Source organism: Mytilus edulis, chromosome 13 (genome assembly GCF_963676685.1).
Source record: "Mytilus edulis chromosome 13, xbMytEdul2.2, whole genome shotgun sequence".
Taxonomy (NCBI): domain Eukaryota; kingdom Metazoa; phylum Mollusca; class Bivalvia; order Mytilida; family Mytilidae; genus Mytilus; species Mytilus edulis.
The window spans coordinates 13,775,874-13,920,052 of record NC_092356.1 but is presented as its reverse complement, the minus strand read 5'-3'; the positions used below and the strand labels follow the sequence as shown (position 1 = coordinate 13,920,052).

The 144,179-nt window shown below is 32.8% G+C and overlaps 2 protein-coding genes and 1 long non-coding RNA gene across 9 annotated transcripts; 1 reads left to right on the top strand and 2 right to left on the bottom strand.

Annotated features, from left to right (window-relative positions):
- The first annotated feature begins 7,709 nt into the window (after nt 1-7,709).
- Nucleotides 7,710-10,537, top strand: LOC139501433 (uncharacterized). The gene is made up of 4 exons (XR_011658562.1): nt 7,710-7,875; nt 8,173-8,227; nt 8,614-8,699; nt 9,327-10,537. It is a non-coding gene; the product is annotated as an uncharacterized lncRNA (long non-coding RNA).
- Nucleotides 10,538-34,386: 23,849 nt separating this feature from the next.
- Nucleotides 34,387-74,542, bottom strand: LOC139500670 (solute carrier family 2, facilitated glucose transporter member 1-like). Of its 5 annotated transcripts, none has more exons than XM_071289459.1 (11): nt 74,321-74,542; nt 47,755-47,862; nt 46,734-47,068; nt 45,770-45,894; nt 43,296-43,436; nt 42,582-42,719; nt 41,912-42,099; nt 40,708-40,938; nt 40,248-40,323; nt 39,487-39,614; nt 34,387-37,820 (listed from the first exon to the last, which is right to left on the bottom strand). In XM_071289459.1, the coding sequence occupies exons 3-11, from the start codon at nt 47,036-47,038 to the stop codon at nt 37,626-37,628; spliced, it is 1,527 nt and encodes a 508-aa protein (XP_071145560.1). In that variant the 5' UTR covers nt 47,039-47,068; nt 47,755-47,862; nt 74,321-74,542; the 3' UTR covers nt 34,387-37,625. The 5 variants fall into 5 exon arrangements, with proteins under 5 accessions (XP_071145560.1, XP_071145558.1, XP_071145557.1 ...); XM_071289457.1 differs by having other exon boundaries at nt 74,281-74,513; XM_071289456.1 differs by having other exon boundaries at nt 74,349-74,467.
- Nucleotides 74,543-80,617: 6,075 nt separating this feature from the next.
- On the bottom strand, nt 80,618-121,896 carry LOC139501218 (solute carrier family 2, facilitated glucose transporter member 5-like). Of its 3 annotated transcripts, none has more exons than XM_071290215.1 (12): nt 121,620-121,896; nt 114,485-114,533; nt 101,872-101,979; nt 101,017-101,312; nt 98,034-98,158; nt 96,159-96,299; nt 94,879-95,016; nt 93,259-93,446; nt 87,231-87,461; nt 85,256-85,331; nt 82,477-82,604; nt 80,618-80,865 (listed from the first exon to the last, which is right to left on the bottom strand). In XM_071290215.1, the coding sequence occupies exons 2-12, from the start codon at nt 114,497-114,499 to the stop codon at nt 80,659-80,661; spliced, it is 1,653 nt and encodes a 550-aa protein (XP_071146316.1). In that variant the 5' UTR covers nt 114,500-114,533; nt 121,620-121,896; the 3' UTR covers nt 80,618-80,658. The 3 variants fall into 3 exon arrangements, with proteins under 3 accessions (XP_071146316.1, XP_071146318.1, XP_071146317.1); XM_071290217.1 differs by lacking the exon at nt 121,620-121,896 and adding an exon at nt 121,299-121,348; XM_071290216.1 differs by lacking the exon at nt 121,620-121,896 and adding an exon at nt 120,788-120,829.
- Nucleotides 121,897-144,179: the final 22,283 nt, after the last annotated feature.

The following is a 144,179-nucleotide window of genomic DNA, read 5'->3' as shown; positions in this document are numbered from 1 at the left end:
AATACCAAAAAATAATATGAAAGCAAAATAGAAAACAGAGTTCTAGATAATAAACATTGAGGGTGGGATTATTTTGATATTTTTATGACCCCCGCCTTTTAGTCTTCTAAAGTTATCATATTTAAAACAAAACAAAAAGTGGAATGGCAGTTTAAAAAGTATAGGTCCTTTCTGTAGGGACAGTGCAACTCTGCATGTTAAAGAACCCTTGCCACAAATCTTTTGAGGTGTCAGTAGGATGTGGCTTGTTGCAAGGCTAACTTTCTGTCCAACATTATCCTCCTCTCGGCTGGCAGTCAAAATTTCCCCTACCTTCATCATTGGCCCACCTTTGAGAACCTACAAATTGTTTTCTTGTGATATCAAGAGATGTGAGACAACTATCCTACAGAGACCAAATGATGTTAATGTAAAATAGGTTACTGTATGGGCTTCAACAATGAGAAAATCCACTAAAATTACAATTTTGCAATATTTTGATTGAGAATGACTTGTTTATACCTCCAAACTTTAACACCTGATATTTTTATTATCTAGAGCTCGTGAATTAATAATTTGATTTGCCATCTTCAGAGAAAAAAAGAAGATATTCAAAACTTAATCTTTTATCTTCAATTTTTAAAACATAATCCATTGTACAGCATTTTTGACCATTAAGAGCTGGGCAAGACAACCAAACCGTGCAATGGTGCTGAAAGTACCATTATTGTAATCTGGACTTTTACAGTCCATTTGAGGGTGTAGTTTTCCTCCCTAAGGGCGTTGTAACGGACATAAATTAAGGCTTAGAAATAAGAACGTCACAACAACAGTGACGTTGTCTACATATGGAGAGGTAGCAGGAACACCTCTTGTGCAATTCTTAACATCTCCATAATTACTCCATCCACCATCTAAAGCTGGTTTGACACAATATCCAATAGTGTTGAAAGTAAAAAGCAATATGATTATTGTAATCAAGACTTCTCCAGTTCATTTAAAGGAATGTTACTGTGATACAGGGTTTTCCATCATTAAGAGCTGGGCACGACAAAAGGACCAATAATAGTGAAATTAGCATTTTGGTAATTTCGACCTTTCCATTCTTGTTTATGTCAGTTGAAATCATTTGAAAAACAAAAATTTATAATGTGTTCCAAAGAAAACTTGTCCTAAGATCTGAAAATTGCTGTTCAAATAAAAACAATGTGTGAACATTTAACATTTTTGATTTTCAAACAATAACTCATTTCTTGTCATTGCACATTCTTTGTTGGCACTGCGGTATATTTAAAAAAAAAAGAAAGTAAAAAGAATGGACAAAATATAAATATGATACTGCGGAAAGTTTGTGTGGTGTAAACGATTGGGTTAGTCTGAATTTTTAATGAATTAATAATTAGATTTTTAATAATTAGATTTGTAATCTTCAAAGAAAAAAAGAAAGTATCCAACTTTTAATCTTTTGCAAAACAGAAATTTTTAATGTCTTCCAAAGATAACTTGTCCTGCGTGTGTTCCAAAGAAAACTTGTCCTGAGATCTGAAAATTGCTGTTCAAATAAAAAAACAATGCGTGAAACTTTAACATTTTTGATGTTTCAAACAATAACTCAATTCTTTTCATTGCACATTCTTTGTTGGCGGGTTTGTGTGGTGTAAAGATTTGAGTTATTCTGAATTTTTAATGAATTAATAATTTGATTTGCCATCTTCAAAGAAAAAAAGTAGATATATTCAAAACTTAATCTTTTATCTTCAATTTTCAAATCATAATCCATTGTACAGCATTTTGGACCATTAAGAGCTGGACAAGACAACCAAAGCCGGTTATGGTGCTGAAAGTACCATTATTGTAAACTGGACTTCTACAATCCATTTGAGGGTGTAGTACTATCTGCTACTATTTCCTCCCTAAGGGCGTTGTAACGGACATAAATTAAGGCTTAGAAATAAGAATGTCACAACAACAGTAATGTTGTCTACACATAGAGGTAGCGGGAAAGTATAGGTCCTATTTGTAGGGACAGACAGTGCCACTCTGCACATTAAAGAACCCTTGTCACAACTCTTTTGAGGTGTCAGTAGGATGTGGCTTGTTAAATTAATAGGCTAAATTTCTGTCCAAAAATATCCTCCTCGGTTGGCAGTCAAAATTCCCCCTCCCTTCACCATAGGATTGGACCACTTTATAGAACCTACAAATTGATTTGTTGTGATATCAAGAGATGTGAGACAACTATCCTACAGAGACCAAATGATGTTAATGTAAAATAGGTCACTGTATGGGTTTCAACAATGAGAAAATCCACTAACATTAAAATTGTGCAATATTCTGATTTAGAATGACTTGTTAATACCTCCAAACTTTAACATCTGAAATTTTTATTATCTAGAGCTCTGTAAAAAAAAAAAGAAAAAAATATATAAAAAAGAAAATACCAAAAAATAATATGAAAGCAAAATAGAAAACAGAGTTCTAGATAATAAACATTGAGGGTGGGATTATTTTGATATTTTTATGACCCCCGCCTTTAAGTCTTCTAAAGTTATCATATTTAAAACAAAACAAAAATTGGAATGGCAGTTTAAAAAGTATAGGTCCTTTCTGTAGGGACAGTGCAACTCTGCATGTTAAAGAACCCTTGTCACAACTCTTTTGAGGTGTCAGTAGGACGTGGCTTGTTGCATTAGGCCAAATTTCTGTCCAACAATTTCCTCCTCGGTTGGCAGTCAAAATTTCCCCTACCTTCACCGTTGGCCCACTTTATAGAACCTACAAATTGATTTGTTGTGATATCAAGAGATGTGAGACAACTATCCTACAGAGACCAAATGATGTTAATGTAAAATAGGTTACTGTATGGGCTTCCAACAATGAGAAAATGCACTAACATTAAAATTGTGCAATTTTTGATTTAGAATGACTTGTTTATACCTCCAAACTTTAACATCTGAAATTTTTATTATCTAGAGCTCTGTAAAAAAAAAAAAAAAAAAAAATATATATAAAAAAGAAAATACAAAAAAATAATATGAAAGCAAAATAGAAAACAGAGTTCTAGATAATAAACATTGAGGGTGGGATTATTTTGATATTTTTATGATCCCCTGCCTTTAAGTCTTCTAAAGTTATCATATTTAAAACAAAACAAAAATTGGAATGGCAGTTTAAAAAGTATAGGTCCTTTCTGTAGGGACAGTGCAACTCTGCATGTTAAAGAACCCTTGTCACAACTCTTTTGAGGTGTCAGTAGGACGTGGCTTGTTGCATTAGGCCAAATTTCTGTCCAACAATTTCCTCCTCGGTTGGCAGTCAAAATTTCCCCTACCTTCACCGTTGGCCCACTTTATAGAACCTACAAATTGATTTGTTATGATATCAAAGAGATGTGAGACAACTATCCTACAGAGACCAAATGGTGTTAATGTAAAATAGGTTACTGTATGGGCTTCAACAATGAGAAAATCCAATAACATTAAAATTTTGCAATATTCTGATTGAGAATGACTTGTTTATACCTCCAACCTTTAACATCTGATATTTTTATTATCTAGAGCTCTGTAAAAAAAAATTGAAAAAAATAGAAAAAAGGATATACATTGTACCAAAAAATAATATGAAAACAAAATTTGTAAACAGAGTTCTAGAAAATAAACATTGAGGGTGGTGCAAATGTTGAGATTATTTTAATAATTTTATGACCCCTGCCTGTAAGTTTTCTAAAATTATCATGTTTAAAACAAACAAAAATTGGAATGGCAATTTATAAAGTATAGTTCCTATCTGTAAGGACAGTACCACTCTGCATATAAAAGAACCCTTAAGCCACAACTCTTTTGAGGGTCAGTAGGTGGGCTAATGCAAGGCTAAATTCCTCTCAGTTGGCAGTCGAAATTTGCCTTAACATCTTCATCTGAACTTAAAATTGATGTGTTATGGAATAAAGAGATGTAAGAGAACTATTCTACAGAGACCAAATAATGTTGATGTTAAAAATAGGTTTCTGAAGGACTTCATCAATGAGAAAATCCAATATAGGTTAGCAGTAAAAGGCTTAATTGGAGATAACAATCTATTCAATGGAATCAAATTAACAGCCTTATTTGTGATGAAATTAGTCCTTGGAATACAAAAGAAGGACAGCAATAAAAGACAACTGAATAAACGGATATAACATACATTTTTAGCTCACCTGGTTCATCGTCTTCGTCCTTCGTTAACTTTTACAAAAATCATCTCTAAAACTAACCAAGATAGCCGCCATGGCTAAAAATAGAACATAGGGGTAAAATGTAGTTCTTGGCTTATAACTCATTTAAAGCAAATCTGACATTGTGTAAAATTGTTTATCAGGTCAAGATCTATCTGCCCTGAAATTTTCAGATGAATCGGACAACCTGTTGTTAGGTTGCTGCCCCTGAATTGGTAATTTTAAGGAAATTTTGCTGTTTTTGATTATTATCTTGAATATTATTATAGATGGAGATAAACTGTAAACAGCAATAATGTTCAGCAAAGTAAGATTTACAAATAAGTCACCATGACGAAAATGGTCAGTTGATCCCTTTAGGAGTTATTGCCCTTTATAGATATATATATATATATATATATATATAGTCAATTTTTAACCATTTTTCGTAAATCTTGGGAATCTTTTAGAAAAATCTTCTCCTCTGTAACTACTGGGCCAAATTAAACCAAACTTGGCCACAATCATCATTGAGGTATTTAGTTTAAAAAATGTGTCCGGTAACTCAGCCAACCAACCATGATGGCCGCCATGGCTGAAAAAAGAACATAGGGGTAAAATGCAGTTCTTGGCTTATAACTCAAAAACAAAAGCATTTAAAGCAAATCTGACAAGTTGCGAAATTGTTGATCACGTCAAAATCTATCTGCCTGGGAATTTTCAGATGAATCGGATAACAGGTTGTTAGGTTGCTGCCCCTGAATTGGTAATTTTAAAGAAATTTTGCTGTTTTTTGTTATTATTTTGTCATGAATCCATCTGTGTCCTTTGTTTAATATTCACATAGACCAAGGTGAGCGACACAGGCCTTTTAGAACCTCTAGTTTTCTAGTTCTCAGAATATACATGAGATATTTGCAACTGGTCATAATTGAAACAATGAATATTTAAGTTCATTTCTTCTCTGTTTTGACATATCGAATCAAAAAGATGGAAAAAAAATCAAAATATTTGGCCATGGGTTTATTAAAAATAAAACACAACAAATAGAATATTAGAAAATTATTTTTAGTATAGCCATAGGTGTAACTTTTTCACATCAAATTTATTTTTCTGTAAAATTATTTGATTATCTGTTGATTATATGCGGGGTCACTAAAGATTAAAAAAGATGGTTTTTTGGGGGGATGGGGAAGGATTGAGGTAAAAGTATAAGAATGTCTTCAACATGGCAAAATGAAAAAAAGTAGGGTTTTTTTTTGTCAATCTCCTTTTTTCAGGGGTTTCAAATGGCTCCGAAGTTGGAAAATAACTTGAGCTATTAACCTATCAATATTTTTTACTATAAAATTTACTTAAAATTTTACATTATTCTGATGTTGAAAGACTTTGTTTATACATGTCACCTTTAACATCTGATATTTTTATTATCTAGAGCTCTGTAAAAAAAAAAAAAAAAAATTACAAAAAATAATATGAAAACAAAATTTGTAAACAGAGTTCTAGTTAATAAACATTGAAGGTGGAATAAAAAGTAGGCATATTTAAAATTTCTTTTTATTCAATTTATTTATGATTACAACTCATTACTTATTGGTGACCTCTTTGTGCTGAACAGGTTTTTTCTTTCATTTGTATATATTGACTTATTTTGTCTAGCTATACATTTTGACTGGTATTGAAAAATTGTTTTAAAGTTGGAATATTTATTTGGAAGTGCAATTCTTTTAATTTTAGTTATTTGAAGACAACATCTATCTTTTCCAAAAATAACGCTAACAGTGCCTTAAAATGTTGCAATATTTTTTTGATTTTGAATGACTTTGTTTAAACCTGTAACATTTAACATCTGATATTTTTATTATCTAGAGCTCTGTAAAAAAAAAAAAAAAAAAAAATATGTGAAAAAAAAAGAAAATTACAAAAAATAATATGAAAACAAAATTTGTAAACAGAGTTCTAGTTAATAAACATTGAAGGTGGAATAAAAAGTAGGCATATTTAAAATTTCTGTTTATTCAATTTATTTATGATTACAACTCATTACTTATTGGTGACCTCTTTGTGCTGAACATTTTTTTCTTTCATTTGTATATATTGACTTATTTTGTCTAGCTATACATTTTGACTGGTATTGAAAAATTGTTTTAAAGTTGGAATATTTATTTGGAAGTGCAATTCTTTTAATTTTATTTATTTGAAGACAACATCTATCTTTTCCAAAAATAATGCTAACATTGTGTTAAAATGTTGCAATAATTTGATTTTGAATGACTTTATAACCTATAATATTAAACATCCGATATTTTTATAATCTAGAGCTCTGTAAAAAAAAAAGAAAAAAAAAATATATGAAAATTAAAAAAATAACAAAAAAATAACATGAAAACAAAATTGTTTGAGTTCTAGATAATAAACATTGAGGGTGGTTTTAATTAAAAGTAGGCATATTTAAAATTATGTTTATTATTATGTATAGTGCACTGTATAGTTTGTAAATATGTTTATTCTGAAGTATTGGAAAAATTGTGAAACTTTGGAACTGTTTTTACATGAGATGTATATATTCAGTCTTCAATGATTGTCATGGCAATGGAGGACAATAGAATATTGCCATGAAGAAACTGACTTTTTTATATAAAGAAATATCCAACAAAAGTGTTCAATGATATCTAAAGAGATGAAAGACTGAGAAATACTAAAAGCTCAAATTGAAGTTTTCTATGAGATTGGTGGATTAATTGCATGAACAGTTGGACAACTGGCACACTCATGCTATAAGTATAGCTTTTAAAATAAAATAAAGGACTTGTATAATAACATTTATGTTCTACAAAGAAGAAATGCTTCTACATAATGTGCTAAAGAGAAGATAAGTTCCTACATAATGCTCTATAGTGAAGACAAATGTTATATAGCACAGACAGATGTTCCCAAGTTGCACGAAGTATTCAGAAGACAGACAGATTCCTTTTACAATGAAGTATCCAGAACACATAGCTGATCAGATTTTCAGCTCTTCATTTCATATTCTGATGTTTTCTTGAGAAAAAATAAGGTATTAATAAATAGTCTGTAAATAGTGTGTTATTTTCACTGAATATGAATTTTGAATTTCAAAAAGTATCAACTTTGAGTGTAAGCTGTAAGCTTTCATCTAATTGCAAGTTATAGATCATGGCCAAATTTGAAGGAATTCTTTGTTCAATGAGAAGAATAACACTGATGGAGAGAAATAACATGGACAACAGAAATGTATAAAACAAATACCATCTCGATTATGAAAATATGAGATGTGGTATGAATTTGCCAATTAAGACAACTTTACTTCAGTGATCACATCAAATCAATTAGTTTCTTATAGAATTCAGAAAAAAACACTACAAAAAGCTATAGAATTAAAAAACAACACTACAAAAAGCTATAGAATTAAAAAAACAACACTACAAAAAGCTAATTTGAACAGTTGCACTTACAGATTTTTTTCAATTAATTGTTCAGACATGCCATTCATAAAAGGTGAAATATTTTATTGCAGATTAATTGTTCATATTCTTCCTGAAAAGTGAAATATGTGAAAATTTAAGCTGGTGAAGATCATGAATTGAGGATTCTTTGCAAACTTGATGACTTCAGATTTCCTGTTCCACAACCTGTTCTAAAGAAAATCCTAGGACTTTGGAGCATAAGATTATTAAATCTAGGTATAAACACATTACTTTAAACACATACTATTTATTTAGAAATAAATGTTATTTATCAATGTTGAAAAGGGGTAGAAAATAAATTAATTATTTCGTACAAAAACAAGGATTGCCAAACAACACCTTTTACCTAGAAACTTTTTTCTGATGTTCAGCATTTTCATATTATTCAATCGAGCAAAATGAAATTTCCTTAAAATGCCAACAAATAATCTTTTCATGCTCGGATATTAAGGGTTGATAATGATTCTGTCTTTGATAATAATCACTTTAATCAGATGCCATTTTGTTCTTCAGATTGATGCAGCATTGAATATCTGAAGAGAATGGACAATATTCTGATTAATTAATGGTAAGTGTTTACATGAAGAAATCCAGTGGTTTGATTGTGGTCAATTATGCATAATACCTGAATAAATACATAAATAAAACAATTTTACAGCACTACAATAGTATTCAGCATATGCTTTCCAATATTTAATTGAAGTCTATTCCAAAATTCCTAGCAATATCTTGTAAATCTGTCACAAGTCTGGTAAGTTTTAACAAATTGATAGAAATATTTTTCTGGGTAATGTGACATGTATTGGGACCAAATTATGAGCTCAAAGTGATCAGTTTTATAGAGGTATTCTCACTATTACAAAGAACTGTAAAATTCTCAAAAGGTATAAAGTATATTTAAATACTGTTCATGCAAATCATCCCCAAAACTATGAAATATTTTCCATGTTTCAGATGTACAAACAATTGTGCTACAAATTCAAACCAGCAAAATAAACTGATGGGAGTTAAACATAACACTGAATCTTACTTCATACCAGGTTGGTATTCTTCAACTTCCTTAGGAAATTAACTATCCGTCCATCTGATGTCACAATGTTCTGATAAAAATAAGATGATGTGGTATGGATGCTGATGGGACGACTCTCTACCAGAGACCAAATAATGTAGAAGTTAGCTACTATATCTTTCATAGTGTCAATAAGACAGAGCTGCTTATAAATTAGCTGTTTGATTTGTTCAACTTGTGAATATGATGTACTGGAAAATAACCTGTTGATTAAAGTAAATGTACTTTTGTTGTTGTTCTTCATCATAACAGATAGTTGCTGCAGTGTTTTCAGCTATGAACTATGAACCCTATGGTCAACTTGAACAGTAAATGTTCAATAATGGTAACATTACTTCAACTGCATTAAATATCTTCTTGTACACCTCACGTTGTATTCACATCTGCATGGCTTTATTGAGACTTTGATATACTAAGCCTTCTTTTAGGGGACAACATCAAGGGAAATATTTCACGGTGTTGTAATTAAGTCTTCAGAACAGTACTGTACTGATCATGATTGCTGTAAAACTTTTTTTCAAGGTTCAAGTTATGTATCCATTCAACTTTTAAATTTGTATTATCCAATTGAATTAACTAATTAAATTGTTGTTTGTAGTGAGGAGGAACAATTGAACTGCTGAACTTACAAATATATGAAAGAAAGAAAAACAGACTACATAGCATAAGGAAAGAGACAGATTAAATCATAGAGTAAATGGAAAAAGAAACTAGCAACACTCTGAAATTAACGAGAGAAATAATCACCAATACAGACAGAGGTTAGGTCTCTGACAGTCTCAAAGGATGATCATATAAACATCTGAAGGTTATACAATATGAGAATAACAGAACACATGGAATAAGGAAGAGAAAAATGAACTTGTAGACTAAAGGGTAGATAATATTAGAAAAATACTGAACTTAACAAGAGAAACAATGAACATAGCAGCTACCTTATCACTAACTTAGAGGTTAGAGCTGACTCAACTGATGAAGATAGAACAAACAACATATTATTAACAGCATAGAAAAACAATCAACACGTCCAAGACTTATATTCTTGTCAATTAAATATGAATGAATTTTCATAATAGTATATGGTCAGCGGGAGAGAGAGAAAGATATAGAATGGTCAGAGAGGGAGAGGGAGAACACTTATAATGATGAGTTGGGAGAGAGATAAAACAAATATTGCAACTTGTAAATTTGTCTTCAACCAAAACACATGGCTTGCGTTGATGTGTCTAACCTTAGACATCTGATATTTTTATTATCTAGAGCTCTGTTAAAATACAATGTGAAAAATAACATGAAAACAAAATTCAAACAGAGTTCTAGATCATAAACAGTAAGGGTGGTGTTAAAAGTGGGCATATTTAAAATTTTCTTTTTTTTCACCAATATATTTATGAAATTTAAAACTTATAATTGAGAATGTTTAATTATACGTACAATTCTTTTGATTTTAGATATTTGGAGACAAAACCTATTCTTCTCTATTTATTGTAGTCTAATAGTGTCTAAATTTGCAATATTCTTATCCATGCTTACACCTTGAACCTTAGACATCCAATATTTTTATTACCCAGAGCTCTGTAAAAAAAATAAAAATGACAAAAAATAATATGAAAACAAATTGTAAACAGAGTTCTAGATAATAAACATTAAGGATGGTGTAAATAGTGAGTATGCTTCAAAATTCACACCCAACCCCACCCCAAATATATTTATGAAATTAAATACAACCTATATTATTGTGAATGATTTGTGTTCGATAAGTTTTTTCCTTTCATTAGTTATATAAATTAAATTTATTGGCAACCTGTACATTTTTCTTATGTATTGAAAGTGGCTTTAAAGTTTACATGTTTAATTGGAAGTAGAATTCTTTTAATATTAGATATTGGAGACAAACCTATCTTCCCCATATATTAAACTAAAACAGTGTCTTAAATTTGCAATATTCTTATTTTGAATGTTTTTGCTTATAGCCTTGGACATCCAATATGTTTATTATATTTTAATGTTTAAATGGAAGTAGAATTCTTTCGTTTTTAGATGTTTTGAGATAAAACCTATCATCTCTGTATACTGTGTAACAGTGTCTTTAATTTTGCAATATTGTGATTTTGAATGTCTCTTTTAACAATTAAATTTCCTTTCAGTAATTAAAAAAAAGGGAATTTTTCTTGTTATTCACTGTTATTAATAATGTTTTTGTCTCGCATGCCACGAAAACTTCAGAATGCAAGACATATGAATCTGGCGGCAATAGAAGCTACTTGTATTAAGCTATATATTTCAGAAATCGATAGGCTTGGAGGATTCATACCATTAATACAGACAGATGCCATGTTTGGAAGTTTCTGTCTGTCGCATGTCTTTTGTCCTTTTGTCTCATTTTCATGGTTCAGCAACTGCTTGAAAAAGTTTCTTTTTTTATTTAAAATTCTCAATGTTGGGTAATAGTATTTGATTGGGTTATTGCAATGTCTATATGTTCTTCATGCAGGGTTCACCTGACCTCAAACTCATTAATCAAGGTGAAAGTTACATGATTGGATCTGCTTCCCAGACACTGTAAGCAGAAGTTCATCTTTTTAAGTTCACCTGGCCCGAAGGACTAAGTGAGCTTTTTACATCACTTGGCGTCTGGTGTACTTCGTCTGTCGTCCTTCGTTGACTTTTACAAAAATCTTCTCCTGGAAAACTACAGGACCAAATTAAACCATACTTGGCCACAATCATCATTGGGGTATCTAGTTTAAAAATATGTCCGGTCTATCTGCCATGAAACTTTCAGATGAATAGGACAACCCATTGTTGGGTTGCTGCCCCTGAATTGGTAATTTTAAGAAAAAATTGCTATTTTTGGTTATCTTGAATATAATTATAGATAGAGATTAACTGTAAACAGCAATAATGTTCAGCAAACTAAGATCTATAAATAAGTCAAAATGACCAAAATGGTCAGTTGACCCCTTAATGAGTTATTGCCCTTTATAGTCAATTTTTAACAATTTTTCGTAAACTTTTGTTATATTTTACAAAGATTTTCTCTGAAACTGCAGGGAGGAATTTAACCAAACGTGTCCACAATCATCATTAGGGTATCTAGTTTAAAAAATGTGTTCGATGACCCAGACTGTGATCCAAGATGGCTGACATGGCTAACAATAGTACATAGGGTAAAATGCAGTTTTTGGCTCATATCTCTGAAACCAAAGCATTTAAAACAAATCTAATGGGATTTAATTGTTCATTAGGTCAACATCTATCTGCCCTTGAAATTTTCAGACCAATTGGGCATCTTGTTTTTGGGTAGCTGCCCCTGAATTGATATTTTAAAAACATTTTGCAGCTTTTGATTATCTTGAATATTATTATAGATAGAGAAACTGTAAACAGTAATAATGTACAGGAAAGAATGAACTACAAATAAGTCAACATGACCAAAATGGTCAATTGACCTCTTAAGGAGTTATTGCCCTTTATAGTCAATTTAACAATTTTCAAATAAAGGCAACAGTAGTATACCGCTGTTCAAAACTCATAAATCCATGGACAAAAAACAAAATTGGGGTAACAAACTAAAACTGAGGGAAACGCATGAAGTATAAGAGAACAACGACACAACATTAAAATGTAACTCACACAGAAACGGACTAAGCTTTTTGGATTTTTTGAAAAATTTTATAAAATATTTTCCATTATCACTTCTTGGCCAAGTTCATTATAGATGGAGATAATTATGAGCAGCAAGAATGTTCAGTAAAGTAAGATCTACCACTGTCACTTCTGGGCCAAGTTCATTATAGATGGAGATAATTGTGAGCAGCAAGAATGTTCAGTAAAGTAAGATCTACCAGTGGCGGATCTAGAAATTTTCATAAGTGGGGGCCCACTGACTGCCTAAGAGGGGCCCACTTTAGTCAAACTTCAGTGATTCCCTATATAAGCAACCAAATGTTTTCCCAAAAAGGGGGACCAGGGCCCCCTGCGCCCCCCTCTAAATCCGCCACTGTCTACAAACACATCATCAACACCAAAATACAATTTTGTCATGAATCCATCTGTGTCCTTTGTTTGATATGCACATAGCCTTAAGTTTGGTGTATGAAATGATTGTAAGGTGTACATGTCAGTGGCAGCTATTATCTGACTTTGGCCTCATTTTTATCGTCTGAATGTCAATTTTTCCTGGTTAATATGAAAATAAGGAGATGTGGTATGATTGCCAACGAGACAACTTATCCACTATAATTCAAATGAAGTGGATGTAAGTATTATAAGCAACAGAACAGCCTTCGGCAGTTCGAAAACCAATACTGTCTAGTCTGCTTTAACAGATCGGGACCACTACCTTATATGGCCATGCATAAATTAGCATATTTATGTCCTCGCACATGTAACTGTTTATTTACGTATAGCGCAATTTATTTTTACCTGGGTTTTTGGCCAATCCACTAAATGAGTAGCAATGCATGATGGACTACTACGTGATTACAATCAAACAAGTTCGTGATATAAAGTATTCGTTCCATGCTCAGATTAACGAAGAGTTGTTTCTTTGCGAAGAAACAAGTGTTTGAATTATCCAATATATAGCCATAAATATCACGGTTTGGTGATGACACGTAGATTTAACGTAGTCGTCTACGTATACCAGACAGCAACAAACAGTGATGCATACAATTACCCCATTTACCCCATAAGACAAACTTAGTTTAGTAGATTACGTCTTGGGTGGTAAGAGATCTCATTTGGCACTCATACCTTATCGTCTTCTTTCTATATATACAAAGCACGATTTCACTAAACTTAGAAGGTAATATAGCATCCAATTTGATCCACAGGGTTTAGATAATTTGAGTTATTCCATATTGGTATTATTTTAGTAGGTTTCTCTATATGAATTGGATTTTGAATAAAAAAAACATATTCACCTGAAAAAGTGTCATTCACCCCGCTAAACGTCGCGCGCTTTTACATGCAACGTTATGGTAAAATGTTTCATGTAAAAAAAAAATTGGTATATGTTTGTCATTAGATACATTTTCTTCTCTCGGACTATGGAATAAAACAATTACTGTCTTTTGTTTCGGTAAATATGGGGTTTTATTGACTTTTGACACTCTGGCCTCAGTGAATATCATTTTTTCAAAAGTCAATAAAACCGCATATTTACCTCATCAAAAGACAGTAATTGTATAATATTGCACATACGTCAACAGGACAGCAGCCGAACGATTAAAATACCTCTGAGGTATATTTTGGGATAAAATACGCAACCGACGGACTTTATCAATGGATGAAACAATACAAAATATGTTTAAGCTATAATTTACCGTACAAAATTGAGAATGAAAATGGGGAATTAGTCAAAAGGACAACAACCCAACCATAGAGCAGTCAACAGTAGAAGGTCACCAATGGGTCTTCAAAACAGCGAGAATCTCCGCACCCCGAGAAGTCCTTTAGCTGGCACAAATATGTATACTAGTTCAGTGACAGTGGACGTCATATTAAACTCCGAATTATACACAAGAAACTAAGATTAAAATCAGTCAAGACTATCAAAGGCCAGAGTGTCCTGACTTGGGACAGGCGCAAACATGCAGCGAGGTTGAACATGTTTTTGAGATCTTAACCCCCCCCCCCCCCCAACTTAATACATCTATCCAATGAAGTATCCAACACAGCAATATGCACAGTAATACTCAGTAAAATAGAAGTGCGAGTCAGAATGAATAGGTAACAAAAGAAACTAAACAAAAAAAATAAATACATAAATTAACAAAGGACTACTAGTAGTTACTTATATGCCAGCTCCAGACCTCAGTTACAGCAGATTTCATTGAGTGTGTAATGAAATTTAGAATCCTTGGTTAGCTTGCTTTTTAGCTGAACTGTAAAGTCGTTATTATGTAAGGTATTCTTCCCTCCTTTCGAAATAGTCTAGACTTACAGACATGTAAATTGGCTATACTCGGACTTGTCTACTCTTAAAGGATGGCAGTTTACCTAACTTGTAACCTGCAATCGGCTGTAAACTGATTGAAAGATTATGTCCATCCCTCGAATATCAAACACAATTCCTATCCTCTATTTAAAGTTTATGTACCCTTCTGTAGCCATTTTTGTACGAACTTTTCAAACTGCAATTGTATCAAAACTACAGATATAATGAATAATAAAGATAGGCCATTTTGTACATATTCCAAGGGGAAACTTGATGCAAAGCATTATTTTTTACTGTTCCATTGCATTTAATAGAAAAAGAGGACTTTGTGGCAAATAAATCAAGATTTTTATAGAAAATCCACAGCCTTTATCCTTGTACTCTCATATTTTGCAATTTGATGACTGATAGATATAGGATTATTGCATGCAGTGCTAGCATTGATTTCCTTAAAACAAGTTTATAAATGTAGTTATTGGTTAAGACAAGTATAAATATGGCAAAAATCAAGTACACCTTTTAGGGTGCGCTCGACTTAAGTGACTCAGCACGAGGTGTTTTGGAATTTACAGGTTACTTAGAACTTTTTGTAAAAAATAAACACTAGCACATCATAGAAAATCAAGTGAGTAATTTATGTTTCAAATTTTATAACAAAAATCTCTGTATTAAAGGCTGTGGATTTTCTATAAAAATCTTGATTTATTTGCCACAAAGTCCTCTTTTTCTATCAAATGCAATGAAACAGTAAAAAATAATGCTTTGCATCAAGTTTCCCCTTGGAACATGTACTAAATGGCCTATCTCTATTATTTATTATAACTTTAGCTTTGATACAATTGAGGTTTGAAAAATTCGTACAAAAATGGCTACAGAAGGGTACATAAACCTTAACACGTATTTTAACATGGGTGAATAGTATGATGTTCTCACTTGTTATAGTTTAGGTCCTGATAAACACAAGTCATCCAGTACAGATAGACGTGTTTCTGTGCCAGTTGTCTTGTTTTCGAGGCAGAAATGTTTTTAAATGACATTATACAGGTTTAAAGAGCTCAAAATATTTACGTTCTGAAATTCCAATGTTTCACGCCGTGAAATTAGTGCACAGATACAATACATAACTATAATGGAACAAACCTGTTCAACTACTTTTACAAGGCGAAAAAGAAAGTCGAATTGTGAAGCCCGTAAGCAATACATTTTTAATCTGAGCATGCAAATTGAAGATTGTGTTATATATATTTCAATAAACATATTTGCAGAACCCATTTATTTTGAGAATCCCAGACACTTTATTAGTTTTAACTTATTCCATGAATTCCACGTGTTGTCAAGTGATAGTACACTCGTAGTAGCCCACAATGCATTGTAGTTCATTGAATCGATTAGTCAGTTTTTCAAGGCCATCGTTTGCCTTGTGTTTGGGAAATTACTATGCAAATATATTCAGACGTCAGGAAATCTAGAGTTCTCGACCTGTTTAATAGACCCGACATGAAAAATATGAAACAATTCGAACGACCTAGTTTATAACAAAACTATTTGTGAAAAACAATTACAAGATATGAACCAACTACAGGTTCCTGGCTTCGTCAAAGACACTTAAGAATGTGACAGGGTTTAACAAGGGCTCAATCCTCTCTTAAACAGGGAATACAAAGGAAAAGAGCTGTTATTGTTTTTCGTTATCTCAGTCGCAGTGAGGATTTCAACACAGAGCAAACAAATTGCCCCACTTGCACTGCAAGTTTAAGATGACACCTGGCGGCGGTTTGAGTGGAATATATCGATATATAGTTAGATGATTGCAGTCAAGCCCAATTAAAAGAAATGAACATACTGAAAAGTTGTACATATATAAAACAAATAGTTCCTTTACATCAGTGTAAACTATGTATAGAAAGATTGTACATATCTGGCAGATTTCCTCATTTTCGTTGTTCTTTTATCAATATCGAAGTAATTATGATTTGGTATGTTTCTTGTATGTCAACTATATTTGGTGTTGTAATGAGTGTAATGTGCCTTTCTTAGTTTTGGGTCATGTTCAGATAAACCATCAGCATAAAATAAATGATGAATCTTATTTTTATAGCAGGCATTTCAGCATGTGCTCTCTTGTTTTCCTGAGAAGGATAATAATGTTTAAAAAAAACTAATTTGACTAAACATGTCGGATTTTTATTCTTCTTGATATAGTTAAAAAGAGAGAGAAGAATATTGAGATTTGATATGGTTATGAGACAACTACCAATAATTCCAAAGGACAATGGTGTGCCGTATAGTTTCCTGTAACTGTAATGCCTTCAATAATGAGTAAAACCTATACCATATAGGTAGATGTTTGACTAATACAATTAAAAGGAGAGCCTTATTCATGTTTCAATAGTTATCAAAGGTACCAGGATTATAATTTAGTACGCCTGACGCGCGTTTCGTCTACATATGACTCATCAGTGACGCTCATATCAAAATAGTTATATAAGCCAAACAAGCATGAAGAACAAAGTTGAAGAACATTGAGGATCCAAAGTTTCAAAAAGTTGTGTCAAATACAGCTAAGGTAATCTATGCCTGGGATAAGAAAATCCTTAGTTTTTCGAAAAATTCAAAGTTTTGTTAAGAGGAAATTTATATATGATGACCACATAATTGATATTCATGTCAACACCGAAGTGCCGACTACTGGGCTGGTGATACCCTCGGGGACGAAACGTCCACCAGCAGTGGCATCGATCAAGTGGTGTAAATAGTTACCAAAGGTACCAGGATTATAATTTAGTACGCCAGACGCGCGTTTCGTCTACATAAGACTCATCAGTAACGCATGTTTCAATAATCATAAAAAAAACCTGAAATCCGACAGACAACAACCAACAAAACCAGTGGCGGATCAAGAAAGAGGTAGTGCCAATTTGCCGGGGATTTTTTTCACAGAAGGGCCAATTTCAAAAAGTGCCGACGGAATAAAATTTACTATAAAAACAAAAAATTAAAATGCTTTTTGATCAATATTTCGATTTACATATATTATGATAGGTGTGATCAGTAGTTAATTTAACACTCAAAAAGGATGAAAGTCCAATATGCGGATTTTCGAGTGTTTTTACTGGTGGAAAAAAAACAGGGAATCCCCCCAGAAGGACATTTCAAGGAAGGAGGGTTTTGAGTACTAGTGTAAAATTGCGCGTTTGAAATTCGCACATTATCAATTGGTAAAATCAAATAATAAAACACACCAAACGAATGGATAACAACTGTCATATTTCTGACTCGGTACTGGCATTTTCAAATTTGGAAAATGGTGAATTGAACCTGGTTTTATAGCGCTTAACCTCTCACGTGTATGACAGTCGTATCAAATTCTGTCATATTTACAACGATGCGTGATCAACACAGACATAATAGGTGAAATATTCGAAATATTGGTACAGCAGTCTAATATTTTAAATACTAATAAGTTCTTATATTGATATAACAAAAACGCCGCTATGATATTTTAAAAGTATCGCATTGATATAAGACAAAATAGCATTTGTTTATTTATGTATATAAGAAAAGTACAGCACTTCAAATTTTACACGGACATACACTTTAGCTTTTAACTAACTTCTGAATGTATGTTGTTTATATTTGAACAATAAGTTTTAAAGTTAGTATTTTCTTAATTTTTCGTTGCCAAAAACAACATTTTCCGCATGGAATGTCTGCATATTTACAATTGATATTATACAAATATAGCCTTTGTATGAGGTCGATACAAGGATATATTGACCTGAAAGAAGTATATTGACTGAGGACGAATTTCCGACCATGTTTGTATCAAAATCGTCGTTTAGGTTTGTTGGAACTTTATAGATATTACATTGTCTCCTTGACAATAACAACATATTAGTTGTTATTTCATTTACTTTTTTTTTTTACATCTTGTGTATTCGAAGATTTTTTGTATTCGAAAATTTTTTTTCGTCAAATAATGGATCACAGATATCATTTGTTTCAAAACGTTAAACAATATCCTGAAATTCATTACATGACGTCACAAAGTATATCGGTTTTTAGATATTCTAAAAATAACCGTGCAATATGCTTTTTAAAAATCGTGCATTTTGAGCGTTCCGCGGATTCTTTCTTACATTGAAACGCTAATAATCCGACGATACGCTTCTTCCATAGACTGATTCTGGGAAACGATTGCTTTCCGATTTTCAGGATACGATTTTTTTCAGATGGGACGATTCGCAAATAATTGTATCACAAATTTTAGTTTTCGAAATTTATTTATTAACACCAAACGACACAGAGGTGGTAACAGGCAAATCATCAGCTACGGGATATTTCACTTTAATAAAATATTGTAAAATAAAGATTGAAATTCGATACCCATAATATTGAGCTTTCATCCTACTTGATTGAATAAAACATACGAAAAAATAAAACGAAATCCCGAAAATTAACCTCGTACAAAAGGCATTGTAATCAAAGTACTGAAGTACTTTCATCAGATGACAGCAAGTTCTTGTGGATGGTCACAAGCTATTGTCTGAAAAAAATCTCATCCTTAATTGTACATGAAAGTGAGGTACATATATGTTATTTTTTCTGAGACAAGTCTGTGCTTTGAAGACCGTTGGTTTCCCCGTTTGAATGGTTTTACACTAGTAATTTTGGGGCCGTTGATAGCTTGATGTTCGGTGTGAGCCAAGGCTCCGTGTTGAAGGCCGTACATTGACCTATAATGGTTTACTTTTATAAAATGTTATTTGGATGGGGAGTTGTCTCATTGCGTTCATACCACTCATACCGCTCAAGGCCCCCAGAAACTCTGAGAAAAAAAACGCAAAATCGTGCATTTTGAGCGTTCCGCGGAATCTTTCTTACATTGAAACGCTAATAATCCGACAATATTCTGGTCTCAAAGCAAAAACATAGATTTATTGTAGTTTAAGACTTTGAGGTTTTAGGGACAACATTAAAAGACCGATATGTAGGATAAAGTAAACTGAATCGTATTTTTTCATAATCATTAATACCGGGTCTGTATGTCTGCTCTTGGCTTGTAATGTGCTGACTTTGGTGATTTTTTTATGACTAGATTGAAATATAGTGACAGTGCAGTATTATACTTTAAGTACTAGTACTGCTTAAGTCGACACTAGGGACCATCTTGACCTTCTTTTACGGTATTAATGATTCTTTTATTATTGAAGACCCTCCAGCAACTATCAAGACGAAGAACAGGAATAAAACTTTTTTTCTATTCATTGACTTTGTGCGCGATTAGGTCCCATGCACGTTTACTCCACCTATATATATAGCTAATTTCTAGTGATTTAAACGACTCAAAGAAAATACCCAATTTTACAATCCATACTAATATGACCGGACGAGAAGCATGCTAATTATTTGGACTATCATCTTTCTGACTTTAATTACTATATCTTTCAATTGTCATTTTTAGCTCAAGTATTCCCACACAATTATCTTTGGTTTAAAATGTATGTTTCTACTAATCCGATAATGGACTTCGTATCTACGTGTCAAAGACAGTTTTTAGCAGATTATCTGAACAATGGACAATAATTGCTTAATCCCTAATTACATGTATTTCTTTGTCATTCTGTTTTATATACTTTTCAGAAATAATTTATATTCAGTTTTGGATAGGTTCTTATACCGTAAACACCGGACTCAATATTGTAACATCGTTTATATTCTTGTTGGATCGTTTATTAAATTGTTAAACTTTATACCGACTTGAATCTTCATTTTAATACCCAGCAAATAGTCTGGCTATACATGGTGTTTAGAGACTCGTGAGTGTTATCTTTTATAGATCAACACAAGATTCCGTTACCTCCGCAGCCAAGCGAAATTTCCCAAAGGACAAGTTACAGACAAGTGACTAGTTTACCCCAGAATTATTATATTTCGGACAAACTATATTTGGACAGTAATATCAATACAATGGATTATTACGGATATTCCTTAAGACCAGCATGGATGTGGAATTATATGCCGTATCGAGTTAATCCAGAAAGAAGAGAGTTTATCAGAATGTGTGGAAAATGTGGAAAGCAACATACCAACAAGAGTTTGTGTGCCGCTAGAAATTCAAAATGCTTCAAATGTCAAAAACCAGGACATTTTGCTCGACAGTGCTTCACTCGTGTTGGCCGAGTTAAAATTCATAACAATGAACTTAAAACTGTTTCAATTTCGACACAAACGGAAAATTGTAACAATAAGAAATCAATTAAGAAAAAGGAAAGAGATTCTAAAAGACTTCAAGATTATTTTGATCGAAAACGGACACTTCAGGAACTTCCATTTAACAAAACCGGCAATACTGTCTTTATTTCAACTATCAATAGTGATTGTTTTCTAAGGGACCAAATTGAAACTTTAAAAACGCAATTGGGAGACGAAAGTTTCAACCATACGTCTACATTAATGGAATTGCAAGAAGAACAAGAAAACGTTCGGAAGCTTCGAAAAACAATTAAAAACCGAGACGCTAAAATAATCGAACTGGAAAACACGGTACAAAGATATGAGAAAGGACACGACAAAATAACAGACTATATCACTGAGATAAAAGTAGAAAAAGAAAATTGGAAATTACAGTGTAGTGATGTTTCAGAAATGTACAATGCAGTTAGAAAAAGTGAACTTGATTTAAAGGCAACTTGCAAAAATTACGAACATGAACTAGAACAATTGAAAAACAACACTCGAACAAATTCAGGAAATTATCATCAAAACAGGCGTAACTATCAATATCGTGGAAGACGATATTAGTTATGAAAATTCAAATCCCGTGGACGTGATTCTAGACGAGAGGGGCAAATATGACCGGACGAGAAGCATGCTAATTATTTGGACTATCATCTTTCTGACTTTAATTACTATATCTTTCAATTGTCATTTTTAGCTCAAGTATTCCCACACAATTATCTTTGGTTTAAAATGTATGTTTCTACTAATCCGATAATGGACTTCGTATCTACGTGTCAAAGACAGTTTTTAGCAGATTATCTGAACAATGGACAATAATTGCTTAATCCCTAATTACATGTATTTCTTTGTCATTCTGTTTTATATACTTTTCAGAAATAATTTATATTCAGTTTTGGATAGGTTCTTATACCGTAAACACCGGACTCAATATTGTAACATCGTTTATATTCTTGTTGGATCGTTTATTAAATTGTTAAACTTTATACCGACTTGAATCTTCATTTTAATACCCAGCAAATAGTCTGGCTATACTAAGAAAAATTAGTATAGTCATAAAGTCGAACAATAAAATAACAAAAGACAAACCCGAGACACAGAAGTACAAACAATAGACCACCAAAAGTAAAATAGAAACATGGATCACGGAATAAATACAGAGGCGACATCAGGGAGTGAAGAGAACTTGCTTCTTGGAAGACACTTTCCTTGAAAACAATTTGATATGAAGACAATCTTTTTTTTCATCATCGTCGGGTTTTTTTCTTTTTTCTTTTTTAAATTTCAAGCACGAGGCATTTGCCTCATTTGCCTCAATGTAGTTACGGCCCTGTTCAAAATGAAAATAACATTCGTAAAAATAATGAATGGTTTGATGAAAAGTCCGCTAAAGAACGAGAGAACATTCATAAATTTCGGAACACTTTTCTGCGTCATCCGACAGATATTAACAGACAATTCTATATTTCATCCAGAAATGTATTTAACAAAGCGAAACGACAAGCCAGGGCAAGGTTTAGGCGTCGGAAAGGAATTGAATTATGTGCAACTGCCAAAACGGACCCTAAGCAATTTTGGTCAACCATAAAACCTTAGACTAAATCACGCTGTATAGTATAGACAATGATGTACTGTTTAACCATTTTGAAACTATTCTTGGGGACAGCCCACCAGATATCTGCAACAAAGTATTAGACTTACTAAATAATATACTAATAAGTTAGTCCCACGTTGACTTTTTAGATTCTGAAATTACTGATGAAGAAGTTATTTAAGCAATACACAAATTGAAATCCGGAAAAAGTGCGGGTAATGACAAAATTATAGGTGAAATGTTCTCAGAAGGTCCACTATTGTTTGCGCCGATCTTAAAAACACTATTTAATAATGTATTTGAAAGTGGGATTTTTCCTGAACTCTGGACAGAAGGACTTGTTATTGCAGTTCCGAAAAGTGGTGATTTAACGGACTCAAACAACTATAGACCTATTATAAAAGTAAGTGTCTTATCTAAACAATTTACGTCTATATTAACAAGTCGCTTACTGTCGTGGTCAGAAGACGAGGAAAAGTTGATTGATAACCAATTGGATTCCGACCAGGCAGTTCAACTATAGATGCAATTTTTGTTATCCATGGAATTATTACACATGTCCTGCAACATAAAATGAACCTGTTTTGTACCTTTGTGGATTTCCGTAAAGCATTTGATAAACTAAGCAGACGGATCTTATTATATACAAAATGGTGTCAGTAGCAAATTTGTTAATATGATCAAATCTATTTATTCGTCTGCGGTCCTGCTACGAGTTAGATCTGGTGGTATACTTTCAGACGCAATTAACAATTTACTTGGTGTGAAACAATGGGACCCATTGTCTCCCTTATTATTTTTCAGTGTTCTTCGTCAATGATATAATAGAAGATATGTCCGTAAATGCTAGTGATGACGTTGTACAACTCAATTGTTTTCTAATACACTTAATTCTTTTCGCTGATGACAATGTATTGTTTTGTAAGTCTCCCGAAATGTTACAAAAATTACTAGATATTCTATCAATCTATTGTTAAAAATGGAACATTGAGGTAAATACAGACAAAACCAAAATTGTTGTTTTTAGAAATGGATGGCAGTCAGCTAACTTCAGTTTCATGCATGATGGTAAACAAGAGTACACACGCTGAAATGTCTCGCCTTCTTTACTAATCATTGATATTATATGTTGATAGTCCTAAGTATAAAGCTTTATTACAACTGTCACATAAACTAAACATTAACCAAGATAACTAAATAAAGACCAATGAACCATGAGAATGAGGTCAAGGTCAGATGAACCATGCCAGGCAGACATATACAGCTCATAATGCTTCCATACAACAATTAAAGTTGACCTATTACTTACAGTTTAAGAAAAATAGACCAAACACAAAAACTTAACACTGATCAATGAACCGTGAAAATGAGGTTAAGGTCAAATAAAACCTGCACCACTTGCATATAGATTATAAAATATTTCTATACACCAAATATAGTTGACCTATGGCTTATAGTATAAGATAAAGAGAACGAAACTTAAAAACTTAACTTTGACCACTGATCCATGAAAATGAGGTCAAGGTCAGATGACATCTGCCCGCTAGACATGTACAGCTTACAATCATTCCATACAACAAATATAGTAGACCTATTGCATAAAGTATGAGAAAAACAGACCAAAACACAAAAACTTAATTATAACCACTGAACCATGAAAATGAGGTCAAGGTCAGACGACACCTGCCAGTTGGACATGTACACTTTATAATCCTTACATACACTGAATATACTAGCCCTTTTGCTTATAGTGTCTGAGATATGGACTTGACCACCAAAACTTAACCTTGTTCACTGATCCATGGAATGAGGTCGAGGTCAAGTTAAAACTGTCTAACGGGCATGAGGACCTTGCAAGGTACGCACATACCAAATATAATTATCCTTTTACTTATAATAAGAGAGAATTCAACATTACAAAAAATCTGAACTTTTTTTTCAAGTGGTCACTGAACCATGAAAATAAGGTCAAGGACGTTGGACATGTGACTGACGGAAACTTCGTAACATGAGGCATCTTTATACAAAGTATGAAGCAACCAGGTCTTTCACCTTCTAAAATATAAAGCTTTTAAGAAGTTAGCTAACGCCGTCGTCGGATCACTATCCCTATGTCGAGCTTTCTGCAACAAAAGTTGCAGGCTCGACAAAAACTACAGGTAGTGATCTCTTACGTGTATTTGGGTATGCTACTTCATTATAATGGAAAATTCTTACATACCCAAAAAAAAAAGATTATCTCAACAGGGATCAAGAGCGCTTTCGTCACTTCTGAACTCTCTAAAACATGTGTTTATATCCACAAGTCAAGAATGACTACTGTGTGATAGTATGGTTGGTTCCGTACTAAACTATGCATCTGAAATATGGGGTTTTCACCGTGTAAATGATGTAGAGCAAATACACAACCCTTTCTGTAGATTTGATTTAAAACTACTAAAATGTTCCTTTAAGTTTTTTATGTGGTGAACATGTATATCTCAAGAAAACAATTATTTTGAAATATTCATAATTGGCTTCATATTATTGTAAATAAGCCACCTATTGTTTATGATGTTTATCAACTTTTATTAGAAGATGCAAACAATGGTAAAAAGAACTGGGCGTTTAGTGTTCGTGATTTATTGTTTAATCATGGTATGAACAATATGTTTGGACTGCACAGAATTATGTAAATATACTTTTAGATGTTATAAAACTCGTATAAAGGACCAGTATTTACAAACTTGGTATGCATCAATGATTGTGAAAAACTGTGTTTGGAATTAGGGAGGTTTAAAAATATTCCTAGACATATGCGTCTATAGATGCGGTACTATTAAAAAGCGCCCGAGAGCGCCCGGGAGAGGAAAAGCACCCGGAGAAGGAAAAGTAGCGCCCGGAGAAGAAAATTATAATACAATAACATTTTATAACAATATTTTTTTTCCTGAAAAAAAATATATCATTGCTTGTTTTGTCCTTAATACAAATGGGGATATGTACGATGCTACATCTACGGGCGCCTTTTCTTTTCCCCGGACGCTATATTTTCTCCCCCGGGCGCATTTTCTTTTCAGTTGGGGCAAGTATGGACACAACATTAAAGTTTGATACAGCTCTGAATTTGGATTGTGATCGAATTTTTGACATAATATGAGTTTCTGACACAAAACAATTGTCAAGATGTTACAAATCTATTGCGCAATATTGTGCAATTAAAGATTTCTTCTTTATACTTTTCAAAAATTTGGAATTTGAGAAATTTGGGGGAAAAAAATCTATCACCCCCATTGTTCGCAATTAGTCCAAAACCTGACATTTCTTTATACATAATTTACTAGTGTAAGGGAGGTTAATTCCGAATTGTTCCATTTTTAACTCGCAACTTTTGATAAGACCCTGAATTACAGTAATTCTTATGTGTATTTGACTGTCCCTTTGGTATCTTTCACCCTTTTTTATAGGCACTGGCTACGGTTACTTGGAAATGTAACAATAATAAAAATATTATTGTTACATTGGAGACTAATTGCCGGAATGCAAAGTTGGGTAAGGAACCAATTAATTACGAATGTAACAATAATTATTGAGGCTACGGTTACATTGCGTCATTGTTACATGAAAAACAGCAATGTACGCTAGATTTATTAAACTTAAATCTTCTATATAGTTTTGTTGCTTAATTCATTCATGTCTACTAAATAATACTTGTTATAATAATAAATATTATTATTCAACAAATGGTGTTTAAACAGTTTTAGGTATTAATGGATTTGATGTTCTTAAAGATACTACTTCAAATTAGTGGTGCCAAAGGCGAAAAATATAGTTCAATGGTTTGTTGTTGAAAACTCGGGCTGAGAAAACTGTTCACTTTTAAGTATTTAACTGCACACCTACTCGTATTGCTGTCATTATACTTTGAGCAAAAGATGAAAAGATTCCTATTACCAATTTTGTTTGGGTGAAAAATTTAAAACTTGTATTGGATGCGTTTGAAACGAAACTGAAACAATAGCAAGACACAAATTGCATACAGCTATACAAACGCATTTACCAAAAATTGATACATCAAAAGCAAAGATTGCTAACTGTGAACTAACACTGTGAACTTCTGTATACATGTATAAAATTGAGAATGGAAATGGCAGGGAATGTGTCAAAGCGACAACAACCCGAACATAGAGCAGACAACAGACGAAGGTCACCAATGGGTCTTCAATGTAGCGAGAAACTCCCGCACCCGTCGGAGGCGTCCTTCAGCTGGCCCCTAAACAAATGTGTATACTAGTTTAGTGATAATGGACGTCATACTAAACTCCGAATTATACACAAGAAATTAACATTAAAAAATCATACAAGACTTACAAAGGCCATGCAAAGGCTCCTGACTTGAGAAAGGCGCAACATTGCGGTGGGGTTAAACATGTTTATGAGATCTCAACCCTCCCCTATACCTCTAGCCAATGTAGAAAAAACAAACGCACAACACTACGCATAGTAAAACTCAGTTTAAGAGATGTCCGAGTCCGATTTCAGAATCCATGGAGGACGTACTATAAAAAAATCAAAAAATTGTATGTTATACTTGTATGTATTGTAAATATAAGATAATGTCTTCAACTTTTATTATTTAGTACATATTACTAGTCCCATCAAACATTGCTGTTTTTCATGTAACAATAACGCAATGTAACCGTAGCCTCAACAATTATTGTTACATTCGTAATTAATCGGTTCCTTATCCAACCATGCATTCCGGCATTTAGTCCCAATTTCCATGTAACCGTAGCCAGTGCCTTTTTGATATGTTAATTACGATAACGGTCGGTAATCTAAAATTTCCCGTCAAATAATTATGATATTTTGAAAGGCTACGTCATGTTGCTCTACTTTGACACCTTCCTTTCGAAATACCGCATCAATGAATTAAACCAGATGCTCCACAGGGCGCAGCTTTATATACGACCGCAGATGTCGAACCCTGAACAAGTATGGACACAACATTCAAGCTGGATACAGTTCTGAATTTGGATTGTGATTAAAAAGTTGACACAGCATAGGTTTCTTTTTTGCTTTTGAGCAATTTACTCTGCTGTTGAATATTAATCCTCTAAAAAAAAAATATTTGAAGAAATTTTCTTTTTGTATCTGAAATCTGAAATGAGAAAAATTGACCCCCCCCCCCCCCCCAAATTTTTTTTCACCTCCCCTCTCCCTTATTCCAAAAATGATCTCAATTCAAATTTCTAATGGAGTTTGCAACAATAATTATAAGTATTAAAATACAAAATGTCATACAGTCATTGTTAAAATTAATATTAATTAAAAGTAACTTCTAAAAAAATAAATGGGGAATGTGTCCAAAGGAACACAGATGATGCCCCCACTAGCATATAACGTTATAAAGGGACATAACTCAAGAACTATAAAGGTGAAGCTGCCAAAAATTGAACTTAAACTGAGTTTAGAGGTAATAGGAATTATATATGTTAGCGGCAATAAGTGAAATTAGGCATTAAGCTTAAATCCTAGGCAATAAGCTACCGCCTAGGCAGTAAGTCTATAGATCAACTATATTTGTTGTATGGAAGAATTGTTAGCTGTACATGTCTGCCTGGCGTGGTTTATCATATTTATCTGACCTTGGCATCATTTTCATGGTTCATTGATCAATGTTTGGTTTTCTTGGTTAATGTTAAGTTTATGTGACAGTTGTAATAAAGCTTTACATTTAGGACTATCAACATAAAATCAATGATTATTAAAGAAGGCCAGACATTTTAGTGTGTGCACTCTTGTTAAATCTTTTAATATTTTGTAGTACTTCAAAAACATGAATGTATTTGTATGAGTTACTTCTGTTTTTTTTAGCTGCTAAAATGACTAAACTTACTAAATTTGAAGATTTATCAATTATATGTATATTTATACAATGTAATATTAGAAATATAATTGAGAAACTACTTTAAATCAAGAATAAATCACCAAATATGCATACATTCCAGAGTTTACTTATTGCCTAAAATTATGTTCAGCAATAGGATGAATAATCATCATCAGATTTCAGGAAATAAGCTTAATGCCTGAAAATTTCAGGCAACAACTTAATGCCTTATTTCACTTATTGCCGCTAACATATACACATTTCATTAAATTTAGTTGAGACAAACGTAAGTTAAGAGAACAGAAACGAAAAATCCTTCAATTTTTCCACTTGTAAAGGGGCATAACCCTAGAATGGAAATCAAAATGCTTGTAATCACTGAATGGTAAAGATTGCTTTAATTTATCAGTTGACAGTAAAAGTGAATATTGCATTGTATGTTGTATATATAGCATTGATTTAAGTTGATTCAACTATTTTTCTGGACAAAGAAAGATAACTCTAATTTTCAAAGATTTCATAAGCATTAGTTTTAGATGATTCAACAACCATTCTGGACAAAGAAAGATAACTCCAATTTATTGTCTTGAAACTACAAAAATGCTTGTTTTTGGCCCTTTATACCTAAACTGTTTGCCCCATAACCTTGAAATACTTATACACAACTTACTGTCCTGACACTAGATAAATGCTTGTTTTGTGCCCTGTGAACCCCTTATTCCTCAACCTTGGGGACCATAACCCCCAAAACCAATCCCAAACTTCCTTTTGTGGTTATAAACATTGTGTTAAAGTTTTATTGATTTCTATTTACTTGTACTAAAGTTATTATACGGAAACCATCCGTCTTCGGATGACGCTGACGACGACGTGATACCAATATACGGCCGCAAAAATTTTGCGGTTGTATAAAAATGAATAAATAGCCTTTCAAAACTTCATACAATTCTGCAGTATTACCTCCAATACTATAAGTAGTCTCAGCTCCAATGCATACAACAAAATAATTGCCTCAAATCAATCAATTGATTGGAAATATGATTTTATGAATAATAGTAATATCCATTCTTGGGTAAATGTAAATGAGGTGTCGACATACAAATAATCCAGTTACGAGATCACTGTACTTTCATGTAGATTTCATACAGTAGCTCATCTGCTTTTGGGTTTAATGCACATCCACCATAATTTTTAGGTCAATTCAGCCAAGGCCATGGACGTTTTTATTGCAGCTAAAATCTGGAAGGCCGATTTCTAAAAATTATTGATGTTTCTCAATAAACAAGAGGCTCTCAAGAGCCTGAATCGATCAAATAAATTTTTGTAAACAATTTTGACATTGTATTGAAAATTGTATTTTTGACTATGTATGTGTTTGTAATAAAAATAAAATTAACAGTGCCAATTTTGTTGCACCAGATGCACATTTCACTTAAGGTTGTTTTTATTTTATCTTTTGTAGTTTTTACCTTTTGACATCCAATAAAGACGTGTTTGGAGAACTTTGTGCTTTTTTCAATGCATGTTGGAATCAACCGGTTAAACTAACTGTCAAAACCGGTATCAGACAGAACAGACACCACCAAAATTCAAATTTGATCTGTGTTATGTGGTAATATGTATTGTGTATAGGTTTCATAACATTTGGTTGAGGCAAACTTAAGTTGGAGAACGGAAACCAATTTTGGGACATACAGAAGGTCGTATTAATGGAAAAGGGTAAAATTTAATGGGAGGCATGAAAATTTTATGGACAAGAAAATGAAAACAAAATGATTTTTCCTTATTTATTAATTATCCACTACAACTGAACACCACACAATAATAAATATATTTATGATATTGTACATTTGAACTTACTTCTAAATAATGCTTGTTGATGTACGATTTTAATACATTTCTAACAACCTGTTACCATGGAAATGAGATATTAACTGCTTGTGACTATGACAATAAGCTGTTTTAAGGTTATAAGTAGACATCAGGCTAAAGCCTTTGAATGCAAGTCACATGTTTCACTTTTAAAACAATTTCTTTTATTATCTAATCTATTATTTTGATAGAAAGGGTTTTTTTTTTTACATATTGTTAAATTATGCATATCAAGACTCCTTATTAATATATTTTTGAATCACTGCTTTTGTTAAAAAATAAATGAAAACAAAATTGCATGTCTAATCACCATGGTAACTGTAATTGTCATTTGTATTGAAAACGAATCTCATTTTGAAAAAAAGATCTCCACAATTATAATTTTTCATTCAAAACACATTTTTATATTTTGATTAAGCAACAAGTGAGAAATATTTGATATTGTCAGCTGTTACCTAGTTGTAAAAGGGAGGTAACAAATCTCTTCATAAGGGAGACAACTGTTTATTATTTCTCACTGTGTCACAAAAAACAAAATACACTTATTTTGGCATTCAGATCAGTCCTCATTCAGAAACAAGTTTGCTTTCAAAATATTACACAAAATAATAGACATATTGGGTGAAAATTTTCTAACACAGACTAGCTACATATTTTAAAATATTCACAGCAAATTGACAAATAAAAGATTAAAAACAATCCAAAAATAAATAATTTCATCTAAAATATTGGCAATAAAAACGATTAAAAATGGAATGAGTATACATGAAACATTATGGCAAAGTATATAAGCAACAAAAATAACATACATGTAGTTAAATGTTAGTCTTTTATTGAAAAATAAATCTTAATTGAAATGTATATGCTACATGTAATTATACTTGTGTATTCACTGTTATTCCATTATCAAAAAACATTTCTAAGCGAGTCTAAGAAAGAGAAATATCATTTTTATTAATTTTTTTTAAATATATAATTTTCATATTTATTTGTTAAAATTTATTTGTTAATGAAAAACTTGACAAACAAAAGAAAGGTGTGTGCATGGTGCTCTATGTCTAAAACTACATTCACCAAATATCATCTAATTTTACTATATTGTTATAAAATCAATATTAGTGTATAACTATTTACAAAAAAAAACCCACCAAAAACAATATTTGAGATTCTTAAAAAGATAATCAATTTAATTTGAGATTCAGAGATAAATAAGTCCTAAAAATAGCAACAATCACATTATATATGATTAAAGATTTATCATTTTCACAAATAACTTTTTGGACTTTTTTGTAAATGCATGTTTCTTTGTATTTGGAAATTAGTATGCAACAATTTCTCCCTTGATTAAAAAACAGATAAAACAATATCTCCCTTGATTAAAAAACAGAATTTTGTGAAGCAATAAAGCATGCAAAACTTACTAAAAAATATGTTATTGTTTGCAAAGCGATAAAAGGCTGACAAGCATATAAACTTTAAAATCATATATAAAATTTATTTATATAAAAATATTTAATATCTAAATTTACTCTCCGCACAATTTTCATGAAATGAATTATACATAGTTTTTTTTTAAGTATCGTCTAAAATCTGAAAAGCACTAAAAAGACTTGATTATTATAGCACTGATAAAATGTCACAAGATAATTTGTAAGTAAGCAAAGTAATGTACACAAACATTGACATAAACAAATTTCTTGAGATTCTTTGCGTTTACAATTTTTTTTTAAATTCAGCACTAAAATAATACTAAGAGTATTTTAAGCTTGTAAATAAAGCACTATGAAAAAGAAAATAAACAGGAAAGCATAGACAAAGACAGCACTGAAATCTTACTACAGTTTTGTATTACAAATGTACTAAACTTTTGTTTTGAAAAGACTTTGCATCTTAAAAAAATATAAAGATGTTCAGTCGGTAAAATTTAAACGGATAGTAGCTAAGATTTTCATTAAAATTACTTTTTTAATCTATATGCTGGATTTTGTACAAAAAGTAAAATAATATGATTAAAACAATTACTGGTTACGTTCCATTAAGTGTTTAGTAGCTTTTTAACGTTTAGCACCTACATTTATTTATTGTCTATAGATAATAATTCGATGTTAAGCCTTATTCATATGACCTTTACTCTTCAGTTCCTAATGCGCAATCTCACATTGTGCCTCGAAGGGAAACTGGTCGAACAGGGGAATGTTATCGCGGAAATAGTACGTGAATTTACAGTTTCAGCGAGAAAAGAAATAAAAAAGAGGTGCAGACAAGTTATTGTAAATTAAAAAAAAAAAAAATGCAACGAGATGGGTCATTAAAATCACTCAAAACACCTGCGACACAGGGAAAGTCAAACAGAAGTAGCCAACGGTTTGAGTAATGTTTACATTTCTTAAATTTTCCAGATCACACGAACAAAAATCTCAACGTGTTCATAATTGTCAAAAGTATGTTTATAAATTTACGGGCAGTAATCTCCCACCTTAGAAGAAATTATAAATCAACTTCCTAAACTTTAGTATTATTTTTCAAGTGTATCCTTCATGGAGGCCCCGATTTAACACACAAACATGTGTATACATTATCGGCATGGTTAAGTCATACAAATGTAATAACAAGTGTATAATATCGCCATTGTTGGAGAATCTTGGGTTGGAATAATATGCCGGTATTTGTTATATTTTTTATTTACATAATTTGATAAATGACGTCAAATATGTACGTTTAGTATAGAGTAATTATCAAATATGTAAGAAAACAAAAAGCACGTGTTCGTATCTATATATATCTTGGTTATCTCACTCGCTGTGTCGGCAAAATTCGGGAAGTAAAACCGATGCATAATTAATGAGATGAATAGGCACACAACACGATATGAATTATCAATTATTAACACTTTTGTAGTTTATGAAAACATTCTAGCGATCTTATTGCTTATATTTAGTACATATCTATGATTTTAGCAGCTTTAAAACTTGTTCATATTTTTGTCAAAATCGTAGCTACTATCCCTTTAAGAAATGTATATTTTTTGCATTAAACATATATATATATATTGGTATTCTATTAAAATAAGACACTGTTAATGTCTTTTTCTTTTAAATATGCAAATGTCCTTTTGTGTGATTACAACTATCAAATCTTAATTTGTAGATTGACCTAAAAAAAGGGGTTAATATCCTAAATTGACCTAATTTACTCCCACTTTATATACATTTTGTACTATATATATATGTACAGTTTTAGTATATAAAAAGTCAAACCAACATTGTTTTAAATATGCACATGTCCATTGTTATATTAATATCTTTTTATTTTTAGTGTTTAAATGCAAATTCTATTTAAATCACATGCAAATTTACCAAAACTGAAGATAAAATGCATATAATATAAAGCACAAGTATATGATAACTATTTAACCAATTTCTAAAAACAACATTTCTTAAAAGATAAAATTAAATAAATTATAGATCTTTAAACTATAAAATGTATTTAAATTTCATTTGGTTAAATATTTCACAATTCATTTACAAATATAAATATGGCATTAAAAATTTTATAAAAAAAAATCATTAAACGATCTTTTATAAAAGTAAGTATTTGTATAGTATGTCTAACTATACAAATCCTTGATAACAGATAATGCGAACACATACATAGGTCATAAATTCTTAGTTCTCCAACCAGCATACTTTTAATATAATACTGGAATCAAAGTAGTTTTTACAAAAGAATAGATTTGTCCATTAAATAATTTGTATTTAGAAATAAGCTGTATTTTCTTCCATTCAGAGTATTTTTTTTCCCTTTGAATTGTCTCCCTTAGCATGCAAAACATTGAAATTGGTTTTGCATGAATACTGCAAACAATTAGAAAAATATTTAACGCAGCAATTTTTCATTTTATATTTTAAACAGTTAAAAAGTATCTGTGCCTCTTTCGTAAGAAACTATTCACCCCAAAATTTAATAAATTATAACTGAAATGTAAATTACTTGTATTTTTTTTATTGTTAGATTATTTTGTGTTGAACTAGTCGCCAACCTATAACAAACTTATTCTGCTTGTGAGATCATCATACCTTACTTTTTTTTCTTCATCCCCATCCATCTCTGAACAAACTGTTTTCAAATTCAAAACAAAATTTTGGAGTAATTTTCTCATTTAACCAATGTCCATTTAAATTCAAAACAGAAACTTAACAAAAACAGGATGAATTCTATACTGGAAGTACAAAATTTCACAGGTTACTAATTTTTCATGATAAAAAATTTCACAAATTTTGAAATTAAAGTTTACATAAATCCAATAATATAAGATTTTATTTATTATATAAACTAGCTCCATTCTTTAAAAAAAATCTTCAACAAATGAGTTTATGCAGCAAAAGCAAGAGTCACAAATGGTGTTCTCTCAATTTTCTTAATACCCATCTTTAGGTACAACAACCAAAGCAGGAATTCACCTGTAGCTATCTAAACTACATGTTAGTGTCAAGGGTCAGGGGGTCATATCACAATTGGAGTTCCAATAAAGTATTGAACAATCCTATCAAAAGCGCACAATAAAAATATAACTCATAGTTATAGTTACTGTTGCATATATTTTGGCGATTTTATGACTACTTTAAGTCTTTAATTTCTCGTAAGGAAGAAAATATGTCATACAAAAAAAACTTAAAATTACTGACTCTTTTTTTACATGAAACAAACTTTGTAAAAAATATGCAACAAAAAAGATGCAGGTACAAAGTTCACTATAATTAACAAAAACTTTAACAATACATATATGCATTTAACAAAAGTAACATGTGCTCATGGGTGCAAACATTTTTTCTGAGTAAAGATATGTGTGTGTGCGAGATTCAAGGATTAACTTGTGTACAAAGAGTGAAACATGTAACAATTTAATAAAAAAGTAGTTTTTCAAACAATAACCATGTCGCATTTTTAAGGCAAAACAGAGACTCTTGTTTACAAATTAAGGATCGACTCACAAAATTTCACAAATTTTTTCTCTCATTCACCATGCGACTTAAAAAACAAAGCTATGGCAAAAGTATAAATGACGTTTCCATGGAAACTAAAATAACTGTAAAGATGGCTTCCATGGAAACAACAATCAACAGCATGTATATAAAGGAGATTCCATTGTGTTATGACAAAGAGCATCTAAATAATAGTTAAATCATATGATACCTATTTTTGTTTTCATATTTCCTATTTAAAATGACAAGGATATCTATTGTACATACAGCTTTTTCTATACAATATGTCTATTTGCCACAATTTCTTTTTCTACTTTCATTTCCTACTTTTGACAGCAGTTAAAAGTTCCATGCTCATTTTATCTTTTTTATTTTTATCTTACTACACTCCCCCTCCAAAAAAACCCAACATTTGTTGTAAATGATATAATTTGATCTACTACAATTTAAGGCTTTTCAAAAGAACATATAATTGATTTGGTGTCGCAGGAATACAATAGTTTTACTCATACAATAGTTTTACTCATACAATAGTTTTACTCATACAAGGCATACATTCAGCTATAGGATAATTATAAGCCTTAATTACAACAGTCTTTAACTTCTCACCATTGTTGTGAAGTGGGGTCAACAATTTTGAATAAAGACCTGATGGATTTATAATTGATGGTATTTGGCACTTGTTATTTCGACTGATAAATGTTTATATACTAAGTGCCAAAAGAAACACAACACCTATATCATATTTCTGTTATGATAAAAACATGTACTCATTTCTTGTTTTGTTGTTGATCATGAACTTTTCTTAGATTTTCCAGTGTGTGGTTGAGATAACATAATTCAGAATAGAGATTTTTGGTTCACATAATAATTAGCAATTTTCAAATAATACTGCTTTTCACGTTACAGTGAATGCATATCTAATTCAGAAATAAACTGCAAAAATGTGTAAAAATATGTTTGTAAACTCTAAGGAAAAATAATTGTTCTAATTTTGAATTTTATATTCATAAATTTTACTTTTAATTGTTTATGACATACCACAACTTTTTAAAGTCTATTTTTATTTCTGTGAACCACAATATCAGAGGCGTATCCTTCCCCTCACAATTTAGGAGTTAATGACTAGAAAGAATGGCAGTGCAAAGAATGATGAGAGTTGTGTTTCCATTGACACTCTTAAACAGAGCTACTATTAAAAACACCCACGCATGAGATAACATTTTTTTTTTATCAATTGGTTAATATGCAAGTTGTTTGCTTAATATTACCATGATTAGGAGTTGAGGACTGTTCCGTCTAAACATATGCGACCTGAAAAAGGCTACATTTGTATTTGTAAATGGGGTTTTTAAGTACAGAGATTTTCAAACACATTTTTTGTACCAAAATATATATTTGATCCCATACCAAGGTCCTTATGCATGGACCATCATTTGTTTTTTAGGAACAATCCTAAGTGGAATGCTATAAACCTATTGTAATTGTTTGTCTCCGTGATGAAATATTTTACAAGTAGCTCATAATGCCCAATGACAGATTTAAACAAGTTTAACTATTACATATAATGCATATATCATAATTACATACTGATATTATTTCAGAACAACAATCATAAAATATTAGCTGCATTAACAATGAGGTAAGCCACAATCGAAGGTTATAACAACAGGCCCTGTTACAAAATCCTACAGACGCCAAAAAATCTGACTTCATTAGAATAAGGGGCTTACAAATACATATCCAGATTAAAGTCCTTACAAATACATGACCAGAATATGGAAGGCCTAACAAATACATTTCCAGAATAAGGGCCTAACAAATGCATGTGACCATATAAACAGTGTTCAACATTTAAACAGACAAACAATATTTCCCCTACTTTAAAGTTTAATATAACTGAATCTTATCCAATTTTTTTTTTATGGAATGGTTTGTATATTAGACGATACACAGTATAAACTTTTAAATTCTGGTTTGTTCCCCATTGATTTTATCCTATGAATTAACAAATAACCTTATGTGTAAAGGTAAAATTTGTAAATTCTCAAATTATTTGATTTTGTACACAATAATATTACTTAGCATAAGTTACTGTGTACTTATAAAGTAGGAGTTTTTCTGTCAACTAGCCAATGGTCACACATAATTAATGTGATGAAGAACAAAATTATGCTTGATAGATGGTTAGATGAAGAATCGCAATAAATCTGCAATAGTGAATGAACATACATGATAATATGTATGTATGTATGATAATGAGCGCATCTGTAACAGGGCCTCAATGAATATGTCGGGAACACACTTAACAAAACAATTGAGAGCTAAGTCTACAACAAAAGCGATCAACGTCAAAATATCCACTAAAAATAAACAACACCTAAGATATGCATTCATCAAGCTTTCATTGATTGTAGTTCTTCCCCTTCATGGTTTAACATGTTGTCTTGGTTCCGTCCACCCTTGTGTATTGAAGCAGCTATCTGATCGAATGTTTTGTTCTTAGTTTCCGGAACCATAAACCATATAAAGATTAGGGCTAACACAAGTACTCCAATGAATGGCAAATATACAAATCCCCTCATGGCTTTCTGTAACAGAAAATACAATATAAAGATTAGGGCTAACACAAGCACTCCAATGAATGGCAAATATACAAATCCCCTCATGGCTTTCTGCAACAGAAAATACAATATAAAGATTAGGGCTAACACAAGTACTCCAATGAATGGCAAATATACAAATCCCCTCATGGCTTTCTGTAACAGAAAATACAATATAAGGATTAGGGCTAACACAAGCACTCCAATGAATGGCAAATATACAAATCCCCTCATGGCTTTCTGCAACAGAAAATACAATATAAAGATTAGGGCTAACACAAGCACTCCAATGAATGGCAAATATACAAATCCCCTCATGGCTTTCTGCAACAGAAAATACAATATAAAGATTAGGGCTAACACAAGTACTCCAATGAATGGCAAATATACAAATCCCCTCATGGCTTTCTGCAACAAAAAATACAATAAATGTTAATACAAATATGGATGGCTGTTCCAAATGTCCACTGGCAAATCATGGATTAAAGTTAAAATTTCGGCATTGTAGCCCACAGCGCTAAAATTTTTAAATTAAATTAATATATATATATTAAATGACTGAATAAATAGTCAACGATAAATCTTACGGGGCGATGGATCATATAATTATGATTCAGTACACTACAAAATATAATATATAACAAGTCTAAAAGGGTACAACATCACCAAAAACACGATAAAACGAACAATATGTTAGATATTTCGGATAACAGATATCCTTCCTCGGTAATAGCACAATAATTTGTCATCGTGCTATTACCGAGGAAGGATATCTGTTATCCGAAATATCTAACATATTGTTCGTTTTATCGTGTTTTTGGTGATGTTGTACCCTTTTAGACTTGTTATATATATATATATATATATATAGATTACTAAAAAATCCAACATTTCCGGTATGAATAGTTTTAATTCACTAGTACTTTCATGTTTAAATAACAATCTTCAGGTGAAACTATACATGATTAACGTAACTATGTAACGGTAGGTATGTAACGTCATAGTTGTCGTTGAGTATATAAAGGGAGATAAATCGTATTACACTTAGTCTATATATAGAAGTATGGAGCGTCATTATTACACAATAGAAAATGCATAGTTTGCATTCAATCGTGATTTAAATTTTGAAATAAAATGTTTTTCCTTTACTTCTCGTGTAATGTCACAACCCATATTCATTTTATAAAATGGGAATATTTTAAAAAATCCCCCTCCACATTCGTCTAAATGTTTGCTTAGGGGGATTTTTCTGTATTGTGGCTGCCTTATATGTTGCCTATGAATGCGCACTCTTTCTGTTACACTGTTCCCTGTTTGGCCGATATAAATTTCCTGGCAACCATTACATTTAATGCAATAAATTAAGTTCTCGGATTTACAGGTAATGTCTGTATATATATATATACATGAAATATTAATTTCAAATCCTGCAAAATCATGCATATACATGATAAGAACATTAAATAGCAATATGAATTTGATCCCTGTTATGTACTATAATGTACCGGTATGTGTTTTGCTCATTGTTGAAAGCTGTACTGTGATCTATAGTTGTTAACTTCTGCTTCAATTGGTCTCTTTTGGGGGTTTGTCTCATTTGCAATCATTCCACATCTTCCTTTTTTATCAATAAATTTTCTACATAAGTACTTGCCTGCATAAATCTGAATACCATCATAAGAATAAAATTACAGATCCAGTTGAAGGTCAATGATAAGCTCATAGCAGCTGCTCTGGGTTCCTGTCTGAATATCTCACCAACAACAATAAAAGGAATTGGTCCTGTTTAATGAGATAAATAAAAAAAAAAGGGCAATTATTCGTTTGCGAAAATAACTTTTTATTGAAACTCTGTTTTAATAATGTCATATTAAGTGGAACAAATTTATTCTAAATTTTGGCTGGCCTGTTATTTAAAAACATTCATTGAGTTCAGCTATTTCAATTGATATTTTACAGTTTGTTTTTCTATGTTGTGATGTTCAACTATTGTTTCAGGTTAGGGTACTGGGTGAAGGTTGGTAACTTTTAAAAACCATTTGATCCTCCTGCATTTGTTTGAACCAGTCCTAAGTCAGGAACCTGATTTTCAGTGGTTGTCGTTTGTTGATGTGTTTCTTGTCTCTCATTTTTTATATAGATTAGAATGTTGGTTTTCCTGTTTGAATGGCTTCACACTTGGTGTGAGCCAAGGCTTTGTGTTGAAGATTTTACTTTGACCTATAATGGTTTACTCTTACAAATTGTGACTTGGATGTAGAGTTGTCTCATTGGTACTCATACCGCCTCTTCTTATATCTATTGATATAATTCTTGACATACAAAAGCTTTATTACACTAGATTATCATGCTTCTTTCCCGTATATTGTTCTGCTCCTTTGCATCACTGCATACCCTCTACTAAAATAAACTTACCAAGACCAACAGCAAAACCAATGACATATGTGTGCATGGCGACGATACCTATAATGGCGAAGATATGACGACTTCCCTGAAAAAAGAAACAAAAATTAGTTCTATTGTAGAAACAAAGAGTCAATCACACCATAAATTGCAATATTTGTTAAATCAAGATATATCAATTTTACAACTTTAAAATGCAAGATTTTCTGAGTAAAACTAAATTCAAGAGTAAATGAAGTATAAATTTTTCAAATGGTTCGTTCGTATGCAACCTTTAGAAAATCCAGAAAACAAAAATTCACAAAAATATAATTTTACTGAATCTAAACAAATTTGGACATATAAAAAAATATAAAATTTCTTCTCACCATGGACATGTACAATTTTGCAAAATTCACTTGGGCTGTAGTATACAAACAAAATAATATAGTGGTATTTATATCTTACATTGTGGAAGATGATTAACACTTACTTGTAGTCCCTCATCATACTGCAGATTGTGGAAGATTGTTAATATTACAAAAGACACTGCCATCAAAACCATGGGGAAAAGAAGAAGCATTCGTCTGCCAAGTTTCTCAATCATAGGTACAGCTGGTAAGGTGGTCAGCATGTTGATCAGACTGGTCAGACACACTATCCACTCAATAAGTTTAAGGTCAACACCGGCATTCTCGTACATAAAACTAGAATAGGACATCACCTGCAGAGAACAAATTTTGAGTAATTATCTTATATTGTCTGTAATAACTGTGGATTCATTATTATTCATCGGATACCAATTTTCATAGATTTTGTGAGTATGGGTGAACCACAAAATTACCTGTTTAACGAATGATAAATTTCCTATAGGCTTGTATGCAAACTTCAACTAAACCAAGAACTTAAATATCCACGAACATAACCCTGTACCTGCAATGTATGCCTTTATTTTTATACAGTTGGGGATATTTGCTTGCGAGAGAGCTGTCTACATATTCCATTATACTAATGTCCTATTTTTTTACTGTATTTGTGTCATTTGGTATCTTGTAGAGAGCTGTCTCATTGGCAATTATACCACATTTTATTTTCAAATTCATAGCAAGGATTCAGATTTTTGATTTCTTAAAACCCAGTGGCAATTTCACCAATAAGAATATTCTTCCAGTGGCTTTACTATAAATAGTAAAATTAATATAATGAAGTAGCAAAATCAGAAGAAAATAAAATGGTTGGGTGTTCAGGGAATTTCTAACCCCTCACTGAACATGAATTTTCCTTGTATAAACTGACAGGAAAATAACTTGATGTTTCTTCCCATTTGCATTTTTTTACCAGAGCTCCACCCTCCCACTCCCTTGCTCTGCTGTGGGTGTATACTTACGCGGGCTCCACCCTGCCACCCCCTTGCTCTGCTGTGGGTGTATACTTACCCCAGCTCCCCCTCCCCTCTTGCTCTGCTGTGGGTGTATACTTACTCAAGCTCCCCCTCCCCCTTGCTCTGATGTGGGTGTATACTTACCCGAGCTTCCCTCCTTGCTCTGCTGTGGGTGTAAATTTACACGAGCTCCCCTACCCACCTTGCTCTGCTGTGGGTGTATACTTACCCGAGTTCCTCCCCCCCCCCCCCCCCCCTTGCTCTGCTATGTGTGTAGCTCCACTCTCCCCTAACTGTGCTATGTGTGTATACTTACAGCATTGATTCCAGAGAATTGCTGTGCGATCTGCAAACAACAGGCTATTATAATAGGTACACGTAATTCTGGACTGGTCAGTAATTCTTTGAGGGAGAACTGTTTAACACTCTGTGATTTCCTGGCTTCAACTTTCATTTCATCAATCTCATCTTCAACATCCAGGTATCCTCTTAAAGACTTTAATCCTACAGCATGAAATATACTGTGTTTAAATATAGCATTGAAAAATCAATATCAGACCAAAATATTAGTGTAAGTAGATAAACAAGCTTTTTATAGTCCATTAGAAATGGTATGAGTCTCCAAAAGGCACTGATAAAATTTAGGACACCCCCCTGTTCCACTCTCATTAAATTGACTCTGAAATCTTTAAAACCATGAATGGCATTTTGAATAGAATAAAATCAAATTCATTGCTTTTATTTATAAGTTTGTCTAATTGTGAAAGAAGAGGGCATCTAACAATACTTTGTTCTTTAGCTGCTTGTACGAAAGATTTACCAGGGGCTGTCTGTTGTTCATGAACAATTCAAATTGAGTGAAAATAGCCAAATCCAACCAAGCTATAGAGTATCTAAGTTTACAAATGTTTATCCATTATTATTTTTTTAAGGATTATCAGGAAATAAAATTTCAATGGAATTTTTAGCCATGTTGTACTTCTTACCATGTCTTGCAGTTTCCTCGTCTCCTCTATTGATAAGCAGGTACCGTGGACTCTCGGGACAAAATGGCATGGCCACAAGACAAATTAATGCTGGGAAAGCATTAAAAATAAACACCCATGGCCATTGTTTGTGAGTTCCTAAAATAAATAATTATACTTGCATAAAATATTGTAAGACAATTGTTGTTTTATTGAGAGATTTCTTAACTATGGATTCATAATTACTTCAATTTTCATGAGTTTTCATGTATATAGGTAAACCAAAAAATTTAAGTGTTCAACAAAAAACAAATTTTCTAATGGCTTATATGCCATGTATGCAGACTTGAGCATAAAATGGTTCCACTTTTAAATATTAAGTTTATATCTTTGGGCTCCTAAATTTCCATCAGAATTATACTCAAAAGTTGACACAAAAAAAACAAAAAAACTTCATGATAATGTTGCTCATCAAATTTGATTTTTTCCCCCATTTTCTAAACAATTCTTTTACATATGTGTTTAAAATAAGACTTTCTTCATGTTGTGCGTTGGAACAACTATTCTGAATTTATTTTCCTCAGGAATGGTCAGAGCAAAATATTTCAAAGTCCTTAGGATTTATGAGTACCAAAACATATGAAGAGCTATATGGTAGAATTTTCTTCTGCACTTTTTAATCTCAAAAGTTTTCAGCAATAAGATTTAAAACCAATATATATTTTGTAAAATGACCTGCAAGTTTAGATACTCCCATGATGTTAGACCATAGGATACCGATCGTAATAAACAACTGATGACAAGTTCCAATAGCACCTCGTATCTTCTTTGGTGAAATCTCTGCCAAATACAATGATGCTAAACTTACATTCAAACCTGAAGTAGAATAAACAAAATTAATAAATAAAACAGGAAAAACTTAAAAAGTAGTCCCAAGATCGACAAATATAAATATAAAATTGAAAGTAGGTTTGAAAAGGCCCTACAATTGCCAGTGGTTTTTAGATTCAATTTCATATTAGGATTTATTGACCAATATCACAATGAACCAAAGCTTATACAATGACTAAAATGGGAAATATCAAATACAAGAGTGCACACGCTGAAATGTCTCGCCTTCTATACTAATCATTGATATTATGTTGATAGTCCTAAGTATAAAGCTTAGTTTTATTACAACTGTCTCATCAACTTAACATTAACCAAGATAACTAAACAAAGACCAACAAGTGAAACTGCGAGCTACTGCTCACTGATGATACCCCCGCCGCAAGTGGATAATATTAATAGTGTAAAAATATGCAAGTGTTCGGTAAACAGGAAGTTGTCAAGTGATGAATCTGAAAACGCATCACACAGTATAGCTGACTTATAAAAATCCTGAAACCAAATTTCAGAAATCCTTGTATTGTAGTTCCTGAGAAAAATGTGACGAAAATTTTTAACTTGGTTATCATGTGTAAAATCATACAAGTGTTCGGTAAACAGGAAGTAGTCGAGTGATGAATCTGAAAACGCATCACACAGTATAGCTGACTTATATAAATCCTGAAACCAAATTTCAGAAATCCTTGTATTGTAGTTCCTGAGAAAAATGTGACGAAAACTTTCAACTTGGCTATCATGTGTAAAATCATACAAGTATTCGGTAAACAGGAAGTTGTCGAGTGATGAATCTGAAAACGCATCACACGGTATAGCTGACATATATAAATCCTGAAACCAAATTTCAGAAATCCTTGTATTGTAGTTCCTGAGAAAAATGTGACGAAAATTTTCAACTTGGCTATCATGTGTAAAATCAGACAAGTGTTCGGTAAACAGGAAGTTGTCAAGTGATGAATCTGAAAACGCATCACACGGTGTGGCTGACATATACAAATGTTGATACCAAATTACAGAAAGGGTGGATGTGTAGTTCCTGAGAAAAATGTGACGAAAGTTTCATGGGACGGACTGACTGACGGACGGACTGATGGACAGACAGAGGTAAAACAGTATACCCCCCCTTTTTTAAAGCGGGGGTATAATGAACCTTGAAAATGAGGTCAAGGTCAGATGAACCATGCCAGGCAGACATGTACAGCTAACAATGCTTCTATACAAAATATATAGTTGACCCATTACTTATAGTTTAAGAAAAATAGACCAAAACACAAAAACTTAACACTGTGCAATGAACCGTGAAAATGAGGTCACCGTCAAATAAAACCTGCGCGACTGACATAAAGATCATAAAATATTTCCATACACCAAATATAGTTGACCTATGGCATACAGTATTAGATAAAAAGACCAAAACTCAAAAACTTAACTTTGACCACTGAACCATAAAAATGAGGTCAAGGTCAGATGATATCTGCCCGCAAGACATGAACACCTTACAATCATTCCATACAACAAATATAGTAGACCTATTGCATGTAGTATGAGAAAAACAGACCAAAACAGAAAAATTTAACTATAACCACTGAACCATGAAAATGAGGTCAAGGTCAGATGACACCTGCCAGTTGACCATGTACACCTTACAGTCCTTCCATACACCGAATATACTAGCCCTATTGCTTATAGTATCTGAGATATGGACTTGACCCCCAAAACTTAACCTTGATCACTGATCCATGAAATGAGGTCGAGGTCAAGTGAAAACTGTCTGACAGACATGAGGACCTTGCAAGGTACGCACATACCAAAGATAGTTATCCTATTACTTAAAATAAGAGAGAATTCAACATTACAAAAAATTTGAACTTTTTTTTCAAGTGGTCACTGAACCATGAAAATGAGGTCAAGGACATTGGACATGTGACTGACGGAAACTTCATAACATGAAGCATCTATATACAAAGTATGAAGCATCCAGGTCTCCCACCTTCTGAAATATAAAGCTTTTAAGAAGTAAGCTAACACCGCCGCCGCCGGATCACTATCCCTATGTCGAGCTTTCTGCAACAAAAGTTGCAGGCTGGACAATAAAATCAAACATGAAAGGAGTAGGTTTAAAAAAGATCTAACATGGCCCCTTTTTCTAGATTAAATTTCATATAAGGATTTATTGACCAATATCAAAATGAATCATGAATAGCTAATGCAATAACTTGATAGGAAGTATGTCTTTTGGGTGAAAATTTACTTCCTTGCATTCAATCACTTTACCCAGAATGCATATTTTTCTGAAATGGTGCATTAATCACAAATAAACATACCACAATGCAATCCCACTAAAGCTCTATGAACTATGATGACCTCGAATGAACGTGCAACGATTGGAATACCGCCACAAATGGCCGCCAAAAACATGATTACAGTTATAATAATCATCCCTTTCTTTCTGAAAATAAAATAAATCAAAATCTGTTAACGGTGATAACTAATAGATAGAGGAGAGTCCTTCATTCTCTATTCTTTATACTTTTTGTTTATTATTCTCTATTATATATTTTTTACAGTGTAAAATAACTACAATCACCTTTCGACTCGGAGTCACTCAAATAACTCCTTGATGCACTGTTATACTGCATTATCTAGTTTTAAGTGTTTATTGTTCAGTAAATTTCAGTCTCTTGTTGTAAACAGCAGATGAAATGCAAATGAATGAAAGCTTCGCCATCTGCAGCTTGAGATATTGAAAAAGGTTGAGCCCTTTTTTCATAGGTATTTTTCTTAATTTAATTTTTTCATCTGTGTGTCATGTTTTTTGAGCCATTTCTATTTTTCTTGCAGTATTTTTTTTTAGGACAGATTGGTCCATCTTTTTCAATACATGGTTTCATTTTACACTTTGGTATCCTCCTTTCTTTCTCACTAATATAATGTTAGTGATGCACTACAAGTTGTATTCTAAAACCTCAAAAATTCAAATAGTTGCCTAAATTACCTCCCTAATATACTTGAAAGTTGCCTAAATTACCTCCCTAATATACTTGAAAGTTGCCTAAATTACCTCCCTAATATACTTGAAAGTTGCCTAAATTACCTCCCTAATATACTTGAAAGTTGCCTAAATTACCTCCTTAATATACTTGAAAGTTGCCTAAATTACCTCCCTAATATACTTGAAAGTTGCCTAAATTACCTTCCAAACACTTGAACCTTGCCTAAATTACCTTCAAAATACTTGAACATTGCCTAAATTTAACCTTCCAAATATTTGAACATTGCCTAAATTACCTTCCAAAATAATCTGCAAATTTTCCAGAAGCAAAAGCTCCTATCATACCAAACAAAACAAAAATGGCCACAGTCACAGACCAGAGGAGTTCCACTTTGTCATCATTTTCTGAAACATATTTGATCTTGGCTATAGTGTCACTGATGTTGAAACCGGATGCATTACCCGGTGCTGTAGCGTTACTAGTGTCTGATATCACGGTGAGATTCACGGTGAGATTCTGCATTTTCATATTTTCCATCATTTCTAGATATTGATCTTTGATTTCAAACCAATTTTCCGGGAGCAGTTCTTTTCTTATCATAATTGTTTCTACATAAAATACACGTATCACCTGAAAATAAATAAGAATGAAAGATTTATGTGTTGAAACATTCATTTTGAAAAACCTGAAAAAGCTCAAAAAAATATTGTTTTCTTATTTTTATGCATTGAGAAGATGGCAATTAACTCATCAGTGGTCTTAACATGTACATTTGTGCTTTAATGCTATTTCTTCTCGTCGTCCTTATTTCAGTATTATTGATAGATCAATCTGTGCCTTTTGGAGCAACTGATGAAGTACATGCATACAAAATGTATGACGTCTATTGATTCCTAAATAAAAAATAAACACAATCCCTGTTCAGCTTGAGCAAGGGAATATTATCAAAATTTACACATTGGAATATTTTGGTACTACCGTAATAAATATTTTGTAACTTCTCTCTGCAAGCCTCACGTTTTAAATCTGAATATTTAACTGTCTCGAGCGGAGAAATATTGTTACACACTTAAAAACGAAACAGTGGTAGAATCTATTTGTAAAGCAGCAACAGTAATTGAGAACTTAAGAATGAGAATCAATTAAACCCCTATTGGAAATGGTTTATGAATTGAAATTGGGATAACAACTTGTGAAAATTTTAATGTCCTCAGTAGAACAAAGAAAGATGTTCTTTACAGTAATGTGAAAACCTGTGTTTAATCTATCAAAATAACCAGGTTTTCATTATAAAAATTAATTATATAAAGACTTACCCCTGCTGGGTTGTTGACTACACCAATATTGTACCCATACAGGAAACTGTTGCCAATGACACATATTGCTACACTGAATAGTAGTGTGAAAGTATAATTTATCTCTCGCTGAAAAAGAGAGAAAAAAAAAGATGTAACTTTACTTTAAATAAGTGAATTCATGATTTTTTAACATTTAGTAGTTGTTTGGGTTTTTTTGTTGGAAATGTTTTAATCATTTATGTAAAAAAATTCTTAAAACATTTAACAAAGTTGAATATCAACCTTTAAATATTAAGTCATTATAAGTTACCTCATCATGTAACTATTTTCTGTACTTTTGTACATATATACATCGTATATCATTGGTAAAGGAAGAGATACAGAAAGAAATTATATGTTGCAAAGATTTAAAATAATGTGTTCCTAATTTCTATAGAATGAACTGTAAAAAGCATGGGGAGATAACTTGTGTAACCAGTTGCATGAAATGAGTCGAATGTCTATGTGTACAGAACAAGAAGATTAACTGGGAGATTAGATAATTTGAAAACTTGAAAGGTACTACAGATAGTTGTCCAAACATTTTTTTCTTGAAAACATATTAAATGAACATGATGAATAGAGGTAAACAAATATTTGCTGAATGATATTGCAGGTTAGCAACTTATTCATAACCCTAAATTTGAACTAAAAACCACAAAAATAAACAATAATTGCAAGTTTGCAGCTACAGTCTCGATAAACTTTCTAATGAAGTTTGTAGTGATTTTTCACAGTATTTGAGTGATTTACAGTGAAAGAGAATTAACTTGCTGATGAATGGGTGAGATTTACAGTGGAACTTATTTTTAATAAAGATAAATATTACTTCACCCAGTCCCTCTTCATTACTGTGTCACCGAAAATCGCTCTGTTTCATTGCCAAGTCACTTAACCCAAAATTGCTTCCATCAACAGAAACCCTGAAGCAAGTATACTTGGTAAAGCAAAAAAAGGAAGGGTCAAGGCTGTGTAACCCGACACAACTGCAAGCAAAATTTCCCAAAGTCCACTTGGTGTAATAAACTAATAAAAACTGAACAATCTATACAATTATGCATTCATAAGGATTTTATAAAAAATAAAGAAAAAACCCACAGTATGCCTACCTCTGTAGAACGTAACCTTGAAAACTAGTAAAGAAAAAATAAATACTTTTAAAAATGTCTTGTTTTCTTTCTTTCTATTAACCAAACAGTCAATGACCATGATGACAGTCTGCTTTGCTTTATGTATATTACACACACAAAAAAATCTAACTACAAGATGTTAAAGCTGAAAGTTAATTAGTACTTGTGTATGCTAACTGTGATGGATGATGCTGAGGTTGTTTATTTCTTCATGTAAAGTACATCTGTCAACAATGAGGAATTGTTATGTGTTGTACTGACCAATGTGGCTGTCAATCTACTTAACTTATCCAACAAGATACTAACAGACACATATGTAATGTGACAACTTTCAAATGTCATGAATATTCTCTGATATTTTAGGTTGAACACAATCACGACAATAGCCTAAATTTTCATTTTTCTACAAGTTGCTTATTTTGAAACAGATTTTTTAGTAATAAATTTTGTGCGCACCCATACTCTAGGTCCACATATATATATTTACACAGGAAGTTTTGTACATACATGTAGACTAAGATCCTGGTATCTAAATTATTTCATAAGTATCAAATGCATGTTTTCAATATTTGGGAGTCCTATAACTATCTGAAAATTGACCTAACTAGATCCTTTTTCAAAAAGGAACAGTCCGACTTTTCGTTTAGTTCACTTCAGTTATTGTGATGTAACTGACATTAACTACAGATGTACCTATTCTTTTCTTTTCTTATCTTAGTATTACTTTATCTTTGAAATAGAAATCAAAATTTAAATTGCGAGTTATAATTTCTTCAAATTTCCGTGAAAAAATACCGGTAGGTCAAAATGAGACTCTTATCACACACTCTGTTGTTTTTAAAAACAGGAACTAAAGTTAAACTCATTGGCAATCATACCATATCTTCTTTTTTAAATTAAGGAGTTATTATTAAGTTCTAGTTCTTGTTACAGGAAATTTTTTTGTATTCTTGGAATACACTTATAAGCCAAGGATGGTTTTCTTCCTTCAACAAGTGAGTGGGTAAATAGTGAGAAAAACATTTATGAGCACATCACATGTATTTAATCTCCCATCTTATGTAGTAGACAATTCATTGTTGGTCTTGCATCTTAATCATCAATCATTAACATTAATAAAATAATCTAGCAAAAACCAAAGTTGCTTGAGGACAGGCCCTATGTTTGGACCCTCCCCCCTCATTATCATATATCCTCTTTTTTACAATATATATCAGTTATATGTACCATATACAAGTACTAATATGCCATCTTTTACTCTGAATAATATGTTTATTGTCGATGTGATACTGTACTCTAGAACGAGGGGCCTGGGGTCCTGCCCTCAAGCGTTTATGCTTTGAATTCAATCTTTTTTACATAATCTAAGGTTAAACTTAAGTTACCCCAGTGACTGCACCAAAATATTTTACAACTACTAGTCTGAAAACAAATATTCAGACATTTTTCTTACATGTCTAAACAAAGTTTTACAAAAACTTACTAGTCCTAATAAAATTTTACTGGTCTGAGGTATCAGTCTAGTGGCTAGACAGTAGTGAGGGGGGATAGGACCTTTATCGGGACTCCGGGATCGGGTGTTTTTAAGCTCGGGATTTTGGGATTGACCCTTTCGGGATCCGGGAATCCTTTTTTTCGGATTTCGGGATGTCGGGATTTGCTTTATTTAAATTTGGGACCTCGGGATTTCGTTTTTTCAAGTCCGGGATTTCGGGATCAAGACCCCTCCTATCCCCCCTCAGTAGTGACCTAACGTCTGTCAAATTGTGTTCAGTATTGATCAGACCACTGGTTTTCTCTTTTGTGTTAAGATCTCGTCTGTTTCACATTTTGACATACTGGTGACTTTTATAGCTTACTATTAAGTGTTTGAATTTTGCTCATTATTGAAGGAAGTACTACTATTGCAGTATGATGAACATATACATGTACAGTGACCTATAGTTGTTAATGTTTGTGTCATTTGGTCTTTTGTGGATAGTTGTCTCATTGGCAATCAGACCACATCTTCTTTTTTATATTTAAAAGTTCATATCAATGTCATTTGGCCTTCAATACATATTTGTCTAATTAGCAATCATACAACAACTCCTTATTTGAGAAAGTGTATGCAGGGTAACCCAAAACAAACAAATATATTTCTTGGCCTTCAAGTCAACAACTAAAGTTCAAACAGTACATTTGTTAACAAATTCACATGTAAAATTTGTTTGAAATGTTTGAAAATGTACAAAAGAATTTAAAACATGTCTAATAATCATTATTCAAATATCTTACACAAATATATAATAATCAATATCTGATGTTTACATATAGATAATTATTATTTAAATTTGGGACCTCGGGATTTCGTTTTTTCAAGTCCGGGATTTCGGGATCAAGACCCCTCCTATCCCCCCTCAGTAGTGACCTAACGTCTGTCAAATTGTGTTCAGTATTGATCAGACCACTGGTTTTCTCTTTTGTGTTAAGATCTCGTCTGTTTCACATTTTGACATACTGGTGACTTTTATAGCTTACTATTAAGTGTTTGAATTTTGCTCATTATTGAAGGAAGTACTACTATTGCAGTATGATGAACATATACATGTACAGTGACCTATAGTTGTTAATGTTTGTGTCATTTGGTCTTTTGTGGATAGTTGTCTCATTGGCAATCAGACCTGACATCTTCTTTTTTATATTTAAAAGTTCATATCAATGTCATTTGGCCTTCAATACATATTTGTCTAATTAGCAATCATACAACAACTCCTTATTTGAGAAAGTGTATGCAGGGTAACCCAAAACAAACAAATATATTTCTTGGCCTTCAAGTCAACAACTAAAGTTCAAACAGTACATTTGTTAACAAATTCACATGTAAAATTTGTTTGAAATGTTTGAAAATGTACAAAAGAATTTAAAACATGTCTAATAATCATTATTCAAATATCTTACACAAATATATAATAATCAATATCTGATGTTTACATATAGATAATTATTATTTAAATGTACAAGGGTACATTTGAAATCAAAGTCAATAAATTGACAATAGCCTGCTATGAAATCTTTTAAATTTCCAACAAGAGGTGTGAAACCTACGTCAATTTGATTAATGAAAATAAAGGAAATATATTTTTTGAGGAATTTCAGAATACTTCAAACAGTTAAAAACAGTTGACGAATTTCCCCAAAAATGTTAACAATGCAAGCGGGAAGAGTTTCAAACATGACCCATAATTGAAAATACCAAATATAGTCAAATAATTCCAAAAATAGCTCTAAAAATTAGTGTAAACAGGAAGTGTGGTCTGAATATAAATATAATGTTTCTTTGATAATAGATTAGCCATGTCACTTAGTTCATATATTTACTTTTATGAATGAATAATAATTTTCGAGCGTTCACTCTGCTAGAACCAAAATTGTACCAAACTAGACCTACACATTAACTTTAACTACTTTGAATTATTGAATCTTGTGCATCCCCTTTGTTGATGTAACGTACAAAAAAAATGTATGTGAAGTGATTCTGAAGGTAATTTTTTAAAAAGAATTATACTTGTAATCATGGTGAAGGGGAGGGTTGAGATCTCACAAAACATGTCGAACCTGCCACATTTTTGTGCAGCTGTCCCAAGTGAGGAACATCTGGCCTTTGTTAAGTCTTGTTTTCTTTTTAATTTTAGTTCATTTATATGTTTTGTAGTTTAGTATGGCCTTAATTATCACTCAACTAGTACACATTATTTATTTAGGGGCCAGCTGAAGCCCACCATATGCATCAGTTGCGGGATTTTCTTGCTGTGTGGAAGATCCATTGGTGGCCTTTGGTTGTTGTCTGCTCTTTTGTCGGGATGTTGTCTCTTTGACAAATTCCCCATTCTCATTTTAAATGTTTACAAATTAAAAAGCCACATTTTAAACATATTACATGCCAAAATAACTACAGAAGCTAATTCGTTGTCAAAGACCAAAAGACCTTTAGAATGACATCAACAAATATTAAATTGAAGTGTAGGTTATACATCAACAGGACAGCAACCGTATGACACAATTAAATAGTTAAAAAACATCTAGTGGTCAACATGCAGTCTGCCACAAGCTCTTTAAACCATTTAGCATTAGTCTACATTAATTGTTCTATTTTGCACCTAAATGTATATTTGTCCAATGTAAATTACTATTAATCAAGTTTTTCCCTTTTCTATTAAAGACGTGCTTTAAGAACTAGGACAGTTACTTGAGTAGGTACAATCTCAGTAAGAACTAGGACAGTTACTTGAGTTGGTACAATCTCAATAAGAACTAGGACAGTTACTTGATTAGGTACAATCTCAGTAAGAACTAGGACAGTTAGGGAACTACCATTTGATTTTTATGGGGGGCTAGGATGAAATTTGAAAAAAATAGGCAGGACAGGAGTTCTGAGTAAAAAAAAGGCAGGATGAGACACTTTGCAAAAAAAAAATGGCAGGATGACAATTTATGAAAAAAAGTCAGGACAAACTAATAAAAAAAAAGCAGGACCGAATAGAGTGAAAAATAAAAAGGCAGGACAGAGATTACAACTAAAAAAAAATGCAGGACAAAATTTTTCATCCTAGCCCCCCCATAAAAATCAAATGGTAGCTCCCTTACTTGAGTAGGTACAATCTCAGTAAATATGCATACTAATCCATAGTTCTGTACTTTGATCATGTTAATTATCATGTTAATACTTATACTCCTTTAAACCAGACCATAATATATACATTGACTTTCAAATAATACATATGTACATACATGTATACTTTTATGATGTGATACCAATGATTCGAAATCTAATGACATCATTTCATTCATAAAGCATGATGAATATATATTACATATATAAAAACAAGTAATTGAAGAACGGAGATTATAGAAAAATCTGAATAATAAGATTTCTCAAACGTCATAAATAAACAAATATAGATCAACGTGACTTGTTTAAGCTTCAGACACAACAAATGTATACTAATATTACTCAGTAATATTATTTAAAAACTTGATGTACAAATGTAGATCATCGTGACTTGATTAAGTTCTAGACACAACAAATATGCAAATTACTTAATTTTTAATCTCTACATGTACACGTGTATTACAAAAATGTAAAGGGCTTAAGAAAATTTAAATGTCATTATCGTTCATTGAAATTAATCATATTTTAGCCCATTTATATGAAAAGGTATGGTTTTATAAGCTTTCAATTCTTCCCATACATATTTAAAAGTCACTATGTCTTTAATATGTACATATATTCATTGAACTTATAATAAGTCTACGTCAAACTTTATTGCATCATACAACAAACATTTGATGTACCTGATAAACTTTCTTATCCATAAAATTTTATACTTTTTCATGATAATCTATAACATGTATAAGGCTTGTCAAGTTTTCAACATGTAGCAATACAGGAAGTCTAATCAATTGAAACGTAGGTCATCAAAGTTGCAGGTTACATATCATATAATAAAATATGTGGTATGATTTCCAATAAGACAACTCTCCACAAGAGACCAAATCATTTAGAGTAAAACTAAAAGTTCCTTGGAGCCTGGCTCCCTCACTCAATAGGAAAATAGAATGTCTACATCTTTTTTCGCCTTTTGCAAGATTAAAATATGTAAAAAAAAAAAAAAGAAGATGTGCTATGATTGCAAATGAGACAACTCTTTACAAGAGACCAAAACGACACAGAAATCAACAACTATAGTAATAGGTCACCTTCAACAATGAGCAAAGCCAATACTGCATAGTCAGCTATAAAAGACCCCAAAATTACATGACAATGTAAAACAATTCAAACGTGAACACTTACGGCCTAATTTATGTACAAACAAAAGAACGAAAAAACAAATATGTAACACATAAACAAAAATCAACCACTCAATTACAGGCTCCTGACTCCGGACAGGCTCATACATACATAATGCGGTGGGGTTAAAAGTGTTAGCAGGATCCAAACCTCCCCTAACCTGGGACAGTGGTGTAACAGTACAACATAAGAACAAACTATAAGCAATGATAAAAGTCAGTTGAAAAAGGCTTAACTCATCAGATAGATAAAAAATAAATGTACCTGTACTTAATTCAAGGGAGATAACAAGAGTCAGACTTGCTCTTAAAAAACCTCTAGGTAAACGTTTCAGCCATACACAGGGAAATCTCTCAAAATACTCATTGTTTTTACGTTATTCATGCTTAGACCTAAATTGCCTTAAAGGAGAAAATGTAAATTTCAGTATCATCTTTGAATTGATTGGTTGACCAACACAATTGGTTGACTTTGTTGCTTTTAAGCATGTTACAAGAACATGTATTGTTAGTAAACAGCTTAAAGCGAAAAAGGCGATGTTTACAAACTCTGATGTTACTGTATTAAAATTGACAAAAGTACATTTAAATTACAATAAAATTTACTGTTAAAACATGTTAAATTAAGTATTTATAAAAATATGGCAAATAAAAATATTCATGAATTAAAGATTTAAATGAATTTATTTTTATTATTGAATTCATGTTATTAATAGGCAATTTATTTTTAATCCTTGTGAGAAAATTAACTTTTACATAGTCATTCAACAGAATCTGACGTCAAAGAAAGGGAAAACTTTCATATAGTCAGTATGCACGTTTGGTTTTCTTACGGTTTAATTTCCTTGTACAAAATTACTAAGACTTTGTATGAATGTCAACTTGATATTCTTCTATTAGTGGAAAATCTACAACTATTTCAACTTCTTTTCAAAGCAGATCTGAAATGTCAGACCACAGTGTGTTAGAAGAAGTTCTCCTTAAATTAAAAAATAAATAAAATTGGTACTCTATTAGAAGATAAATTTAATCCATGCAGTAGCTGTATAACTGATTACTAATTTACACTTACATGAATAAGACCTATATGATGTCCTGGCATCTATGACCACTGGGTCAATGCCACTGCTGGTGGAGTTTTTATTCCCCAAGGGTATCACCAGCCAAGTAGTCCAAACTTATATGTGTTATAATTATAAATAACTTGTATACAAAACTTTGAATTTAAAGACTTATTAAGGCTTTTCTAAATGTACTTCAGGAATAGATTACCATAACTGAATTTGGCAAATTTTGGGTCCTCCGTGGTCTTCAACTTCATGCTTTATTTGGCCTTTGAACATTTTTTTATTCAAGCGTCACTGATGAGTCTTTTGTAGACTTAGTTTTCTTGTTTGAATTGTTTTACATTGTCATTTAGGGGCATTTTATAGCTGACTATGCGTTATGGGCTTTGCTCATTGTTGAAGGCCAGACAGTGACCTATATACATGTAGTTATCAATTGGCAATCATACCTTCTTTTTTATATAAACACGCATCTGGTGCAAATACAAAATTTCAATCCTGGTATATATCTATGATGAGTTTATTCACTTGAATATAAATGAAAATCAGAAATTAGATATCAAGCATTTATTATCATACTTTTAATACTGTAAAATACAATAAAATTGCTGAAAAATCTGACTAAGGCTCATCCCCTTCCTAATTTAATGAAATTTATCCATTTGCATTGAATATAATACATGTATCTTGGTGTAAATTTAACATTTTCATGTACAACCAAACAGGCTAACAGCCTAATACATGTAAATGATTCTATTACATGTACATATCCTTCATCTACAACCTAGACAAATGAGTTTTGTCAATTGTCATATTAAATGCTGACAAGGTCAAATTTAGTGTATATAAGCTAATATGATCATTTAAACATTGGGTGTTAAAACTAATTAATCAAATAGGCTTAGTCTATTAATCTATACATTTGTATTTTGACCCATATACGCTTGCTGTAAATATATATATTTAGTCATTGAAAAAAGGTCATACGAACGAATCAAATTCTTGATACTGTAATATAAGAGGTCTACAATTATGTTTAAAAGGTGACATTTATTTGAACATTTGAACACACAGCATGCTTCTCTATTCATGCTATTGATCAAATGAAATTCTTCAAGTTGGACTACACTGTTCAAGTCCAAAAGTACATTCATTGTATGTCTATAGGTTAGACATATTTAACATTTTAACTCCAAACATGTTTTTGGGTATTGAACAAATGAGATTCTTTACATATCATGTACACTGCAATGTACATGTACAAGTATACATATTAATGTCTAAAACGACGAAAATTTAACCTTAGAACGTCTGGATAGGCTTGTAAGTATGGACACTTATAAGTCTCAAGGCTTTGAGGTACTTTTACAATTGATAATATGCACGTCATTACCAAAAAAAAGAAACAAACAAATTAAGTTTGGGTAGTACCATTTTATTGTTAGGTATAAAATCATGAAAATGGTAACCAGAAAAGATGCCAAGGATATAGATCACATCTCAAGTGCAAACCTTCAAGAAAATTCTTTCATATCATATATATATCTTATGATTGTAAAAGGGAAATCAAAGTAATTGGCTAAAAATATTGGTTCAATTCTGACTTCATATTGTGCAGAATATAATCTTTATCAAAAACTTTAAATCGCTTATTATAAACTATACAACTTTCTCAGTATCATATAAAGATTTGATATTTTTGTCAATTTGATTTTTAGCCACGTCAATTGTCTTGATGCAACATTTGTCTGAACAATATATATAGATAAATGAATAATAATCAAGAAAACAACAGATGCTCTAACTTATAATCAATTTTTTGTGCGGTTGTAAAATAAGCAGATTATTTAATTATCTATTATCATGATTACTAAAGTTCAAACAATCAGTTTAATATAATATAGTGATTTGATAAACCCTCAATAGTAGTTTTCATCATTTATAAATTATCCTTAACAATATAACACTTTATAAATAAAACATTCAGCTTATTTTTACCGAGTTATCTCCCTATATAGTGATCTGTACAACCTTAATATTATCCTATATTCACCTCGTCTTGCTCCTTTTGAGGTCTATGTGCCATATTCCCAGAGTTTTGTCCTTGATTTGTATCTTTTTAACAGATTTATCATGTCTTCATGTACATGTATATTGTTTGTTTGCCACTTATCACCATGATCATAAAAAATAACATCCCTCTTAAAAATTGCAAGTGTAACTGCAATTCATATATATATACATGTATATTCCTTTTATAGCTGACTATGCAGTATGGGTTTTACTCATTGTTGAAGTCCATACAGTGACCTATAGTTGTTAATTTCTCTGTCATTTGGTCTCTTGTTGAGAATTATATCATTGGCAATCATACCACATCTTTTTATTTTCATATGGCAAATGAATGTAGACATTTGCCATTCCAAAGTCAGATTAAGAAATGTAAGGTTTTTTAGGTATTTCTTAGTTTTTTGTCGATCAATGCTTTTGAATGAGAACATAGAGCAATATCCCTTTTAAAAATGGCTGGATCTGCCCATAGTTATGATAGTACATAGTACACAATGTACAAGTCTGTGTACATATACTTATGCATGTACTTTCGTCTTGTTAATATAAATGTGGTACTTGTACAGATTTCACAATATCTGATCACAATTATTCTTTACTCAGGACTCAGAAATCAACCAATCAAATACAATTGTACTGGATTTGGTGTTTTGAGCACAAATTTTGTACTGAATTGAGTTGTATGACTGACAGCAAATACATGTATTACCTAAATGTTGCTGTGTAAGAAACCCTGTTGTAATGAAGCCCACTTAGGATTCTTCTAGGTACTCAAGATACAGGAGTCAGTTTCACAAAAAAACTTTCTAATATGACTTTCTTCAAACGCTTTGAGAAGACTCCCATGGTAAAATATGACTTATAATAATATTGCTTGGACTGTTCCAATCCTGCTCCCACATCATGTTATTTTATGAATGAGATACCCGACATCATTGAAGGATGACATATGAATAGAAGCATTTTATGGAAAAATGCTCGATTGTGATACGTAAACAAACGATGCAAAAATGTCATAACCCAATTTTCTTTTACAAATAAGTAAAATTATCATTTAAATTCAATCAAACAACTGAATACATTATTATAACATGTATAAATAGTTTTTTAAGCATGTCTTGTCATTGATGATCATTGATTCAGTTTGCTCCGCTCTTTTTTCACCAATGTAGATCACGTAGAAGTAGACTTATTTACGGGAACGGCAAATATTTGTCTTCACCCAGAGCGCTTAGATTCAAAAGTATTGCCGTATTTGTCCTATTAGACTCTAAATAATTCATTGAGGCTTGAATTAATACTGATTTTACCACAGGTTTGTCCTTTATGCTGATATTTTACACCTCACTATGGCTTTTGGTAAAATCAGTATAAGTTCAAGCCCCCATGAATTATTTCTTAATTATACTGAATTGATCATGACTTATGACCAATCTTAGTCATAAAATTTTTGGTGAAATCAACTGATACAGAACTGTTGATGCATGTACTGTTTTTTTGTAAACTCTGGTTCAGTTAATTACTAGTTGGATTAACATTGCTTACACTTTTGACTATATTAATAATTATAATACAGCCAAATTTTATAACAAAGGAAAAAGTATCCTAAGCAAGAATGTGTCCAAAGTACACAGATGCCCCACTTTGCACTATCATTTTCCATGGACCGTGAAATTGGGTAAAAAATCTAATTAGGCATTAAAATTAGAAAGAACATACTATGGCATAGGGAAGATGTGTATACTAAGTTTTAAGTTGATTGGACTTCAACTTCATCAAAAACTACATTGACCAAAAACTTTAACCTGAAACTGGCACTTCCAATTTAAATGTTCAGTGGACCGTGAAATTGGGGTCAAAAGTCTAATTTGGCTTTAAAATTAGACAGATCATATCATAAGGAACATGTGTACTAAGTTTCAAATTGATTGGACTGCAGCTTTATCAAAATCCTTGACCAAAAACTTTAACCAGAAGCGGGACAGATGAACGAACAAACAGATGAACGAATGGACGAACAAACGGACACACAGACCAGAAAACATAATGCCACTCTACTATCGTAGGTGGGGCATAAAAAAGAAGTAAAACAAGAATGTGTCCTTAGTACATGGGGCATCAGCACTATCACTTGCTATGTTCAGTGAACTGTGAAAATGGGGTAAAATCTAATTTGGCATTAAAATTAAAAAGAAGATATCATAAGGAACATGTGTACTAAGTTTCAAGTTGATTGGACTTCAAATTCATCAAAAAGCTACCTCGACCAAAAACTTTAACCTGAAGCGGGACATATGGATGAACGACGACAGACCAGAAAACGTAATGCCCATAAATGGGGCATAAAAATAATATAGAATATCTAAAAATGAATAATTTCAATATAGTTCAACCAATCGCACCTGTCCTTAACTTTAGCCTAAAATTTATCATTTCATATATACAATCAGAAATGCATAAATGTGAAACACTGTTCCTAGTCATAATATTATCAGAGACATGATATTATCCACTAGTATTTTCTATGACTATTTCCTTGAGAAATCAATGGAATTAATTAATACATGTAACGTAAGGGCAGGCATGGGGTAATCATAATCAGTAATCGTAATCAGCTGTAATCGATTACATTTTGCAGTGTAATCATATGTAATCAGCAATCATGCCATTTCTGATTACAAGTAATCGTAATGTAATCGATTACATGACAAAAAACAGGTGTAATCATGATTACTTTTAGATTACTTTAAGATTACATTCATATGATTACTTGCTGATTACAAATCTTGTATATATATGAAAATAGTTTTTGATACACAAGATGAAAATAAGAAAATGTAAAGCTTGAATGAAAAATCATGAAACTAGTAATCACCATGATGGGACCATGTTTAATGTGATCATCTATATAACAAATCTGTATAACCAAGTGTTTTATTTTGTTAACAGTTTACAAAAGGAAATTTACTCTCCAATATTTCTTTGTGAGATTGAGCTCTTATGATACAAGAATATGCCTTGATTGAAAACTTCTGATATTAACTCCAATTTCATATCAGTTTACCCAATATATTTACATAACTGCATTGAAATTCAAATGCAGAAAACATTTAGTTCCTATTTGACTTTGATGGTCTGCATAAATATATAAGCCAACTTAATTCAAAATGGAAGTTAAAACCAGGTCTCATTTATTGACAAAATTGAATAAATTTTATTTTCCATATATTCGTGTATAATATGTGCTTTCTTATTTTTATTCTTTATTAACTTTGAACCTTAAGGCTCACCAGTATAAACAAGTAAATGTACAGTGTATACATATGGCATAATATTACAAACAATATGCAAAGTAAACAATAGGGGACGTCAGAAGTTTCATCAATACAATATATCTTTTAATACAATAAACTGTTTCTTAATATAAAGAGAAATGTATAATCTTTCCTAAGTTACAAAACTGTTTTGTGTTTTCACCTGACAATAATTATAATTATTACTAATTAGATCAAGTATTTTCAAAAATTTCCAAACAAATAATGACAATCAACCACTTTTAACTTTATTGATATTGTTATTAAGACAATAAAATTTTAATACCCAAGCCCACCTATTGTTTGTTTGAAAAAATGGAAGTAGTGATTAACACCTGTAAAAACATTGATTGATGTGTCAATTATGTCCCAACAGACAATTAAACTATACTTAATGAATTTTTCCTTATTTTCATTTTTTTTTTGTTAATTAGGCAGTTGGTTACAATTTGTAGTTAAAAATAAAGCTATATCTTTTACATATAGAAAGGACAGTTGTCTATAGCTATTTTATCAAATTACACATGTTACACTGTACTTGTCTATAAATTCTTTTAAAAGATGAATAAATTAAGACTTTTAAAAAAAATCACCAAAATAAGCTTTATTGTGAGGATAAAAAGTTATAAAAAAAACTTTGATATAGCAATATACAATGTAATCATAAGTAATCTAAAGTAATCATGATTACAATAAAGAAAAGTAATCTAATGTAATCGATTACATATAAAATAGGGTGTAATTGTAATGTAATCGATTACATTTTATTAGCAAAGTAATTGTAATTTAATCGATTACATTTTAAAGTAATCGACCCCATCCCTGCGTAAGGGTACCCAAATTGCACCGAGTACCCAAATTGCACCTATTTAGAAAAAATAGCAACGGAAATCTTACAAGATTTCCTAGAGACTAAACAATTTGTATTTTTATGATTTGATACTATGCACGTCTTTCAACATAGGTAAACATATTTAGATATACACAAAACGTTCACAGTATTTATCAACAAATGGACTGTTTACTGAAAAAGCAAAATGTACGAAAACGTCACCATGCGACGTCATCAAAACGTCATCTTTTTAAAATTAGCAAATACAATATATTATAAGTATCCATTTCGTAAAATATGAAGAGTAAGCATGGACTAATATCCAATTGTTCAAAATATTTGAAGAAATTAAACAAAAGCTCGGTTATTAGACTTTTGACGATGTGAATTTAAGCATGGATGCAATTTGGGTACTCCTCATTACAGAATCATGGATAGTTTGGAGGTTGATTCAAACCCATTTTTTTTATGACTCAATATGGATTCAAAATTAAATTGGTGTATCTATACAATAAAGAAGGATAGGGCTACAAAATAAACACAGTATGGAGATTTTTTTCTTGATCATAAAAAAACGTAGGTGAAAAAACTGTCAAAATAGGTGCAATTTGGGTACCGTCACGTTATGTATAAAATCAAATAATTGATATCAGAACAAGCATAAATTTGCCAATGTTATTATTATTTGTACAAAACACAACACTGTCATGATCATATATAACGTTTCCAGATCATGTAAACAAAGATGAAAAGACTTAGATACAATTCAGTGTTAAACTGTTCAATACGTGTCAATTTTTAAATCCCGATTGACCCGAATAATTTTCAAAACATGATATTTATTCTTAGACGTGCTGGTAGCCATGTTTGTATACAATCCATGTGCGTGTATTGCCACAGAAATGTGTATGTACTGATATGAAATTTTAAATTTTATCTAAATCTTAAATAATGAAATGATAATGGCATAAGCCAATGATATTATTATACTCACTTCTGTCATGATTTCTACGCGTGATTACTAAATTTCTTTTCTGTCTAGTGTCCTGTATATATGAATGAAGGTCAATTGTACAGAAAATTCTCGATTTGTTGTAGGCCTACGTCAAAAAAAAACCAGCCAATCAAAATGCTGAACTAACACACACCCCCACTTATCATTTGTAAACAAAAGACCACGTTTTCACTATAGTAATAATAAAGTGCACTGATAGGAGATCATAGATTTTAAAACTATTTTTTTTTCAAACAAGGATAACGACAGAATATGCCGGAGTTATGTATATTTTATATTATCATGCGGTTTATTTTTCTCTAAACTGTCTTTCCGAGATCTTCCAAGTACAGTGCAAAATGTTCACTGACACTGTTAGGTCAAGAAGAGTAAGAAAGTGCATAGCTAGGATAGGTCTTCACCATCCCAATTTACACTATTTACTACACACATGATCATCCGCTTGGTATCATATATGATCTATGATATGTCTATTAGGGAGCAACCAAGAGGAGGGTTACATATGTTTTTTTTTTATTCAGAGTCTTAATTAACACAAAGCGCAATTAACATTGGGGTTTTTAAAGCTATTATATTTTTTTCTTCAAATTTTACGCTTTTTGGTATGGTGAACATCTGCCGGAATCAGAATATTTTTTTTTGCAATAGCCTGAACAGATTTTTTTCTTCATTAAATGGGGGATTAGAATATATTTTAGGAAAAACCATATACCCCCCCCCCCCTTTTAAGTTAAATATGGTCGTTACTTTAAGCATATTGAAATTTAGTTTTTTTCTTTCTTTCAGAAGCAGAGTTAGGACAGTTAGGGTAGGGGCCCCGCGACAAAGTGTTTTTTTCCTGTCATAAGTTGTTAAGTCTGATCAAGTCACAGTGGATCAAGTCTATTACGTCTATGTTGTACTGTTTGTATATGATAATGCTGTGTTGTCTATTAAGTCCACGGCACATAAAGTGTTTTCTAGTATAATATATTGTATATATACTGTCTATTAAGTTTATTGAAAGAATATTCCTATCATTGGATAATTTGTACTGTTCTACTATAAAATTGATTTCTCTTTTCACGATTTGTACTGTCTATTAAGTCTATTAAACGTGTGTCCCTATCTTTGGTTAATTTGTACTGTTCTATACTATAAAATTGATTTCTCTTTTCATGTACGTGTTGTACTGTCTATTAAGTCTAATTTTTATTCAACACTACATTCCTTTAAACAAAGATTTTCGCTTTGAACACCTTTCAATATTTGCAATTGAAACATAGAGAAATTTAACGGGAACAACGTAAAAGTGCTTTCTGTTGATATTAACATTGACGGCAATGGGACGGATATTCATTTCATTTCTATTGGTAATAATTTTACTGTTAACATATAATTTTATTTTTTAACTATTAAGTCTATTAAACGTGTGTTCCTATCATTGGTTAAATTGTACTGTTCTACTTTAAAATTGATTTCTCTTTCCACATGTTGTAATGTCTTTTAAGTCTTTTAAAATTGTTTTATGTGTACGTAATCACAAACTAGTCAAAACATTTACTAAATTTTATCATCGGTATAAAGACATCATTCGTAAATATAGCTCAACATGCAGACTTCTAATACGTTCAGGTATTTCACATCCAATTTTTTATGGTAATATTCTGTATAAAGCACAAAGGTGTCAGTATTCACCTCAGAAACTTACAAAACCTTTGAATAGACTTATTAAGAAGGGATATAATTACGATACTGTTGTCAAGTCATTAAAGATTGCATATTTTGGCGTTAATATTGAGTCACTGATAAGGTCTTTGCATCGGAACTAAACACATTTATTCTAAAAACAGTTGTTGGCATGACACGGGTTATGTTCTTCTCATATATGTTATGATGGTATGATACTAAACCCCTAACGGGAAGGATTGTGCCTGATGTTCATATGATGAAATCGTAATCTTTCAGTCAGTTTAGTTGAAGTCTGGAGCTGGCATGTCAGTTAACTGCTAGTAGTCTGTTGTTATTTATGTATTATTGTCATTTTGTTTATTTTCTTTGGTTACATCTTCTGACATCAGACTCGGATTTCTCTTGAACTGAATTTTAATGTGCGTATTGTTATGCGTTTACTTTACTACATTGGTTAGAGGTATAGGGGGAGGGTTGAGATCTCACAAACATGTTTAACCCCGCCGCATTTTTGCGCCTGTCCCAAGTCAGGAGCCTCTGGCCTTTGTTAGTCTTGTATTATTTTAATTTTAGTTTCTTGTGTACAATTTGGAAATTAGTATGGCGTTCATTATCACTGGACTAGTATATATTTGTTTAGGGGCCAGCTGAAGGACGCCTCCGGGTGCTGGAATTTCTCGCTACATTGAAGACCTGTTGGTGACCCTCTGCTGTTGTTTTTTATTTGGGCGGGTTGTTGTCTCTTTGACACATTCCCCATTTCCATTCTCAATTTTATGTTGTATGTACACTACAGACACGCACACATACTACTGCATCCACACAGCACGAGTAACAAACCCTGCAGTAAATATAAAAAAGAAGACGTGGTACGATTGCCAATGAAACAACTCTCACTGCAGGCACGGGGACACATTCTATCTATTAATTAATTACATTGTATATTTATTGATTAAAGAATAGAGAATAATGGAGTGTTAAGAAATCAACAATTAAAAAAAAAATAAGAATAAAAAAGGATAGAAAAAATAGCATAAAAAATTGTAGAATAAGAAAATGAAGAACCACATCCAGATCAAGGAAACATTTGGTTGCTTATATAGGGAATAACTGCAGCATGACCGAAGCTGACCTTCTCTTAGGCAGTCAGTAGGCCCCACTTATGAAAATTTCTGGATCCTCCACAAGATATATCACAAAGGAATAAAAAGACATCATCACAGAAGCTACATAAAAAGGCTTTCCTTTACTTTATGTGTCCCTACTCTTACGGATAAGGGTTCATTATAGTTATGGATAGATGTTGTAGGTTATAGGGTTAAGCTTAAGGGTCATGGCTGGTGTCGGGGTTAGGTCTGGTTAAGGATAATGTTAAGGGTAAAATTTAGATAATATAGCACTATTTGGGAATCGGGACCTTTAATGGAAAAGAAGCTCAGATATTGAATGGCAAAGTTGGTCCGAATCAAACAGTGATTACCGGGAAGTGTTTGTATAACTGTTTTTTGTTAGCTTATAAATCAGTTAAATATATGATAATTTGTATATTATTACTAATAATTGTATTTCTTTTGATTACTTGAATGGGATTTGTGTAACACTAAACTAAAAACTCGTTGAATCCGGGTAGATTTCCTGTTAATTAAAACGATTAAAACTTCCTGATTATTTTAAAAGTTGTTGAAAACGTCATCAATGGGAACCCTTTCTTTAAAAAAAAATCTCGCATTTAAGTAGGGAGTTCCTGCATTTAGACCAATCATATGATAGTTTGTAGATTACCACAATGTTATCTTTTATAGAATTTTTTTTTTTTCATTCGTAAGATAACAATGTGAAAACCAATGATATGTTACAAAACTGAAATTATTCGATATGTAGAAGAAGGTTTGGATTGGGGACCCTCATTTTTGGCATAAAATTAATTAAAATTTTTTTTTTTACTGTTTTGGCGTGAATTTTAATTGTATTTCATAAAAACATTTCGTGTCGGTTTAGATGTACTGTAGAATTTGTAATACAAGTATCAGATATACTACTGGAATATTTGGAAAAAATCCAATGAATTTCTTCAATTATTTGGACCATTTATTCACTAGGTTAGTGGTTCAAGATCCGATATTGTAATACTATTGAAATCTACAACACTATTAATATCTATGATATAGAACAACTATACATGTATCATGTCACCGAAAATCCTTATAAATAATGTTAATGTTGAATCGTACAATAATACAATACAAGCTACCTTCAAATTTACAAAGTCATTGTAAGGACAAAATATGGTACAATGAAAGTCTTGAAAATAGCCGCATTTTGAATTTCAAAGATAGATCAAAACAAAATCTTGTTAAGTACACCAAGTCATTCAAATATGTTAAATATTGTGCCTCCAGCATCAAATCAAGTGTGGTTTGTGCAATACTGGAAAATACTTTAGAATGCATGGCGGCCATCTTGATATAAGCCGCCATAGGGTGGGTCCATAGCTAATATTTCTCAGTACACAAAAATGTACCATCATGCAAAATTTGGTGCTTTTCTCATTATTTGAGAAAGTGACCTATCACAGAATCCCCTGTGCCCAAGTAACTCAAAGCAGACTTTATATCAACTGCATCCAGGGAGTTACAATCAAGTGACTGAGCACATGTATAATCCCCTGCGCCCAAGTAACTTATAGCAGAGATTATCAACTGCATTTAGAGTCACTTAATCTCAAGTGACCTAGCACAGAATCTCCTGCATGTAACTCACAGCTACTGCATCACTTGGACCCTATATTCATTTTTGTCTATAAATTAATAAGGAGGTTACAATACCGTTAGAAACACTTTTCATTCTAAAACTGATATTGAATATATGTCGGGCATTAGGTTAAAATTTTATATAATATATTTCGTTAAAAATTTTGCCGGTTAAAATGCTTTATTTTGATTTTTGTCACCTGGTGCAGTGGCATGTACAAATATGTAACCTACACACACTGCATGAGCTCGTCAATATTTTTGTTTACGAGAACAAAACAGTTGCTATTTCTAGATCTAATATTAACAATTCTAATGTCAAAATAAACTGTATTTAGAGCAAAAGAATGAACGTGAAAGTATGCATTATTTTGGTTCATGCGGATTCCATTTCAATAGAATTCTATTTATAACCATTTAAAACAAGTATTTTGAGCTTACATGCTTTAATTGTAACGAAACATAGTGGCGAATCCAGTCATTTAAAAAAGAGGGGGTTCCCAACCCAGGACAAATGGGGGGGGGGGGGGTTCCAACTATATGTTCCCATTCAAATGCATTGATCGGCCAAAAAAGGGGGGTTCCAACCCCCGGAACCCCCACCCCCTGGATCCGCCAATTAAACACGTTTGGGAAGACATGCATTATAAGTGCGAAGACATACATAGGAATAGTAATTTAATATCAATTATATGGTCATTTTTATAAATTTTCTGTTTACAAAACTCTGAATTTTTCGAAAAACTAAGGATTTTCTTACCCCAGGAGTAGATCACCTTAGTCGTATTTGGCACAACTTTTTGGAATTTTGGATCCTCAATGCTCTGCAACTTTGTATTTGTTTGGCTTTTTAACTATTTTGATCTGAGCGTCACTGATGAGTCTTATGTAGACGAAACGCGCGTCTGGCGTATAAAATTATAATCTTGGTACTTTTGATAACTAATTAGAGAATACATGAATAAAAAAATGCCACAAAACACACAGATAAGCAAAAAACAATTTTATTCCCAGGTATAAGGAACCAAAAGAGGACAAAAATAATTATTCTACATTTGTCGTGAAGAGTAGCAAATAAACAATATATAATACATAACAATGTATACAAAACACATAGCTTAGAATGCAACCAACGGACGTCGACATAACATAGTTGATAGAAAACATCAATCAGCAAAAATAATTCAAATTCTAGATGAGATGTTCACATGTAAAATTCTATATGTCCCATCAAAAGTAGCAGATGAGTAATCTAACAAAAAATGATGTACAAAAAAATGTCATTCAAAACACAATTCATCGAATACAATCAAAGGAAATATAATAGTTAACTCGGGTGCATTATTTTCATTTGCCATTTTGAAAAAAAAAATTTAAAACAATAGTTTACATCACAAGGAAAAATACCAGAAATGTATTTCATTGGTAAAATTCATTCTATTCATGAGTCTCAAACATCTGTTACATTTAAGGAATGACTGTAATATATTTTCTGTCTATGAAGAAATAACATAAAAAATTTGGTGCACACTGAATAACGCGCGTAGCGGGTTATTAAACAGTGTGCACCTATTTTTTTTATGTTATTTCGAATAGACAGAAAAAATATTACAGTCATTTCTTATAATTTAATTCTAAATTCCATTTTAAACCGTAGAAAACCATGAAAAAACGTTGATCACGTCACGGTCACATGACTAAATTATGTCTATGGGCTCATAAGTTAATGTACTAGTATTATAAACATATGCTTACGATATTAAAAGATGACTTATGAACATTAAAAGTCAACACAAACAGAAGGAAAGTAATGAAACAACATAGAGACTCACGTAATCTAAAATATTAGATATGATGAAAACGAGATGACATGATGTTCTATAAAAGGAAAGCATATTTTCACCCTCATAAAAAACTGTCTGCTAAAACCTTGTAAAGCACATTGAATTCCCAACAAAAGAATTATTAACATTTAGTATGAAAGGAAATTGTCTCTTTCAAAACTAAAAGCAAACACTCTGCATATTTGAATGTTTCCGCTTTGAATGAGCTAACCTTTTCAAATCTCCTCTTTTTATCACAACCACCCGCCGTTTTCATACTTTTCCAAAATAAATGATAATGGACTGATATGCTATTATGGGACAAAATGATTCAACCCTTTGCACGTACAGGAGGTCAACGAGAATGAACATTTGGCTCAGTTTTAATGCAGTACTTTCATTTCTGTAATTAATGTGTCTGATCCCTATTCGTGATCAAATGTGTCTTGCACATGGCACCACAGGCTTTTTCTTTATGATGCATAAAGTACGTTATACAGGCATACAAGTTTTAAACTTAGTGATTCGATGACGGTTTTAACAAGCCTTGTGTTTATTTAGGATTGTATAAGCATTCAAATATGATCTTTATTACATCTTTGGTAGCAACAGTATACATTATATTTCAAAAACCTGCTGTTGTATTTTAAATTTAACTAGTACTAAATTATTTAATCTCGAATACAATAAAGCAATGGTTAATATATACTATAGTAGATCAAAATCTACAAATTCTGATCGATGGCCAACAATATAATTTTGAATGGTGTATTTTATTCAACAATAGCAAACTCATTATCATAAATAAACTATGAATTCCGCTAAAAGATGATTGCGTCGTGTCTTCTAATATACATTAGACAATGATTGCATTTATCTTATAATAGAGAGGAACAATGCTGTAAACGTAATTGTTTATATCATAATAACAATTAGATGAACAACTATTCCAGTGGCAATAGACGAATCAGATTTGAAATGAAAAGCATGCAACCAAAATTACACAAAAACTGAAGACCGAGTAAATTCCAAGGAAAATGGATCGAATTGAACTTAAGTCCATATGTTCAAAAATTCATCAAAGATACAATGTTTATAATTTGCTACGCTTTTTTTGCTACATAATATACACCGGCATGGCTTGAATGAAATGTTTTCAGGCAAAATTAAACAAAGTTGTAATAGCATTGATAGAAATTCCTGTGTAATGGTCATATATTCGTTATTTTGTTCCCTCCCCCAAGCAAAAAGCCCTTAAGTTAACCGTATATGGCACAACTTTTCTGCATGTTCGGTTTTTTTTATTATTATTTTATTCGACATTGTATCTGGTTTGAGAAATGCGCTACTGATTTGTCAGGTGTACCAAATTATAAACCTGAAATATTTGATCAGTTTGAACTAGTTTTTATCTTCATGAACAGTCTTACTGTGTACGAGAACCTTATTTTTTCAGTATATGATACATGAATATCAAATGTTGAGCTATGTCCCATCAATCTAGACTAATATCTCATTAACCGGAAATATAGTTACTTTTTTATATACTCCAAGTGTCACAGTGGGAAAATGGACAAAAATTGATTTTGAGACTTTTTGGACATTTTGTTAAAGATTTTGTAAAACTAATGTTTTTGTTATATTTGCAATATTTCACTAGGTATTTTGATATTTTTATTGTGCAAGATTTAAGTCAAGTTTAGAAGATAAAGCTAATCTAATTTCATGTTTTAATTTGTTTTTTTAATTAGCGACATTTTACTTCAAAATTATCTATTATTCGTATTTGTCAATCCAAGACTTTAATTCCATAAATAAGTCTGTATGTTCTATTGTTAATTAGTATTATCTATGTGTTAATTTTTCTGTAATCCCTTAATTGAAATTTCTCACTCATTTAGAGAAATATTTGTCAAGCCTATACAAGTAGTTTTGGTTTGTTGTATAAACTATGATGTTATTTTGATGTGGCAGATTGGATTTAGTATTACACTGAGCAGTTCCAACTCTGTACAATTGTATTCCATGCTGAACTTATTTTAAAATTATACATCGCGCTAACCAGAGTCGTCTTTTGTTACAAGAGCTAGTCCCAGAGTTAAGAGTCCGTGCAGACTTGTCGTACCGTTTATTGTGTGTGTGTGGTTCCAGGCCAACACATTTCCCAGTCACAGATACACCCAGTTTCTATTTGTGACACAAGTGTCAATAAATCCGTTTCGTCCCGAGTGCATCGCCAGCCAAGTAGTCAGCACTTCGGTGTTGACATGGATATCAATTATATGGTCATTTTTATAAATTTCCTGTTTACAAAAGTATGAATTTTTCGAAATACTAAGGATTTTCTTATCCCAGGCATAGATTACCTTAGCCGTATTTGGCGCAACTTTTTTGAAAATTTGTCTTCCTTCAATTTTGAAGATGGGTTTAGAAAGGTACAAAAATATTCTATTATCTTACAATCTGTTTCAATCTGGTATAGCAAACTAGTTTAACTACCATATTTAATGAGAAGAGCATTCTATTTTAGTATTCGGGAAATTAAAGTCAAAATCAAATCTCATGCTAATTAATGTGTCATATATAAGGAACGTTCACTGTATACACACATTTATGTAAGAAATCGATTTCAATTAACGATAAAAACGTGAGGTTCCGATTTCACTGTATCCCCACATAAACTTTCTACCAGACTGTCGAAAGCTAACGAAGTCTTAGATCACAATGAAAGTCACTGTGTCTGTTATTCTTACTGATGAGAGTAAGTGGTTGTTGAAAGTAAACTTTGAAGTAATAGTTGTTTGGTACTCCAATCTATCAGAATACCGGTATTACATAGTCCACACTTTTGGTACTCCAATCTATCAGAATACCGGTATTACATAGTCCACACTTAATTATTAAGTGGAATGAAATTAAAAGAAGTGTTCATATCGGGGCCTTTTATATCTGACTATGCGGTATGGGCTTTGTTCATTGTTGAAGGCCGTATGGTGACCTATAGTTGTTAATGTCTGTGTCATTTTGGTATCTTGTGGACAGTTGTCTCATTGGCAATCATACCACATCGTCTTATTTTATATTCATCTTCTTCATTGGCCGAAATACGATACCTCTTGTTTTCGACTTCTAATTCATAAAATCAATTTCCAACAAGACTATAATGTGATATACAGTTTATTATATTAAGTTTGCACAATGAAAGATTAGTAGTCATCACGGATGACTACTAAGATTTTCAAAATTTCAGTAAACATCAAATTAACATTCCGCCTAATGCTGCCCTTATTAATAGATAGTATATGATTTACAATATATGAGAACTTATAGAATATTTTAATTTCCTTCTATTTTGATATAAAGATGTTTACTTTTCCGACGTAAACAATAACAACAGGATATTATAAATATTTAATATACTACTGGATCATTAACCATGTTGCATTAGAGCGTAATTGACAGTTACAGGATACAGAAGCTTATTTGATGAACTGCTTGTGAATTATGAATTCGAATGGCGATTGGTAACACGCTGTTGGTATCTGCATAACAGGAGACGTTTATTCTGTCATTGTTCATTAATAAAGGCAACGTTTAACACTGTTCAATAGTCATACATTGATTTAACTAAATTAGAGGTTAAAAACCAAAATCACAACAAAAATAAAAGAAAACAAGAAACAGAAACATTAAACAGCTACAAAAACAAATGCCAATATACACAAAAACCGACTATTTGATAATAACTGCCATGTTCCTGACTTGGCAAGGGAAATTGAAAAGACGCCGAACGAAGAGACCATTGGTAGATGGATTATAATATGAATTTTATAACACATGTAAAACAATATTAATTTACATCCTTTACTAGTATTTGTTATTTATCATTGAATATAGAGGTAAAACGTTGCTAGATAACTTTTTATTGAAGACCAATGAAGTTTTTTCTTTAACATGTTTAATAAAAACAGAAACGAAAAAAGGACTTTGATCGTCATTTTTAAAATTTACGTACTTATTCTAATCAATGCCGTCGTTTGTAACATTGCTTACGTGGATATCACTGTAAAAGCAACAATCCAAACAATGAAAACAAACTTCAAATACTGTGAATAAAAACACTAAAATATTTATATTTCATTCACAAAAAATGTTGAATTAGATCTGCAACTGGACTATCATCGATGGTATCATTCGTCAATTGGCTCTATATCTGTATCATTATGATTAATTATAGAGGAACTGTTCAATACAATCTCTTTATAACAACATTTCAACTGAAAAGTTAATCCAATCAGAATGTTGCTTTACAACTAAGATTAATTTTATAATATTGATCCTGATCAATTGCTTCTTTAAATATTGGTCTTGGAAATGTAGTTACAGGGTTTTCAGCAATTAATGGTCAACACTTAAGCTCATTTTGATATTTCGTTTTTGATTTATTTCCCCGAATGTGAACATGCCATTTAAGTAATCAAATGCAAAACATGTTCATGCATCATTACATTGCATCATAGATCAAATCTATTCATTCAGTGTTTACTACGTTCACATGTGTTAATATGTCTTTTGATTGAGTTTAGCCATTTCAATTGATAGTCTTTAGTGTTTGTTTTTTTATGTTGTGGTGTTACACTATTGTTTCAGGTGAGGACGAAGGTTTTATATCATTAAAACGTTTAAACCCGCTGCAATTGTTTGCACCCGTCCGAAGTCAGGCATCTGATGTTCAGTAGTTTGTTGATGTGGTTCATAAGTGTCTCTCGATTCTCGTTTTTTTATATATATAGATTAGACCGTTGGTTTTCCCGTTTGAATGGTTTTACACTCCTCATTTTGGGCTCTTTATAGCTTGCTGTTCGGTGTAAGCCAATGCTCCGTGTTGAAGACCATACTTTTAGCTATAATGGTTTACTTTTATAAATTGAGACTTGGATTTCGAGTTGTGTCATTGGCACTCTTCCCTATCAGTGGCATGCAGTAAAAAAAAAACCAACTGACCTCTGTCTTCATTGTTATAACTTGTTGTAATAAAATTCACCTTAATTTCTTCTCCTAATTATATTTACCAATCCAGGGATATCCATATAAACATGTTTTCAGCTTCCGGGGATAGGTTTTTCCGATATACACATTTTAATGCGTTCTTAAGTAGCCTTATTTAAGTCCTACAAGTGTCCCAGGAAGATATAAGGGGCTAAGATGGTTTATAAGTGGCTCAAGTTTGTTTACCATATTACTTAATTTGTGATAATATGTTTATGTATCTTCCACCCATAGTGTGTCATGATTTAACTATTATAGTGAAATGTACGTGATTTCAGTAGCATGATTTAGCTATTATAATGAAATGTACGTGATTTCAGTAGCATGATTTAACTATTATAATGAAATGTACGTGATTTCAGTAGCATGATTTAACTATTATAATGAAATGTAAGTGATTTCAGTAGCAATTTCTTATTATTTTATACCTGCTACCACCGCAAATTAAATTAAAAAGGTAATGTGTATACCTAGTAACTGTTATCAACGGTTCACTGGTATCATCACTTTGTTGCCAATTTTGATTCCTCTTTCGATACGATGAACCAAATTAGATGGTAATTCAAGAACACAACAACACCAATAAGATATTTATAAGTCAGTTCTTCAAACAACACACGCACCACACTGTGTTACTCAGCATATTGTATTTTATTTTTATCTGTAGTCTTTTATAATTAAATGTTAATATGCGGTATTTTTTCACGTACGAATAATATATAGATAAGAATTGCCTATTTTAAAGATCCTAGATATGTTTTGAAATACGTCAAATGCAAGGAAAAATTTATATGCAACTGGACATTTACCTAGTGTATTCAATGTTGTATTCTTCGGAATTAATATACTAATCACAATTGCGGTTATATATCGATGACACGTCAACTTCATCTGTATGTCTGCATTATATGTTTACATAGTTTTAACCGTCGGATCCCAATTATTGTCACGTTAGCCTACTATGTCTGTTTGGGTTGCTCAGCAAGTACCAGGTAAAGATGTGTTCTACTCGTTCGATTTTGTTTTCATGAACTCCCCCTTTTTAATTTACAGTGTAGTTATACTTTTCGTTGTTATCAATGTCAGAAGAAATCTAGTATTACTGTACTTATTTGTAAGAATCCAGTTAAAAGGATTTCATTCAAAAATGCTAAGTTGAAGCTAATTACACCCTAAAAATGTTAAGTGAATATGGATATTTTTTATATTTAAATACACTGTTGCCTTTGTTTTCATTGAAGTAGTGTTCGGGGCTTTGGTACGATCGCAAACCTTGAAATAAATAATCCCGTAAACTTACCCAAAAGAGATAGAATTGTCAGTATATGCAGTTAATGTGATCGTGCTGAGCTTGGTTCTCATATAAAGATTTTCACAATGTTTTCTGCTTAATTTGAATCACTCACATTTTTTCCTCGATTTTTAATCACCAAATGCAAATTATTGTTCAATATTTACTTACCTTCAGCAATATGATCGGTATCACTAGCAGATAATATAAGCTGACCTTTCCGGAGCATTTGAGATCGACCCAGCGTTTATAAGAGAGGTCAAGGTTCTTTTTAATCGGTCTTTTGTATTGAATGGTATATTCTTTCGATTTTAGAAATTCACGTTTTACCCTCTAGACCATTAAATGCTGTGTTTTGGTTCCTCAAACGTTTGAGTTTTAGCAAAACTAATTGATCGATCAATACTATATGAGTATAATGTTACCTCGTACAGTTGTTATCCATTCATTAGATGTGTTTGAGCTTGATTTTGCCATGGGCTTAGGTAGTTATCAAAGGTACCAGGATTATAATTTAGTACGCCAGACGCGCGTTTCGTCTACATAAGACTCATCAGTGACGCTCATATAAAAAAAGTTGTAAAGCCGAACAAGAACAAAATTGAAGAGCATTGAGGATCCAAAATTTCAAAAAGTTGTGCCAAATAAGGCTAAGGTAATCTATGCCTGGAATAAGAAAATCCTTAGTTTTTCGAAAATTTCAAAGTTTTGTAAACAGGAAATTTATAAAAATTACCACATAATTGATGTTCATGTCCACACCGAAGTGCTGACTACTGTGCTGGTGATACCCTCGGGGATGAAACGTCCACCAGTAGTGGCATCGACTCAGTGGTGTAAATAGTTATCAAAGGTACCAGGATTATAATCTAGTACGCCAGATGTATTTTCCGTTTAGAATTTTCCTTGGAATTCAGTATTTATGCAGGTGTTGTAACTGAAATATGCTAGATACCTTTTTGTTAATTCACTTTTCATCATCATCGTTATTGATTTACATCAGAATCAAATGATGTAATAATCTTGAATGTCATTTGAAAGTCACCCTGACTGTATATTATGTGGACAAACACATCTGCCGCAGACAGTAGTTCAATCGATTGGAAAATCTTTTTAGCTCATTGTTACTTTTACATGATAAAACTATAATACTCCAAACGAATTGATAAACACCTACAATTTGACATTGTGTTTGCTTTAATACATATTATCTAAGGTGTAATAAAATTAACTAAAAGTAAAACATCATTTATCATTGAAGCTGTTTACACAACTTTCAATTGAATTTTTCGAAAAACTAAGGATATTCTACCCAAGGAATTGAATATTTTAACTGGTTCGACAAAACCTTTGGAATTGTGGATCCTCAAATTATCTTCAACTTCGTACTTTGGCCTTTTTAACTCTTTTGATGCGATCGTCACTGCTGAGTCTTTTATAGACGAAACGCACGTCTGTCATTCAGAATTTTAATCTTGGTATTTATGATGAGTTTATATATAAGTAATGCTGTGTTTGACGCAGCTCACTTAAATCAAAAAGATAATGATGAAAGTGTAGAAAATTTGAATATTTCAGATAGAACTTACAAATAAGTCAAACTTTATTTAGTAACTATATTTTCACTGAATTAGTACACATTTTTTGTTTAAGGGTCAGCTGAATACCGACTACGTGAACGATATTTTTTCGCCGTGATTAAGACCATTTGGTGGCCTTGGCCTGTTATCTACTCAGTTTCGGGCTGTTTTCACTGATACATTAACCAACTCTAATACCATAAAACAGAGGGATGAACATGGGTTGTAAATAGTTTTGCCCTACGTATAGCACTATATTCAATCAATCTATTATCTGAAAAAAGAACTAGAACACACCCGCGAAATCGCGGGCATTAAGATTGCCCTTAGCTGTTTTTGGCAAAACTTTTAGGAATTTTGGTCCTCAATGCTCTTCAACTTCGTATTTTATTTGGCCTTTTTAACTTTTTTGGATTCGAGCGTCACTGACGAAACGCGCGTCTGGCGTATATACAAAATTTAGTCCTGGTATCTATGATGAGTTTATTTAGAGCGGGGTTGAAAGTATGTACTGTTGAAAGATGAATTTTTGTTAAAGATTTTATAACTGGAGTATGTCAAGAAAGGTATAAAGATTAATAGAGGTATTTGGTGAGGACAGTTTTTTTTTTAACCCTCCCCCTTTTTTTCAAAGTCCGTTATTTTTTGTTTTCTGTTTTTCTGTATACTATGAACATACATATACTATAAATAAAGTGTTTTTGCTTTTATGACTGGAGAATTTCAGGAAAGGTATAAAAAGTCATAGGTATTTGGTGACAGGACATTATCCTTTGCCCTCCCCTTTTTCCAAAGTCCGTTATTGTTTGTTTTCTGTTTTCCTGTATACTATGAACATACACTATATACTATAAATAAAGTGTATTTGCTATTTACTATTCCTTCCAAGGCTACTATCCTAGGCAATATAGTCATCAAAGAGTCTCCTTATATAATAAATATCAGTGACAACTGCGGATAGTAAACTTGGAATTGATATAAATAAATAGCAAATACATTTCCTTTATAGTATATGTATGATCGTAGGATACAGAAAAACGCGAAGTAACTGTGCTGTCTATAAGTAACTATGAAAATTATTTGTGATCAATCCGAAACGGGAGTCTTGACTATGACTTAAAAGTCCGCCCGATGACGGACACCTTTATTTTCATTTTTCTTTCAAAATAACCTAATTTAAATTCTCATAAGCAAGGATGACACATGCGACTTTCCATGGTACCCATAGGAAACAGAATGATGATGATTGGTTAATTGTGGAAGGAAGAGAAGCCACACATAAAATGAGGTCTTCTGGTTTAATAGTATAGATTCATTTCATTAATCGAGGTTTTGCCTTAATATCTGAATGATGTGTTACACTTTATACTTCTCGTCATAATGACCAGTTGAAAGTATCTGATTATATTGCAAAATTATAATGATTATGTTCGAAGATTGTGAACTGGGATCTCTAAAATTCCAATGTATAAATATCGGATTGATACCGATGTTAAAAAATATATTAATTGAACACAACATTAAAGTATATAAGTTAAGTATGCAACCTTTAAAAAGAAAGTATGTTTACATCTACATGCTCCCTATTTCATCTGAGTCGACTAGTTCCGTTCTCTGGGTTCTTTAGGTTGCACATTAATTGTTAAATCTTAGCTATGTTCCTAGGAAAATCTATTCTATCTAAAAGTAGTCATTTCATTAAGTTTATTTCACCATCATCCTTTTCTTTATGTGTAAAGTAAACTAGAGGCTCCCAAGAGCATATGCCGCTCACCTGACTACTTGGGTTTTTGAAATCATATAAAAAAAAGATAAAATCTTAACAGATACTTAAATAATGATCGATCGGCTACAAAGTAACAACACTTGGTCAATACCTCATAAGGAACATTCATGCTATGTTTAGTTTCATTCCATTTAATGGTTCTCTTAAAGAAGACATTTGTATGTATTTCCCGTATGCTCCTATGTGTAACTAAGTCCCCCGCTGGCGGCAATCTTGGATGATGGATCGGCTACAAAGTAACAATACTTGGTCAGCATCTCATAAGAAACGTTCATGCTACATTTGGTTCCATTCCATTCAGTGGTTCTCTAAAAGAAGTTCAAAATTTAAAAAGTTGACGACGACGACGGACGACGACGGACGCCAAGTGATGAGAAATTAACATAAATATGTACACTTCAACGTAAAATATTGACTGGTAAGCGGTCTCGAATACTTGTGAATCGGGAGATTTCGACAAAATTTAAACAGAATTACACTCCAGGATCTGATTACAATTCAGAGGTTTGGCTAGCCATAAAGCCAGGTTCAACTAACCATTTCTTCTTTAAATTTCTTATACCATTTCAGAAATATTGCAGTTGTTTTCAGATAAAATTGAGAATGGAAATTGGGAATATGTCAAAGAGACAACGACCTGACCAAAACGCAAATAACAAATAGTCTATATATAATGGACGTTTTGTCTTGTTGGGACCGAGAGTCAACCAGCAGAGGTAACGACCCAACTATGCAAATACTGGAATGTTTGTCCCTTAAAGTATCACTAACTCAGTAGCCATGGCTTCGGTACTAACATGTTTTATAAAGTTTTCTTTTTCATTGTGCGCTGATAATTTTAGAAATTATCAAGAAAGAGTTCCCGCCTCTCTATGAAGCTGATCATATTTTGGAATGTTTTTATGTCGCTTTTGATTATATAACTATAGCGGATTTAGGTATTCACGTGTATTCGTGAACGCATTTAAAAGTAAAATCACAAAAATACTGTACTCCGAGGAAAATTCAAAACCTAATCAAATGGCAAAATCAAATGATAAAACACATCATACGAATGGACAACTGTCATTAAATTAAGTTCTTAATTTCCCTATGCATGCAGCCTTAGAAATTGAGAAAGTTGTTGATAAGTAACATGATGATGGGATTAAAATTGTATAAATAAAGGCAACAGTAGTATACCGATGTTCAAAACTCATAAATCGATAGAAAAAAACAAAACAAAATCGGGTCACAAACCAAAACCGACGGAAACGCATTAAATATGAGGAGAATGACGACACAACATTAAAATGTAACACACACTGAAACGAACTAAGCATTAGACAAAACCCGACGAGAATAACAAATATAACATCAAAACAAAATACTTGAATTTGGGATAGAAAAGTACCGTGACACGTCTTACAATTATGTGAATTCACACTCACATATAAGAGGAAACAAACGACACAAAAGAAACACAACGTTAAAATGTAACACACACAGTAACGAACTATAATATAACAATGAACTGACTTGGTACAGGACATTTTTTTAAGAAAACAATGGTGGGTTGAACCTGGTTTTGTGGCATGCCAAACATCCCGCTTTAATGGCCATGTTAAATATAATATTAAACCAATATTTAACAAATCAGTTTGAAAAATTGTATTTATTTCGATTTTTCCAGATTATCAGCTTGTCATTGGTTTAAGTTCACTGTTCTCTTCCTTTTCCGGTAAGCCTCCTTTTCGTTTTAGTAGTCTAAATCCATGTGACAGCTCTGCTGCTACGTCATCAAACGTGCGATTTTTTGTTTCGGGAACAACTAATACTATGAAAATTATTGTTAACAAAAGAACAGCACAAAACGGCAGATAAACATATCCCGATAATCCTTTCTGAAAATAGAAACAAAACGTATAAAAAAAATTGAAAAGAATAAGTTTGAAGGAGAAATTCTGAATTATAGTTTCGACAAAAGATAGGAAATAAACTCATCATAAATAGCAGGCTTAAAATTTTATATTTACGCCAGACGCGGGTTTCGTCTACACAAGACTCATCAGTGACACTCGAATGAAGATACCTTCTTCTCTAAAAACTAAATGCAAGTTTACAGAGAAAGTTCAACTACAATATAAATACACATAATACTAGTATTTAATGATAAACAGATGCAGTAAGATACAGTAAAACGAAGTACAACTTCATGATGACATACATGTATAATAAATGGTTAAACTAAATGTGAAGAAATCGGCCTGTTGCTTTGTTACATGGTGGGACTAACCTTTTTATTACTACAATTATTTGATTCAATTCAATTCAATTCAAATCTTTATTACCATAAAACTACATATTTATAGTATGTGACACAACATAACAAAATGAAAATAAAAAATAACATCAAGATCATTAATATATACAATAAAAGTAAATATTTTAAGAGTCCCCTGTGCTCAGTTCAATAGACTGTTTTATTTTGTGGGTTTAACCTGGTTTTACAGCTAACTACACCTACCAGTTATATGACAGTTGTTTATAGTTTGTGGGTTTAACCTGGTTTTACAGCTAGCTACACCTACCAGTTATATGACAGTTGTTTAACCTGGTTTTACAGCTAGCTACACCTACCAGTTATATGACAGTTGTTTAACCTGGTTTTACAGCTAGCTACACCTACCAGTTATATGACAGTTGTTTATAGTTTGTGGGTTTAACCTGGTTTTACAGCTAGCTACACCTACCAGTTATATGACAGTTGTTTATAGTTTGTGGGTTTAACCTGGTTTTACAGCTAGCTACACCTACCAGTTATATGACAGTTGTTTATAGTTTGTGGGTTTAACCTGGTTTTACAGCTAGCTACACCTACCAGTTATATGACAGTTGTTTATAGTTTGTGGGTTTAACCTGGTTTTACAGCTAGCTACACCTACCAGTTATATGACAGTTGTTTATAGTTTGTGGGTTTAACCTGGTTTTACAGCTAGCTACACCTACCAGTTATATGACAGTTGTTTATAGTTTGTGGGTTTAACCTGGTTTTACAGCTAGCTACACCTACCAGTTATATGACAGTTGTTTATAGTTACAGCTAGCTACACCTACCAGTTATATGACAGTTGTTTATAGTTTCTTTATATTGATAAAAACAAAGAGAAGATAATCCCTTATAATACTAAGAAATGGTGACTATATTCCGTCTTAGACATAACAAGCATTTCCTATGTGTGCATATTTAGTTTAACAAATCATTGCACATTGCACAGTCACTGCGGTGCTTGCTAATTAAGATAAGCAGCATGCTCAACTTAAAACAAATCTAGATTTACATTATTGGAAATACTTGATATAAATCTGTGTTAATTTAATCTACAACTTATGGTAGCAACCATAAATTACTTGAGAGCATAATCATCCTGCTCGTTTTATGAACGGCAATAGACTATACTGCGCGTGAAAAAATGTAAAACAAGAGTGTACATGTATATCTAAAATTCACTTACCTGCATAAAACGAAACACAAGCATCAATATAAAGTTACACACCCAGTTGAAACATAGAGAAATGCTCATAGCAGCAGATCGGGGTTCTTGTCGGAAAATTTCCCCGACAACAAAAAATGGAATAGGACCTGCAACAATGCAATAAAACATCATTATAACACGACAAGGATTAAGTAATTTTTTTTGCCTTAATAGACATTTTTTTAAGTTTTCAAATTAATAAATATATAGATATATATTACTAGTAATTTAAAAGGTATTATGACTCTGAAATGATGGAAAGAAAATAGTTTGCTCGTAAGATGCTTTAATATTTTTACAACTGGTATACGAAAGACCCAGCATTGAGTATGTGGGAATAAGATTTATTTTCTATATTTTATTAACGGCTTGAAACTACTTTTCAGTAACAACGATTACCATAGATCGATATGTAATGTGTCTCGGGTTCACGTATGTAAAAAGTAAAATCACAAAAGTACTGAACTTTAGAGGAAAATCAATTCGGAAAGTCCATAATCACATGGCAAAATCAAAAAACAAAAAACAAAACGCATCAAAAACGAATGGACAAGAACTGTCATATTCCTGACTTGGTACTGGCATTTTCAAATGGTTATTCAGTGGTCGTCGCTGCTTGTCGGTGCATTTTATATCTGACTATAGGTCATGGGTTTTGTTTACTTTGTTGGTCGTACGGTGAGCTAGTTGTTCGAATCCTCTTTATGTTGACTCTGTTAGATAGTTGTGTCATTAAATATTCACATCTTCATATATTATATCTATTGGAACTAAAACACAGCTCCGTATTTTACACTTATTCTCGAGTCGAGATTAAGAATTGAACGATGGACACTAAGGGCGTGAATTTTTCTTGCTACCTGATTGGATGATATCACGAGACGTGAATAATTAAAATTTATTGATTGGTTAGAACAATCCAAACCAAGTAAATGGTCTTCAATCCCGTAGAGTATCGGATTTGTCGTCTCTATTTTAGCAATTAGATTTTACACAGGTAACTTTTATCTATAAATAGACGAATCTTCTGGAGTAAACAACAACGTTAAACGATACTATAAGTTCATAACGTGTGACCTCACGTGTGTGGTAAAATTTGTTGATTGGTGCACTTGGCTATTCTAGTAAATGAATTAATCTACAAAGCGAGAGCTCTTTCCATTTTCATCAGCTAAGAGTCGAATTTAGCACTTTTCGAAAGGCTATCGCTTGTATTTAAGTAAATATTGTCAAATCATGTTTGGTATTTTGACAATTTTACACATCAAGTATGACCAAAGGGAGATAACCGTTTTTGTTTTGATGAATATCAGTGATAGTCAAATACCCTTATCAGTACAGAACGTGGTTTAAAAAAATGCCCTTTCGAAAATTTACTTATACATAAATAAGGCCGTTAGTTTTCTCGTTTGAATTGTTTACATTGTCACTTCGGGGCCTTTTAAAGTTGACTATACAGGTTTGTGCTTTGCTCATTGTTGAATGCCGTACGGTGACCTATAATGGTTCATTTCTGTGTCAGTTTGGTCTCTTGTCGAGAGATGTATCATTGGCAATCATACCACATCTTTTTTTTTATATTATATAAAGTAAAACAATAAAATGACAAATCATGTTACTAATACTCATCCATGTATTTTTATAGGTAGAGAGCAGAAATGTTTCTTGCAAGATTAAAAAAAAAAAGGTTCACACTTAATTATTAGGACGAAAACCTTCATATACGTCTCAGAAATTAATATAAAGGGACTAATAACAGGAGAATAGTTAATATATAAAAGGAAAATTTGTTCAAATACCTCCTCCCAACTACTATGGTTATAATTTTGAAAAGTGTACACCGAAACATCACTTTAATTGAATACTAATGCTCATCTGTATTCTTGTCTTTAATTTTTTTTATGTGCTTTATTTATATGCCTCTTGTGTATCTTTGTTACATATTTGTTTCTATAGTGGTTCATGTTATAACACACTATTGCCTGTTGTACCTCTATATTTGTGTCTATAGTGATTAAGGTTATAACACACTATTGACTGTTGTACCTCTATGTTTGTGTCTATAGTGATTAAGGTTATAACACACTGTTGACTGTTGTACCTCTATGTTTGTGTCTATAGTGATTAAGGTTATAACACACTGTTGACTGTTGTACCTCTATTTTTGTTTCTATAGTGATTAAGGTTATAACACACTGTTGACTGTTGTACCTCTATGTTTGTGTCTATAGTGATTAAGGTTATAACACACTGTTGACTGTTGTACCTCTATTTTTGTGTCTATAGTGATTAAGGTTATAACACACTGTTGACTGTTGTACCTCTATTTTTGTTTCTATAGTGATTCAGGTTATAACACAATGTTGACTGTTGAACCTCTATTTTTGACATTTTTACGTATTATGTCAGTTTGATTTGTTCACACATGGTTGTCAATATATTAATGGAACTTTATGCGACTGTCATATAAGTGAGAGGTTTATCAAGCTAGAAAACCAGGTTAAATCCACAATTTTCTACATATGAAATGCCTGTACCAATTCAAGAATATGATAGTTGTTATCCATTCATATGATGTGTTTGAGCTTTTGGTTCTGCTAATTGACTAAGGACCTTCCGTTTTAAATATTCATCAGAGCTCGGTATTTTTGCTATTCTACTATTTACTACGGATATAGATATCTGTTATCGGTATATAATCAATAGATCTATTCTTAGTTATATCAATTGTGTGATAAAGGAACATACAAATACATACCTAGTCCTAATGCAAATCCCATTACATATGTATGCATAGCTATGATGCCTATGATGGCAAATATATTATGATGCGACTGAAATAAAGAACATAGATATAAACAAATGTGCTAATGAGAAAACTCTCCATCCAAGTCACAATTTTTAAAAGTAAACCATTAAATATGTCATAGTATGGTCTTCGACACGGAGCCTTTTCTTACACCGAACAGCAAGCTATAAAGGGCCCAAAAAAACTAATGTAAAACCAATTAAACGGGAAAAACGATCTAATAATATATAAATAACGAAAAACGTGAAACACTTATGAACGTCATCAACAAACGACAACTACTGAACATCCGATTCCTGGCTAAAGATAGGTTCAAACAAATGCAGCAGATTTAAACGTTTTAATAGATACCAACCTTCACTTTAACCTGAAACAATAGTGTAACTTCACAACATAGAAAGACACATAGGATTAAACATATGAAGTACAGAGAAGCAGGTCTTCAACTTTACATGAATTTTATAAAGATGAACTAACTTCAAGTTAACATTTACAGAAATATAAATTACTTTCCATGCTTAGTAGTGTGAATTTTTATGGAGATGAACTAACTTAAAGTTAAATTCTCCCTCGCCCTGCTCGTCCGAATTTAAAGTATTTAATCTCTAAATTCAATAGGCTATAAACAAAACAAACACAGATATAGGATTAGTTGCTCGCAGTAACATATCATTTTCTCTTGCGATACAATATTTTATTTTACTTTCTTCTACATATTTCTTCGATTCAAACCACTAAAATATGAATCCATGACATATAACATTGTTTCTCATTCGCATCTTTTCTTTTTCCTTGGTTAATACCTCCAACGGCTGTACGTATGTAATAAACAAAGCAGTAACTGTCAATTTACCAATGTGACCAACTTCAATTCGACGCAACTGCGAGCACCTTCGATAATATTACATTTAAATGCCAAACTTTATATAGTACCATTAAATCCCACCCGTAGAAACCGCCAAAACTTTCCTCGTGCATTATACACCCGACATCAAACTCTATAAATAGTACATACTGTTGCAGAACTAGTTATACTAGTTCCCATCTATAAATAATTACCACTAATAGCAAACGGGAAAACACCAATTTCAAACGAAATAAAATATATTTAACATTTACAGAAATATAAAGTCATATGTATATCAGAACGAGTTGTTTCTTAATTATCAGACTGGTTTTGGCCTTAGATGTTCTAGAGGAACTCAATAAGTAACCCATATGATGTGTTTAGTTAAAATACTCTGGCAAAAAGAATTAAACGAGTATGTTGCAATTTAGAACATAAATTGAAGCTGTTATAATTCATGTTATAATCACTGATGCAATATAATTACATTTTGATAACATCTCGATTTACCAAGTGAAGATTAAAATCACGCACAGACTACAGAAAAGAGACGAAGCTGACATTTCAGATCTTCCAAGAGGACAAAATAGATTATAATTCCTCACACATCCTTGTGCATAGAAGTATACAGATAGTTACTTAAAGGATTTATAGTTAAGCATCAGTGGTCTTGATCCATGCAGTGGTATAATGTTACTTGCCGTGTCCTTTAGACAAAGAGCGCAGCGCATCTGACGAAACAAATTACATATTTTTGTTTTGTTTGTAATTTTTTATAAGTTTTTAGATATGAAATTTTAAATTATTTCGGAACACTAAGTTTTTGAATCCCAATGCATAGATGAAATGTTTGGTGTACATTGCTTTGAACTTTTGTTGTTGTTTTATTCGACTATTTTATTCGAGTTATGTCTTATGTCTTAATCGTCTTATGTAGAGGAAATGTAATAAATTCTTTCTTCTTTTGGCCTTTTTTCTATATTCTTTTATTCTTTTTTACCCTTTATTTTGCACTTTTTAACCAATCTATTCTGTAAACCCTAACAAGACCCTCAATTATAGGTAAAAACAACTCACCTCCATATGATCTACGTATTGTAAATTATGGAATATTGTAAGAACTATGAACGACACCAACATGCATGACATAGGATATATCAAAAGAGGCCGCCGGCCTAGCCGTTCCATCAACGGTACGGCTGGGATTGTTGTTAGCATGTTTATAAGACTGGTACCACAGACAACCCATTCTACGGTGTGAGCTGGCACACCAGCGTTTTTATACATGAAACTTGAATAAGACATCACCTAAAAAAAGAAGTATACTTCATATAAAATATCATAACATAGTAAAAAAGAATATGTTCATAGTAAATAATGCCCCACTCGCAATATCGTTTTCTATATTCAGTGGACTGTGAAATTAGGGGTAAAATCTATAATTTGGCATTAGAATTAGAACGATCATATCATGTGTACTAAATTTCAAGTTGATTGGACTCTTAACTTCATCAAAAAACCACTTTGACCAAAAACTTTCACCTGAAGATGGACGAGCGGACGAACCAACGACCACACATTCCAAACAATACAATGCCTCTAAGTGGGGCATACAACCTGTACATAAAGGTCATCCTTGAAACAATAGAATTTCTACATTAAAAAGAGGAGCTAGCATTAACATTATCGGTACCAATTACGCCATCGGAAAAAAAAAAGATGGCGACTAAACAAGAAATGTAAACATTTAATAGACATGATATGTAAAGAAGGTTTGACTGCATCACCACATCCTTGATACTTAAGGCAATACCAACCATAGTCTCCTATCGTTTAAAAGTCAATAATTTGGAATAAAATGCATATTTTATCTTTAAGTTGTTATGGTGCAAGTAAGTACAACAGAAGTTTATCGCTGTTCAACGGTTATAAATCGTTTAAGCGAAAATAAATTCCCTTGTTTCATGGTTCTGTAAAATACTGATTTCGAACGGTAACGATAATGCGATGATGGAGTGCAAACATATAGTCCCGAACAGCAACGATACTGCGAACCTTGATGGAGGGTAAACATATAGTCCCGAACAGCAACGATACTGCGAACTTTGATGGAGGGCAAACATATAGTCCCGAACGGCAACGATACTGCGAACTTTGATGGAGGGTAAACATAGTCCCCAACGGCAACGATACTGTGAACTTTGATTGAGTGCAAACATATAGTCCCCAACGGCAACGATACTGCAAACCTTGATGGAGGGCAAACATATAGTCCCCAACGGCAGCGACACTTCAAACTTTGATTGAGTAGAAACATTTAGTCCCAAACGGTAATGATACTGCGAACCTTGATGGAATGCAAACATATAGTGTCCAACGGCAACGATACTGTGAACTTTGATTGAGTGCAAACATATAGTCAGTCCCCAACGGCAACGATGCTGCGAACTTTGATGGAATGCAAACATATAGTCCCCAACGGCAACGATAATGCGAACTTTGATAGAGGGCAAACATATAGTCCCGAACGGCAACGATACTGCGAACTTTGATTGAGTGTAAACATATAGTCCCCAACGACAACGATACTGCGAACCTTGATGGAGTGCAATAATATAGACCCCAACGTCAACGATACTGAGAACTTTGATGGAGGGCAAACATATAGTCCCGAAAGGCAACGATACTGAGAACCTTGATAGAGTGCTAACATATAGTCCCAAACGGCAACGATACTGAAAACCTTGATGGAGGGCAAACATATAGTCCCCAACGGCAACGATACTGCGAACCTTCATTGAGTGTAAATATATAGTCCCCAACGACAATGATACTGCGAACCTTGATGGAAGGCAAACATATAGTCCCCAACGACAATGATACTGCGAGCCTTGATGGAGGGCAAACATATAGTCCCCAACGGCAACGATACTGCGAACCTTGATGGAGTGTGAACATATAGTCCCCAACGGCAATGAAACTGCGAACCTTGATGGAGTGCAATAATATAGACCCCAACGTCAACGATACTGAGAACTTTGATGGAGGGCAAAAATATAGTCCCCAACGGCAACGATGCGGCTAACTTTGATGGAGGGCAAACATATAGTCCCGAAAGGCAACGATACTGCGAACCTTGATAGAGTGCTAACATATAGTCCCAAACGGCAACGATACTGCGAGCCTTGATGGAGGGCAAACATATAGTCCCCAACGGCAACGATACTGCGAACCTTGATGGAGTGTGAACATATAGTCCCCAACGGCAATGAAACTGCGAACCTTGATGGAGTGTAAACATATAGTTCCCAACGACAACGATACTGCGAACTTTGATTAAGTGTAAACATAAAGTCCCCAACGACAATGATACTGCGAATCTTGATGGAGGGCAAACATATAGTCCCCAACGACAATGATACTGCGAACTTTGATTGAGTGTAAACATATAGTCCCCAACGACAACGATACTGCTAACCTTGATGGAATGCAATTATAAAGACCCCAACGGCAAAGATACTGCGAACTTTGATGGAGGGCAAACATATAGTCCCCAACGGCAACGATACTTCGAACTTTGATGAAGGGCAAACATATACTGTGGATTCATTTTTTTTCGTGGGTATCAATTTTCGTGCATTGCTGAAAACTTGCATATTCATGGATATTTGATTTCGTGGTTTTACCAATCTCTGTATACAAAGCTTATTGGAAATATGTTATTCGTTGAACATTTGAATTCGTGGTTAACCTGTACCAACGAAACCCACGAAAATTGGTATCCAACGCATAATAATGAATCCATAGTAGTCCCGAACGGCAACGATACTGCGAACCTTGATAGAGTGCTAACATATAGTCCCCAACGGCAACGATACTGCGAACCTTGATAGAGTGCTAACATATAGTCCCCAACGGCAACGATACTGCGAACTTTGATTGAATCCAAACATAAAGTCCCCAACGGCAACGATACTGCGAACTTTGATTGAATGCAAACATATAGTCCCAAACGGCAACGATACTGCGAACTTTGATTGAATGCAAACATATAGTCCCAAACGGCAACGATACTGCGAACCTTGTTGGAGGGCAAACATATAGTCCCCAACGACAATGATACTGCGAACCTTATTGGAGGGCAAACATATAGTCCCCAACGACAATGATACTGCGAACCTTGATGGAGTGTAAACATATAGTCCCAAACGGCAACGATACTGCGAACCTTATTGGAGGGCAAACATATAGTCCCCAACGACAATGATTCTGCGAACCTTGTTGGAGGGCAAACATATAGTCCCCAACGACAATGATACTGCGAACCTTGATGGAGTGTAAACATATAGTCCCCAACGGCAATGATACTGCGAACCTTGATTGGAGGGCAAACATATAGTCCCCAACGACAATGATACTGCGAACCTTGATGGAGTGTAAACATATAGTCCCAAACGGCAACGATACTGCGAACCTTGTTGGAGGGCAAACATATAGTCCCCAACGACAACGATACTGCGAACCTTATTGGAGGGCAAACATATAGTCCCCAACGACAATGATACTGCGAACCTTGATGGAGTGTAAACATATAGTCCCAAACGGCAACGATACTGCGAACTTTGATTGAATGCAAACATATAGTCCCAAACGGCAACGATACTGCGAACCTTGTTGGAGGGCAAACATATAGTCCCCAACGACAATGATACTGCGAACCTTGATGGAGGGCAAACATATAGTCCCCAACGGCAACGATACTGCGAACCTTATTGGAGGGCAAACATATAGTCCCCAACGACAATGATTCTGCGAACCTTGTTGGAGGGCAAACATATAGTCCCCAACGACAATGATACTGCGAACCTTGATGGAGTGTAAACATATAGTCCCCAACGGCAATGATACTGCGAACCTTATTGGAGGGCAAACATATAGTCCCCAACGACAATGATTCTGCGAACCTTGATGGAGTGTAAACATATAGTCCCCAACGACAATGATACTGCGAGCCTTGATGGAGGGCAAACATATAGTCCCCAACGACAATGATACTGCAAACCTTGATGGAGTGTAAACATATAGTCCCCAACGGCAATGATACTGCGAACCTTATTGGAGGGCAAACATATAGTCCCCAACGACAATGATTCTGCGAACCTTGTTGGAGGGCAAACATATAGTCCCCAACGACAATGATACTGCGAACCTTGATGGAGTGTAAACATATAGTCCCCAACGGCAATGATACTGCGAACCATGATTGGAGGGCAAACATATAGTCCCCAACGGCAACGATACTGCGAACCTTCATTGAGTGTAAATATATAGTCCCCAACGACAATGATACTGCGAACCTTGATGGAAGGCAAACATATAGTCCCCAACGACAATGATACTGCGAGCCTTGATGGAGGGCAAACATATAGTCCCCAACGGCAACGATACTGCGAACCTTGATAGAGTGCTAACATATAGTCCCCAACGGCAACGATACTGCGAACTTTGATTGAATCCAAACATAAAGTCCCCAACGGCAACGATACTGCGAACTTTGATTGAATGCAAACATATAGTCCCAAACGGCAACGATACTGCGAACTTTGATTGAATGCAAACATATAGTCCCAAACGGCAACGATACTGCGAACCTTGTTGGAGGGCAAACATATAGTCCCCAACGACAATGATACTGCGAACCTTATTGGAGGGCAAACATATAGTCCCCAACGGCAACGATACTGCGAACCTTATTGGAGGGCAAACATATAGTCCCCAACGGCAACGATACTGCGAACCTTATTGGAGGGCAAACATATAGTCCCCAACGACAATGATTCTGCGAACCTTGTTGGAGGGCAAACATATAGTCCCCAACGACAATGATACTGCGAACCTTGATGGAGTGTAAACATATAGTCCCCAACGGCAATGATACTGCGAACCTTGATTGGAGGGCAAACATATAGTCCCCAACGACAATGATACTGCGAACCTTGATGGAGTGTAAACATATAGTCCCAAACGGCAACGATACTGCGAACCTTATTGGAGGGCAAACATATAGTCCCCAACGACAATGATTCTGCGAACCTTGTTGGAGGGCAAACATATAGTCCCCAACGACAATGATACTGCGAACCTTGATGGAGTGTAAACATATAGTCCCCAACGGCAATGATACTGCGAACCTTGATTGGAGGGCAAACATATAGTCCCCAACGACAATGATACTGCGAACCTTGATGGAGTGTAAACATATAGTCCCAAACGGCAACGATACTGCGAACCTTGTTGGAGGGCAAACATATAGTCCCCAACGACAACGATACTGCGAACCTTATTGGAGGGCAAACATATAGTCCCCAACGACAATGATACTGCGAACCTTGATGGAGTGTAAACATATAGTCCCAAACGGCAACGATACTGCGAACTTTGATTGAATGCAAACATATAGTCCCAAACGGCAACGATACTGCGAACCTTGTTGGAGGGCAAACATATAGTCCCCAACGACAATGATACTGCGAACCTTGATGGAGGGCAAACATATAGTCCCCAACGGCAACGATACTGCGAACCTTATTGGAGGGCAAACATATAGTCCCCAACGACAATGATTCTGCGAACCTTGTTGGAGGGCAAACATATAGTCCCCAACGACAATGATACTGCGAACCTTGATGGAGTGTAAACATATAGTCCCCAACGGCAATGATACTGCGAACCTTATTGGAGGGCAAACATATAGTCCCCAACGACAATGATTCTGCGAACCTTGATGGAGTGTAAACATATAGTCCCCAACGACAATGATACTGCGAGCCTTGATGGTGGGCAAACATATAGTCCCCAACGACAATGATACTGCAAACCTTGATGGAGTGTAAACATATAGTCCCCAACGGCAATGATACTGCGAACCTTATTGGAGGGCAAACATATAGTCCCCAACGACAATGATTCTGCGAACCTTGATGGAGGGCAAACATATAGTCCCGAACGGCAACGATACTGCGAACCTTGATATAGTGCAAACATATAGTCCTCTTCGAATCAGATTTCGTCGGTAGGGAACAAATAAATAAAATCCGCAACCTACAGCATTAATACCGGAAGCTTGTTGTCCAGCTTGTAGCGCACATGCTATGATGACAGGCAGCCGTAACTCTGGGGCTACCAGCAGTTGTTTTAAGGTAAATGATTTAACACTTTTTTGTTTGCTTGCTTCTGCTTTCATCTCATCTAGTTCATCTTCCACATCGCTGTACCCTGTCAATCTTTTCATTGCTGTAAAAAAATTATTAATATGTATCTAAAATACAAAAATATATGATCTACTCAATTGATGTATGTATTATTTGAACTTTTTAAGAGTGTCATATAGATTCTTACATTGGTACCACTGGATTATCCATCAGTAACTATCTAGGAAACGAAAATCCACATGAGTGCCTTCCATATTCCACAAGGTTGGCAAGTTCATTAACTCCATTCCAATACATTCAGTGAGCTGATAAAGGTTATTATCCGTAAACTAATCCAATTATCTTCTGAGATCATCGGCAGCCACACGGTTGTACAATGGGTCCGGAAAGGGTTAAATTGCCATAGAATAAGACAAATTGTGCATACATTGCTCATCATTTAAAACAGGATGTCAAGAATTTGTTTTTCTTATATTTGAAGAGAGCAATATGGACACAAAATTATTTGATGTTTACAATTATTATACGAAAACTAGTATGTCATCCTCATCAAACCATATAATAATTATGGATTGTCTGCTGTTTCCCGATTAAATGTATCTAAGACCGAGAAAGATTTTGGCATACATATGTCTTCTATATTTTGGAAACCCAGCCCACCACATCCCCCGTTTCATTATTCTGTTAACTCTTGATATCAATACATCAATACAGGATAAGAAGAGAAAACAAGTTTACAGACCATGGTATTGACCCGGATATACATGTAGGATGCACATGAGAAAACAACAACAATAAAAAATAATGTAAATAAAGACAATAGAAGTACTAGTATACCGCTGTTCAAATGTCTTAAACTGATTTACCTGAAACAAATCCGGGTCACAAACCAAAACTGAGGGGAAAACAACGGAACAACAGAAACATTAAACTGTTACAAAAACAAACACCAACATACAAAGAAACAGACTACTTGATAACAACTGCCAAATTCATGACTCGGTACAGGTCATTTTGAGAAAAAATGGTGGGTTAAGCCTGGTTTTATTGCTAGTCAATCATCCCACTCACATGGCAATGTTAAACATATTGCTAAAATGACAAAAACACGTGACAGGAATCCGGTACAAATAAATAAACAAAATAATAGTACATTTCAACATATAAGCCGCAGAATAACAATGAACACCAAAAATTAATATACGACAGTACACAAGTACAGCACTATAGAATTAGGAATAGTTATTCGATGGATTTCTAATCTTTTCGAGATTACCTGATCAAGGTCATTAACTTGAAAAAAACTACAAACATGTGCTTGGACATCGGTACCATTTAATGTTTATCTTGCGATTAACTTGCAGTATTCCCTTATTAGCACTCACAATGACACCAAACAGTCGAGAGATGATTAATAAAACCCATTCGGCATGTCTAATGAAACAACTACTAAAACATTCTATTGATAATGTTATAAACCGCATGAAGAATAAAGGATTAAAGCACATACCTACCTGTTCGTGCCTCCTCTACTTTCCCCTTTGTTATCAACAGATACCTCGGACTCTCAGGACAGAATGGAAGTCCAATTAGACAAACGATAGCAGGAAAAGCATTAAATATAAATACACCAGGCCAGAGTGTATCAGTACCTGCAAAAAAAGGAGTCCATTCATATAATGTGACATAAAACTATTAAGTAAGTGATAAGTAAATATTGTGATATGGTTATGTTATAGTGCTGATTAAAAATAGTCTTGTGTCATTGAAATTGCTAAAGTCTTGTGTCATTGAAATTGCTAAAGTCTTGTGTCATTGAAATTGCTAAAGTCTTGTGTCATTGAAATTGCTAAAGTCTTGTGTCATTGAAATTGCTAAAGTCTTGTGTCATTGAAATTCGGCTCTTACTATCCATGAATTATTAGGGCATTTCCGGTAGAGTTTGTTCAGCTCAATCTGATTTAATTAAATGAATCTGAAACATTTCTCTGTTCGCTTTCGCTACTGCATGTATGTCTTTGTCCAACTCCACCATTTACACGTTTGAGTTTAACTATTAAGTTAAATTTAACTCGTAGTTTGCCTTACGCGATCAACACTTTTCTTTGTCTTAAAAAAAACCCAGGTTTTTTCTTCAAGCATGAACTACTTTCAAGTTTATTCACTTTTGTGGGTTGTTTTTTTTTTAATTTTATTAATAATAGGTTAATGCTATTCTCAGACTGTTAATGACGTCTTAAAATTAATAAATAAAATTGAAAATGGAAATGGGAAATTTGTCAAAGAGACAACAACCCGACCAAAGCAGAAAACAGCCGGAGGCAACCAAGGGGTCTACAACACAGCGAGAAAAAACATTTCATGACCTGATTGATATATTAGTTTTAGATGTATCAGTTTTTTATAAGTAGTTATTGGCTATGAACTAGCTGTCAGTAACTATGAGACTCTCCGATCAGTACTAGATGTCCTTTTGTTGTGGGGATTTATAATTATCCGGCCACGTTCACTTTGTGTTTTTGCTAGATGTATTTTTATTTGCATCTATCTGATGAGATAAGCCCTTTTCAACTGATTTTTATAGTTTGTTCTCATGTTGTACTGTTACAGCACTGTCCTAGGTTAGGGAATATTTGGCGCTTTCGATCTAGTTTAACCAATATTCCTGTGTCTTAGGAAGTTATGAAGATTTGTTCACCCAAGAAAATTTGTAACGGCGCACGAGGAAATCCAAACATTGGAAAGTGAATATGATACTCAGAAGGAAACATGAAGTATAAGATGATATACTTACCAAATACTTTACTAACACCTAAGATGTTGGAAGTTAAGATTCCTACTGTGATGAATAACTGTTGACAGGTACCAACAGCTCCCCGTATTTTCTTCGGTGAAATTTCAGCTAAGTATAATGCATTTAGACTCAAACTAAGACCTAAAAATATCATAAAAAATCCATAAAAAAATCATATCAAATTCATAAAAAATCCATAAAAAATCATAAAAATTCCATAAAATAAAATCATAAAAAAATATAAAATTCACTTTTTCATCGACGAAATTTAAACGACAAACAAATATTGCATGTTAACAAAATAATAACACAATTTACCAATAGAGACTGTGTACAGTTAGTTGATTCAATGCTCTCTGACTCAGTAGAACGATCTTATTTTATTCATTCCTTTGGGTTTTTTTCTATTTAGTCTAATATATTTTTTTATTATTCAATCTATCAATTTATTCATTATTTTTTTTTTTTTATTAAATTATACTTTATTCTTGTTTTTTCAATATTTATATTTTTTTGTTACTTTGGATTACATTAATTGCCGTAAGGTGAAATCATATAAATGCCAAAAACGCAAAAAAAAGGCGTAAAACATGCAGGACTGAAGGTGCGAGACCCTTGTGGGGAAACAATGTCGTTAAAAACCCTCTAGTAGGTGAATAACGACAGCACTTAAGCATGGACCACTATGCAAATGGTAGATTCTCTTAGAAATAAACAACTGATTTTGTTCAAGTTCCGCGATTAAAACTACGAGCAAAAGTAGTGCAACTCACTGAAAAATAGAATGGTAAATAACGCCAATGAAAATTATTATATTTCACGTTAATAACCGGAAGCAGTTGATATGAAACGGAAGCAGTTGATATAAACTGGAAGCAGTTGATAACAAAACTCATATCACACGGCTGAGGCAATTCTTCAAATTTAATGAATAAATATATTTACAAATACGTTTTATCATGGGGTACAATTATAGCATGGCATTTTTCATATCAGACCCCTTACCAGCAGCCCTAGGTCATGATTTTGGCCATGGGCTGATAAGGGATCTGATATGAAAATTGACATGTTATGTTCTTTTTATCATATACTTCAACAGAAGACATACAGACAAAAACTATTTTTAAAACTTTGAAGAAATGCGTTTGTTGTTATATTTGTTTTGCATTTTTTAATAATATATTTTCCTGATTCCTAATACTTTTTTTGTTATCGGATGACATTTCGACGTCATTCGGCAAATTCCGGAAAATATACCTCACTGGTACGTTTCTTTGTGTAAAACATAACAAAGTTTTTTTGTATCCAACAAAAAAAGTATGACCTAGGGCTGCTGATCAGGGGTCTGATATGAAAAATGTCATGTTATTATCTATATCTATCACACGGCTGAGCGGGTGACAATGTTTTTGAATGTTAGTACCCTCTCGTCCAGACCAATCAAAATCGATAATTTAAAGGACAATAAATAGAATTGCAACAAGTAATTAAATACAATGCTTAAGTTCTACGTTGTGGCTCAGATTTTATTATTTGACTGTCAAAATAAAAAAATAAAACATCTTTTGTTGTTTGTTTCTAATACCCGTAACGTTGTTATGTACGTGTGCGTGACGTCATAGAAATTACTTTTTTTTTATAAAATTAATATGTAAAAGACTATAATGATAATGATTCAGTATAATAAATATAAACTTCGCCACTGTTGACAATCTTTTCTCGGGGTAACCATCTGCTCTATCACCCTCTCAGCTATGTGTTATTTATATAATGAATCGATCATTATCACAAAAAGTAGTATTTTTCATATCAAATAGACAATATTTTTGGAAAAATTCGGAAAGGCAAAAATTCAGAAAGGAATTTATTGAATACCATTATGAAGTCCTACTAGTGCCCTGTGAACTATGATAACTTCAAATGATTGAGCCGCGATAGGTATTCCACCAATCACTGCAGCTATCATCATGATGAAAGTGATTGCCATCATACCACCTCGCCTGGAAATATAGAAATATAAGTACGTCAAACAAACTCAAACCATATAAAAATAACATATGCCACTGGACGATGAGCAGCTAACGATCAATTAATCTATTCGATTGGCGTTTATGTTCTGATGTTTTCCTTTTACATATTTTATCGCTGTTTAAAGGGTCTGATATTATTCATCTTGAGACGTTCCCGTAAAACTTAGAAGTCATAAATATCTGACACAACAATGCAAAAGTTCATGTTCAGTTTCAAAGATTCCGAAACTGCAATCAGGTCTATTGATTGCTAAACTTCTAGGAGGGTGTAAATGAGTGTTTACAAAATAGAAAAAAATAGACAAAAATGAAAAAGAATAGAGCAAAATGGCATAAAAATATAAAGAATACAAAAATCGAATCCCCCCCCCCCCTTCTTCATCTAGACCTTCTATTAGGCCAAATTTGAAGTCGTAACTTTTCCGGACGCTTAATCACAAAACTTGTCTTGATGAGTTGATTGATTAATCTGAATATATTAGCTATTTCAGCAAATTTTAAATAAATACATGTTGACCCATTGATTTGACATTGAATAAATACCAATCGCATGTGAAACTTAAGAAATTAATTAAAGTTTTTTTAAAAATGTCATGATTCTTTTCAAAAAATCTGCAAGTATCTTAAAATTTCGATGCTTGTATATTTTGCTAAAAGGACATTGTGTCACTTGTTTTATAAGTCAAGAGGAACATATAATGTTTGCTTATGTTCTTTCTCTATGTTCTTTTTTGCATATTTGTTTGTTTTTATTATGATTAAGATTATTTCACAACGTTGACTGTTGTATGTTGACATTTTACCTATTATATCTGTTTGCTTTGTTCACACGTCTTTGTCAATATAATAAAATTTAAAGCGACTGTCATGTACAAGTGAAAGGTTCAGCTAGCTATAAAACCAGGTTTTATACACCATTTTTCAAAATAAAAAAAAAATGTCTGTACAAAGTCAGGAATATAACAGTTGCTGTCCATTCATTTGATGTATTTGAACTTTTAAGTTTTCCATTTGATAGGGACTTTTCGTTTTGAATTTTTCTCCGATCTCAGTATTTTTGTGATTTTACTTTTTGATCAAGTGTGCGCTTTAATAAATACGGATGGTTGTTATGTACAAGACGTCGTGCAGTTTATTTCACTGAACTTGAAATATAACAGACCATTCAGAATAATAAATTAAGTAACGTATATTTGAAAGTGTGATATATCAATTTGTTACCCCTCGAAAAACACATTGTCGACCTCGGCTTCGCTTCAGTTGAATATGTTGGGTTTTTTTCTCGGGGTAACAATGTGCTCTGTCACCCTCTTAGTTATGTGTTATTTATATATTGTTTCTCAGATGTACTGAGTAGATGTTCATTTAATATACTGAGTACTAAAAAGATCTTATTCTTTTCATAACGGATTAGTATAAGAATGTATATGTATAATCTCCTTATATTATAGATTTAAGTGGTTTTAGTTTTTCTGGTTTGGTTCTTACCCACTTGCTTTTCTTTTACAAACTGAAATTACAAAAGCTTTTCATTCTCAAAATAAATGGGAATTTGTCCGTGGTACACAGATGATGCCTCCGCTTGCATATGATGTTAAAGAGGAATATAACTCAAGAATGTTAAAAGTGACGCTTCCCACATTTGTATCTGATCTGACTTTTGTAGTAATAAGCATTGTGTATTAGTTTCATAACATTTGGTTGCAGAACACTTAAGTAAAAGAACGGGAACGAAAAAATTATCAACTTTTTCCATGTGAAAAGCTCTAGAACTGTAAAAGTGTAAAATTCAGACTTGAACGGTGTTTTGTGGTATTAATATGCATTGTGTATAAAATTCATAATATTTAGTTGAGGCAAACTAAACTGAGAGGACAGAAACGAAAATTCAGCATTTTTTCCATTGAAAAGTGCTTAGCTCTATCATAAACTTGACACCACCTAAATTCAAAGGTGATCTGTGTTTTGTAGTCATATACATCATGTATAAGTTTCATAACAATTTGTTGCGGCAAACGAAAGTCAGAGAAGGACAACTAATTTTGGGATGTAAGTACAAGGGTAAAACTGTTTGCACCTCCGTGTCGGCATAATGTTGAAAGTCATATAGTGACATAGTTATTCTCATCTAAACAACATTGCATCGTCAACGGTTATAGTTCTATCATTGTCATATAATTCAACTTTATCTTTTTTTGATTTAACTCTTAGTCTATAACTTTTTAAAACTTGGTACTCTTGATATTTAATGAAAAAAAAATACATCGTCGGTCGATGATAATTCTAAGTCAACTTTATATTGTTGAAATAATTATTGATCAAAATACCAATTATCAAATAAACTTGTTTAACATTGTCTTTTCATGGCCTTTTGTAGCTGACGATGCGGTAAGGGCTTTGCTCTTGTTGAAGGCCGTACGGTGACCTAAAGTTGTTAATGTCTGTCATTTTGATCTTTTGTGGATAGTTGTCTCATTGGCAATCATACCACATCTTCTTTTTTATATGATGTAGTAGGGGGGGGGGTGTCGTTAAACAGTCTAACAAGACTACTTCAACAATTGTTTCACTAGCCTATTAACTCGAAGACTGGTACTTCAAATAGTGCGTGGCAGGTGCATTCGACTCCAATATGAACTGGCTAGGATTGTGAGCATTCCTTTTGGAAATTCTGTGGTTCTCTCCGAGCACTCCAGCTTCCTCCGCCAATAAAGACTGACCGCCAAAAACCAGCCAAAAGTGTTGATAGTGGAAGAAAAAAAAAAGCAATCAATAAATTAATTAAAACCAAGCTTCTTATCAAATCAATAACGTCATGTTTATAATACCTTCCAAGTCTTTCTGCAAGTTTTCCTGACATAAACGATCCGATCATTCCAAATAATACAAAAATAGAAACAGTTATTGACCATAAAAGCTCTACAAAATCGTCTTCTTCTGAATATTTCTTCATTTGTTCTAATAAGCTCATTGACGTATTTGTTGAATTAGATACTGGCCCTAGTGTAGTAGTAGAGGCGGTTCCATTTTGTGCAACTACCGGTGATATGTCGCTTCCATCCCAGTCTTTTGGTATTTTGCCAGCCCTTTCCCACAGAACTTTAACGTAGAAAACTCTCATTACCTGTAAAAGTAAAAGTCATATGTATGAATTAAAAGAAGGTCTGTGTGGATTCTATGGATCGAACCCCTCTTTTCTGTTTCTTTTGTTAAAATGAAGAACCAATACAACCTATTCATGTTGATAAGTAGTAAACAAGTTTCAATTCAGCGTTTTGTTGTCGCTTTTCGTTATTTGCAATGACGTTGTCAGATTTCTTTTCGACTTCTGAGTTTTGAATGTCTGTCCCCTTGGTTTCTCTCCCCTCTTTTCAACACAGGTTTGATTTGCTTTATAAGTAATATGAGACTAAAAAGCCGCTGTTTTTGATCTATGCAACTTAGTAATTTCACTACTTCTTGAATGTCTACTTTTGGTTTATTTGGGCAATTTATTCATGCCAGAAAAGAGTGGCTATATTTTTCTCAAATATTTTCAACTACATTGTTGTATAATCAACCAAGTAGTATTAGTCAATCCAGTTTTTAATTTCTTATTTTAACAACCACTGCCACCAGTGGCATATTCAACAAATTATTTAACAAACAAAAAAAGAAATTGACTTATATTAAAGTACACTCACCCCGGCAGGATTGTTGACATCTCCGATGCTGTATCCATAGAGGAAAGAATTTCCAAAAACGGCGATAAATATACTAAATAAAAGGGTTCTTGTGTATTTCACCTTCCTCTGAAAAGAATAACGGTTTTTTGTGGTCGTGAGAATAATGGTCTAAAACGAATGTATAATCACTTTCACAATCAAATGAACTTTTCTAGACTCTAAGCGACTTATTAAAACAATACATATTTTATAAAAACAGACTATAATATATTGAACTCAAAATTAAAATTGACTCTTTTGTTGTTGGGTTGTTGTCTCACTGTCCTCTATCATCTACATTTATATCTGCCTTTAAAGGGAAATTCCGCGATTTTTTACTTATCATCTAATTATGTTCATGTTAACATAAAAAACACATTTGTAAAGTTTTAAATTTATATTCCTTCTAATAACGGAGAAAATCAAGTATTTGTAACTTTTTTGGTTGAATTCTCGAGTGGGTCGTGACGTATTAGCCCGATTTATTGAATTCTGGGAAAAAATAAAATCTGTTTAACTCTTATAGCTTATCGACAATATACGTAATTAAAAGCGCACAGCTGACGAATGGTCGAAGTTATAAACCACAATATAAGAATGAACGAAAGTGAATATGCATATATATACCGTTTTGTATTGATTGAATTAAACTCCTATAAAATTATCTCTAGTAAATGTTTTTGAATAAATTTAATTAATTATTGTTGAGATTTTTTTCATAAAATATTTATTGAACATTTTTACTGATATTGAACTGAAAATATTTCAGTTCTATTTACCGTTATTGTTTTGATAATCATTTCAATGCAACTAATGTGTGAGCAGAGTGTGTATATTATTTTGTAAAGGTCACTGTATATTTCTCGGCTTGAGGTCAATTCGTTTACCTTGTAGCTATTTAGCCGCAGGTGTGAGTTCAAGCGTACACAGGTATAAATGTTGTTATTTGGAAAGGATAAATAGAAAGGATTAGAGTATATGCTGTCATGATGTTAATACACTAAGATTAAATACACGATGAGAATAAAGATACAATAATTAAATTGTGTAAATTAATTGAAAATAAAATTCAGATTCGTAATTCCGAAAGTGTATAAAAATAAAAGGAAACAATTTTTGATTACTTTCTTAGCGGCAATTGGCGTAAAGATTCAAATATGAAGCAAAAAATAGTAGTTTTAATCTTTAATAAAAACTAAATGCAATATTACCCAATTTGATATACCATTGTACATCTGTTTGATATCATTGACTTTACCGGAATTTCTTAACTTGTATTCAAATCTGGCTGTGTTTAAATGCTAATAAAACTATTGCAATTTTAAAGTTTTTAATTGACAAAAAAATACAACATACAACATGCATAATTTTTTTTTAGTTTCTTTTTAACATTTTATTCTTACATAATTAAATTCATTTGACAATCATTTACACGAACTTTTTGTGAAAAGAATACTAATTATCTTACGCTAAGGCATTATATCTTTTGAGGATTTTTGAGGATTTTTTTTTAAATTCTATGATAATAGTTGTGCAATGTTGAACATGATAGCCGTCATTAATCCAAATAAGTAATACAGTAGTTGTAATAAAAGTTATACTTTAGTCATGCATTACAGATATTGACGAATTTATAATAGTTCGTTCATACATCGTTGTTCATGAAACAATCATTATTAGTATACATGTAAGTTTCCTGACGTATAAGAGCCATTGAGGATGAGCTCCAGAGAAATCAGACTAGTTGCGTTTCGTTAGTTTGTTTGTTGGGAAAGGAGAGGAAATGCAACCGCTTGTACAGATAAACGACAGAATTACCATACAAGCATTTATAGTCAACACAATCAGAAAGAGTTCCCATCGTTAGACGGGGAATATGAAGGCTTCCAAGAATGAACAAGTGACATGTCTAACTCTGAACAGTTAGAGAACAGACTATCGACATCGAACGCTTGTTCTTGATATTTGAAACTGTATGCATATATATACGTATACGTTTATGATATAGTGATGAGTTCTGACAAAAACTAAATTCCTTCATGGTTATATCTTGCCATACGTTTATATTGGTTTGTAAGGTGATTACTCAAAATCGTTATTTGAAAATCCTGTTTGTGAGATGTAGATTCATTTCAATACAGAAATTTCGTCTATATATTTCACAAGTGTATAACACGGAGAAGCTCTGAAGGTTCATTACTCCCATTTTGTTTGGGTGTGAACCATCGATGTTTACAGCAATATCAAGGAATAAGGTGATGATGGTAGAAAGAACTATGGGCGTCATGTGGCAAATATTACATGCATATCGGACAATGAGTTGTCAATCTGTATGAAAAGTTTTCCAATACAACCATATTATTGAGAAGGAATGTTTACATGCTATACTCTCGTACTAGTATTACAGGGTTCTTGTGGCGTTCACCTTAGACACACATCGTTTTAACGATGTTTAAAAAAAGACAGAACAAATTTAATGTCATATTTCCCTATTTTTTAAATATAACTAAAATTCTTTTATCTGACAAGAATATCCCTATTTAGCGAACAAGTAATTTATTCTTTTTTCGGTTATTGAATACCAAGAAAGAAAATAAATCCCGAAATTAATTTGAAACTTTGATACTCAAAAGTTTCCAAGCAAAATATTCACATCCCCTGGGGATAATTAGTGTTCGTCCAGTGGCATATATAACAATTGTGATGACGAATTCCTTCCTTTGTTTGAGAACAATCTTATTGAAAAATAAATCTGTGATTTTCCTAGGTCCACAGCTTCAATGAACCAAAGCAAAAGTTATACATCGACCTGTATTTAAATCAAATTGGTTCTCTTCTTCTTTTGGTATACAACTGTAGTCTATCGACATTCGATGATTACATACTGTTGGCATACGTTGGCTAGTCTATTTACAACACTTTTACCCCTATTTATTCAAAATATATGTTTTTTTCTTATGTTCAATGTATACATGTATATATTTTAAATTGCGCTATAGTTCCGTAACTTTATATCCAGTCGTAAAAACGAATCGTCGGCAAGTGCGTACATTTTTTTAAATCAATATTTCTGGTCTGTTCCAATCTGTCCTTCACTATTGACAATGACTATATATTACATTTTCCCAAATTCACCCTTGGAAAAAATATTTAAATAGATTTTAATTTCATCAAATCTTATTTTTTGGGTATTATTTATATATTATGAATTATATTCTTTACACCAGAAATGTTATTTATAAACAAGCGTATGAGTTTAGTAATGACAAGTAAGACAGAGTTGTATATTATACATCTGATAGTTCAAAATGGAAAGTTATAAGTTATAAGTTATCAGCCGTGTACACTGATCAATACCTGCAGAAGTGAAACGATGCATGATGAACTTGCAAGCCCGACAGGAAATCGCTTGAATACCTGGACGTGTCACCTCATACCCCTCACAATACCTTTGGAAGTAATACCTTTAGCCATGCTGGTGATCAGATAAGGGAAGATCAAAATATATTTGAAAAAAGTTTATTACTTTAAAGAATTATGAACAAATTAGATTTTCGAAAACAATTTTCACGGAACACTTATTTATGATTTCAACTTTGACTTTTCACCTTATTCCAATATCAACAGTTTAAAAACAACAGACCATGGTAATTTTAAAAAAGTAAGAATATTTTCCGTATCAAGTTAGTTAGTCGTATTAAACAACCGTACGATTGACAAGATATCGACACGCAATTACGACTACAGCGGTTACTGTAGTTTTGTTTCTTTGTGGTTTATAGACATATCGTTTTTATTCATCGGGAAAGAAGACAAGATGGCGGATCTCGGAGAATTGATACTCTAAATTTAAAATCGATGGTGATCGCTTATCTAGCGGAATAAAACTTTAATATCTATGAATTTGAACATTTTTATACAGAATGAACATAATATCAATTTTTGATTTTTTTGCGAAGTTTCCCTTTAATTGTATTTATGAATTGTGTCTTATACAAACAACGACGATGGGTTTGTTAAGGATGTAGTCCGGTCAGGATTAGGATTTTTTGTCAGATGTTCGTACTTCTTGGTTCTTTTGCTAAGATACAGGGTACAATAGCTTGCCCTATATCACGTACCACTTTTCTTTTCATAGAAGATGTAAATAGCTTATAAAAGGTCCTAAATTATGTTTTTTTTTTATATAATTTTTATTTCGAAAAACAATTTTATCTGATGAACTTTTTAAAAGTATAATTGCTTTTAGATGAGGCTTTGTACAAATATTGTCTGATAACATAATTGTCTTTAGATATAAAGCAAGAACCGTGTATTGACATAGTCATGAGGGTCTAGATTGAGTTTACAGAATATGTAATCGACTCGACATACAGCATTGGTATGCTGAATTGGCACTGATAATGCGATATATCCTTTTGTACTGAAGCAGCGTTAAGTAAACATCAACCAACCAATCTGAGTAGAGAATAATGGACCAATACTACAGAAAAATTGGTTTGAAAAATAGAGAAAAAAGTATAAAAAATAGAGAATTACGGACCATATTGCGCAAAAAATTAGCAAGAAACAAGAATGTGTCCCCAGTACACGAATGCCCCACTCGCACTATCATTTTCTATGTTCAGTGGACCGTGAAATTGGGGTAAACCCTCTAATTTGGCATTAAAATTAAAAAGATCATATCATAGGGAACATGTATACTAAGTTTGAAGTCGATTGGACTTCAACTTCATCAAAAACTACCTTGACCAAAAACTTTAACCTGAAGCGGGACAGACGGACGAACGAACGAACGGACGAACGAACGGACAGACGGACGAACGAACAGACGAACGGACGCACAGACCAGAAAACATAATGCCCCTCTACTATCGTAGGTGGGGCATAAAAAAGAGAAAAGAAATTATGCCAAAAAAAAGATCAAGAGTAGAAAATATGGGTGTCTTATATAAAAGAATATAGAGAATTACGGGCAAATACATGGGGAATGTGCCCATGGAACACAGATGATGTTCATGGCGTTGAAAAGGGACATATCTAGAAAAATGTAATATTTACGCCACCCAAAATCTGACTTGAACTGAGTTTTGCGGTAATATTAATGTTTTACAATATTGTGTTAAGGCAAACTGAAGTTACGAGAACAAACACGAAAATTTCAGCAATTTTTCATATATATAGGGGCATTACTCTAGAACGCCATCATTGCAGTAACGCCACTATGGACGCCACCTAAATTCTAACTTGGTCTGAGTATTGTGGTAATAAATGCTACCATTGTGTATTAGATTCATTAAGTTAAGTTGAGGCAAACTAATATTAGAGAAATCATTTTAAGGACGGACGTGTAAGGACGGATGTACAGAAGGCCAATGGTAACACTTAATTTCTCATCCTCTGCGGTGGAGACATTAATATATAGAAAGAATAGAGAGAATGGCCTAAAGATTTTAAGATTAAAGATATGAAGGACCCCCCTCCAGAGACTCGCATATCAAACATCTGATCAAACATTTAATTACTAGCAACATGTTTACATAAAAACGTAACCTGGTCAAATTTAACTTTACAGGAATAAGATAACTGTTATCAAATGTCATACTTGGTTTTATGTTTTCCTTTAAATTGCTGAATTGTAAATGTATTGTAACTGGAACCATAATCTAACCTTCATATTCAAAATGTCATTTTGTAGATTTTGATACGGATGTGATGCTTTTAGACGCATTGAGAAGACACTCAACTATTAAGACAGTATCCAGGGTTACAGTCAGAATTTCATTTGTTAATTTTCTTATCCAAAATCTTTCCCGAGTAAGTCTATCATCCCTTGACCAAGCAGAGTTGTGGTCAATGATTGTAATGGTCTAAATTAACAATGAAAAGATGAAGTTCGACACCATGCAGTGCTTCACATCTGGGTTATATTACTTATAATTACAGTCTCTGTTTTTATTTCTTTACCTTACTCATCTCTAAAATAAATCTGTTGAATATAACAATTTAAATTGATTAATTTTTTGAGGGATGTATAAGTACCAAGCCACGTTCAACTAGTTTACTCTAGTCAAATTTTTTTATTACATTTTAACGGCCGTTTGTTTTAAACATCGCAGACTCTAATGTTACTACACTACCGTTGTCAAATCTGAAATATTTACAAATTTAGATCGTTCAGTGCTGTTTATTTGGAATTCTTATTGACGCAATCTTTCTTGTAACATCATAATTGTCGACACCGTTAAAGCTTTAGAATTGTGCTAGTTCATATCGCACATTATTATTTTTATTTAAAGCATATACTTGAACTCTCTGATGTAATTAGTCATATAACCTACATTGTATGTCGTGTTTAACAAATTTTTAGAATTGTGCAAGCGTCTTACCTGATGTTTGATTTGACTTTTTTATTGTATAAATTTCAAGATTGTAACAGCTTAATCTAAGTCGACTGATAATTGATTAGTTAAACATATTTATTTATAGTGGATTGGGAAACAAGTTTTTGCAACTTATATTAATCCCTTTCCACTTTGCGGGTGCGAGTGCTGCCTTGTAGCGGCATTAGCCTGCTCTTTTTCGAAATCTACAAGGGTGTCTTTAACGTGCAAGAGATATGGCTCTCTCTTAACACGGGTCAGCCATTTATCGTCCCCTTCCGACGGACTATCATCGTTTCCTCGAGACCATACTCGCAAATGGTGTCAAGGGAGAGCCGAAAATTCAGTTCATGAAATTTTCATCCCAGACGGGAATCGAACCAGGAACCTTTGATAATTGATTAATTCAACACCACAATCATATATACCGATGAAGGATATCTGTTATCCGAAATATTTATAAATAATTACATTTATAGTTCCTTTTTATGTTTTTGGTGTTGTTATGTGCACTTTTTAGGCTATATATATATAACAATTCAAAAGGGGTACAACATCACCATTAAATAACTATAAAATGAACAAATATTAGATATTTCGGATAACAGATATCCTTCTTCGATAATAGCACGATGTCAAATGAATCATGTCAATATATTCAAACTGAGAAACTTTTTCTAAATCTTGAAATTTATACAATTTAAGCGAACACGACAGACGCTGATACAATTTTAAAATTTCCAAACACGGCGCAAAGAATACAAAGATATGCCAAATGAAAATAGTTATTTTCGATGTGAACTGGCACAACTCTAAATTTCCAAAGGTTGTGGCAGTTTAGATGTTATAACTGCATTGAGGGCAGTCCTCAAACAAAAAAATCAAAAATGTCCTAACCGATCCAAGTTTGTATAATATTTCAAATTTGACAACGGTAGGGCAGTTGCAACAGAAACTACATATTTAAGCCTCCCTAACGAATAGCAGTCTAATAATGATTAGAAAAATAAGTTTGATCTAATGAGGTAAAATAATTGAACGTGGCTACGTACTTATACATCCATCCCAAATGAATGGAGCCCTGTAATTTAAACTGGTATTTTAAAAAGAATTTCGAACTGTAAAGCCAGTAAAGTGATGACAGGAAAATGAGGGACTCATTCTATGTTTTTTCATTTATGCCCTCTGGGGAAACTGTCCGTAACTTTCTTATCCAAAATCTTTCCCGAGCGACTCTGTCGACCTTCGACCAACCCTCGTTGTGGTCTATGATTGTGATGGTAAGGTTTATGAGATCAGCTTGTGTGTGCCCAGGTGATCTCAAATGACGACTTACGGGTAGGTCGGGCTTGCAAGTGTAGTCACTTCGATGACCATTCATGCGTTTGTTGAATGGCTGCTCTGTCTCGCCAACATACTGCATGCCACATCGACACTGAAGATGTATACAACATTCTTGGTTTTTCAAGTTACATTGCAAAATATAGTGTACACAGACCCAGTCGAGTGGCAAGTAAATGTTTGAGTATTTAGTATTTGTTGACAAGTCAGACAACGTCTGTTACCACATGACTTGCACCATCCTGCAATTGAACAGCTTTTATTTGAGGAGACGTCAGCTCTAACAATTAAGTCTTTCAGACTTGCTGGTCTCCGAAAAGCTAAGACAGGAGGATTGGGAAAGATTTTGGATAATTTAGGGTGTTTGGCAATCATTCTATGTTTTTTTCATTTATGCCCTCTTGGGAAACTGTCCGTAACTTTCTTATCCAAAATCTTTCCCGAGCGACTCTGTCGACCTTCGACCAACCCTCGTTGTGGTCTATGATTGTGATGGTAAGGTTTATGAGATCAGCTTGTGTGTATCCAGGTGATCTCAAATGACGACTTACGGGTAGGTCGGGCTTGCAAGTGTAGTCACTTCGATGACCATTCATGCGTTTGTTGAATGGCTGCTCTGTCTCGCCAACATACTGCATGCCACATCGACACCGAAGGAGGTATACAACATTCTGGGTTTTTCATGTTACATTACAAAATATAGTGTACACAGACCCAGTCGAGTGGCAAGTAAATGTTTGAGTATTTAGTATTTGTTGACAAGTCAGACAACGTCTGTTACCACATGACTTGCACCATCCTGCAATTGAACAGCTTTTACGTGAGGAGACGTCAGCTCTAACAATTAAGTCTTTCAGACTTGCTGGTCTCCGAAAAGCTAAGACAGGAGGATTGGGAAAGAGCTTGGATAATTTAGGGTGTTTGGCAATCATTCTATGTTTTTTTTCATTTATGCCCTCTGGGGAAACTGTCCGTAACTTTCTTATCCAAAATCTTTCCCGAGCGACTCTGTCGACCTTCGACCAACCCTCGTTGTGGTCTATGATTGTGATGGTAAGGTTTATCAGATCAGCTTGTGTGTACCCAGGTGATCTCAAATGACGACTTACGGGTAGGTCGGGCTTGCAAGTGTAGTCACTTCGATGACCATTCATGCGTTTGTTGAATGGCTGCTCTGTCTCGCCAACATACTGCATGCCACATCGACACCGAAGGAGGTATACAACATTCTGGGTTTTTCAAGTTACATTACAAAATATAGTGTACACAGACCCAGTCGAGTGGCAAGTAAATGTTTGAGTATTTAGTATTTGTTGACAAGTCAGACAACGTCTGTTACCACATGACTTGCACCATCCTGCAATAGAACAGCTTTTACGTGAGGAGACGTCAGCTCTAACAAATAAGTCTTTCAGACTTGCTGGTCTCCGAAAAACTAAGACAGGAGGATTGGGAAAGATCTTGGATAATTTAGGGTGTTTGGCAATTATTTTATGTTTTTTTCATTTATGCCCTCTGGGGGAAACTGTCCGTAACTTTCTTATCCAAAATCTTTCCCGAGCGACTCTGTCGACCTTCGACCAACCCTCGTTGTGGTCTATGATTGTGATGGTAAGGTTTATGAGATCAGCTTGTGTGTGCCCAGGTGATCTCAAATGACGACTTGCGTGTAGGTCGGGCTTGCAAGTGTAGTCACTTCGATGACCATTCATGCGTTTGCTGAATGGCTGCTCTGTCTCGCCAACATACTGCATGCCATATCGACACTGAAGGTGGTATACAACATTCTGGGTTTTGCAAGTTACATTGCAAAATATAGTGTACGCAGACCCAGTCGAGTGGAAGTTGAAGTAAATGTTTGAGTATTAAGTATTTGTTGACAAGTCAGACAACCTCTGTTACCACATGACTGCAGCACAAACCTTTTTGAATTGTTATATATTATATTTTGTAGTGTACAGAATCATATTACATGATCCATCGCCCTGTAAGATTGATTGTTGACTATTTATTCAGTCATTTATATATATATATATACAACTCGTCTAAACATCAATCCAACAATGTTAGATCTGTAAATTTGCTTTCGCAAATTTTTTATTCTTCCCTCGCCGGGATTCGAACCCATGCTACTGAGATATCATGACACCAAATCACCTGCACTGTAGCCGTTCCGCTAGGCCACACGACCACCTGGGCTTCATAAAAATGAAGCTTTCGGTGGCCGAGTGTTACCTTTCCACGTCAGTTTTAATCTAGCGTCGTACTACTGTACATGATATATAAGGCATGGAGATGTTATTTTAATAGATCAGCTAAATTATCTATAGTAAAGGATCCTACAAATTAATGTAAGATACAGTCACAGAAAATAATTATATTTATAAGTACGTCTGAGCCAGTGACAACTCTACAACAGATTTATCCATCGGATCACCAGCAGTGATGGTGATACATGGTTGTGTACATTATGTATATACAACTCGTCTAAACATCAACCCTACAATGTTAGATCTGTAATATATATATATAGATTGTTGGGTTGATGTTTAGACGAGTTGTGTATAAATACATATATATAAAGACTTGATGTGATTGCATCCGAGACAACTCGTCACAAGAGAAAAATGACACAGAAATTAACAACTAGAGATCACCGTACGGCGTTCAGCAATGAGCAAAAACCAAACCGCATAGTCAGGTATATATGCCTCGAACTGACAAATGTAAAACAAATCAAACGAAAAGACTAATGCCCTAATTGTTGTACAAAATTGAACGAAAAAAAAATATGGACGAAATATTTTACTCGAATGAATGGTTTGATGATAGTTAGCAGAAAATAACGATTTGATTTTCTTTTGTTTGCATTGTTTAAAAAAGGGAAGGGAGTTTCTCGACAAACTTAAATTATGTTTTCCTCCTTAATGGGTGCACCAAGATTTACATTTACACACTTGGATGCTCATCCGTAAAACAGTTGACGAGTGTTTTTTTCTTCTCTAAATGCTGGACTGTATATATAATTCAATATATGGTGTATAGACACAATGGTGGACCAATTGATAAGTCTGAACGACCAGTTCCCAATTCTTCAACATTGCTGTAACGCCAACCCATTTCACATTATCGAGGATCTGGCTAGGATTTTAGACTAAAGAATAATCCAGACACGAAATGCACCTGCTTGCATATAACATTAAAAAAAGGGACATTACTAAGAACTGTAAAAGTGACACTACCCAAATGTACTTGCTCTGAGCTTTGTGGCAATAAGCATTGTGTATACAGTTTAATATCATTTGATTGTGTCAAACTTAAGTAAGAGAACGTAAATAAAAATGCAACATTTTTTCCATTTATAAAGGGCAATACTAGTTACTCTAGAACTTTAAAAGTGACACAACCAAAATTCACTCTTGATCTGTATTTTGTGGTAATAAGCATTGTGTATAAGTTTCATAACATTTCGTTGAGGCAAAGATAGAAAACGGAAACGGCAACGGCGTAGGCATAAAACTATCAATTGTTGTTAAGAGTAAGAATTCTAGTTGCCTACTTAACGACTATTAGGTTTTAAACATTAATATAACAGGGTGCTAATCAAATTTGTTGACTTATGTTGCCTTTCGTAAGTTAGGTTGCAGTGGATCATACACTACTCATAAGAGGGACCACAGAAAATCTTTTTCTCGACTAGCATGTTTCTCCATAGCTTAAGCGCACAACGACTTACGTTTAAAACGACATTCATTTAAATCTTTTTACGCAATACAAAATAATTATCTATTTAGATTTAACTCCTGACCTCTGGCTTTTCAGACATCTGAATTAAAACTAGTGTCTAGATTGCAGACACTTAATTAATTGCATGACTTAAACAATGGTGTATATTTGAGACATATACCTAAAAACCAGGACAAAGTAGATGTGATCTTCCATTCAAGACGACTATTTTAGACCTGAGAAGAAATGAGTAATACGATTTATAATGTGTATCTTAATGTTCGAACACATTCAATCATTTAATATTTATTATAATTGAATATATTTCCATATATTGTTAAAGTAGAACATGTCTGATTTTAAGTAGCCTAGGGGTTAGATGATTGTAAGAACTTTTGATATTATGGCATGCAGCAAAACTATCGCGGAGAGGAGGGTCATCTATTCTCGCGAAACAAATAATCTGATTAAAGAAAAGGTTTTATTTTTTTCAGAACTCAATATTTTATTCATTTTTATCATGATTTCATGTTTTCTGAAAGCGACTGTTGATATAAGATGCAAATTAAATATGTACACATAAAATTATGCATTTATATTAAAAAACTATTCAAATTGTAATATAAAGCAACTTATGTGTTCGTTTTATCCAAACCGCAAATACTAAATGTAAGTGTAGGACAAATTCGAAAGGTACTGCTCGTGACTGTCAAACTCAATATGAAGTCACGTGCAAAGTAGAGCAGAGAAAGGTGTGGCAAATAGATTCTGAATATTATTCTGTTGAGTGAATCCTGAAAAAAATTGACGGAAATTTATAAATTGGACGAACGGACGGACAAGGTGAGTGCAATAAAGTCCCACTCTATGAGTTATGTTTGGTATAATATTTTCCGAAAAAAAACCCACCACATATATTATTTATGTTCATCTCCTAGAGCTACTGATCTGAGCAGTGGCGGATCCAGGGGGGGGGGGGGGGGGTCCGGGGGTTGGAACCCCCCTTTTTTGGCCGATCAATGCATTTGAATGGGAGCATTTAGTTGGACCCCCCCCCCCTTTTACTCTGGGTTGGGAACCCCCTTTTTAAAATGGCTGGATCCGCGCCTGCTGAGTTTTTACGTTTTCAATAATAAACATACCTCTGTCACAACCATTGCTGCCTTTGTTTAATGCCCTGAGATCGCTAGCCTGTAAAATGTAATAAAATATTTAGTACATTTAAACGGTGTATATATATGTTCTAATTACAAGACAACTAGTTTCTGGTGTCATCTTTCGATATACATGTTAAGGGACAGTCTGCAATTATTTTATAAAATGTATTATTTTCCAAAGATCTCCAGTTTCTTAAAATTAGATCAAGGTCAAATAAGACTTCTTACAGATATATAACGGTTAAGTTGACGTATTCTTTCGACTCAAGTGCTGCTTGCATCAAATGCACTTGACTCAGATTTTTTTCCTGTATACCTTTATATTAAGGTATATATAAGAACTTTTTCCTGTATACCTTTATACTAAGGTATATAAGAACCTTTTTTTTTTTTTTATGACAAGTACCTAAATATTAGAGTATATAGGAGAGTTATTTTCTATGACAAGTGTCTAAATATTAAGGTATATAAGAATTTGTTCTTCTGAGACAAGTGCCTGTGGCTGTCATTTTAAAGTGGTCATACATAGTAGACAATAAAGAAGCGTGAATTAAGGACGAGAACATGATTATTTCAGATATAAGTATAGAACAGAACAGAACAGAACATATTTTATTTCCAATTAAGGGCCCACAAGGGGCATACAAGAGCATACATGAATAAGGAAAAAGAATATTGATTTGCATAGATACATAGATACAAACAATTTTTTACATACGGACCAGTTACAATACAATTACTAACTCATATTCACTTTAATAAATTTACCAACAGCATTAAGGACCTGATTGTCTTCACAGTTTAATAAATAAATAAACTTATGCCAGAGGAGCATTTTTTGCAAATTCTTTCATTTCGTGGAATATTTGAAAAACGACCAACTTCAATTTGAAGCTTATGAGCAGAAATACGTAATTTGCATATAGATCTTAATTCTAAAATCAAAGTTCTTAATTAAAGAAAGATAATTTTTTGTCCATTCGTTTTTGATGCGTTTTGTTATTTGATTTTGCCATGTGATTATGGACTTTCCCAATTGATCTTCCTCTAAGTTCAGTATTTAGGTGATTTTACTTTTTTTTTCACAACCAAAATTCTGCTTAAATTTCACATAATTAAACAGTTTTCCATCAGAAGCTTTATTTTGGCTAGCATACCAATTGCTAATATATTTAGTGTGAATTAATTTGCTAGATATGTTCAAAAATTTATATTGCCCGAAATGTTTTACTTCTTTTTTAATTTCAAAAACTTCTAATACTTTTTAACAAATGAGAACCAAGAAGTTATGTTAGATTTGTGAAGCTCTTGGCTACATTTATAAGCATCTTTCAATAGACTGAATTCAGTTGTAAGATTTTCAAATCTATACCAGTATTTTACAATTGACTTTACAATATCATAATGTAAGGGGAAACGCCCCAGTTCTGATAATACAGCAAAATTGACACTCCTTTTGTGTACACCAAGTATAAATTTAGAAAATTTAAGATGGAGATTCTCACACTTAAGATTTTTAAAAATATTTTCAAGATCAAATAAGGACGACTGTAATTTATTACAAGAGACATTATAACCTCCCCATACCTCTGAATTTTATAACAGAATGGGTTTAAGGGTATGATCAAAAATATGAACACAAGATTTTATTCCAGGAGACAAATTGATAAAATCCTTTCTAAGTTTACAGTAGGCCTTAAGAGCCTTATTATAAAGTTCAGTTTTAGCTAGATGAAAACTTCCAGATGCAGTAAAGTGAACACCTAAATATTTGTAATGAGCGACACAGTCAATCAAGTTATTCTGCAGTCGAAAATTCGCCTGAATTTTCCTTCCAGCCTTATTAAAAATTATGACTTTAGTCTTTCTAATATTAACTTTCAGGCACCAGTCAGCACAATATTTTTCTAGCTGATCAAGTCTACTTTGAAGCCCTGTGGCTGATGTTGACATAATCACAATATCATCCGCATACATCAAACAATTTAATTTCTCTGAGTGCAGGGAAACTGCATCCAGACAGGAGTCAAGATAAGATGGGAAGTCATTTATAAAAATTTTAAATAATGAAGGACTCAAGTTGTCTCCTTGTCTTACACCAAATTTAATGCTAAAAGGGTCAGTGAGAGAAGCTCCAACTCTTACACATGATTTACTATTATTATACATATCTGATATAATATTATAAAATAAAGTACCAACTTTCATATTAATAAGCTTCAGTTTAAGACCTATATGAATTACACTGTCGAATGCTTTGCGAAAGTCTACAAAACAAGTATATAGTCTACCCTCTTTACTGTGACAGTATTTGTCTATCAGTGTTTTGAAAATAAATGTATGATCTGAAGTTCTGGCATTTTTTGTAAAGCCAATCTGAGAATTATGAATTAAGTTGTTTTGGTACAAAAATTTGTCAAGTCTTGTATTCAAAATATTGTTAAAAAGTTTACCAATGGTACTAGCAATTGTTATACCTCTATAGTTAGATGGATCACAAGGATCATCTGATTTAAAAATTGGCGAAATAAAACCATCAGCCCAAATCTTTGGGTACACACTATTCTTGAGGCACAAATTAAAAAATTTATTTAAGCAACCTATCAAATATGACTGACTATATTTTAACATTTCATTTGAAATCAAATCAGGTCCACAGGCCTTGCCTGATTTTAAACTCGCAATAGCATCAGAAATTTCTTTTTTACTAATATCATTATCTAAATCATTAAAAACTAAAAAAAAAATTTGTCATTCAGGATCATTTCCAGCTGGTTAAGTCGTGAATAAAATGTGTTATCAATTGCAGAGTGAAGATTACGAAAGTGATTGGCCCATGTATCAGAATCAATTTGTGAAGAGCAGTTTTCTTTTTTGCTATCCTGAATGTCATTTATTAATTTCCAATACTGCTTAGAGTTTTCAACTCTAAGAGTATCAAGGTTTTGTAGCATGGAATTGATAAATTGCTTATATTTAACTTTTCTACATTTATTATAGATTCTAAAATATTTATAGTATCTGCCTTTAATAACAGGATCCTTAGGATATCTTGAATAAATTTTACCTAAGGATATAACATTTTTGCGCATTTTTAAAAGATCACTATCAAACCATTTTTTCTGGGGTCTGGAACCCTTTTTATTCTTTTTTGGGGTTACCAGGGAAATTTTGGATGCAGAAAGAAAGATATCACATAAATCCTGTGCCTTTTTGTTAATGTCTTCAGAAGAGCAATCACTATCATTAATAAGGAAAGATGAAATTTTCTGCTGGTTATCCGGTGACAAAAGTGCTTGCTGAAATTTAAGTGGGGAGTCCTCAGTCCATCTAAAATTAACAGGGGCAGCATGAAGATTATTTGACTGAGTTTCTGTTATTTGATATTTAGCCAAAATTTCCCATGATATTTTACAATGACAGTCTGAGAATGTTGAGACAAACTCCGACACTCTGAAATAAAGTATCTGATTAAATAATCTTTCATTTGCTATAAGGTAATCAACAGTGCTTTGGCCATGTGTATTAAAACAAGTAAAATGACCAAGTAAATCACACATGCATCTACCATTTACAACTCGAATTTGATTGCTTATGCATAAATCAATAATCTCTTTCCCTCTACTATCAAGTGTTTCATCACAATTCTTTCTAAATGTAATTTGATTATCAGGTTTATAAGATTCAAACAATGGAAGATATCTGGAGCTATATAAACCCTGCTTAATTTGTACTAGACCTATAGACTGAGCAAAATTATTTAAGTGCTATAGTTCACAAAGGCAAAGTCCGCAAGTACAGCACTCCAATTTCTGACAAGTACAGCACACCAATTTCTGACAAGTAAAGCACACCAATTTCTGATTCCAGCCGACTTATCTTTACGCTAACTCCGAAATGCCGTGCAATGTCGTGCTAAGCGGAAACGCAATGTCGTGCTAACCGGGACACTCAGCAAATACCCACGTCAAAATTAATAAATTTATATTTTCTGACAATGTACTATATATAGCCCTCGGAAGAAAAGCCGAGGACTTAGCAGAGAGCGAGAACATGTTCCGAAGGAAGGCCTCGTTTTAATTTCCTGTTTACATGGACTGTACATATAAAAATAAGAAAATTTGTTATGATAACCATGAGAGACAAAATGACGTAAGCCATTTAATTAATGTTAATATGAATGAGATGCCAAGTAAAACATTTCACCACGTTGGAGAAAATATAATTTATGAAAAATTATTATAATAAGATGTTGGTTTTGGTTACATAACATGATCGTCAAAAACACATTTTGATAAATTCTAAAAATTTTACAAATATAATTAGTTTTGAGGAAAGGGGCTGGGTTAGGAAAATTGGACTTATCTTTTTCAGAGGAAAAAACACAGAAATCAGAAATTGTTATATAAATAATGTAAATAAATCCGACTATACTTTTTACCAGTTTTTCGCAATTACTTTATTATCATAGGTTTCTCAAGTGATTTCATGTGGTATCCATTTATCAATCGCATGTTAGTATCGTGAACACATGCGGATTTTGAAAAAAGGGGGTCAACAAGACAACATAAGACATAAACTATATATGTAGTACATCAAGTGGTTTCACTTTAAACCGGCCTATGGTCTGTACTTAATATTTATCAGATTTGTGACATATTGTTGACAAAAATAGTATTTGGTTTGATTTCAAATTCAAAAATAGATTTGAAAATAACATAGAAACAATGTGATTTGTACAGTACGTGTTTAACTTCACCCAATGTATATGTCGTGTTTAATGAATCTCTTAATATGTAACGAGAGACAAGGATTATAGTAGAAAGTGTATGCATATTTTCCATGTATTCATAGTTTACATTGTATATAATAAATGTTGAATAATTGAATAAAATTTTTAAAAAAGAGGTTTATATATAAACTGTATATCATGTAATAATAATGTTTTAAGTCATCGGCCCATAAGGGCGTAAAGTGCTTTTCAAAAAAGTATAATAATATACTTTGATGCAAGTGAAATCCCTCTTAAGAGAGAAAGAGATAGAGGGTTTATTGCACTAGCTTGATGTACTGCGAGGCAACGGGAAGTATTGAAAATCTTGTTTCGCTTCTATTTTACATCATTTGCAACAACATATGGTAGTAAACGATTGCTTCTCTTGTTTAATTGGGAAAAAAAATTCATGCTTAGTTCGCTGTTATTTTTTTTTACAATTATGGATACAAACGCACCCTTTCCTCGAAACTTGGATTTTACTGAATATGCATGAAATATTCGCCACTGGACATAGATCAAATAAAATATAATCAGTCGAAACTTCGATCCGCTCAACCGAACCTATTGAGTAATAATTATCATTTGTTCTTTCTTTCTGATTATATGCATCATAAAAGTGTACCAAGCAACAGTTAATATTTCGGATAACTCCATAGAACACTCTAACAATGTGTCAGTGTGAATAAACATTTATACACACAGATGTTTGACCTCATTATGTGTACGAATTGTTTGAATAAGATATTTTTCACTATCTTAGTTTACATGGAGTCTTTGTGTCAGTTGAAGGTACACGTTAATTTACATAATCTGTTTATACTATTAACTTCAATAAATTACAGATAACTCAGCCGAAATTAGAAAGGATAAAAAAAATTATGATTTAAGTACATTTCACCGACAAGCAATTAAATTGACCTAGGAGATTCTAAACATGGAAGACTATTATTTTATAGGCAGTTGAGTGTCAAGTGTAAAATGTAGTTTATTTCTCCTTTTACCATGTTTACGACAAATTCTCAGGTGCATTTTTGGTTTCGATGTATAAATTTGCACATAGATCCTGTCAGAATGGGAACTGCGTAGATTTGATGCCACGCTCCTTGCATGTTAAGAACTCTTGTGACAACTCTTACCATAAGGGGGCGACGATAGCTTGTTGTAAGGGTTCCAATATATACCCTCATTTTTCAAAAAAGTTTTACACCTAGGAGTTCACTCCCGTATTCGGAAGAAGAACAGCAATCTTACCGATCAACACCAATATTGCTACCGCCCCTAACATGCCTGAAAACCCCAGATTTAAGATTAATTTATATTAATAAAATGTTTGACTTTGTCTTTGCAATATTTCCACTGGAAATAAAGTAAGCAACAGTCACAATAAATAGTTGATAGGAAAAACTACCCTGTGTAAGCCACTCTCAAAAAGGGGGTTAAATATACCAAACAATCAGACACAGGGATACGTTGTGGTTGCATACGAAACAAAAAGAAAATAAAAAACTCACCGATTTATGTCCTGTGCGGTATTAAACGTTTAACCGATAATAAATGTGACATACACTAATACATTGTATCCTTATATATATTATTTTTAAAGGACATATCTATAGACCATGCTTTTTATTTTTTATAAATGGAGACACAACGCTGATAATTTGTTCAAATTCCAGTATTACTATGTTGTTGAATGCATGATAAAGGCACATTTGCTCTTATCTAACCTTGAATCCTCTAAAAAGGTAAAATTAGTCCTTGCCGTTCTTTCATTTCACAGATAGAAGTACTGATGGACAATAGCTTATTTCTCTTTCTCACATTCTTTTAATACATTTTCAGACATTATAATACCTGTCATATTATATAAATGATGAGAATAATGAATCCATTTACTTAAACCATTTCTAAACAATTATGTTTTAACGGACATTTAAAATTAGTGCAATTTGATATAGCCATTTTAATGAGGATGTATATATATATATATATAAAAAAATCACATGTACATTAATAACTTGCCTTAAACTTTAAAATGTTTCTCTTCCTCACTTAGGAGATGGTATGAACATTTTTTTAGAATTTGGGACGTAAATAAAAGATTTTATATGTGTTCTATTAACACAGTTGTCTCATAATAACATACACAACTAGCGTGTCATTGAACTTTTGAAATCTACAACATTTGATAAGAGTAATTCTACCTCGAGAATTCTACATTAGTAACACGTTATTTCTGCATTTGAAAAAAAAATGAATTTTAGTCCATTACAGTTATTTGCAGTAACTCTTGGAGGAATTGTACTTATTAAGAATAAATCACTGAAAAAAATCTGTTCTTACCTTTGAATGGACACGCCCCTTTCACCTGTGTCTATAGATAACAGTTATCACATTTTAAAGGATAGCTACAAAATCAGTACTGCTCGTCTTTACTGAAGACTAAAACATATATAGATCTGCACAATGCAACGCAAGCATTTGCCAAATCGGTCGGCTGACTTAGTTTGTTAGTAGAGGAAACCTTGACCTGTGTCCCAAATAGCAAACTAAAGTACATAGGTAGAAGTTTGTGATATAAAAAGTGGCATGTACAATTTTTAAAAACTAAAAAAAAATGATAGAAGTGATATTTAATTAGTAACTTGAGAGAAAACACAAACATGTAGGTCTGTTTTTATTCGTTAGTAACAATATATTGCACACACTATCTCGTTTCTATTGTAAATCATATACTGAGTGATAAAAGAAACGCAACCCTTACATGTATTTTTCTGTTTTATATTAAGGTGGATCCCTACAGAATGAGATATAGCATATTTTTTTAACCATTAATTTTTTTCTTAAAATTTGCATACATAAACTATGTTATGGCCTCTATAAAAATTTGAGTTAAAATAGTATGTCACCAGACTCGTGTCCATGGTAACGGTCACCAAACATACCTGATTTAGAAATTGGATTTTTTTCAAGACTTTGAAAGTATTTTGAAAGGTTTACATTGTCATATCGGGGCCTTTTATAGCTGACTATGCGGTATGGGCTTCTTCATTGTTGAAGGCCGTACGGTGACCTATGTCGTTAATGTTTGTGTCATTTTGGTCTCTTGTGGATAGTTGTCTCATTGGCAATCATACCACATCTTCTTCTTTTTTTCTATTGTTCTTAATTTATTACAAAACTAACATTAAAAAAATGAAAATAAAACACTAATAATGGAAATTTTATTCATATTTATTAATTTCGGCTACAATTTCATCAACATTGATGGGCGCACTACGTTTGCGCGCATTTGGGGATTAAAATGTTTTACGTTTGCGCGCAGCTTTTGATTACATATGCGCGCATTCATTTTCCAGGTAAACTCAGGTAAAAATACAAATAAAGATTAAATCAAATTTAATTGACTATATATTATTTTTATTTTCATAATGAACATGACTATCAATTATTAATTTTGAAAATATTTCTTAATTCAAATTATATATTGTTCATATTGAATTATAAAACCAATTATAAAATGATCATTATAAACTCCGTAGCATAGCTGAAGGCATACATGTAAGTTACTTCATTGTGAATATATCAGGGTAAAAAGTATTTCAACTAATAGTGTTCGTTTTTAAAATTAGTAAATAATTTAAATTAGTTTGTGAAGTTACACCAAACGTGGAGTTTCGGCACGTACCGACATGTAAAGTAATAAATGTATCAATACTTTTACCTTTATTAAAGATAATAGCTATGTTTTAACATTTTAACATTTTCATCTGTATATATTTCTAAGATTTAGTGCTTGTGCAAAATAAAACGGACTTATCTTGCTCGAAATCCCACTTCCACCTCATCGTTGATGAGCAGGGGACTAACACTAACGGAATGAGTACTTATACTTGTAAATAATTGAACAAATTATAAATAAATAAGTATTATTACCTGTGTTTTACCTGAGTTTGCCTGTCAAAAAAATGCGCGCAAACGTAATGCACCGACACAGATGCACACAAAAAACACAGATTTTGTCAAAAATTTCATTTTTTCTTAAATTTCCAAAATAAAGGTCCAATGAATATTTTTTTTAAATTTGACATAAAATGGTCAGTACAATGAGTTTTAAAAAAATATTGATAAAAATATGGGTCACCAGACTATTTTTTTTTAACCTAAAATCGTTTTTGTGACCCCTAACGACAATGTGATCAACAGCAGTTCTTTGTATATCTTCAAAATTGTGTGTACAAAGTGTGACATATGTTATCATATCCTTGGTTAAACTTACACAGAATAATACAGTTTCACAATACAATCGAATGAATGCAATTTTTTTGTTTCTACGAACAACGGTTACCATGGCAACAGAACAACAAGATGGAAAATTGAAGTTTGTGCATTTTTCTGATGTGCAAGAGTTACTACCTAACAGACAAAAAGAGATCAAATACCATGACTTCAAAGCTACACCACATGGCTTCTGTGTAAATGTAAACAAATATTATGATAATCAAACTTATATAAGCATTACTGCGGTCAAAAATGAGCAAAATAAACTACTCAGCAGTTAGCGAAAATCACCATATATTTTTTTCTTTCAATTATCGATTCATAGATACCAGTCATGCAAGTAAATTAATTAAAAAAATGTCAAGACTTTGTCGCCCTGTCCTCAATTCACGATTTAAGTTTGTTGAAGCATAAGGATAATAAATTATATATTTTCAGTTGTAATAGTAACACAACCAAAAAATGATGAAATTATAACTTTTCAAAGGTTTTTCAACTTTCTTTATTTTTAACGCCTCAATAATTAAGCAAAAATATAGATCGTTATATTTAAAAATATGTTGATTGTTTACGCCTCTGATTCAGTCAAATACTGAATGATAGTCATAGATTAATTAGAGTTCACTTTGTTCCCTGTCAAAATTAGTACAGGTTGCTCCCAGTCATATATATCATATTAATAGTACAAGTGTGGACAAAGATGAGTGTGGATAGTATGTTTGGATGTTTGACAGTGTTTTATATGACTAAAGGAGTTCTATGTTTTCCCTATATTGTGTTATTTATTGTGTTAATTGGGACACTAGTTACATTAATTACCAAATGATTATGATAGAATATGTTCCACATCTTTGATTTTGGATACATTTTGTAGCTAGGAGGGCAACACATAAAAGGTTAATTTTTTCATGTATTTTTTCTTATATGGGTCATTTTCCAAAAATGTCGAATTTTGAAAATGAAAAAATTATTAAAAGTTACTTATTCAAACAACCCTCTTAGTCTACATAAGCAACTCAAAACAAACAGTACTTTAAGAACAACATATTAAAAGATGCAATCTTAATGATGTCATACAAGAATATTTTGAAACATTTTTTGATCGGTGGTACATTTTGTCTATCCTGTTACCATTTTCAAAAGAAGTTTTGGGTTATTTAGAAAAGGTTTAGATAAAATGTTAAGCTTGTTTTACGTAGCCAATTAGATGGTTTTCAAGAGAATAAACTTTCTATATATATTCATTTTGTAAAATTATAGATTATTTGCTGGTTTTCCAGGTTGCACTGAAAAATGCCTCTAAAAATTGGTTTTCAAAGGTCGTAAAAATTACCACCAGTAATGCAAGTCTAAGATAGCTCCCTTTCAAATAAACCCTACATCAAGTAAATCCTTCATAAGTTAGTTTACTTTTCTCTATATTTCATTGGTTACAGGAACGCACGTTTCTGATATATCACTATATACAAATGTAAAAGTCTATCCTGTTACCGATATCAGTATTGCACCTGCAAAGGCTTAAACCTTTATTGGGAAGATTAAGACGTTATGACCTGAAGATGAGTTCAAACAACGAAATATTTCATTCGATTTGCACCTTTATGTTAAGATAAAAAATTTAACGACGTTTTTGTCTACAATTGTCTATCCTGTTACTGTAACCATAGCAACCATAGTAACAGGATAGACATGACAGGATAGACAAATTTCTTCGTTTTTGATTGCTGTTGTGAAATAACTACTCCCTTTGGTGAAGTGATTATGGTTTTCTATTGTGAATTTGGTTTCCAACACGTTATTGCACTTTTTACAAGCATACTGTTGGTGTAATTAATCAAAGTTGTTGGTAACATCATAGACATGAAAAAAAATGTACACTCTAATCTTTTCACTAAATGTCTTGAAATTTCTTAGAAACGAGGCGTTTTAAATGTAAAGATTAAACCTTTAAATATACTTTGCACTTTTGAAATCAACACTGACTGATTCAATATTCATAGGGAGAATAATTTAACGGTTGATTTTTTTAACGATTTAAGTATCGGTAACAGAATGGACATGAACCTCCCGTACGCTGATTGAATTTAGTTTGTAGATAGTATATGTTACATACAATGATAAAGAAGCTACGATTTTTCGTTAGAGTAACATTTAACGTTCTTAAAAAGTCCCTTTTGTAGATATCAAGGCGATCAGAAAATCGAAAAAAATCATTTGAAATGTGTTTTTCTGACACTGTACGCACATAAATATCCCCAAAATCGTACTTAAATGCAGTTTAATCTCATCAAAATAGATGTAAGGTGTGTTTATTATTAATGTTCTGAATCACAAATCCGACAAGCTTTCATTTAAACCATTACAACTCAAAATTTCCATTAGAAATAAAAAATTTAGCATGGGTGTACTGAAAATTCGACATTTTTTGAAAATGACCCATATGGGAGATGATATCTGAGAACATGATATAAGGAGCTTGTAATTATTCAGTGGTTGTCGTTTGTGTAACATATTTTTTTTTGTACATAAATAAGGCCGTTAGTTTTCTCGTTTGAATTATTTTTCATTCTCATTTTGGGGCCTTTTTTAGCTGACTATGCGGTGACCTGTAGTAATTTTTGTGTCATTTTGGTATCTTGTCGAGAATTGTCTCATTGGCAATCATACCACATATTTTTTTTTTTTATTTGCTTACTACATGTATTTGTATGGTTCTATTATATTACTTTGTGGTGGATTGTCAGTATCATTAGTAAAACATTTTGCTAAAATGTCAAATTGTTTCTCAGATCAGAAGAAATTTACTGTTTTTTTAGAAATGACAATGCCCTACATGATGCTTGGGGCTAGATGAGCTAGAAAGTAAACTTCTGTGTTGTTTTTTAACAATTCGTTGATAATACAGTCAGGGGTACGACTTTTACAAGTTAATTTTATTTACTTGAAGAAGTAAAAAAAAATATAAACATACGGTCCTACTAAAAAGCGCCCGGGAGCGCCGGGGAAAAGAAAAAGCGCCCGGAGAAGGAAAATTAGCGCACGGGGAAGAAAATTAGCGCCCGGGAGAAGAAAATAATAATATTTCATAACAATATTTTTTTCCTTAAAAAATAACTAATCATTGCTTGTTTTGTCCTTAATATAAATGGGGATATGTACGATGCTACATCCAAAGTGTTGTTGTACTTTTACATTTTAGATTTTAAAATTGTATATAAGTAAGAAAATAAATATAAATAAGAGTATATAGAAGAATCATGAAAGACATTGTCCTCGATCAAAATGCATATTTTGTTACTAAAAATAATCGGTGTCTGAGGTCTAATATTTTCGCAACTGCATGGTGAACACTTTTTTATACAGATGCTGAGATAGATTTATTATATCTTTTTATAAAACTAAAACTGTTTCAATGGCTATGGTTATCAGGGTTTTAATACTTAGACTTAAATTTAAACCAAACACCTGATTTTACCCCCTTATTTTAACTACGGTACATGTATAGTACTGCTTTTCTTGCTGATTTATTATGTGTACCTCTTTTAATTTTGATTAAATTAATATTTATCTGTGAGATTTGAGTTGTCTTATACATTTTTCATTTTGATATCGTTTTTGAAAAACATGTCTTTTGATGTCTTACATGTTATAAATCTTTCGCATAAACTGTGATCCATTATTATCAGTCTTTCGAAATAGTATTCATATATTATATTTTCTTCTCCGGGCGCTTTTTCTTTTCCCCGGGCGCTTTTTCTTCACCCGGGCGCTCCCGGGCGCATTTTAGTAGGACCCTAAACATAAGTAATATAAGTAAATAAATAATAAAATTGAGAAAGGAAATGGGGAATGTGTTAAAGCGACAACAACCTGACCATAGAGCAGACAACAGCCGAAGGACGCCAATGGGTCTTCAATGTAGCGAGAAACTCCCGCACCCGTCGGCGTCCTTCAGCTGGCCCCTTAAAAATATGTAAACTAGTACAGTGATAATGGACGTCATACTAAACTCCGAATTATACACAAGAAACTAAAATTGAAAATCATACAAGACTAACAAAGGCCAGAGGCTCCTGACTTGGGACAGGCGCAAAAATGCGGCGGGGTTAAACATGTTTATGACATCACAACCCTCGCCCTATACATCTAGCCAATGTAGAAAAGTAAACGCGTAACATAATGAGGTTTATTAACAGTCACATACATAGTTTCAAACAAATATGGCAAGAATTGTACAAATGACATGAATGAGAGTGCAAATGATGTAATTTTCCATATAATCAATGTTTTCAAGGGGCATAACTCTTTGAAAATATATAATCAGCAACTTCTAAAACATAAACCTTTATAAAACTAATTTCTTCTGGTTTCTGAAATATAAACCTTTATAAAACTAATTTCTTCTGGTTTCTGAAATATAAACCTTTATAAAATTAATTTATCTCACTGCTAATGCTGTCTTTCATTTTGCAACTTTTGTTGCAGGAAAGACAAAAATTACAAAACTCGCAAGAAAATTGATAAAACTTATAGATGAACATACTTGCATGAACTGCTCTTACCTAGAAGTTTTCTTTTGATATGTGCATGTGTTTTACAGAGAATTATAATTGGGAATTATATATCAGATTGTATATATTAATTAGCTCATCTGGCTACTTCCTGTTTAGAAGGCTATTTATTGCCATGTGACTTTAATAAGTTAAAATCTTTCCAAACAAGAATGTGTCCATAGTACACGAATGCCCTACTCGCACTATCATTTTCTATGTTCAGTGGACCGTGAAATTGGGGTCAAAACTTTAATTTGGAATTAAAATTAGAAAGATCATATCATAGGGAACATGTGTACTAAGTTTCAAGTTGATGTAACTTTAACTTCATCAAAAACTACCTTGACCAAAAACTTTAACCTGAACTTCGCACTATCATTTTCTATGTTCAGTGGACCATGAAATTGGGGTCAAAACTTAATTTGGCATTAAAATTAGAAAGATCATGTCATGGGGAACAAGTGTACTAAGTTTCAAGTTGATTGGACTTCAACTTCTTCAAAAACTACGTTCACCAAAAACTTTAACCTGAAGCGGACAGACGAACGAGGCACAGACGGACGGACGGACGGACGGACAGACGGACGGAGGCACAGACCAAAAAACATAATGATCTCTACTATCGTAGGTGGGGCATAAAAAGTTATTTAAGAAATTATTCAAGTTGAATTTAACTTATATTTATTTACCATGTTTACCACGAGTTGACTAGCTTTCAAGCAATAATCAACCACCAGCTTAAGTAATAAAGAAGTCAAGAAAATGGGAACAAAATTAAATAATTGAAAACAAATTGGATATACATGTATATATATATACTCCTCAGATTAACTCTGGATTAATTCAATTGTCACAGTGATAAAAACAAATAATAAAGTTTGAATAAGTATCGCCCAAATAGACCTCAACAAGGGCCTTATACATAAACTCATCATAGATACCAGGACTAAATTTAGTATATACGCCAGACGCGCGTTTCGTCTACAAAAGACTCATCAGTGACGCTCGAATCCAAAAAAGTTAAAAAGGTCAAAATAAGTACGAAGTCGAAGAGCATTGGGGACCAAAATTCCTAAAAGTTTTGCCAAATACAGCGAAGGTAATCTATGCTTGAGGTAGAAAAGCCTTAGTTTTTCAAAAAATTCAAAAATTTGTGAACAGTAAAATTTATAGATATAACAAGTGTGGACACAGATGAGTGTGGATAGTATGTTTGGATGTTTGACTGTCTTATGACAAAAGGGAGTTCTATGTTTTCCTATATGGTGTTATTAACTGTTTTGCACGATGACAACCAACCTGAGCATTAGGAGTATTGTTTATTTAATATCTAGTTTTTATGTTCAAGACGGGCATGGAAGAGACAGTAATTACGTTAGTTACCAAATGATTATGATAGAATATGTTCCACATCTTTGATTTTGGATACATTTTGTAGATAGGAGAGCAACACATTATAGGTTCACTTTTTCATGTGTTTTTTTCTAAATACATGTAGGAGATGATATATAGATTTGATAGCATGATATAAGAAGCCTGTAATTCAATGGTTGTCGTTTGTTTGTGTGTTACATATTCACTTTTCGTTTATTTTTTGTACATAAATAACGCCGTTAGTTTTCTCGTTTGAATTGTTTTACGTTGTCATTTCGGGTCCTTTTATAGCTGATAATGGGGTATTGGCTTTGCTCATTGTTGATTGCCATATGGTGACCTGTAAGTGTTAATTTCTGTATCATTTTTGTCTCTTGTTGAGAATTGTCTCATTGGCAATCATACCACATCTTTTTATATGTATTTGCTTACTATTTATAAGGTTCTATTCATATTATTTTGAGGTGAATCATCAGTATCATTAGTAAAAAATTTTGTTAAAATGTTCCTCAGATTAGAATACATTTATTGGTTTTTAGTAATGACAATGCCTGACATGATGTCGGGGCTAGATGATCTGAAGTACCATCACGGTTCCGAGTCCTATAATGGCATATATGTGCGAGATTGAATATTAGAAATAAAAACCCTTATATTTTTCTTTATACGCGTTTGATTTAGCAAAATAAAATCGAGCCTCTTTCGGTTGTCCAAAGATCAACAAAGCTTTTGCTAAACAATGGTAGGCCTGTCCGAGAGCACATTCCATATCTTCAAAATGTGTTCTAGATACGGATAACCGAAGGTCATCAATCGCTTGCATACACTGAAAATCTTCCTTTAATCGATATCAACAGAGAAACCTTAGAAAATGAATAGATACCCTCAAAGGTATGTAATCCAGTGTGGTAGCCTGCACATCTAATTCTAGAGGAATAACTCGAGAATTAAAATAAAAAGATATCGCATTTACGACATGGTGCTTATACACATGTCTCCTTTTCCATATCTTTTGTCGTATTCCTTCTTTCTCGATCGTAGAAATATAAGTGGAAGTTAACGTACATCTTTCGTTGAATAGTTTACTATTGGTGCATTCCTTCAAAGCATGGAATGTTAGTTTAAGAGACGTTCTGTACTGGCCAAAACAATAGTAATATGTTGCTAAATACATCCAACTGGCAACTGAATCCGTATGAAGTCCCATAAAAAGGTATGGCAAAAATTGTTTCAATAGTTTATATCTCTATCTGTTAGGAAATTTTGCCTGACTATCCATACTTTTACCTATAAGCTGAGAAAACCAACAAAAAGCAATAAATGGCAAGAATCCATTGGGTCTGATATACAAAATTCTCTTGATAAATACTTTACTCATTTTCAATTGTTCGGACGGGGTTCCTAAGATACAAAACATTCCTTTAACCGGAAATATTGCCGTGAATTCATTAGAATAATTGCATTTAATGTACAACACACAACTTTTGTATCAGACATCGTTGGTGCAAGAGGGGTGTTGTTAAAGAAGTTTGAAAGCAAATTACAAGTCCTAAAGCACATTATTCCTGTAAATTCAGTGGTTGACTTGTCGTTTGTTTATGTGTTACATATTCGTTTTTCGTTAATTTTTTTAACATAAATAAGGCCGTTAGTTTTCTCGTTTGAAATGTTTTACATTGTCTTATCGGGGCCTTTTATAGCTGACTATGCGGTATGGGCTTTGCTCATTGTTGAAGGCCGTATGGTGACCTATAGTTGTTAATGTCTGTGTCAATTTGGTCTTTTGTGAATAGTTGTCTCATTGGCAATCATACCACATCTTCTTTTTTATATTCCGTTCGAATACAATTCTTTCAAAAATATTAAAATATCGCGATGTTGTTGTCTGTTAAATCTACAATCAAACAAATTGTTCTCGATTATAAAATAATGAGTGAGATATTTGTAGTAAACGCAATATATTAGTCGATTAAAACATTTCATAAAACATGGCCATATATTCTCTGGTCGCCATATGGATGGCTCAGATTCCTCAGAAACCTAAAACAGTACGATTTTCAAGAAATACGAGCATAGTAATCCATTAAAAGAGGGACGAAAGATACCAAAGGGACAGTCAAACTCATAAATCTTAAACAAACTGACAACGCCATGGCTGAAAATGAAAAAGACAAACAGAAAAACAATAGTACACATGACACAACATAGAAAACTAAAGAATAAACAAATTTCTCTTTTTTATCAATGACTTGCTTTAACATAAGTTTTAAAAGAGCATAACACAAAAGTTGAGTATGTGTAAACGAAAATATCAGATGTTTTCAGCGACGGAAAAAGACATTCTCCATTCTAAATGTTTATTTCGCGAATCCTTAGAACCTATTGGTACTAATAAAGTACCATAACTGCATATATTTGACACCAATTTCAGAGAAGGCCAATAACGTTCTCTTTTAATCCATGGCTGTGCTTGTTGAATAAAAACTGGACATCGTAGACAAACAGTGATATCAAGAAATCCTTTAAATTCGTTCATGTCTGATGCACATGGACCATGTTAGGTCACGGGCCTAAAGAGGCTGACCATCGAAACAATCCAATGTCGTATACGTCCACTTTCAAACCGCAATTCCTGTCCATATGGAGTAGAAAGCCAAGTGACTAGTGCATCATAAAAACAGCTGTATCCTTTTAATTGAGTAAAGCAAGGTTTACAGTCGTCAGTACCCATAACAAAATTATTCGGAATAAGAAACGAATAGTCTGTTCTTTCTTCACTCACATTCACCAATCTAAATAGACACATTACGTCTATATCACTCTTCATTTCTAAGCCTTCTGCCCTGCTACCACTAGTAATTAGTGCAAAGGTTTTCTTTTCTGTGAAATAATCTACTGTCGCTTAGAATTGCCGTCTTGCTTTTACAACTTCCGCTGATCCTATTGTCTCACACAAACAATGATAAAGTCTTCTGCAAATGTTTTTGTCAGTTTCCATCTGTTAAAATAAGTGAAGGTATTTATAATATGTAAACCATTGTAGGTACACTCGTTCAACCATTGCTTATTTTCCATAATGCCAAACTATCGTATCAATACGAATCAAAAGATAATGAAAGTTATATAGTGATTTAAACAGGGTTTATATAAAAATTAGAGTATTTTGTGTGAGTCGGATCTATGGACAACACAATATTATTGGATGAAATGTCGGATCTATGGAACAACACATGGTACTGGCTGAAGAGTCGGATCTATGAACAACAAAATATTATTGGATGAAATGTCGGATCTTTGGAACAACATGAAGTGGGGTTACACAGTTTTTATCCTCTCATTCTCATAGAATTCTTAAGTAATCTCTGTATCAGTTTTAACATTCCTTACCCGAAACTTAAACAGAATTACATGTAGCGTGCACTAACAGTGTACATGCATTGTAATGAATAAAGGTTTTCATTTAAAAAAATAAAACACTACTCACTTTGATCTCGCTGTGTCCATTTATCAAATTGACATAAAAGAATAAAATATCATATATATATATATATATATATCATCAACCCAACAATGTTAGATCTGTAAATTTGCTTTCGCAAATTGTATGTTGTAGAGTTGTCACTGACTCGGACGTACTTATATAAGTCTAAATTGAAAACTACGTTCAAACCTATGATTGCGTTGGATAAAAACCGTAATTTTTATACGTGTGCATGTAAAACAAATTTCGTTGTAGAAGGGTCTAAATACAGCACAAACAACATTTTCCAAAAGACCAAAAAAGTGAAAAAGTATATTTAAACAAAACGCATTTGACTAACAGGTCGAACAACTGATGCTCTTTAACCCTGCCGACTGCCATTGGTGATTGTCAAATAAAATTGATCACAAGATGTGAAAAAAATGGATCGCAATATAGATTTAATACTAAAACTTGTAGCCAAGATGTTATGCCACAAACATAAGGTGTCAATATTTTTGTTTTGTACACCAGATCCGGATTTCGACGATAAATGTCTCTTCAGTGATGTTAGGGATCGAAACGATGTTTGGAATATATATATATACGTAAAAAGAAAGGAAGTTCAAAATATCTTTACAATAGAGTTAGCTGATGGGCGTATGCATTGTGCACCAAGTGTTTCACACGGTTAGTCAGACACTTTCTATTCTTTAATAAAAGGGAAACAACCTTTGGATACGAGTTGGAAATTGTTTCATAACATGACGTCAATCTCTATACTTTGTGATGGTACTCGAAGAACTATTAAATAATCTGAAAACCTTGATAAAATATTAATTATTTGCCTATATAATCAAATCATTAAATAAACATTAATGTACAATATATGAATGTTTAATGTTTGCTCTTTCAAATCTTTAAAAAAAAATTGAAGGAACACTGCAACAGTTTTAATAATTATGTTTGCCTTGGGTTTTTTTAACTGCATACAACGCTTACAGTGCTTTGATTAAAAGAATTATGTGCCAGCTTCGTTGTTTGTTATTTCTGTTACCTGTTCTAACATCGGACTCCGACTACTTTTAACTGTTTTTTTTTCTGTGCGTTTTGCTGTATGGGTTTGTTTATTTCACATTAGCTAGAGGTATAGGGGATGGTTGAGATATGACAAAACATGTTAATCTTATCCGCACTTCTACGCATGTCCCTAGTCAGGAACCTCTATAAACCTTTTTTTATCGTTATGTGGTTTTTTTTTTTTTTTGGTTCATTTGTATGTTTCGGAATTAATGCTGCGTCCATGTCCTCGAACTGGTATACATTATTATTTAGGGACCAACTGAATTCCGCCACATGTGCGGTATTTTTTTCGCTGCGCTGAAGACCCCATTGGTGGCCATAGTCCGTTTTCTGCTATCTGGTTGTTTTGTATTTTTTGGCACATTCCCATTTTCCATTTTTGGGTGCCTTGTATGATTTTGTCTAGTATCCTGATATTACAAGATTATTACATGGCATTTTCCAATTGTATTATCATCCCAAGGGTCAATTTCAGCCCAAGAGCTTAAGGCTCGAGGGCTGATATTGACCTAGGGCTGAAATACATCCGATATGAAAAATGAAAAATGACATATTATGATCTTTTTATTGTTCTGTAGATGTATTTTGCGTCGTGAAAAAACCCTGATCAGTTTTATATTTGAATAAAATGTGAATCTTTGTGTGTAACATTTGTATAACTGCAACACCTGAGATCACCCCCAATTTTTGGCGGAGTTTGTGTTGCTCATTCATTATTTTTCTATGTTGTGTTTTGTGTACTATTGTTTATTTGTTGGTCTTTCTTTTCAGTCATGGCTTTGACAACAGTTTATTTTCGACTTATGAGTTAAAATGTCATTTTGGTATATTTCGCCTCTCTTGTAGTGTTCTGTAGATGTACAGTTTGCGTCTTGATCAGTTCTATATTTTGATTAATGTGAATTAATCTTTGTGTGTAACATTTATACCTCCAGTATTTATATCAGTTTGTGCTGTCGATTGTAATTTATGAGTTTACAATATGTGATGTTCAGTAGTTGTTTTTCTTCAAGAATCTCCCTTATACTACATTTGTTTCATAAATGAGAACAACCTGAAAATTGTGCTGTAAAACAAAGTTGATTTTTGATATAAGAGATGAGATTTATGGTTTTACCATATATCTATCAAACTTCGATTTCATTTAGATTAGGGGCTTGACACAATCTTAAACTTTACATGTTAATGTATAAACTTGCATCGAAAACCTGAATAAACACCGCGAAATAGTTTGTATATGAAAGAGAATGCAAAGCCTAACTTCTTAAAGAATTTTTGTTTTTGTTATGAATGATCATCTTTACGAGGGGTTACATTATTTGTTTTCCTAAATGTTTCAAACTTGTGGTGGTGCCATCTTTATGCATATAATTATAAGTGGTAAATATATGGCCAGAAATATGACATAATGATGCTACTGACTCAAAGTGCCGATACCAAACTTCAAATTTTAGTGCGGATTGTAAAAGTTTTGCAAACTGTGAAAGTTAAACAAAAACTTCAAGGGAAATAAGTTTTGCGTGGCTTTCTTATCGTTTCCCTAAAGTTTAACGAAATATCTAATGAAGTGATCCTTTTTTTTTACCGTTTATGTTGCACTGTTACACAACTGTCCAAGGTAAGGAGGCAGGTTAGAGGCTTACAAACATGTGAAACCCGTCACATTCTGTATGTACTGTCCCAAGTCAGGATTCTGTTGTTCGTTGGTTGTTGTTTCTTATCTGCCATAAACAAAATTATATAGTTATATTGTTTTATCACAAATCAGGGCTGGCCGTTGGTTTTCTCGTTAGAGATTATTCACATGTTCGGGATCTTTATATATAGCTTATGCTGAACACGCGTACACACGCTAAAATGTCTCGCCAGCTTTTTTAGAATAATTTTTTTCTTATAATAATGCGTTTAAGGTCAAACAACCCATGCTGGACGGACCCGTTTACCTTACAATCATTCGAGACACCAAATATAATTGACCTATAATTGCTTTATATATCTGATTGACTGACAAACCAATGAAAAATTAACATCAACTAAAATCCTTGCACATGAGGTCAAGGTAAGATGAACCCTGCCAGACAGACATCGTCAGTGGCGGATCCAGAACTTTTCAATAGGGTGCCCGCTGACTGACCTAAGGGGGGCGCTCTCCCGTCACGGCATGCTTCCGACGGCAAAGATTTCCTATATTATCAGCAAAATTTTCCGCACCACAGGGGTGGGGGCGGGGCCCCAGCCAACACCTATCCCCCTGGAACCGCCTATGATCGTTTCTCCTAACATTCATTCTCATGCCAAACATTGTATTTTCTACAGATTTTCTCTGCTTGAAAACAAATAAAAGTCATTTGTTAAAAGAAGTTCCAATATATCGTACATCATCATCGCAGTTTGATTAAAAAGCTAAGTAAGACAAGAAAATCAAAAAAATGTGTTACAAAAAAATTAATTTTATTCTTAAAATCAAACAGCTAAACTATTTTGACAATTCTCTGGACGATTTACTTGAGTTTATAATTTGGTAAAAAAAATCAGAAATTTGCCAATATCCGAACAAAGGTGTCGCCACTAGCATCTGGTAACTCAGTGGTCCAACCCCCGGACCCCCCCCCCCTTTTTTGGACGATCAATTATATTTTTTTTGCATTTGAATGGGGATATGTTAGTCTATCGCTGTGTAATCAGTAGTCTTACCATACTGTAATATATATATACAAATCTTTACCCAAGCCTTCACTAATAAGAATTAGATACATTAATACTATACTATATATAAAAATATTAATTTTCGCGAACCATTTAGGTCACGGAAATTCCAAAATATGGCATCAGTAAGGAGAGTTGTGCAAATAATGTGAATACACAGAACCCCCATCCAAATTATCTTTAGCTAAAAGTATTCATCATTTTCTATTTTATATGTACTAACAACATTCCATTTTTCTATAATTTCGATTAAAATATTCCAAAATCTGAGTTAAAAAAAGTCAAATGCCCAAAATAAACATTGTCTGATTGGTTGAAGTACTGTGGCGTCAATGATAAGCATAGCAAGCCTCGATGTAAAGCACACGCTTCACATGAATAAGGAGAGTTTTACAAATAATGTGAATACACAGATCCTCCATCCTATTTATATTTTGCTGAAAATGTTGCAATGTTCATCATTTCTGTTTTGATTCTGCTAACAACATTCCATTTTTTCTTTAATTCCGATTTATATATGTGGAACCCGCAATAAAAATAGATGGCCTCAATGATTTAAACGCAACGCAAAAAATTCCGTTGACCCTGAATTCAACGGATCGATAATAGCATCATCACCATCAACAAAATGTTTACCGTTATCTTTGTGAAATTTCAGTTATATAGTTCTTTAATTAGAGAAATTTTGGTAAGTATTACTTATTAATGTTAAGGTTCTACTGATGTGCTCCTCTAGACCTTTTTGACGGTCCGTTTTATCCCATTTATCTCTATCTCCGATGACAGTAATGTCAACCCGACCTATTCGTGTCAAAAGTGAAAATCGCATCGCTTTATTGAACTAATTTCTTCTTAAACTGTGCATGCATTATTTCTGTATTATATGATAACCAATCACATTCACGTTGCATGTTTGCATGAAAATGGTCATGTATTAGTGAATTGTAAGGGCGATGCAACTTGAGGTCAGTGCGCGATCACGTGACATTATTATTTGTAAACAAATTTAAAACATGTTCTGATCCCAGATCCCACTTACTGTTTTGTCAGATTCCCATATCCCGCTTACAGTATGTACATGAGCAATTTTCATTTTTTTGTCATTTCCGGGGTCCTGCAGAACCCCATTTCCCGTTTTCACGACAGACCTCATTTCACGTTTTCATGACACAATAATTTGACTTTCACGTTTTACGCTTGCGAAAAATTGTCAATATTGGTCACGCTTACACCCAATGAGAACCACACACTAGTCAGTATTTAACTTCACCCAAAAAGATGACTCAACTTCCCTCTATATTTAAAACCTGCATACTAATTTAAATAGCATTTGCTCCCCTTGAACACTATTTGGCCCCTTCCGTGTCATTTCCCTTTAAATTTGCTGAAAAGTCATACTTTAAGTCCATTTACAGTAACGGCTAATATTTGATTTTACCATCTTAATTTCAATTTTCATATTGAACACATTTGACCATTCAATATGAGTTCCCATGTATTTTTGTCATATATGAAGGAGGTTTTAGGTCATGTTTTCCTAAACACCTTATTGCTATTTGTCTGTCTGGATTGTTAAAACCACAAAATCAAATATTGATGAATATGCAAGTTTTCAACAATCCCGGAACATTAACAAAGATGTGTGTGAGAGGGTGAAAATTACCCTTCTGATGTACTGATATTTTTAGCACCCCAAGTGAGAATCTAACTCAGGACTTTCAGCACTGTAGCCATCGGTCTTAACCACAAGATCACGAACTCACATTTGATGAACTAATTTCTTCTATATTAACTGTACGTGCATAAATTCTGTATTATTTGATAACCAATCACATTCACGTTGCATGTTTGCATGATAATGGGTTCTGTATGAGTGAACTGTAGTGTATTGCAAAATTAATGCAAATTGTGACGTCAGTGCGCCTTCACATGACATAATTATTTGTAACCAAACCGGCTTCTCATGTAATGTAACGGTTTATTTCGTCCTCTGTGATATTTTATCCTGAGGATAATTTGTCCCGGTAATTTTTTTCCAGGCATGGTATTTCATTTCACAGGTTGATTTTTCCCAGAGGAGTGAAAATCTATCAGATTTCTGTGTTATGCGGATAGTATGTACGGGTATATATTTGCCGTATTATATTTCACAGAACCGTGTGAAAAAGAGTCCCATTAACTACTATGTAAGTTACTCTCAATCAATATATACCTGACTATAATTATAAAATGTTTACAAAGGTAAGCAACTGTCTAGGGCCAGGTAAGGGAGGGGAAAAATTAGTATTAGTACTATTTCGCAGAACGATAAACAGATGCATAGACAGACCAAGGGGGTGGGGGAAATTTAGCTTATGACATATATGTAAGAAATCATTGAAGCTTGATTGGAGTGGGCAACCCTCTGGTCCATCAGAGCCCCCACACCTTTTTGAAAAGTTCTGGATCTGCCACTGAGATTTGCAGGTTTTCTTAGTAAAGATACCTTAAAATATCACAAACTGTGTGCTTTCCAGACCATAGTTTACATTTTTTTTCATATTTTGCCGTGTCAAAATGACCTAAATTTAAAGGACAGTATATAGACCCAAAAATGGTATATCACATTCTACACATCAAGATTTTAGCAGGAAAGACTGCCATTGGAGTTTTTAACCATTGTGACTTTTTAATTTGATCTACTCCACTAATTAAAGTCGTTGAAGTAGAATATTTAATGTAGGTTTGTCCACATTTTGGTATATATTAATACATGTTTAGAAATAATGTTGAGCCTGTTCCTAGATGCCTGTTATAGACTTCAATATTTATTGTTTATTGAAAATAAATGGAATCAATTCTTTCAGAAAAGTTTAATTCTATGGAAATGTATCCCCCCTTTTATAAGTTGAAAAGGCTACATAGAGGTCAATATACAGTCTCCAACAGAAAACCAAAAAAGGAAAAATAAAGTGAATTTTGGAGAATTATTAAATGTACATGCATTTGAAATATTTAAGATATATTGTTTCAATTTTTTTAGTTCTAGGTTCCACATAACTACCATTTTAGAAAACGATTTCAATGCTAAGTCTATTAGAGGGATATTTGATTTTCATTGGTTGTAAATATGGAATCTTATTCAGTGGCAAAGGAAATAGACACTGACAAGTCTTAGATAACATTTTATATAGTTTTGAATTTTTCTTCGTCAGTTGACTAAAATTAGATGGAGGTGTGTTCTAATTTCCAACAGAGGAGCAATCAACCTATATCAATATGTGCATGAAGCAAATTGATAGTTGCTAGATACTGAATGATTATATCCACAATAAAGGTTTAACCTGTGCATATATACTTAAAACAAGATAAAAAAAAGTCATGTCTTTTTCAGGACTTCTGAATCCAATCATGTAGTATGGAATGTTATTGAGATATGGTTTGGGTGGATGGATGGTCATGAAGGACCTGTAGTACAAAGTATATCACTGGATTTAGCTCTTTGTCTAAGTGTATTATTAAAGTACTTTGCTTTGAGCTGAGTTCATTGTTATGCAATTCATTCTTTGTGAAATTAAGATTTGACAGACAACTCTAATGGACAAGGATTTGTCAAAGTAGTATCATCTCTATGTACAATGTAAGTATTCAGGAGATAAAAGCATTCTATTTTGATTTGAACCATACATTTTATAAAAAAAGTGGGAACAAATTTACCGGACAATGCTACTCCCACTACTTGCAATATGATGCTAGGTTGTTTTAGTACATCTGTATTGCCTGCTGATGACTCGGCCCTGAGTGTAAACGGTCCTTCAATTAGGAGGGAAAAAAATTATAAGGCCTATCCAGTCTAAGGGAGCTACCATTTGATTTTTATGGGGGGAGCTAGGATGAAATTTGAAAAAAAAGGCAGGACAGGATTTTGAGTAAAAAAAAAAAGGCAGGATGAGCAACTTGGCAAAAAAAAAAAAAAGGCAGGATGACAATTGTTGTAAAAAAGTCAGGATAAGCTAAGAAAAAAAGAGGCAGGACCGAATAGACTGAAAAATAAAAAGGCAGGACAGAGATTACAACTAAAAAAAAAGGCAGGACAAAATTTTTCATCCTACCCCCCCCCCCCCCCCCCCCCCCCCCCCCCATAAAAATCAAAGGGTAGCTCCCTAATCGATTTCTAAAACTATACTTCATTGCACATGTTCAACATTTTTATACAACCACAAAAAATTTGGGGTCGTAAATTGGTATCCTGTCCGAAAGATGGTTTCTGGATAATAACTTTATTATAAGTCAACAGAAATCAACAAAATTATAACACAACGTTTATAACCACAAAGGGAAGCTTGGAATTGATTTTGGGGGTTATGGTCCCTAAGGTTTAGGAATAAGGGGTACAAAGGTGCCCAAAACAAGCTTTAATCTAGTGTCGGTTTAAAAAGTTGTGTATAAGTATTTCAATTGTTCTGAAATTGTACCACAATGTTTAATACCATAAGTAGAAGGTTCGGATATATTGTGTGGGTTATGGGACAAACAGTCTAATAATTACGGACCAAAAACAAACATTTTTGTAAATTCAAGACCCTTAATTGGAGTTTGTCCAGAATGGTTCTTGAATTACCTAATACCAATGCTTTATGAAATCTTCTTTGAAAATTGGAGTTATCTTTCTTTGTTCAGTCAACTTAAATCAATTATACAATATACAATGCAATATTCACTTTATTACCAACTAATAAATTAAAGCAGTCATTAATAACCATTCAGTGATTGCAAGCACTTTCTAGGGTATGCCCTTTTACAAATGGAAAAATTATACATTTTTTTAGTTTCTGATCTCTTAACTGAAGTTTGTCTCCTCTAAATGTTTCTCATTTCAGAAATTAAAAAGAAAATTTCTTTAGATATTTTTGTTTGAAAGGATTAATATTCAGCAGCATAGTGAATTGCTCCTAACACAAAAGCAAAACAAATATTTAAGTTCATTAGACCACATTCATTCTGTGTCAGAAACCTAAGCTGTGTCATCTATTTAATCACAATTCAAACTCAGAGCTGTTTCCAGCTTGAATGTTGTGTCAATACTAGCCCCAACTGTTCAGGCTTCGACCTCTGCAGTCGTATAAAGCTGGGCTCTGCGGAGCATCTGGTCCATTCATTTGTTTATTTTTCAATTTGTGTGAATTAACATAGTTACAGTAAATGCTAATTACTGCACTTTCATACCACAACAAATATTGTATTGGTACATGTATCACTCAAATGTGTATCCATATAACAAAAAAAATGAAAAGGAATAATTTTGCATTACCTTTTGAATACTATGACTTTTTAGATATGTAGACATATTAAGACTCATTAGTAGATGTTGATAATATTGGCTTAAAATGCTTGAAATTCTATCAGATTACTTTTGGAGCAGTTATGAGTTTTGAAATTAGAAAGATCATATCATATGCAACAAGTGTAGTAAGTTTCAAGTTGATTGGAATTCAGCTTCATCAAAAACTACTTTGACCAAAAACTTTAACCTGAAACTCCCACTTCCATTTTCTATGTTCAATGGACCGTGAAATTGGGGTCAAAAGTCTAATTTGGCTTTAAAATTAGAAAGATCATATCATAATGAACATGTGTACTAAGTTTCGAGTTGATTGGACTTCAGCTTCATCAAAAACTACCTTGACCAAAAACTTTAACCTAAAGCGGGACAAACGAACGAACGGACCCACAGACCAGAAAACATAATGCCTATCTACTATTGTAGGTGGGGGCATAAAAAATTTAATAAATAACACTCATAATGCTCAGATTGGTTGTCATCGTGCAACATAGTTAATAACACCATATAGAAAAAACATAGAACTCATTTTGTCATAAGACACTGTCAAACATCCATACATACTATCCACACTCATCTGTGTCCACACTTGTATAAAATATAAATTAATATGTTCTGATTATATGCTCTATGGTGTTATTGTTAAAATGTAAAAAAAAAAACGTTCGAGTTATCCCTCTTTGTACATAACAGGTCAACTGACTTACTAGTATGATTATATCAATTTCATGATGAATCATTCCCTATCAGACAGTTGTTAGAATGGATGGATGAAAGTAGTATATCATATTTCTCTCTATGTAATCATTAATATGCCTGATTTTTTCTCACACTAAGAACCTTTAGTTAGTCTGTATATAATTCTTTCTAGAGTTTTTTTTTTATCACAGACCCTATTAATGATTTCATTTTGGCCCCAATATTTTGTTCTTATGTAAACACATTTCTTCACAGGACAAGGTTTGTTATTCTTTATTTTATTGGGGTTTTTTTGGTTTGAAAAGTTTTAAGGATTATTTTAGATTTTGGCAAAACATTGTTATTCTACAAATTCTGACCACAAACAATTGGTGGCAATTAAGAATGTCATTCTGTATATTATGCTATGATACTCAATAAATTAATCACATAAAACAGTGACTAGTAGGGTGCACATTTGCAGATAGATATATATATAGATATGTATTTGTTACCTTTTTTTAACCTCATTTAAAGATTTCATATGTGGCTCCACCCCTTGCCTATTAAAATTATGGTGAAAAGTTAAAGATAGGGTACATGAGGAATATTCTAACATAAATATTTGTTGGTGTCACTGAGGGTGGCCACTGTTCATTTTTTTTCAAATAGTGGTCAGATATTTTGCAAAATTACAACAAAAATCAGTTTTAGTGAATCTATTTAAATCTTCTTTAACTGAAATAATTAGACATTTTAACATATGCCTTCTTCAAATTATCAAAACATTTGAAAATGTTTAGATGTTGGGTCAAAAATTGGGAGTTTTAATAAAAAAAAAAAAAAATCAGATTGATATACTGTGTAAATATTCACTGCAAAAAACTGAGTAAATCTATAAGTAAAATATTGAAAAAGCAAAAATCATATTTTCTAAATTTGGTTAGACATTTCATCTCTTTCATCATAAGTATTAAACTGCAGTAGACACAGAGATTTGTCTCGCCCTTATGTTATTAAGTATACTGCAAATGTTTAGATAGAAATGCAATCTTTTAACGCGTCAACTATGCAGAACATACAAAGTAACTGCTAGTACTCTAAGATCTGTACTTAGTGTCTTTTTGTTGTTGTACCCTGCCTGTCGTCCACTTTGATAAGTATTTTTATTTCAGTATCCATCTGATGAGTAAAGCCTTTTTCAACTGATTTTTATAGTTTGTTCATATGTTGTACGGATACACCACTGTCCCAGTTTAGGAGGAGGGTTGTGATCCTGTTCATATGTTGTACGGATACACCACTAGACCAGTTTAAGGGGGGGTGGGTGTGTGATCCTGTTCATATATTGCATGGATACACCACTGGCCCAGTTTATGAGGAGGGTTGCAATCCTGTTCATATGTTGTACAGATACATCACTAGCCCAGTTTAGGGGGAGGGTTGTG

Coding starts and splice junctions, on each gene's coding strand:
- LOC139501218 (XM_071290215.1), bottom strand. Junction 101,313..101,871: donor ATGTCAACAATCCTGCCGGG/GTGAGTGTACTT, acceptor TTACTTTTACAG/GTAATGAGAGTTTTCTACGT. Junction 98,159..101,016: donor CTTGCAGAAAGACTTGGAAG/GTATTATAAACA, acceptor CTATATTTCCAG/GCGAGGTGGTATGATGGCAA.
- LOC139500670 (XM_071289454.1), bottom strand. CDS start 57,887: ATGGCACATAGACCTCAAAAGGAGCAAGACGAG. Junction 42,720..43,295: donor GGGAGTATCTAAACTTGCAG/GTCATTTTACAA, acceptor TATTTATTTTAG/GAACTCACAAACAATGGCCA. Junction 42,100..42,581: donor CGAGGAAACTGCAAGACATG/GTAAGAAGTACA, acceptor TTCATGCTGTAG/GATTAAAGTCTTTAAGAGGA.